At 41.3% G+C, this 144,179-nt stretch overlaps 2 protein-coding genes and 1 long non-coding RNA gene across 14 annotated transcripts; 2 read left to right on the top strand and 1 right to left on the bottom strand.

The window, feature by feature from the left end:
- The first annotated feature begins 18,705 nt into the window (after positions 1-18,705).
- On the top strand, positions 18,706-21,398 carry LOC148356221 (uncharacterized). Of its 2 annotated transcripts, XR_015852125.1 has the most exons (3): positions 18,706-19,580; positions 19,748-20,153; positions 20,321-21,398. It is a non-coding gene; the product is annotated as an uncharacterized LOC148356221 (long non-coding RNA). The 2 variants fall into 2 exon arrangements; XR_015852124.1 differs by lacking the exon at positions 18,706-19,580 and having other exon boundaries at positions 19,587-20,153.
- A 2,710-nt stretch (positions 21,399-24,108) lies between these two features.
- clcn5b (Cl-/H+ antiporter 5b) lies at positions 24,109-82,603 on the top strand. Of its 11 annotated transcripts, none has more exons than XR_015852020.1 (17): positions 24,667-24,826; positions 28,906-29,077; positions 29,152-29,251; positions 36,472-36,650; positions 38,569-38,691; positions 41,100-41,306; positions 42,293-42,373; positions 42,434-42,665; positions 45,567-45,742; positions 45,829-45,963; positions 48,219-48,405; positions 53,178-53,320; positions 53,389-53,538; positions 56,230-56,335; positions 56,904-57,120; positions 59,691-59,817; positions 82,507-82,603. XR_015852020.1 is itself a non-coding variant. In XM_088347496.1 (16 exons), exons 2-16 carry the CDS (start codon positions 28,952-28,954, stop codon positions 59,764-59,766), a joined length of 2,238 nt encoding a protein of 745 aa, XP_088203622.1. In that variant the 5' UTR covers positions 24,109-24,152; positions 28,906-28,951; the 3' UTR covers positions 59,767-60,169. The 11 variants fall into 11 exon arrangements, 6 of the variants coding, with proteins under 6 accessions (XP_088203622.1, XP_088203620.1, XP_088203624.1 ...); XR_015852023.1 differs by lacking the exon at positions 82,507-82,603 and adding an exon at positions 63,375-63,834 and having other exon boundaries at positions 59,695-59,817; XR_015852021.1 differs by lacking the exon at positions 82,507-82,603 and adding an exon at positions 63,375-63,833.
- Positions 82,604-89,414: 6,811 nt separating this feature from the next.
- tnfsf10l (TNF superfamily member 10, like) lies at positions 89,415-140,116 on the bottom strand. The gene is made up of 7 exons (XM_088347440.1): positions 139,775-140,116; positions 114,770-114,913; positions 93,171-93,207; positions 92,978-93,085; positions 91,912-92,060; positions 90,370-90,480; positions 89,415-90,308 (listed from the first exon to the last, which is right to left on the bottom strand). The coding sequence occupies exons 1-7, from the start codon at positions 140,003-140,005 to the stop codon at positions 90,123-90,125; spliced, it is 966 nt and encodes a 321-aa protein (XP_088203566.1). The 5' UTR covers positions 140,006-140,116; the 3' UTR covers positions 89,415-90,122.
- Between the last annotated feature and the right edge of the window lie 4,063 nt (positions 140,117-144,179).

The following is a 144,179-nucleotide window of genomic DNA, read 5'->3' as shown; positions in this document are numbered from 1 at the left end:
AACTGGATTACTTTTAATTACTTTTGGATTACTCCAATACCAAATATGCTAATAAAATAAACTAAACATGAATAAAATGAGTAAATTTTGTGCAGGCTTGGGGAGTAACAGAATACATGAAATGGCAAAAATGCTGTTTGGATTGATTTTCATTTTGTTTCTGTCACATTTTATGTTCGTTTTGCCGGAGAGCAAAGAGATCAAAGCCAGGAGAGAAAGCTTACCGCGTGTTGTGTGTCCTCATTTTATTCATATTTAGTTTCTTTTGTCTTTTATTAGCATATTTGGTATTGGAGTCATCCAAAAGTCATTGAAAGTAATCACGTTAAAGTAACCCTACCCAACCGTGGTCGCATTTGATGTTGGTTTTGCCGGAGATCAAAGAGATCAAAGCAGGGAGAGAAAGCTTACCACGTGTTGTGAGTCATCATCTTATTCATATTTAGCTTCTTTTGTCTTTTATTAGCATATTTGGTATTGGAGTAATCCAAAAGTCATTGAAAGTAATCCAGTTAAAGTAACCCTCCCCAACCCTGGTCGCATTTTATGTCCGTTTTGCCGGAGATCAAAGAGATCAAAGCCAGAAGAGAAAGCTTACCACGTGTTGTGAGTCAGAATTTTATTCATATTTAGTTTCTTTTGTCTTGTATTAGCGTATTTGGTATTGGAGTAATCCAAAAGTAATTGAAAGTAATCCAGTTCAAGTAACCCTACCCAACCCTGATCATGATCCACTTTACGTTTCCTTGACAGCTTGTAGCGCTTCCATTTATAGACGAGGTTCCCCACAATTCTGACGATTCAAGGGACGTTCCCAAACGGTGAGGGACGATCTGGCCTGAAGCTGAAGTTCCTACAAAGCTTTACGTGGGCAGGAGAAACGGGACGGCACTTAGCCAGCGTTTGACTGGTGGAAGACGTGAAAGTGGGGCTATTAAAAATAGCAACCTTAATGGCTTTATGTAAGCAAGTGGGTGCAGGTCTGAAATGGCCCTTAAGGGGGGGAAAGGGGATGGAGAAGCTTTGTGTTCTGCTATGAATGTTTGATGGAAAACAGGCTCTTTCACTCTCCCTGGCGAAAATGCAGGAAAGCTTGGCCGTGGAATAGCAAGTCCCTTTGGTGTATTTATAGTCGCGTGTCAAAGGATTAAACAGGGTTCCTACACCTTTTGATAGATAGATGGATAGATAGATGGATAGATAGATGGATAGATAGATGTCTAGATAGATAGATAGATAGATAGATAGATAGATAGATAGATAGATAGATAGATAGATAGATAGATAGATAGATAGATAGATAGATAGATAGATAGATAGATAGATAGATAGATAGATAGATAGATAGATAGATGGATAGATATATGGATAGATAGATGGATAGATAGATAGATGGATGGATAGATATCTAGATAGATAGATGTCTAGATAGATAGATGGATAGATGGATAGATGTCTAGATAAATAGATGGATAGATGGACAGATAGATATCCAGATAGATGTCCAGATAGATGTCCAGATAGATGTCTAGATAGATGGGTAGATAGATAGATAGATAGATAGATAGATAGATAGATAGATGGATAGATAGACTGATAGATGTCTAGATAGATGTCTAGATAGATGGATAGATAGATGGATAGATAGATGGATATATATATAGATAGATAGATGTCCAGATGTCTAGTTAGATGTCTAGAGAGATGTATAGATAAATAGATGTCTAGATAGATAGATGTCTAGATAGATGGATAGATAGATGTCTAGATAGATGGATAGATGTCTTGATGGATAGATGTCTAGATAGATGGATAGATGTCTAGATAGATAGATGTCTAGATAGATGGATAGATGGATAGATAGATGTCTAGATTGTTGTCTAGATAGATGGATAGATAGATGGATAGATGTCTAGATAGATAGATGTTTAGATAGATAGATGGATAGATGGATAGATGTCTAGATAAATAGATGGATAGATGGACAGATAGATATCCAGATAGATGTCCAGATAGATGTCCAGATAGATGTCTAGATAGATGGGTAGATAGATAGATAGATAGATAGATAGATAGATAGATAGATAGATAGATGGACAGATGGACTGATAGATGTCTAGATAGATGGATAGATAGATGGATATATATATATATATATATAGATAGATGTCCAGATGTCTAGTTAGATGTCTAGAGAGATGTATAGATAAATAGATGTCTAGATAGATGGATAGATGTCTAGATAGATAGATGTCTAGATAGATGGATAGATGGATAGATAGATGTCTAGATAGATGGATAGATGTCTTGATGGATAGATGTCTAGATAGATTGATAGATGGATAGATGTCTAGATAGATGTCTAGATAAATAGATGTCTAGATAGATGGATAGATAGATAGATAGATAGACAGAGGGGGGAGTGGATAGATAGGTGGTTAGATAGATAGGTGGATACTTTATTCATCCCCGTAGGGAAATTCACACTTCCAGAAATAAAATAATAAAATAAAAGATATAGAATACAAAAAACCCAATATAACGTGTTAATATAGACTAGGGGCAGCAAACTCATTTGAACTCTAGGGCCACACGATAGAACAAACATTCTGTCGGGGGCCAGACTAGTAGATTAAAGAGAAAGAAGAAGAGATAAAGAAATAAGAGAAAGAGGGATGGGAAAAGGAGAGAGGGTGGGACAAAGAAAAAGAGAGGGAGAGAGAGTTAGAAGTAAAAGATAAAAAGTCACGAGAGAGGGGGAAAAGAAAGGGAGAGGAAGAAAGAAATCCAAAGAGAAATAGAAAGATGGAAGGAGAGAAAGAGAAAAGAGAGAAAAGGAAAACAGGAAGATAGAGCAAAAAGGGTTAAAAGACAGAGAGAGAGAAAGAGACAAAGAGCAACAAAGGAAGAGAAAAAGAGAGACACAGATAGTGAAAGAGACAGAGACAGAGAGTGGGAGAAAAAGGGTGAAAAAGAGAGAGAGAAAAAAAAATACAAGTACAGTGTCTTTGTTCGAGGCACCTGTCTTTGGCAACATCAAGTTGCCATATTTCAACCTCCAGCTTGTTTTTCCTCTTGCACTTCTCTGAGTGTTGTCTCGCAGGCCGGATTCAATCCCTTAGCGGGCCTGATTCGGCCCGCGGGCCGCCTGCTTGACACCTGTGTAATAGACAATCCACACTCTGGCGTTACTAGTCCCATAAAACTAGGACAAACAGGCTCAAAGACAGCTTCTTGTCTAGGGCCATCACCACCCTAAATGAGGGCCGGAACGTACCAAGGACTTTTCATATTCAGAAACTTCATCACCTGAATAATTCGAGGTACGAACAAGATTCCGGAACCAATCAAAAGAGATTACGTAATCCCTGGTGGAATTCCCGCTGCGCGGGAATCGGAAGAAGCATCGCTGATTATCACTCGCGCCTCATTCCAGGAAGATGGGGTGCGTTGGGGAGGACGCGTGGGGGCGTTTGTTGCCGTGCATCCATCTGGCTCCCGTTCACGCTGGCCCACTTCTCCCTCAATACACAGTGTCGCTTCCAATCTTTCTGAAATTCTTCTCTTGGCGCTCCATATGTGTCTTTCTCTCGCCGTTCAGCGCTTCCCCCCCGGGTGGGGGTCTCGTTAAACGCCGCAATCTGTCTTTGTCTGTCGGTGTCGTTGATAACCCAACGGAGGATCTTCACTAGCATGTTTTCTGGAACTGAACAGGATCTAGTCTGAGGGCGGCAGTAGGAAGAGCGCTTGTCTTGGGATTAAGGGATCCCAGTTCGAATCCCGGCTCGTTCGTGTTACATGTCGAAGTGTCCTTGGGTAAGACACTGAACCCCTAATACCCCCAATAAGCAGGTTAGCGCCTTACATGGCAGTAGCTCAGGAGGTTAGAGCGCTCGTTTTGGGATCAAGGGATCCCAGTTCGAATCCCGGCTCGTTCGTGTTACATGTCGAAGTGTCCTTGGGTAAGACACTGAACCCCTAATACCCCCAATAAGCAGGTTAGCGCCTTACATGGCAGTAGCTCAGGAGGTAGAGCGCTCGTTTTGGGATTAAGGGATCCCAGTTCGAATCCTGGCTCGTCCGTGTTACATGTCGAAGTGTCCTTGGGTAAGACACTGAACCCCTAATACCCCCAATAAGCAGGTTAGCGCCTTACATGGCAGTAGCTCAGGAGGTAGAGGGCTCGTCTTGGGATCAAGGGATCCCAGTTTGAATCCCGGCTCGTCCGTGTTACATGTCGAAGTGTCCTTGGGTAAGACACTGAACCCCTAATACCCCCAATAAGCAGGTTAGCGCCTTACATGGCAGTAGCTCAGGAGGTAGAGGGCTCGTCTTGGGATCAAGGGATCCCAGTTCGAATCCTGGCTCGTCCGTGTTACATGTCGAAGTGTCCTTGGGTAAGACACTGAACCCCTAATACCCCTAATAAGCAGGTTAGCGCCTTACATGGCAGTAGCTCAGGAGGTAGAGGGCTCGTCTTGGGATCAAGGATCCCAGTTCGAATCCCAGCTTGTCCGTGTTACATGTCGAAGTGTCCTTGGGTAAGACACTGAACCCCTAATACCCCCAATAAGCAGGTTAGCGCCTTACATGGCAGTAGCTCAGGAGGTAGAGGGCTCGTCTTGGGATCAAGGGATCCCAGTTCGAATCCTGGCTCGTCCGTGTTACATGTCGAAGTGTCCTTGGGTAAGACACTGAACCCCTAATACCCCCAATAAGCAGGTTAGCGCCTTACATGGCAGTAGCTCAGGAGGTAGAGGGCTCGTCTTGGGATCAAGGGATCCCAGTTCGAATCCCGGCTCGTCCGTGTTACATGTCGAAGTTTCCTTGGGTAAGACACTGAACCCCTAATACCCCCAATAAGCAGGTTAGCGCCTTACATGGCAGTAGCTCAGGAGGTAGAGGGCTCGTCTTGGGATCAAGGGATCCCAGTTCGAATCCCGGCTCATCCGTGTTACATGTCGAAGTGTCCTTGGGTAAGACACTGAACCCCTAATACCCCCGATATGCAGGTTAGCGCCTTACATGGCAGTAGCTCAGGAGGTAGAGGGCTCGTCTTGGGATCAAGGGATCCCAGTTCGAATCCCGGCTCGTCCGTGTTACATGTCGAAGTGTCCTTGGGTAAGACACTGAACCCCTAACACCTCCAATAAGCAGGTTATTGGGAAATGTGAAGCACACTGTAAAGCGCTTTGGGAAATCATTGAATTGAAAAGCGCTAGATTAATGCAAATCATTTCATTTCATTTCATAGTCTGCGGGAAAGATGTGGCGGCATAAAGTCGAGTTGATAGTTTGAACTAAGTGCATACATGTCAAGCTGTACGTTTTTGCCGTACAAAGTACATTTATGCTGCATTTTAAGACGTGTATGACGTACAAAAAAATCTGTACTGAAAAACACAAATTTGTCAATTATGGCTACCATCCGGTATACAATGACTATCACGAAACGGCAAATCAATCGAGTTCGCCGCGGTAGCCTCTATCTCGGTATCGTTTTTTTTTCGTTGCAAACGAAGCGAGCGGTTGGATGCTACTGTGCGCATGCGTCTGCCGCCTGGGGATTTCCCATCATGCATCTTTCTGTGGTAGTTGTGTAGTGAAAGGAAGTCCGTCTATTTTTAGAGAACTGGATTTTTCGGCTCAACTTATTAAAGAGAGCCGACTCTCAAACGGCTCACTTGCTTTGATGCATTATATTACGAAATATTATGTCGGTGGCCTTGGGGGTAGGGCGCCCGCCCCGAGACTGGGAGGTTGCTGGTTCAACCTAAGACTCACAACATTGGCACTCATTGCCTCCCTTCTTGGCGCTCGGCATTAGGGGTTGGAATTGGGGGATTTGGTCACCTAATGACTACCAACACATTAGTTGGGTTGGGCGAGGGGGCTGGGAATCCCCTCCTCTGTATCGATTTCCCAGAAAGAGTCAGGAAAAGACTCTAGGCACTAAGGCACAGGTGTCAAACAGGCGACCTGCAGGCCACGTTAGGCCCGCTAAAGGATTGAATCCGGCCCGCGAGACAACACTCAAAGAAGCGCAAGAGAAAAACAAGCTGCAGGTTGAAATATGTCCACTTGATGTTGCCAAAGCCAGGTGCCTCGAACAAAGACACTGCACTTGTATTTATTTCTCTCTCTCTTTTTCACCCCTTTTCTCCCACTCTGTCTCTGTCTCTTTCACTCTGTGTCTCTCTTTTTCTCTTCCTTTGTTGCTCTTTGTCTCTTTCTCTCTCTGTGTCTTTTAACCTCTTTTACTCTAACTTCCTTTCTTCCCTTTCTCTCTTTTCTCCTTCTCTCTTCATACCTTTCGTGCTTTCTTTTCTCTTTTCTCTCGTTGTGTCTTTCAATTTCTCTTTGGATTCCTTTCTTCCTCTCCCTTTCTTTTCCCCCTCTCTCACGACTTTTTATCTTTTGTTTCTCACGCTCCCTCCCTCTCTCTCTTTCTCTTTCTTTGTCCTGCCCTCTCTCTTTTTCCCTCCCTCTTTCTCTTATTTCTTTATCTCACTTTTTCTTTCTCTTTAATCTACTCGTCCGGCCCCCGACAGAATGTTTGTTCTATCGTGTGGCCCCCCGAGTTAAAATGAGTTTGACACCCCTGCACTAGGGGGATATGGCTCTGGTATATTTATATTATATATATATATATATATATATATATATATATATATATATATATATATATATATATATATATATATATATATACACATACATAAGAGTCTTGGCCCCCCTGTCAAAGCTGGTTAGTCACATGACCCCGAGCGTCCGCAATCTCCCCTGGCATAAAAACAACTTGTCGCCCGTCTCCCGACCCGTTTCCGACCCGCTTCCGCCGTCCCAATTGCGTCACATACGCCGTACGGGTGCGACTGTTAGACCGCCGCCTGTCTCTCGCATTTCGTCACCTCCCGCCGGTTACGCGTCTGCGAGATTTTCCAGTTGCGACATTTGATGAAAGTTTGTACTGACGTATTGTTTTTTTCTCTGACTTCCTCCTCACAGCTAACCTCTCCAAAGTCGGGCGACAGCAGGCAGGCGGCCGCGGACGACACCAAAGGTACGCGGGTAACAAATGAGGAAAATACTACGTTGACATCAGGGTTGGGTAGGGTTACTTTAACTGGATTACTTTCAATTACCTTTAGATTACTCCAATACCAAATATGCTAATAAAAGACAAAAGAAACTAAATATGAATAAAATGATCACTCACAACACGTAGTAAGCTTTCTCTCCTGGCTTTGATCTCTTTGATCTCCGGCAAAACTAACATAAAATGGGACCAGGGTTGGGTAGGGTTACTTTAACTGGATTACTTTCAATGACTTTTGGATTACTCCAATACCAAATATGCAAATAAAATACAAAAGAAACTAAATATGAATCAAATGATGACTCACAACACGTGGTAAGTTTTCTCTCCTGGCTTTGATCTCTTTGATCTCCGGCAAAACGAACATCAAATGCGACCAGGGTTGGGTAGGGTTACTTTAACTGGATTACTCCAATATCAAATATGCTAATGAAAGACAAAAGAAACTAAATATGAATAAAATGATGACTCACAACACGTGGTAAGCTTTCTCTCCTGGCTTTGATCTCTTTGATCTCCGGCAAAACTAGCATAAAATGCGACCAGGGTTGGGTAGGGTTACTTTAACTTGATTACTTTTAATGACTTTTGGATTACTCCAATACCAAATATGCTAATAAAAGACAAAAGAAACTAAATATGAATAAAATGATGACTCACAACACGTGGTAAGCTTTCTCTCCTGGCTTTTATCTCTTTGATCTCCAGCAAAACTAAGATGAAATGCGACCAGGGTTGGGTAGGGTTACTTTAACTGGAATACTTTCAATGACTTTTGGATTACTACACTACCAAATATGCTCATAAAAGACAAAAGAAACTAAATATGAATAAAATGATGACTCACAACACGTGGTAAGCTTTCTCTCCTGGCTTTGATCTCTTTGATCTCCGGCAAAACTAACATCAAATGCGACAGAAACAAAATGAAAATAAATCCAAACAGCTTGCGAACATCATTTTTGCCGTTCCGTGTGTTCCGTTACTCCCCAAGCCTGCACAAAATGGAGTCATTTTATTCATATTTAGTTTCTTTTGTCTTTTATTAGCATATTTGCTATTGGAGTAATCCAAAAGTATTTGAAAGTAATCAAGTTAAAGTCACGCCCAAGAGTACAAGTGCATACTACACCTTAACATGGCACTATCAAAAGCGTATTAGTGCACATTTATGCACATTTATAATGGGCCATGCAAAAAAAAATTCTAAATAGAATTTCAAAGTGGTAAATTGTAATGGAAACAGCTTCCTGCAACTGAAAATGTAACCTACATATTAATGTCAAGGTACCAGAAACCTATATGGGGAGAGATTTGTCTCAGAAATATTGACACACATTGTTCAGATCCACAAATATATTTGTAATTTACTCCTATAGATCTAAAAATCATATGCCTTGATAAATGGATTTGCAAGACTAAAAATCACACAAAAATCCTTTTTTGACAGTACCGGAGAAATGAAAAAAATCTGAGTGGAAGATCCTTAAAAAGTGTTTGAATTAGGCCATGGAAAAGGTGTCCGAACCCTGCAATTCCCTTGCTACCTCTATAGCTGTTATGAACAATTTCATGCCAATGACGTATACTGTAAATCCATCAATATAATTGTAATTTACTCCTATAGATCCCAAAATCAAATGCTTTGATAAATGGATTTTGACTAAAAATCACACCAAAAATCCTTTTTTAGCAGTACCGGAGAAGTTTGAATAATCTGCTTTGAAGAGCCTTAAAAAGTGTTTGAATTAGGCCATTGAAAAGATGTCCGAACCCTGCAACTCCCTTGCTTCCTCTATAGCTGTCCCTACCAATGAACAATTTCATGCCAATGACGTATACTGTAAATCCATCATTATATTTGTAATTTACTCCTATAGATCTAAAAATCATATGCTTTGATAAATGGATTTGCAAGAGTAAAAATCACACATAATCCTTTTTTAACAGTACCGGAGAAATAAAAAAAAAATCTGAGTGGAAGATCCTTAAAAAGTGTTTGAATTAGGCCATGGAAAAGGTATCCGAACCCTGCAACTCCCTTGCTACCTCTATAGCTGTTATGAACAATTTCATGCCAATGACGTATACTGTGAATCCATCAATATATTTGTAATTTACTCCTATAGATCTAAAAATTAAATGCCTTAATAAATGGATTGGCAAGACTAAAAATCACACCAAAATCCTTTTTTAACAGTACCGGAGAAATAAAAAAAAAATCTGAGTGGAAGATCCTTAAAAAGTGTTTGAATTAGGCCATGGAAAAGATGTCCGAACCCTGCAACTCCCTTGCTACCTCTATAGCTGTCTCTAGCAATGAACAATTTCATGCCGATGACGTATACTGTAAATCCATCAATATATTTGTGATTTATTCCTATAGATCTGAAAATCATATGCCTTGACAAATGGATTTTGAAAAAAAAAAAACACCAAAAATCCTTTTTTAGCAGTACCGGAGAAGTTTAAATAATCTGCTTTGAAGATCCTTAAAAAGTGTTTGAATTAGGCCATTGAAAAGATGTCTGAACCCTGCAACTCCCTTGCTACCTCTATAGCTGTCCCTACCAATGAACAATTTCATGCCAATGACGTATACTGTAAATCCATCAATATATTTGTAATTTACTCCTATAGATCTAAAAATCATATGCCTTGATAAATGGATTTGCAAGAGTAAAAATCACACATAATCCTTTTTTAACAGTACCGGAGAAATAAAAAAAAAATCTGAGTGGAAGATCCTTAAAAAGTGTTTGAATTAGGCCATGGAAAAGGTATCCGAACCCTGCAACTCCCTTGCTACCTCTATAGCTGTCCCTACCAATGAACAATTTCATGCCAATGACGTATACTGTAAATCCATCAATATATTTGTAATTTACTCCTATAGATCTGAAAATTAAATGCCTTAATAAATGGATTGGCAAGACTAAAAATCACACCAAAATCCTTTTTTAACAGTACCGGAGAAATAAAAAAAAAAATCTGAGTGGAAGATCCTTAAAAAGTGTTTGAATTAGGCCATGGAAAAGATGTCCGAACCCTGCAACTCCCTTGCTACCTCTATAGCTGTCTCTACCAATGGACAATTTCATGCCAATGACGTATACTGTAAATCCATCAATGGCGGTGAAGGAGTTAAGAACAATGTGCTTGAATAGGACATGTCTGACATATGTCCCACACCTCTTACAGAGAAGGCCTCGCAGGCAAAGCCCAACGATCAGGAGGAAGAGGTCGACATTGACCTGGAGGCGCCGGAAACCGAGAAAGCGGCTTTGGCCATCCAGAATCAATTCAGGCGTTTTCAGAAAAAGAAGAAGTAAAGTGACTGCTGGGACGTGACCTAAGAAAAGAAGAAAAAAAACAAAAACGAAAAAAAAAAACACTATGCTGATGTACAGAGATCTTGTGGGCAGGGCTAATATTTAAGTGTTGGATTTTTTGCTATTGTTTGCAAATGATCATAGAAGATTTTGGGTTATTTTTGCATGATATTGGGCGGTTGCGCAAGAGAGGCTGGGATCAATTGTTACTCAAAAGCACGTTTAGAACGCACAAAAACAGTAGACAAAAAACAAAGCACACGAGGCCGGTGTCCTGTTTCACGGTCGTAAAGTTCGCAGCGGTACGCCGTGTAGAACAAACATGCAGGGTTCGTACGGGTGCTTGAAATCGTCATATTTAGAATTTTAATGTTTTTTCAAGGTTTGAAAAGCGCTCGAATTTTGAAAGGAGCGCTTGAAAATGCCTGAAATTGTTGCCATGTTTCTCGGCAGTTTGATTCGTCAGACCACGCGTTAAATCAGGGGTTGGGAACCTATGGCTCGCGGGCTTGTGGGTTAAATAGAAAATCACACAAATATTTACTTAATTGTTACGTGTGAAGCTGATTTGTAGCCAGGACAACACTGAACTCTATTGTGGTTCAGTCCAGTATACTGTACTCGGGCAAAGTCTCAACTACAGTTTACAGTCGAGGTGTCTCACCAACCAATCCCGTTTCTGCTGTATGTCGCTAAAAAATCCTTTATATGGAAGCTGTATGTTCACTGTTGAGACACTTCATAACGAAATCCCACGGAACAAACTGTAAACACCCCAAAATGCCAGCAAATCACTCAGGGCATCTTGATGAGGTGAGCTGTAGGTAGGAATGGAAGGAGCTATGCACAGGCACACACTCCCCTCTCCCCCTAAATTTGTCTGTTTGCAGTATTTTGTGACATTTTTACAAAATGACTTTGCTTGCACTGAAACCGTTATTTAGGACAGAAATGTCGGTCAAAAAGAGACTCAACAATCCCAAATACCTACGACTGGGAGACAAAATGTAAGGCTATGGCATTACTATTATTTCATAGATTTTAATCCAATCGTCAAATGTCACACAGTAAAATAAAATGTGTTGAAGAATTAACTATAGTCTGGAGAGCGGGTTTGGCAATTTTGTTAAATTTTATCTTAAAATATATGGTGAACAATCTAGTCAAGTCATGTTTATTTGTATAACCCTTAATCACAAAGAGTCTCAAAGGGCTGCACAGATCGAAGACTATTGCAAACTACTATTACAGACAAGAAACCTAAACAGACCGAGAGAGAGAGGGAGGGAAAGAGAGAGAGGGAGAGAGTGAGAACGAGAAAGAGAGAGACAGAGAACGAAACAGAGACCGAGACAGACAATCAATTTCTTCTGTGCGCTTGGCTAGTGTTTATGGGTAATTACAGTTTATTCTGTGGGTTTTATCCTAAGGTGTCTCAGCAGTTAACAGACATAATTTAACGAGCATCTATGTAATGGATTTTTAGCAATGTACAGCCCAAAAAGGGTCTGTTGGTGTGACACTTTGACTGTAAACTGTCGGTAAAACTGCTCTTTATATACTGGACCGAATGACACGCTTTATTAGCTATAGCTATGCGTACTGTCTATCTATGCTACTATATCTTTATAATCCATCTATCTAACTATCTATGCTACTATATCTTTATAATCTATCTATCTATACATCTATCCATCTACCTTGGTCATATCCCTCAAGAGAGGTGACCGGGGACGCATGTACCAACCCAAAAAGTGCATGTACCAGAATTTTAACGCTACGGTGGAATTCCGCTATTAGCTTTTTATCACCGAGCCATACATGGCTCGCGGACCATAGGTTTCTGACCCCTGACATTGACAGAGACTGCAGAAAACACTAACACAATTGGGCACAGAAATTCAGTTGAGTGAATAATTGCTGCTGGTTCAATATTTGGTTTAGGATTTAGCAACAGGGCTATGGATTGACTCACACTTAATTTCTTCTTTGAATGGTACTGGAAAATTTGTAACATTGGCTTTAAAAGTCCTTAAAAAGTCCTTGAATTTGGAGTGTACGAACCCTGAACACGGAAAAGGTGAACCAAAGTGTTTATTACCGGAGTCATTGGATCTGAGGTGTCGCTAGCGCGCTACTGACGTCAAACTCCAGACTTGGGTAACCCGAGCGCGTCGAAAACGGGATCGCCATTTCGGAATCGGTATCGCGTTACGATTCACGCTTGTCACCTCCGGGACTCGGAAAAACAAGGACAAAGACCGGCCCGGATTCTAAGCACAAGGTGCCGCCTCGCCACGCTCGGCTAACTGCTAACGAAAGCCTAATTAGTCTGTTATTATAGGAACGTAACCTGGTTTCTATTTCCAGCATGTCGGGCATCATTAGATCCTTTTTCTTCCTTGGTTAAAATCCGGTAGTTCTTCTATTACAGTGGTTCTCGACCGGTCTGACTCACAGTACCACCTTAATGGAATAAAATCGAACCGGAATCGAAAAATGAAATTTAATTTCTCAAATTTAAACAGGGATAGTGGAATATAGTCACCTGAAAGTATATACTCACATATAAGCCTTTGTATGTAAGTTACCCGTAAAACTGCTTTAAAATAGCCAGGAAATGCTTATCCAAAATATTAAAACATTGTGTACCTAATTAACGATAATTACTTAATTGTGAGCAGGGTTGGGTAGGGTTACTTTAACTGGATTACTTTCAATGACTTTTGGATGACTCTAATACCAAATATGCTAATAAAAGACAAAAGAAACTAAATATGAATAAAATAATGACTCACAACACGTGGTAAGCTTTCTCTCCTGGCTTTGATCTCTTTGATCTCCAGCAAAACTAACATCAAATGCGACCAGGGCTGGGTAGGGTTACTTTAACTGGATTACTTTCAATGACTTTTGGATGACTCTAATACCAAATATGCTAATAAAAGACAAAAGAAACTAAATATGAATAAAATAATGACTCACAACACGTGGTAAGCTTTCTCTCCTGGCTTTGATCTCTTTGATCTCCAGCAAAACTAACATCAAATGCGACCAGGGCTGGGTAGGGTTACTTTAACTGGATTACTTTCAATGACTTTTGGATGACTCCAATACCAAATATGCTAATAAAAGACAAAATAAACTAAATATGAATAAAATAATGACTCACAACACGTGGTAAGCTTTCTCTCCTGGCTTTGATCTCTTTGCTCTCCAGCAAAACTAACATAAAATGCGACCAGGGCTGGGTAGGGTTGCTTTAACTGGATTACTTTCAATAACTTTTGGATGACTCCAATACCAAATATGCTAATAAAAGACAAAATAAACTAAATATGAATAAAATGATGACTCACAACACGCGGTACGCTTTCTCTCCTGGCTTTGATCTCTTTGATCTCCAGCAAAACTAACATAAAATGCGACCAGGGCTGGGTAGGGTTACTTTAACTGGATTACTTTCAATGACTTTTGGATGACTCCAATACCAAATATGCTAATTAATGACAAAAGAAAGTAAATATGAATAAATTGATGACTCACAACACGTGGTAAGCTTTCTCTCCTGGCTTTGATCTCTTCGATCTCCGGCAAAACGAACATAAAATGCGACAGAAACAAAATGAAAATAAATCCAAACCGCTTGCCAACATCATTTTTGCCGTTCCAGGTATTCCGTTACTCCCCAAGCCTGCACAAAATTGTATTCATATTTAGTTTATTTTGTCTTTTATTAGTATATTTGGTATTGGAGTAATCCAAAAGTAATTGAAAGTAATCCAGTTAAAGTAACCCTACCCAACCCTGATTGTGAGGATAATAACGATTTCGAAACCCTTTGTTGTATGTTCAAGCACTGCTTGAATGGCAGACACTTGTCCAATATTTTCATATTTTGCAATCATTTCCTTCTTCACCTCGATCTGTTCTCCATTTTTCCTTACCCTTATCACTAATTCACTTCGGACCCGTTAATATGGGTAGAAAGGGGAAATAAAACAAACAAAATCACCATAAAGTGAGATGTGGTCCCTCTCGAACTCAATTGGGACGGCGTCGGTTGACTGAACAGGATCTACGGTGTAATTGACCCTCCGTTTCCTCATCTTCTTAGCCCGAGACCGAGTGAAAATGGGTCGCTGGCCCACTTTTGAGCCCCAACCCGCCAGTTAAGAAACACTGTTCTATGAGACTGCTTCTTTGTTGTTTGCGAATTTAGATTTTTACTCGGATACAAAGTGATTTTGGAAGCTAGGGACCGATGATGTGCGCTAATGGTTTCGACTATCGGATATTTTTCGAGGCGTTTGCAAAGCTTTTGAAATTTGGAGTATATTCAAACAAATATGTGCGGATCTACTTGGGTATGTTTGAATGTATTTAAATACGAGCTTGCAAATATGTTTAAATGTATTGAAGGTTTTTGGAATTGTATTCTCCAATATGTTGAAATTTAGTGCAAATATTCTGACATCTTTTTAAAAATATAGGTAGAGTTTGCAAACTTTTAACTCCGTAGTTAATGTTTTAATTTTTTTTTAACTCTGGTGGTCAAATTTTAAGGCTTAATTTACTCTTGAGTTAAAACGTTAAGGCTTTTATTAGTCTAGAGTTAGAGCTTCTTTAACTCTTGGGTTAAAGCTGTAAAGCGTAATTTACTTATGGGTTAAAGCTTCTCTAACTCTAGAGTTAAAGCAGTTTTAAAGCTTTAACTCTTTGATTTGTATTCTCAAATATTTTGATATTTATTGACGTTTTTCCAAAAATAAATTAAACGTTTTAAAAAAAATAGGTAAGGTCGAACTTGCATATGTTTAACTCAGTAGTTAAAGCTTTAAATCTGCTTTACTCAGGTTTTTTAAACTTTTACTTTTGGGTTAAAGATAAAAAGCTTAATTTACTTTTGGGTTCAAGCTTGTCTAACCCAAGAGTTAAAGTAAATCTGCTTTAACTCCGTAGTTAAAGCTTTAAAGCCTACTTTACGCTTGAGTTTTTTAAACTTTTGGGTTAAAGATGAAAAGCTTATTTGACTTATGGGTTAAAGCCTCTCTAACCCTAGAGTTAAAGCTTTAACTCTTTGATTTGTGTTCTCAAATATGTTGATATTTATTGAGGTCAAATCTGACATTTTTACAAAAATAAATGAAACCTTTTAAGGTATATAGGTATGGTCGAACTTGCATATATTTAACTCAGTAGTTAATTATTCAAATCTGCTTTAACTCTGTAGACAAAGCTTTAAAAAGCATACTTTACTCTTGAGTTCTTTAACTCTTGGGTTAAAGCTGTAAAGCTTAATTTACTTGTGGGTTAAAGCTTCACTAACCCTAGAGTTAAAGCAGTTTTAAAGCTTTAACTCTTTGATTTGTGTTCTCAAATATGTTGATATTTATTGAGGTCAAATCTGACGTTTTTGCAAAAATAAATTTAACCTATTATTAAAAATATGTAGGTATGGTCGAACTTGCGTATGTTTAACTCAGTAGTTAATGCTTAAAATCTGCTTTAACTCTGTAGTTAAAGCTTTAAAGCCTACTTTACTCTTGAGGTTTTTTTTAACATTTAGGTCAAAGCTGTAAAGCTTGATTTACTTATGGGTTAAAGCTTCTCTAACCTCAGAGTTAAAGCAGTTTTAAAGCTTTAAAACTTTTGAGTTAACTTTCCCTTTAAATACACCAAAATGCAAATGTTTACAAATACGGTTAAACTTACTTGAGTAAACGACTGCTGTCGAAATGTCAAATTTTAACATAATTTAGCCTTAATGTTTTAACTCAAGACTAAAGTAGGCTTTAAAGCTTTAACTACAGAGTTAAAGCAGTTTTAAAGCTTTAACTCTTTGATTTGTTTTCTCAAATATGTTGATATTTATTGAGGTCAAATCGGACTTTTTTACAAAATGAACCTTTAGAAAATATTTAGGTATGTTAAAACTTGCAGATGTTTAACTCAGTAGTTAATGCTTCTAATCTGCTTTAACTCTGTAGTTAATGCTTCAAATCTGCTTTAACTCTGTAGTTAATGCTTCAAATCAGCTTTAACTGTAGTTAATGCTTCTAATCTGCTTTAACTCTGTAGTTAATGCTTCAAATCTGCTTTAACTCTGTAGTTAATGCTTCAAATCTGCTTTAACTCTGTAGTTAATGCTTCAAATCTGCTTTTACTCCGTAGTTAATGCTTCAAATCTACTTTTACTCCGTAGTTAATGCTTCAAATCTGCTTTAACTCTGTAGTTAATGCTTCAAATCTGCTTTAACTCTGTAGTTAATGCTTCAAATCTGCTTTAACTCTGTAGTTAATGCTTCAAATCTGCTTTAACTCTATAGTTAATGCTTCAAATCTGCTTTAACTCTGTAGTTAATGCTTCAAATCTGCTTTAACTCTGTAGTTAATGCTTCAAATCTGCTTTAACTCTGTAGTTAAAGCTTTAAAGCCTACTTTAGTCTTAAGTCAAAACATTAAGGTTAAATTATGTTAAAGTTTGACATTTTGACAGCAGTAGTTTACTCAAGTAAGTTTAACCGTATTTGTAAACATATGCATTTTGGTGTATTTAAAGGGAAAGTTAACTCACAAGATTCCCTGATAACAGTCTAATTTGCTGGCCACCTTAGTTGAAAAACAGAATTTTTATTATAATTATGTACGTTGAATAAAAGTAAAAAAAAAAGCAAAATTACCTGTTTTATCCTCCTCCCGGGGCAGCCATTTTGATTTGTCTTTAGCTGACCACTTCAATGACCAATTGATCATTGGCTGACCAATCGTGGCTCTGCTTCAGAAAGCAGGTGACCCCTGATTGGCTGAGCCCCAGGGCAATATCCATGTCACTCATTTCTAAGAGATGGATAAAATAGGTGAATAATGCTTTTTAACTTATATTCTATGAACAAAAAATGATGTGTTTGAAATAAGATGTCCCCGTGAAACGTAAGAGTGTAAGGGAATTATTTTATTTCTGTTTGAAGTACATTTGAACATATTTGCAAACATGTTGAAATGAATTCAGGTATTTTCTAACACATTTGCAAATATTTTTAAAAATATTTAGGTATGTTTGAATATATTTGCACATAAGTTTAAAACAGACAGTAATCCCTCGCTTATTACGGTGAACAGGGACCAGAAAATCCAGTGAAAGGGGAAAATTCGCAGATTACTGTTGCACTTACATAAAAGCCCTCAAGGGGGCAGACTTACCTGAAGATGACGTCATTACAGACTGAGAGTAGACAACTGTAACAAAATAACATCATAGATCTACAAATAAAAACAAATTGAAGTTGAATGAAGGCTCTTTATAGTCATAATGCAACAAAATTAAAGGGCTTCTCCTTTCAGAGTGAGAAGTTTTAGAGAACCTCTGGCTAGGTGCACGCTAGCATCTGGTATCCTCGAATTGAGCCAGGTCTCCGGGATGATTAAAATACAAACATTCCGAATGTAGCGGTTTCCCACGAGTTGTAGCTCCAGGTCATCTGATTCATGAGAAACAGATCTGGCGTTGGTGATGTACAAGCTCGCCAGGGGTAGCTTGTGAGTCTAGCCACACTTGCAGCACCGCTACTGCCTTCTCTCCCAACACCACCTCAGTCGCTTCCCAAACCCGATAACAATCCGCAGAGCACCCGCTGGTGATGACCATTTCTTTCTACTCTTCTGACTTTCCTCCGATTTAATTGCTGAATTTATTTTCAACGTAACGAGACGCTAAAAGCTAGCTGTCGCCATGCTACGCCGTTTGTTTCGGTGGCCACATCGACTTGTGCGCCTTCCACGCTGTTTCACTGACACTACACCAGATGCGCACACAGGCAGTCACACCTGCCCATGTCACGAACCAGAACAGGAAACAGGAAGCTGAACCCAATCGCGTAACGTTACTCACAGTTTATTGGGGAGAAGAGGAACGAGCGCACACTCGATCCGTGGATCGTTGGTCGCGGAGGTAGATTGATCGCCACGAGGTGGTCAAAAATCAAACAGCCCAGGGCGAGAACAAAACAGGGGCAAAACACAGGCAAACACGGAGATTTACAGGGCTTGACAAAACAAGAACAAAAAAACACAGGCAAAACTGGGATTCAGAGGCTCGGCATATCACAACAGAGTTTAACAGGAGTTTTGCAGACGCTTCGACCACAAACGACTCAAAGGACAGCGTTTAAGTACTCCCAGGGAGCAATCTGTCAACGCGTTTCAGCTGCTGTCCATGGGCGGGGCCAGTTGGGCGCCGAGGCAACCGTGACAGAACCTGGAGCCACACGGCGTGGCAACAGTGACAGCCCAGGTGGTAGCATTTACTGTCTGTTGTCTGCTGCAGAACACAATGCACAATCTGTTGATATCAGTGACAATAAAGACAATCCAATTCAAAATCCTTCAAGCGGTGAAGCACCGATAACCGAAGCGCGCGGTAGCGAGGGATTACTGTACTGTATTTAAGTTTGAACGTGTTTTCATTACCTTTTTAGATTTTTTAAGTACGTCTTAGCATAAATGTAACTTATTTTGTGTTTGTAAGGTATTTGCAAATTTGGGGATTCGTTTTACGTATTTGTTCCTTGATTGCACACCAACTCAGTAGTTAAAGCTTTAAATCGGCTTTAACTCTGTAGTTAAAGCTTTAAAGCCTACTTTACTCTTGAGGTTTTTTTTTTACTTTTGGGTTAAAGCTGTAAAGCTTAATTTACTTATGGGTTAAAGCTTCTCTAACCTCAGAGTTAAAGCAGTTTTAAAGCTTTAACTCTTTGATTTGTAGTCTCAAATATGTTGAAATTTATTGAGGTTCAATCTGACGTTTTTACAAAAATAAATTAAACCTTTCAAATATATGTAGGTATGGTCGAACATGCAGATGTTTAACTCAGTAGTTAATGCTTTAAATCGGCTTTAACTCTGTAGTTAAAGCTTTAAACTCTACTTTAATCTTGAGTTTTTTTAAACTTTTGGGTTAAAGATGAAAAGTTTATTTGACTTTTGGGTTAAAGCTTCTCTAACCCTACAGTTAAAGTAGTTTTAAAGCTTTAACTCTTTGATTTTTATTCTCAAATATGTTGATATTTATTGAGATCAAATCTGACGTTTTTGCAAAAATAAATGAAACCTATTATTAAAAATATATAAGTATGGTCGGCCTTGCATATGTTTAACTCAGTAGTTAAAGCTTTAAATCTGCTTTAACTCTGTAGTTAAAGCTTTAAAGCCTACTTTAGTCTTGAGGTTTTTTTTTTACTTTTGGGTTAAAGCTGTAAAGCTTAATTTACTTATGGGTTAAAGCTTCTCTAACCTCAGAGTTAAAGCAGTTTTAAAGCTTTAACTCTTTGATTTGTAGTCTCAAATATGTTGAAATTTATTGAGGTTCAATCTGACGTTTTTACAAAAATAAATTAAACCTTTCAAATATATGTAGGTATGGTCGAACATGCAGATGTTTAACTCAGTAGTTAATGCTTTAAATCGGCTTTAACTCTGTAGTTAAAGCTTTAAACTCTACTTTAATCTTGAGTTTTTTTAAACTTTTGGGTTAAAGATGAAAAGTTTATTTGACTTTTGGGTTAAAGCTTCTCTAACCCTACAGTTAAAGTAGTTTTAAAGCTTTAACTCTTTGATTTTTATTCTCAAATATGTTGATATTTATTGAGATCAAATCTGACGTTTTTGCAAAAATAAATGAAACCTATTATTAAAAATATATAAGTATGGTCGGCCTTGCATATGTTTAACTCAGTAGTTAAAGCTTTAAATCTGCTTTAACTCTGTAGTTAAAGCTTTAAAGCCTACTTTAGTCTTGAGGTTTTTTTTTTACTTTTGGGTTAAAGCTGTAAAGCTTAATTTACTTATGGGTTAAAGCTTCTCTAACCTCAGAGTTAAAGCAGTTTTAAAGCTTTAACTCTTTGATTTGTAGTCTCAAATATGTTGAAATTTATTGAGGTTCAATCTGACGTTTTTACAAAAATAAATTAAACCTTTCAAATATATGTAGGTATGGTCGAACATGCAGATGTTTAACTCAGTAGTTAATGCTTTAAATCGGCTTTAACTCTGTAGTTAAAGCTTTAAACTCTACTTTAATCTTGAGTTTTTTTAAACTTTTGGGTTAAAGATGAAAAGTTTATTTGACTTTTGGGTTAAAGCTTCTCTAACCCTACAGTTAAAGTAGTTTTAAAGCTTTAACTCTTTGATTTTTATTCTCAAATATGTTGATATTTATTGAGATCAAATCTGACGTTTTTGCAAAAATAAATGAAACCTATTATTAAAAATATATAAGTATGGTCGGCCTTGCATATGTTTAACTCAGTAGTTAAAGCTTTGAATCTGCTTTAACTCTGTAGTTAAAGCTTTAGAGCCTACTATACTCTTGAGGTTTGTTTTTATTTTTGGGCTAAAGATGAAAAGCTTAATTTACTTTTGGGTTCGAGCTTCTCTAACCTTAGAGTTAAAGCAGTTTTAAAGCTTTAACTCATCGATCGCCCGCTTCCGTCAGTGGTGCTCAGGCTGTGCTTGAAATCGCCGTATATGACAATCTCGAAAAATAACTTGAAAAGGAAAAAAAATCCAGATGTCCGCTGGTTAAAAAAAAGGACATATGTGAAAGGAAGGGTTCGAATCTTACACAATGTGAAAACGAAGCCGTTCGCGTCAACCTCGAAACGTAGTCCACGACACGGCGGTTCTATTATTTAACGGGAAGAGTCGGGGTCGCGTACGGAAACGAGAATTAGCGGGAACGTGTCGGAACTGGATAACGCTGGCGTGGTGTTAGCGCTTTAGCATGTTAGCATGCCATTTCAAACACAGCCAAAGCTGACAAGGGATATCGTCCGCGGCGTTCCGTCTTCATGTGACTGATGTTTGATTTGTGGAAATGCTTTTTGTGTGTTACTACTCCCGTCGTGAAGGCATGTGACGTCCACGACTCTTTTTATGTGTGCACTCAATAAAATCTGCTGCGTTTGGCATTCCGCTCGTCTTTTGTTCGCTTTTTGTGCTTTTGACTCGGCGGGAAGTAAAAATGGACGTGGATAAAGGCTCCCGGCGGTGATGGCTCCCATCTCTCCACCGTCAGAGTCAGCTGAGGAAAACTGTAGGGCGCAGGTGTTAAACAGGCGGCCCGCGGGCCGAATCAGGCCCGCTAAGGGATTGAATCCGGCCCGCGAGACAACACTCGGAGAAGCGCAAGAGAAAAACAAGCTGCAGGTTGAAATATGTCAACTTGATGTTGCCAAAGCCAGGTGCCTCGAACAAAGACACTGTATTTGTATTTGTTTCTCTCTCTCTCTCTCTCTCTCTCTCTCTCTCTCTCTCTCTCTCTCTCTCTCTCTCTTTTCCACCCCTTTTCTCCCACTCTTTGTCTCTGTCTCTTTCACTCTCCGTGTCTCTCCTTTTGTCTTCCTTTGTTGCTCTTTGTCTTTTTCTCTCTCTGTGTCTTATTTTGCTCTAATTTCCTTTTTTCCTTTTCTCTCTTTTCCCTTTCTCTCTTTCTACCCTTTGTGCTTTCTTTTCTCTTTTCCCTACTTCTGTCTTTCTATTTCTCTTTGGATTTCTTTCTTCCTCGCCCTTTCTTTTCCCCCTCTCTCATGACTTTTTATCTTTTGTTTCTCACGCTCTCTGCCTCTCTCTCTTTCTTTGTCCTGCTCTCTCTCCTTTTCCCTCCCCCTTTCTCTTATTTCTTTATTTCTCTTTTTCTTTCTCTTTAATCTACTAGTCCGGACCCCGACAGAATGTTTCTTCTATCATGTGGCCCCCCGAGTTCAAATGAGATTGACACCCCTGCTGTAGGGGGAGGATCTCCAGGAAGGAAGGATGGTGGCAGGATGCCCACGTTCTAGTTACTATTTGTCTCTTTTCCTTATGACGTTTTACCAAAACTAGTTGACAGCAGAAATTACTTGAGACCATGTAATTATGATAAAAGAATGTAAATCAGGCAAACAACAATTTACAGTGTTCTCGTTTGTCCGCGTCCCTGCGTCCTAGACGCATCATTTTTGCTGGGGACGCATAGTCTAAAATCAACATGCTTCCCCGGGACGCAACTTTTTTGACACCAAATTGTCATTGTTACCCGATAACTTATTTTTTTTTAACAAAGATTTACCGCACTCCAAACTTCTCGTCAGGCAGATCCGCCATTGTTGTTTCGGTCTCGCGCCGATCTTGGCAAACGAGATCTCGTTGCTTCGAGATGACGTCATTGTTTTGGTGGTTTTCGAGTGAAAGAGAAGTATGCCTCCGTAAAAACAATTGGTATTAGGTGCAAATCAACCGAAAACTGGTAATTTCTTCAGTGTCGGTAATAAGTCGAAACATAATACAGAAAGTGGTAACAACGGCGATGATTCCAGGGATCTTATCGGAGATAAAATAAAATAAAAATCAATTTGGAAAATTTGTGAAACGTAATAAGAATTTTAATAAATTCTAGATAGATTCTAAGAAATCCAAATTTTCGTACTGTGCCTAAATAAAAAGCCGCAGACAATAAACTGCTAACAGGGAGGAAACCCTATAAGATTAGCATCTTTGTGATTAAGGGCTATCCAACTAAACAAGAATTGACATGATGCCTCTGGTACAATAACAAGAAACCAACATCAGGCCTATAATGGTTTATAACCAGAGTATAGGCATCCTTATTAATATTATTATTATTCAATTTTATGACTTTAGAGCAGGGGTGTCAAACAGGCGGCCCGCGGGCCGGATCAGCCCCGCAAAGGGATTGAATCCGGCCCGCGAGACAGTGCTGAAGGAAGCGCAAGAGAAAAATGAGCTGCAGGTTGAAATATGTCCACTTGATGTTGCCAAAGCTAGGTGCCTCTTACAAACACTGTATTTGTATTTCTCTTTCTCTCTCTCTCCCTCTCTCTCTCTCTCACCCTCTCTCTCATCCTCCTTTTTTCTCTCACTCTCTATGTCTCTCTTTTTCACTCTCCCTGTCTCTCTTTTTCTCTTTCTTTGTTCCTCTTTGTCTCTTTATGTCACTGTGTCTTTTTACCTTCTTTTGCTCTATCTTCCTTTTTTCCTTTTCTCTCTCTATCTCTTGGTTTCCCCTTCTTTCTTTCTACCCTCCTCGCTTTTTCTCCTCATTCCTCCTTTTCTATTTCTATTTTTCTTTGGATTTCTTTCTTTCTCTCTCTTTCTTTTTCCCTCTTACTATTTCTCTTTTTATCTCTTTTGTTTCTCACGTTCTTGCTCTTTTTCTTCTTTTCTCTGTTTCCTTGTCCCACAGTCTCTCTTTTTCTCTCCTTCTCTTTCTCCTATTTCTTTCTCTCTTTTTCTGTCTTTTTTCTTTCTCCTCAATCTACAAGTCCGGCCCCCGAGAGAATGTTTGTTCTATCGTGTGGCCCCCGAGTTAAAATGAGTTTGACAACCCTGCTTTAGAGGTATCTACTGAAACACATACTTAGTTTATGTTGAGTTAAAACTGTTATGTGTTTATTGCAGCACATTTCTGAAGCTCTCTGCAAAAAAAGACTGAATTACTTTGAAAAAAACAAAACAACAACACATCAAGAGATTTGCTTCTATAGAATATTGTGTAGGCGCGCAGGCTGGAGTCCAACTGCTCCACTGACCTACTTGGAGAAGCGACGACTGCTCTGAGCTCGATTGATTTCCCTGCTACCCGGTTTTTGTCAAGAACTAGGGCACGGTTTCCGGAAGTGCCAGGCGTTTTCTTTCACAACAAGAGCGAGGAAATGAAGTTAAAGGTAACTTGAATTTACGATATGAATCGATTTTTTTTTACAACAGAATATTTTGTTTTCTGTCATGCACGTTATATAGAAGCAAAATAATTATTGATTGTTTACCTTGGAGTGCCCCTTCTAATCTCGTTGCATATGTTTCACGGCGTTAATATTAGTGACGATTAAGGTCATTCAAATCACTTTAATTTGTTTTTAATGATACAAACAACAATTTAACGTTAACATATATTAAGGAAAATAAAATAAATAAAAGGAACAGAAAAATAATTATATGAGTATGGATGTTTATTTTGCCAACTTCCGGTTGACGGCGCCGACCATGCATTCGAGCACTGACGTCATTTTTCAAAATATGACTTATTTTCTATTTTTTGTATTTTTTTTTTCAAAAGATAAAATGTCGCTAATGGACGACGTGAGAAGCCTCATCAAAGTATTAATTATTTGCGTCATGACTCGACGTCAACGTCGTCTTACAGCTAGTTTAGCTAATACTTCGCTCTTGGTAAGAAACTACAAGATGACGCCAGACTCCATTAAAGGTTTCTTTTTTATTTACGAAAAAAAAGCGAAGTAAACAACACCAAGGGAAATATATTCAACTTTTATTTATTTCAATTTTATTTTTGTGCTAACGTCACTTCGGTTGGCCACTTCATCAAGGGAATCGTGAGGTAAAATCGTCATTTTAGAACGAGGATTTGTTTATCTTAATTTCCTAAAAAAGGAAACAAATATTTTATTGTTGCTATTTTTTAAATAATAACAATAATGATACATGAATAAATAAACACATATATGTTTTTTTTAGTATCGGAATTACTCACATTTAGATGATATAATCTTCGAAATTCTACTTGTAAAAAGTCAATCAAAACAATTATTACAAATATTACATTTATTGTGTTCAAAATACGAGCAAAAAATCTAAAATATATCCTGCTAATCAGGGTTGGGTAGGGTTTCTTTAACTGGATTACTTTCAATTACTTTTAGATTACTCCAATACCAAATATGCTAATAAAAGACAAAAATATGAATAAAATGATGACTCACAACACGTGGTAAGCTTTCTCTCCTGGCTTTGATCTCTTTGATCTCCGGCAAAACTAACATCAAATGCGACCAGGGTTGGGTAGGGTTACTTTAACTGGATTACTTTCAATTACTTTTGGATTACTCCAATAACAAACATGCTAATAAAAAAAAAGAAACTAAATATGAATAAAATTCTGACTCACAACACGTGGTAAGCTTTCTCTCCTGGCTTTGAACTCTTTGATCTCTGGCAAAACTAACATAAAATGCGCCCAGGGTTGGGTAGGGTTACTTTAACTGGATTACTTTCAATTACTTTTAGATTACTCCAATACCAAATGTGCTAATAAAATACAAAAAAAACTAAATATGAATAAAATGATGACCCACAACACGTGGTAAGCTTTCTCTCCTGGCTTTGATCTCTTTGATCTCCGGCAAAACGAACATAAAATGCGACCAGGGTTGGGTAGGGTTACTTTAACTGGATTACTTTCAATGACTTTTGGATTACTCCAATACCAAATATGCTAATAAAAGACAAAAAAAACCTAAATATGAAAAAATGATGACTCAAAACACGTGTTAAGCTTTCTCTCCTGGCTTTGATCTCTTTGATCTCCGGCAAAACTAACATCAAATGCGACCAGGGTTGGGTAGGGTTACTTGAACTGGATTACTTTCAATGACTTTTGGATTACTCCAATACCAAATATGCTAATAAAAGACAAAAAAAACCTAAATATGAAAAAATGATGACTCAAAACACGTGTTAAGCTTTCTCTCCTGGCTTTGATCTCTTTGATCTCCGGCAAAACTAACATCAAATGCGACCAGGGTTGGGTAGGGTTACTTGAACTGGATTACTTTCAATGACTTTTGGATTACTCCAATACCAAATATGCTAATAAAAGACAAAAAAAAACTAAATATGAAAAAATGATGACTCAAAACACGTGTTAAGCTTTCTCTCCTGGCTTTGATCTCTTTGATCTCCGGCAAAACGAACATAAAATGCGACAGAAACAAAATGAAAATAAATCCAAACAGCTTGCCAATATCATTTTTGCCGTTCCATGTATTCCGTTCCCTCCCAAGCCTACACAAAATGTATTCATTTTATTCATATTTAGTTTCTTTTGTCTTTTATTAGCATATTTGGTATTGAAGTAATCCAAAAGTAATTGAAAGTAATCCAGTAACCTACCCAATCCTGCTGCTAATAATATTCGGTGTAAAAATGAAGTTTGCGTTTACTATGATTACCGTCTTTTATTATATAAACTGAATCAAACTCTCCCCTTCGAAGCATTTTTAAAGGGACATTGTTTGTTATTTAGCGCCTCCTTGTGGTAAAACACTTCATTTATAAGAAGTAAAACTCGATTTTATAGCATATTTTTGCTTATTATTCAAAAATATGAACTATACTGTAAAGGTGCTTTTTAAAGTCATCCTAGGTCAAAGAAATGAGTATTTATTTTACATAGCCTAAGGGAGCTGAGATGATTGTCCGCCATTTTGCTGCTACGGGTATCTTCCCTCCAAAAAACTTTGTTAAAGGCTTTGTGAGAAACTACGAAAAATGATGCTATTTGGTCACGTTGTAGTTAGTAACGTCTAGTATTGTATCTTACGGACTACAAGGCGCACCTAAATTACCCAAAACGGCCAGAAATTTGAAAGTGAGGCTTATATACCAAAAATATAGTTGCTAAAATTAGAAATGCATACTGTATTCGTTCATGTGCGATACTTCAAGTTTTTATGTTATTCAACTGAATTTTTGTAATGATTAAATTGCAAAACATTGTGTTTAACAGGAATCGAACCTGGGTCGCGTAAGTGAGAGAGCTAAAACCTAATCACTGAACCAGATGACAGATGAAAAGGCATTTGATTGTATCTCATCATCACACTGTTATTCACAGTGCCAGAAACGAATGTTCAAGAATGGAGAAAAGGGAAAGAACGACCTTAATAGATATAAATTAATGCGTAGGTGAGCAAGTCAAAACCTACCCACTAGACCACCAGTGATACAGATGACAGATGAAAAGGCACTCGATTGTATCTCATCATCACACTGTTGTTATTCACAGTGCCAGAAATGAATGTTCAAGAATGGAGAAAAGGGAAAGAACGACCTTAATAGATTTAGATTAACGCGCTAGAGAACGAGCTAAAACCTACCCATTAGACCCCCAGTGATACAGATGACAGATGAAAAGGCATTTGATTTTATCTCATCATCACACTATTGTTACTAATGGTGCCAGAAATGAATGTTTAAGAATGGAGAAAAGGGAAAGAACGACGTTAATAGATTTCAATTAGCACGTGGATGAGAGAGCCAAAACCTACCCACTAAACCACCAATGATACAGATGACATATGAAAAGGCATTCTATTTTATCTCATCATCCCACTATTGTTACTAATGGTGCCAGAAACGAATGTTTAAGAATGGAGAAAAGGGAAAGAACAACCTAAATGGATTTCAATTAGCACTTAGGTGAGAGAGCCAAAACCTACCCACTAAACCACCAATGATACAAATGACATATGAAAAGGCATTCTATTTTATCTCATCATCACACTATTGTTACTAATGGTGCCAGAAACTAATGTTTAAGAATGGAGAAAAGGGAAAGAACGACGTTAATAGATTTCAATTAGCACGTGGATGAGAGAGCCAAAACCTACCCACTAAACCACCAATGATACAAATGACATATGAAAAAGCATTGTATTTTATCTCATCATCACACTATTGTTACTAATGGTGCCAGAAACTAATGTTTAAGAATGGAGAAAAGGGAAAGAACGACCTAAATGGATTTCAATTAGCACTTAGGTAAGAGAGCCAAAACCTACCCACTTAACAACCAATGATACAGATGACATATGAAAAGGCATTCTATTTTATCTCATCATCACACTATTGTTACTAATGGTGCCAGAAACTAATGTTTAAGAATGGAGAAAAGGTAAAGAACGACCTAAATGGATTTCAATTAGCACTTAGGTGAGGGAGCCAAAACCTACCCAATTAACAACCAATGATACAGATGACATATGAAAAGGCATTCTATTTTATCTCATCATCACACTATTGTTACTAATGGTGCCAGAAACTATTTTTTAAGAATGGGGAAAAGGGAAAGAACCCCTAAATGGATTCTAATTTGCACGTAAGTGAGAGAGCTAAAACCTACCCACTAAACCACCAATGATACAAATGACATATGAAAAGGCATTATATTTTATCTCATCATCACACTATTGTTACTAATGGTACCAGAAACTAATGTTTAAGAATGGTGAAAAGGGAAAGAACGACCTAAATGGATTTCAATTAGCACGTAGGTGAGACAGCTAAAACCTTGTTTAGTAAACAACATAAACACAAGGACACTTTGCTTGCAAATTAACATTTCATTGAAAGAACGCTGAACTTTCCAGTGGGGTGCCGCCCACACACTCTCAATCCCTGGATAGAGGAAGAAAAGCTACACAAGGAAGTGGGGGCTCCTTGATGTGAGGACAAATATTTAATCAACGCCATTCCAACCATCTATTAGTGATTTATCACACTGAAATCATTCCCAGAGACTTGATACTTACTGATCAGCAAAGCCGAAGTATTTTAAAATGTATTTTATAATAAAAACAAGAAATAAGACGATTTTTGCACGGTCTACCCCAACCATAGGCGGTAGCGAGGAGCGGGGCAGTGGCGGAGGCTGCCCTATCAAGCCATGATCGGCGTGGGCAAGCTATCGTTTCGCAAGCAGGGTCTGCGGCCGGGATCAGGCCCCTACAATGACTTTAACACCATTGACTGGGTCCTAGAGAGGAAAAAAGGCCAAGAATGGCACAGACAGGTGAGTTGATGTCTTCCTTTTGAGAGGTCACTTTAGGTTGGTCTGGATTGAGGATTTTCATTTTTGTTTTTTAGGTTAGAAACAAAAGCAAACTGTCGCGGTCAGCTTATCTACTCAGCCTCATTGACGCCTTTTCGGGATGGCTGCTGATGCTTTTTCTGGGTCTGATGGCAGGTACGTACAAACGCTTGTCACATTCAGTCTTGAGAGAAATATTTGAGAAATATCTTCAAGGCAATACTCTTGGGATAACGGCGAGGGAATTTCTTAAAATGAATACAATGACAACCTAGCAGCACGGAGTGGGAGACTGGAGTATTTATAGCAGAGGGTGGGTAATGATTGAGGACACCTGAACCAGGGAGTAGAGAGGGAGACTGGAAAATGGGGCAATGCTGCCATCTCTTGGAGAAAAAGAAGGACTGCGGCTGTATTTGCTGACTCCTTGTAGAGCACAGGTGTCAAACAGGCGGCCCGTGGGCCAAATCAGGCCCGCTACGGGATTGGATCCGGCCCGCGAGACAACACTCAGAGAAGGGCAAGAGAAAAACAAGCTGGAGGTTGAAATATGTCAACTTGATGTTGCCAAAGCCAGGTGCCTCGAACAAAGACACTGTATTTTTTTTTATATTTTTCTCTCTCTCTCTCTCTCTCTCTCTCTCTCTCTCTCTTTTCCACCCCTTTTCTCCCACTCTGTCTCTGTCTCTTTCACTCTCTGTGTCTCTTTTTCTCTTCCTTTGTTGCTCTTTGTCTCTTTCTCTCTCTGTGTCTTTTAACCTCTTTTGCTCTAACTTCCTTTTTTCCTTTTCTCTCTTTTCTCTTTCTCTCTTCATGCCCTTTGCGCTTTCTTTTCTCTTTTCTCTCCTTCTGTCTTTTTATTTCTCTTTGGATTTCTTTCTTCCTCTCCCTTTCTTTTCCCCCTCTCTCACAACCTTTTATCTTTTGTTTCTTACGCTCTCTCCCTCCCCTCTCTCTCTTTTTCTTTCTTTGTCCAGCCCTCTTCTTTTCCCTCCCTCTTTCTCTCTTATTTCTTTATCTCTGTTTTTCTTTCTCTTTAATCTACTAGTACGGCCCCCGAGAGAATGTTTGTTCTATCGTGTGGCCCCCAAGTTAAAATGAGTTTGACACCCCTGTCACAGGTGTCAAACATGCGGCCCGCGGGCCAGATCAGGCTCGCTAAGAGATTGAATCCGGCCCGCGAGACAATACTCAGAGAAGCGCAAGAGGAAAACAAGCTGCAGGTTGAAATATGTCAACTTGATGTTGCCAAAGCCAGGTGCCTCGAACAAAGACACTGTACTTGTATTTATTTCTCTCTCTCTCTTTTCTCTCTCTCTCTTTCTTTCTTTCTTTCTCTCTTTTTTCTTTTTTGTTTCTGTCTTTCTGTCTTTCTTTGTTTCTGTCATTCTTTCTTTCCTTCTTGCTTTCTTTCTTTCTTTTTTGTTTCTGTCTTTCTATCTTTCTTTGTTTCTGTCTTTCTTTCTTTCCTTCTTTCTCTATGTCTTTCTTTCTTTCCTTCTTTCTTTCTTTCTTTCTTTTTTCTCTTTTCCACCCCTTTTCTCCCACTCTGTCTCTGTCTCTTTCACTCTGTGTGTCTCTCTTTTTCTCTTCCTTTGTTGCTCTTTGTCTCTTTCTCTCTCTGTGTCTTTTAACCTCTTTTGCTCTAACGTCCTTTTTTCCTTTTCTCTCTTTTCTTTTTCTCTCTTCCTACCCTTCGCGCTTTCTTTTCTCTTTTCTCTCCTTCTATTTTTCTAGTTCTCTTTGGATTTCTTTCTTCCTCTCCCTGTATTTCCCCCCTCTCTCACGACTTTTTATCTTTTGTTTTCCATGCTCTCTCCCTCTCTCTTTTTCTTTCTTTGTCCCGCCCTCTCTCCTTTTCCCTCCCTCTTTCTCTTATTTTTTTTATCTCTTTTTCTTTCTCTTCAATCTACTCGTCCGGACCCCGAGAGAATGTTTGTTCTATCGTGCGGCCCCCGAGTTCAAATGAGTTTGACACCCCTGTATTAAATCTTAGTGAAGGAATAAAAAAACTGAGGGAACCCCCCCCAATCCCCCTCGGATGGGTCTGGCCTTGATGCGGCGAGGGGGCTTGCGTGTTCCAGTGACCCTGGAGAGCGATACCGTCGGGAGCTTGCTCCTGGTAGGGTCACCCATGGCGGGCCGGTCTCCGGGGTAGGTTCCAGACAAACAAAGACCCCAGCGTGTCGGTACGCTGTGAGGTGGCAGCCCCACCAACCGACTATCCTGCGGAGGGCTAACAACTCACCCAGGAGAAACACACTTTGTTACGAAACTGACCAGAGAAAGAAGCCGGACTGACCAACACGGTAACGGACCCCAGCCTGCCCCCGACCAACGAGTACGGATCGATCTTCGTCATAAGACCCGTGTCGCCACCTGGAATGTCCAGACACTCCTTCGCCCCGGAGCTGCCACCCTGCTGTCCCGAGAGCTCTGTCGCTATAACATCACCATGGCAGGGCTCTGTGAAGTACGATGGCAAGGCAATGGTGAAACAACAGCTGGCAACCATTGCTACATCTGGAGTGGCCCCGAGAGTCGGACCGGCCTTTACGGTGTGGCTCTTGCCATTCCAAAAGCCCTCCGGAGGTCCCTCATCAGCTGGACACCAATAAGTGACAGACTACTGTCTGCTCGATTCCTCCACCATCACGGCAAGATGACAGTGATCGTCGCCTACGCCCCCACCGATGTCGCTGATGAGGATGCGAAGGACGCGTTCTTTGACCAACTCCACCAGGCTGTCAACCAAGCCCCACCACACGACGTCACCATCATCCTCACTGATGCCAACGCCACTCTATCCAGCATTGATCGGTCCCCCGGCTCACCTGTCGGCACCACCTTCGTTGACAGCACAACAAACGACAATGGCAACCGCCTCCTCCTCCTCTGCCACCAAAACAACCTTTGTGTTGCTGACACCTGGTTTCCCCGGAAATGCATCCATCACTGGACGTGGTACAGCCCAGATGGCAGAACCAGGAAGGGATTGGACCACATCCTGATATCACGACGCTGGAAGTCGTTTGTAACCAACTGCCGGGTGTTCAGAGGAGCACAGCTTGGCAACACAGACCATCGTCTGCTGGTGGCCCAGCTCAAGCTAAAGCTCCGAGCCAACCAGCACAAGACTCTGCCTCGCCCCGACTCCTCCCGACTCAGCGACCTCAACATCGCCAGAGACTTCAGTTGCTCCATCCGCCGCTCTCTTGATACCCTGGCTCCTGACAAGCTGACAGACTGGGCGGCCTTCAAGGAAAGTGTCCTCCAGTCTGCTCACAATGTCCTCGGACGCCCGCGATCCTCCCCGAGAAAGCCCTGGATATCAGAGAGGACACTAAACATCATAGACCAGCGGCGTGAGGCCCGACTCCGAGGCGACCTCACAGAGTATCGGAGACTGAATCGCCTGCGCAATGTGGCCATTGCTGAAGATAGGGAGAGGTTTTGGCAGGCAGAAGCCCAACAGCTTGAGTCCGCGGCCAACAACAACAACATGAGCCGCGTATTCAGTCTACTACGCCAAGCCCGTAGCGGCCCACACATAAAGACAGCCCTGGTAAAGGACTCAGACGGCAACCTCATCATGACAGAAGCCAACTGCCTCGAGCGCTGGAAGGAGCACTTTAGCCTCCTCTTGCAGCACAGCACCATCCCGGCTGATCCCACCCTCCTACGGGCTGCGAGCACAGCACCTCCTAACGACACCTGCTGCACAGACCCCGTAACACCCGAGGAAGTGAGAGCTGCTCTGAAGAAGCTGAACACCAAGAAAGCCCCCGGCATCTGTGCCATTACCGGCGAGATGCTCAAGGCCGGCGGTGATGGCATGGTGGAGTGGCTAACCCGCCTATTCAACCAGGTGTGGGAATCGGAGCAGCTGCCCACCGACTGGACCAGAGGAGTCATCTTGCCCTTCTGGAAATGCAAGGGCGACAGGCTTGTCTGTGGAAACCACAGAGGCATAACCTTACTCTCCATCCCGGGCAAGGTCTTTACCAGGATCTTGCTCAGCCGTGCCCTTCCAGCAATCAGAAGCTGCCGCCGTCCCCAGCAGGCTGGCTTTATGCCCAACCGCTCCACAACGGACCACATCTCTGCCGTCCGTTTGCTGATAGAAAAGACCCGTGAATTCCGTAAAGATCGCCATCTATATATCGGATTCATTGATCTGAAGGCCGCCTTTGACACCGTCTGCCACTCTTCACTGTGGAACATCCTCCAAGCTCTCAGAGCACCACCCAAGATCATAGCCCTGTTCAAGCTGCTCTACAGCAACACAGAGAGCTGTGTCCGTATCAACGGCATTGACTCCGACTGGTTTGCTATCTCCAGCGGCGTTCGCCAAGGCTGTGTGGCTGCTCCCGACCTTTTTAATTGCATCATCGACCATCTGATGTTCAGGGTTAGTGAGCGCATCCCCGGAGTGTCTTTCGGCAACTACCACCTGACTGACCTGGAGTATGCTGACGACACCATCATTCTCAGCACTTCCTACAGCCAGCTGAGAGACGCTCTGGGCATTTACAGCGAAGAGGCAGCGCGGCTTGGCCTGCAAGTGAGTTGGACGAAAACCAAGTTCATGTATGTCGGTGATGGACCAGATCCACCTCCCATCCAAATTGGTAGCGACATCGTAGAGCCTGTCAAGAGCTTTGTATATCTGGGGTCCATGGTGACAGACAATGGGGACCTAAAACCAGAGATTCTCCGCAGAAGAGCCCTGGCAGCATCTGCTCTGCAGTCTCTCTGGAAACCACTCTGGCGGCACCAGACCATCGCACGCAAGACGAAGCTCCGCATTTACAACCTCGCCGTACTCCCTATCCTGCTTTATGGCTCAGAAACATGGCCCCTGAACGACACCCTGGCCACAAGAATCGATGGTTTTGATAGCAGGGCTCTCAGAACCATCGAGAACATCAGGTGGCCCCAGCGAGTCTCCAATAAAGAGCTCAGAGCCCGCACGTGCCAGCCCCAAGCATCTTCCTTGGTCGCACAACGCCGCACCCGCTGGTTTGGCCATGTCCTTCGTCTACCACCAGACCATCCGACACGAGCCATTCTCCAGTTTGACCCAAAGGCCGCAGGCTGGAGACGACCACGAGGGAAACCCCGCACTCGATGGCTCGACGTCGTTGCGGGCGACCTCCAACAACACGGAGTTGCCGTAGAGGATGCAGAACAGCTGGCACAAGACCGCCAGCATTGGAAAAACCTGGTTCATCTGGTCGGCTCAACGCACAGGGACGGGACCCCCCGACCTTCGCTGGAGCAATAAGTAAGTAAGTAAGTAACCCCCCCCAATAATCGTTTTACAATCAAATCTTAAATCCCTGAATCCTAATTCAAGTCAATTCAAGTCCTGTTTATTTGTGATGCCTTTAATCACAAAGAGTCTCAAAGGGCTGCACAGACCACAGATTATTGCAAACCACAGACTAATATGACACCATCTCCTGATCTAAAACCTACAAGAGGGAAAGGAAAAACTCAAAAACCTCAACATGAGGAAAATGAAGAAACCTAGGGAAGGGACCGCACATGAGGTCATCCCCCTTCCAGGATGACCAGGCTGCAATGGATTTTGCAATAACAAATAATACACAGATATTGTCAACATCAAATATAGATTATTCATATGCTATAGAATATAAGTGTGTTTTAAGCCTAGATTTAAACAGTTCCACTGAAGTTGCTGATCGAATCTCAGGGGGAAGAGCATTCCGCATCACCGGTGCCCGAATGGAGAACGCTCTCGAACCTGCGGATTTCTTCTTGGCTCTTGGATCACGAGTAGACCAGCGTTTTCATAGCGAAGGCTCTGGACAAGAGCATAGGGGGAGCAAGCCCATGCATGATTTTGTATAATACGAACAGAACCTTCAAATCACATCTTAAGCTAACAGGGAGCCAATGCAGGTTAGCTATAATTGGGGTCATCTGATCTAACTTTCTTGTCTTAGTTAAAAGCCTGGCTGCAGGATTGTGTACCAGCTGAAGGCTCTTGATTTTGGACTTCGGGAGACCGGAGAGTAGTGCATTACAGTCATCGAGACGGGATGAATTATAATCTCCGCATCCGACTGAGTCAGCATGGGGCGAATTTTAGCAATGTTGCCAAGATGGAAAAAAAGCTGTTCTAGTAATATTCTAAACGAGTGTTTGAAAGGACAGATCTGGGTCAAACATGATACCTCCATTTTTTTTCACTCTGGGTGATATTGCATTTGTCAATGTTCAGAACAGTTTTTTCAGAACAAGTCATAGCATTTAGATGGACCAATAACTAACATTTCGGTCTTTTCAGAGTTAAGGCGCAAGAAGTTGAGTGACATCCATTCTTTTATCTCAGGCCTCCAAATTTCCACAATTTAGTGTGGCAGATTCCTCCATGGGAAGATATAGTTGAGTGTTATACTTGCGAATAATATCACCTAATGCAGGGCTGTATAACTCATTTTAACTCGGGGGCCACACGATAGAACAAACATTCTGTCAGGGGCCGGACGAGTAGATTAAAGAGAAAGAAAAAGGGAGATAAAGAAATAAGAGAAAGAGGGAGGGATAAGGAGAGAGGGTGGGACAAAGAAAGAGAAAAAGGGAGAGAGGGAGAGAGCGTGAGAAACAAAAGAGATGAAAAGAGAAGTTGTGAGAGAGGGGGAAAGAAAGGGAGAGGAAGAAAGAAATCCAAAGAGAAATAGAAAGACAGAAGGAGAGAAAAGAGAAAAGAAAGCGCGAAGGGTAGGAAGAGAGAAAGAGAAAAGGAAAAAAGGAAGTTAGAGCAAATGAAGTTAAAAAGACACAGAGAGAGAAAGAGACAAAGAGCAACAAAGGAAGAGAAAAATAGAGACACGGAGAGTGAAAGAGAGAGAGAGAGAGAGAGAGAGAGAGAGAGAGAGAGAGAGAGAGAGAGAGAGAGAGAGATAAATACAAGTATAGTGTCTTTATGAGATGAACCTGGCTTTGGCAACATCAAGTTAACATATTTCAACCTGCAGTGGTTTTTCTCTTGCGCTTCTCTGACAGTGTTGTCTTGCGGGCCGGAATCAACCCCTTAGCGGGCCTGATCTGGCCCGCGGGCCGCCTGTTTGACACCTGTGACCTAATGAAAGCATGTAAATGCTGAAAAGAAGGGGGCCAAGTACTGAACCCTGCGGAACACCACAGGTAACACGAAAGGGCTCAGATGTCATTTCCCCATATTTAACACAGTGCGTCCTATCTGAGAGGTAGGATCTGAACCATAAGAGGACGGTTCCTAATTCAATTACCCCTGCGAGAATGTTTTTTCTACCGTGTGGCCCTCGAGTTAAAATGAGTTGGACACCCCTGAGTTGTTCCCTAAGGACCTTTATTTTCTGTTACAGGCACGGTTGCAGCCGGTATCGACTATACCAGCCTCTGGCTGACGGACATTAAGGAGGGTGGGTGTCTGGCGGGCTTCTGGTTAAGCCACGATCGCTGCTGCTTTAGCGCCAGGCAGAAGGAGCCCTACCATTGCCCTCAATGGCAGAGCTGGGCCCAGATCCTTTCCGGGACTTCCCAGGTAGCCTTAAACATTCATTTTTCCTTAGAGAGGTTTTTCCATTTTCTGCTTATTGCGGCTTTCATATTTCAGCGCATGTTCCGCTAACATTTCGAATTCCAATTCTGTAGACTTGATCGTAGTACAGTAATCCCTCGGTTATCGCTGTTAAGGGGGACCAGAACCCGCCGTGAAATGTGAAAATCCGCGCTCAAACTTACCTCGAGATGACGTCCTTACCAACTGAACGAAAACAAAAACTAAAGATCTACAAATACAGAACATAGACTTGCAGTTGGATGACTGGTCTTTATTGTCATGATACAAAAAGTGCAACGAAATTGGAGGGTTTCTCCTTTCAGTGCAAGAAAGCGATTTCAACAGCGGCTGGCTAGCTGCACACTACCATTGATTAAAATACAACCGTCCAAAATGTAGCGATTTCCCTCGAGTAGTAGCTCCAAGTCATCTGTTTCATGGGTAATGGATCTGGCATTGGTGAGCTAGAGGCTCGGCAAGGGTGACTTAATAGGTTTGTTAGCCTAGCTGTAGCAGTAGGCCGGATATCCAGCCTCTTCTGACGCCGCCTCAGTCGCTTCCCAGACCATATAACAATCCACGAAGCACCCGCTGGTGATCACCATTTCTCTGCACTCTCTTGACTTTCCTCGGAGTCTGATATACTTGATGAATTTCTGTAGCTGCCGAAGGATTTTATACATTTGACTGTAAGGGATTTTATACAATTGAATACAAGTTACATTTATTGAGTTCAATGAAGATTTTCACTGAGTGGGCTTCAGGTCAGGGTGTTCCAAATGCGGAATGTTTTGGCTGGGGAATTTTGATAACAGGACTCTGACGGAGGACGGCAGATGATGTTTTGAGAACAAGGCCCCGATGGCATAGAAACACTTGGTGTTGTTTTGAGTTTTTCCAGACATCGAAGCGAGGTGGTGGAGCTGTGGAGGGCTTTCCTGGTACGCCCATGGGAGGAGCCGACACACCAGCTTGCGGAAAAACGTTGGCCGAAAGGAGGAAGCGAGAAGATCGAGATAGGAGGCTTGACAGAGACTCGAGCAACACTAATTCGACTAATTCGGCCATATTTGATGGAGTTCACTTATTTAAATTGTTCAAGAAATTAAATCTGCCCCCGTGTAGAAATGCCGGTCTCTGGTCCATCTTTTCCAACAAGAAACGAGCGCGCATTGTTAGGTGAATGTAGGTTGTGTTTGGTTAATGGAGTCAGATAACTAATTCGAACAATTTGGTAAACGGTACATTTTAATATTTAATTCCTAACAATTAAAGCTAATACCTGTCGCCATGCTTCCCAGTCTGTTTCAGGTGAATACATTGACTTGTGCGTCCGCTCCACTCTTTGACTGACAGCATACAACAGCCTATCACAGACAGTAATACTCACCCAACACATGAAGCCCTCCCTAAACTGCCCCTTTGATAGCATTTGCTGTTTGCTTTCCACTCCAAACACTAGATGGATAGATAGATAGATAGATAGATAGATAGATAGATTATTCATCCCCGTAGGGAAATTCACACTTCCATCAGTATCTTTTTATTGTTTATTAACAGGATGGCCTCGGGGTGCTGTGTTGTAGTTTAGCAACAGCGGAGTGGATGACGTCACACGCTAGTCCAAAAGTTCGACGTCCCTGCAGCAGATGGAAATCTTCGTGTTAACATGCCCAGGGTTACACCACCTCGTGTTCATGTAGATAGCGAGTCCACCTCCTCTCCGCTTCCCGCAGGCTTTTGTGTCCCTGTCTGCCCTAACAGCGCTGAAGCCGGGTAGCTCCGGGTAGTTTATCAGTTCTCAGACACGTCCAAACCAGGATTTGTCTATTTAAATGCTGTGCGACCTGTTCTGGACTTTCGGAGTTTACATCAAAAATGGAGTTGTGTGTCTTCTCAGGGTAATCAGGCCTACACGGTTGACTACTTGATGTACATATTCTGGGCTCTTCTGTTCGCATTCCTGGCTGTGATACTGGTCCAGAATTTCGCCCCGTATGCGAGCGGCTCCGGACTTCCCGAGGTGAGCCGACATGCTGCAACACTATGCTTGCGTCTGTTTGCCGAAGAAGTCGTTCAAATGTTCACCCCGGGCTGGATGCCAGTCAATCACGGGGGCATGCAATCATTTTTGAGGATAATTCGGAATCGTCAATCAAACTGCCATTAATATTTTTGGGACGTGGGAGAAACTGAAGTACCCAGTGAAAACACACTCAGGCATGTGGAGAACATGCAGAGTCCACACAAGGAAGCTTGCAGCTAGCCATGACCTCTAAACTTGTGCTAAAAAGCACTTTATTTCACATGTGCTTTCATTTATTGTTCCAAGCCAGCTGAGTTTTACACAATATCCTTTAAAAGTGTCAAAACATTAACTTCATTAGCATACTGCATGATAAACAACTAAATAATATACAGTGAAGAAAATAAGTATTTGAACACCTTGCTATTTTGCGATTTCTCCCACTTAGAAATCATGTAGGGGTCTGAAATTTTCATCGTAGGTGCATGTCAGATGTGAGCGAGATAAACTAAAAAGAAAAATCAAGAAATCAAAATGCATGATTTTTTTAACAATTTATTTGTGTGATATAGCTGCAAATAAGTATTTGAACACCCTGCTATTTTGCTATTTCTCCCACTTAGAAATCATGGAGGGGTCTGACATTTTCATTGTAGGTGCATGTCCATTGTGAGAGAGATAAACTAAAAAGGAAAATCCAGAAATCACAATTCATGATTTTTTCATTATATTTTAACAATTAATTTGTGTGATATAGCTGCAAATAAGTATTTGAACACCCTGCTATTTTGCTATTTCTCCCACTTAGAAATCATGGAGGGGTCTGACATTTTCATTGTAGGTGCATGTCCATTGTGAGAGAGATAAACTAAAAAGAAAAATCCAGAAATCACAATGCATGACTTTTAACAATGTATTTGTGTGATACAAATAAGTATTTGAACACTGTTAATATTTGGTACGGTAGCCTTTGTTTGCTAACACAGAGCTCAACCGTTTCCTGTAGTCTTTCACCAGGTTTGCACACACTGCAGGCACTGTGAGAGAGATAAACTAAAAAGAAAAATCCAGGGATCACAATGCATGATTTTTTAACAATTTATTTGTATAATATAAATATTTGAACACAGTTAATATTTGGTACAGTAGCCTTTGTTTGCTATTATAGAGGTCCAACATTTCTTGTAGTCTTTCGCCAGGTTTGCACATACTCCTCCATACAGATATTCTCTAGATCAGTCAGGTTTCTGGGCAGTCGCTGAGAAACACAGAGTTTAGCTCCCTCCAAATATTTTCGATTGGGATCAGGTCTTGACACTGGGTGGTCCATGCTAGAACCTTGATATGCTTCTTACAAAGCCACACATTGGTTTGCAGCTGTATCACACAAATAGATTGTTAAAATGTATTTTTTCTTTTTAGTTTATCTCTCTCACAGTGGACATGCACCTTCGATGAAAATTTCAGACTCCTCCTTGATTTTTAAGTGGGATGAATAGCAAAATAGCAGGTTGTTGGAATACTTATTTTCTTCACAGTAGGTCTCCACAACTAAATATATATACGGCTGCTGCTAAAAAGGTCTAACTCGGAGTTTCGTTACCAATTAGTAACCACAAATTTGTTAAACATGAAGGATTTCTTTAAAGTGTTCCTAGCGTGTTCTCTTAAACTTGTTTGATTGTAGTTAGCTTGGAACAAATCTTGTAAAACAAAATAATTTTCAATTTTATCTTTTGAGGAACGAAGCACGGGTGAGGAACGTATGGGTCGCGAGCAAATTATGGTCCCTGATAAAATAAAATGAAAGCTAATGATTTCTGTAGTTCCAATGTTAGTGTATACGAAGCCAAAGCAAATGAGCAGACAGTTGGTTCAGTCCAGAATATATAGGGTAAAGTTTCAACTACAGTTCACAATCACAGTTTTACACCAACAGACCCTGTTTTGGCTGTACCTGTCCATGGAAATTTGTACATGGAAGCTCATTAAACCATGTGTGTTCACTGTAAAGACATTTTATGATAAGAACCCACAGAACAAACTGTAAACACCTGAAAGCGCCAGAGCAATTTGATTGGATGAAAAGTAGGGGTGAGCGGATCTCTGCAAACTCTCCTAAATATGTATCCTTTTCGTTTGCAGTAGTTTGTGACGTTTTTACAAAATAACTCTTGTTTTAAAACCAGTATTTTAAAAGAAATACAGTCAAAATGAGCCCCAAAGGTCTTAAATATGTGGTATATTTGTTGATATAGGACACAGGCTCTTGATACCAAGGTTCCAACCAAATATGAAACGTTTTTACCCAGCTAATTTATTGATAACTTAATAGGTAAACTATCAGCAGTTTTCATGAATCCTTATTTTTTTTTCAACTCCTCTTTTTTTACTTTGGGCTGCAGCTCAAAACCAACCTGGGTGGCTTCATTATCCGAGGCCACTTGGGCAAGTGGACGCTGGTCATCAAGACGGTGGCGCTAGTGTTTGCAGTGTCCTCCGGGTTGTGCTTGGGAAAGGAAGGCCCCATGGTCCACATTGCTTGCTGCTGCTCCAACATACTTTGTTACATCTTCCCCAAATTCTTCCAGAATCAAGCTAAGCGCAGAGAGGTACAGTATGATGTCTATTATCACAGTAATGAATGAATGAGTGGAGAGGTGTCGTAAAAGGATAGTGGGGTGCTTAGACGGGTTCTGAGGGATGGGCAGGGCACCTGTATGATGCGGCAGGGGTAAACCAGCGAAAGCTGTCGAGCCCTGGTGTTGAACAGAAGAGTGTGTTGTGTCACCCTGACCCGAGTGACACCGCCGCTTTCTTGTGTCCCGTTTCATCTGGAGGGACAAAAGCGTGACCATCTTAGGTGCCGAGATGCCTAACTTGTTTGGGCATTTGGGTTGGCCATGGTCATTTTTTTGTGTTTTTAGATAGATAGATAGATAGATCACGGTAATGGGGGGCAACCCCCCGCGACACTTAACTATCTATCTATCTATCTATCTATCTATCTATCTATCTATCTATCTATCTATCTATCTATCTATCTATCTATCTATCTATCTATCTATCTATCTATCTATCTATCTATCTATCTATCTATCTATCTATCTATCTATCTATCTATCTATCTATCTATCTATCTATCTATCTATCTATCTATCTATCTATCTATCTATCTATCTATCTATATCTAAATTCTTAGGCCTAAGTCTGAAACCGACTCGAAATTTGGATCGGGTTAGGCCCAAATGTCAATCATTATTTCGGGTTCGGGCTGGGTTTCTCTCTCGCCGACTTTTCCCCCCAATCATCCACTCCTTATTTGTTCTCTGTTTCTTTGTGGAGGGTTGGCTGAGCACACCATGCAAGTTTTCCCCTCAAGTTAATTGGCTGGGCTCAGGCTGGGCTTTGATACCCATTTGTTTATCTATCTATTTACACACACGAGCAGAACACTATGCACAATACGTTGATATCAATGACAATAAAGATAGTTCAATTCAAAATCTTCAAAGTATCAAAACTGAGAAAAGTAAACCGTGATACCGCCAGGAATGACTGTGTCCAATCTAAAACCATTTTCCCCTCTCTTTCGAAGGTGCTGTCCGCAGCGGCAGCCGTTGGCGTGTCTTTGGCTTTCGATGCGCCGATTGGCGGCGTCCTGTTCAGCTTGGAGGAGGTGAGGCTAATCGATCGCTAGCTAACAATGTGTGTAAAACATGTTTCTTGTGTGTCGCAGGTAAGCTCCTACTTCTCTCTGAAAACTTTGTGCCGTTCCTTCTTCGCCGCCATGGTTGGCGCGGTCACAATGCGCGCCATCAACCCGTACGGAGCCCGTAAGGGTCCGTTCGAAGTCAACGTTCTCACCGGCTGGCATGGGGTGGAGTTGGTACCCTTCCTTTGCCTCGGTGCGTTCGGGGGCCTGTGGGGGGCACTGTTCGTCAAGGCTAACATTGGGTGGAGCCGAAAACGTGAGTGCCCACGCGAGAGATCGACAAACAAAGATAGCCGCGTTACTGAAATAAAGTAAATAGTCACTACTTACTTTTCTGAAAATTAATTACCTCCTGTTAGAGGTAAGATCGGGCCTGAAAATTCCAGCTTGACTTGGCAAATGGGTATTAAAGCCCGCCCTGAGCCCAGCCAATTTACTTGATTTTAGGGGAAAAGCTTGCATGCTGGGATCAACCAACCCTCCACAAAGAAAAAGAAACAGAACAAATGAGGAGTGGATGATTGGGGGAAAAAAAGACAGCGAGAGAGAAACCCAGCCCGAACCCGAAATAATGATTGACATTTTGGGCCTTACCCGATCCAAATTGCGAGCCGGTTTCAGATTTAGGCCTAATAATTTAGATGGATAGATAGATGGATGGATGGATGGATGGATGGATGGATGGATGGATGGATGGATAGATAGATAGATACTTTATTCATCCCCGTAGGAAAATTCACACTTCCAGCAGTATCCTTGTGAATGATTATTAAAGGATTAACAGGATGGCCTCAGGGTGCTGTGTTGTAGTTTAGCAACAGCGGAGTGGATGACGTCACACGCTAGGCCAAGAGTTCGACGTCCCTGCAGCAGATGGAAATCTTTATGCCCAGGGTTACACTGCCTCGTGTTCACGTAGATAGCAAGTCTGCCTCCTCTCCGCTTCCCGCAGGCTTTTGTGTCCTTGTCCCCTTACAGCGCTGAAGCCGAGTAGCTCCACGTTAGCGTTAGCGTCCGTAAAACACTGCAAACTGCACTCCCCGTATGCTTTGATGTTTTTCACCACCACAGCCAGTTCTCTGTCTGATTTGGTAGAGAGTTCACATTTCCCATGATTACGGTCGGTACCAAAGGCTTCTATCGCCGCTAGCCGCTTAGCCTTCATCTTGCTTCCGGCTCTGCATCCACGTTAGGGCCGCTTCATCACGTCAACACGAAAATCCTTCAGGGCAAGGAGTTGATTCCTCGAATAAACGCATTTTTGTGCGTTAAAACCCATAACGATAGGATAGAAAGTCATCCAAAGTGTAGTTGTCAAACAGGACGAAAAACACCGAAGATAGAAGCAGACAATAAAAGACATAAATCACAAAAAGAGCGAAATAACACGGAGCTGCTGGAAAGGCTGCCGCTCGCCTATGATGTCAATACATCATTTACATCTACATCCCAGATTAATGACACCACAAGTACTGTCTTACTCTAAAAGTAACTATCTAGTTACAAATAACCGCATACTCTTGCATTAATGTCATCCCCTAAAACAGCTTAAAATAGCCACAAAATAAACAAGGTTTATAAAACTGCTTGAAATCCTTGAAAATACTTCAATGTTGTGTTTTCAAGGATTAAGAAGTCCTTGAACTTTGGCTGAAGTGCTTGTAAATGCTTGGAATTGTTGCCATGTTGCTCAACAAGTGCTTCAAAACAATGGTGGCTTTGCTTTACCATTGCATTTCCTATTCCCTCAGTGTCAATGGCAGCTGGCATTGATTTGTGTGGCATTGTTTTTTGATAACGTATGATCGCCCCCTATGGGTTGCACCAAAAAGGACAGGTGCATGATACCTCTGAACAGGGCACTAAATGTGTCTTAGTGGAAGTATTACGTAGCAATTATGGACATTTATTATGGACCATGCAAAAAAAATGTAGTGTTTCCCAGTGGTAAATTCCTGCAACTGAAAATGTGAGCTACATATTACCTTCACCTATATGGGGAGAGATTTGTCTCTAAAACGAATATATTCACGATTTCCTCAAAATCTAAAAATCACATGTCTTAAATAAATGCAGATGCAAGATTAAAAATCGCATATATTAATCATATATTCTTGGGTGTGCAAAATACATGACTCAAACCAGTACTGGAGATAATGGAAAATTGGCTTTAAAAGTCCTTGAAAAATGCTTGGATTTGGCCATGAAAACCCCTGAATAAAAGAAATAGAAGAAAACGTGTACACCAACCTGGAGAAGCGGTGAAGCCTTCATATTTCTTGTGTAATCTTGAGAGCTTGCAAACTAAGCAGAGACACACCATATCCATTTCGTCTATGGGCTTCAAACCACTCGAAGATTTCCTCTTACATTACTGAGTATTAGCCAATATATTTTTCAGCCATGGTTTAGTGTATATTTTTGTGCTTACGTTTGATAATGATTTTCTGTTGGTTTGTTTTCCTGCATAAGTCACCCTGCCTACCATTTGCTCCCAAATTGGTGCATTTAAGCTGACCTCCGATTTCAGTATTTTATGTTATAGATTTGAATACAGCTTAAATGTCAGTATATATCAGGGGTCGGCAAGCTATGGAACGCGTGCCAGACATTTTCAGTTGCGTGCCGTGTTGTTTAGAGGCTTTACTGTAGCGCCCCTCCTCCTCTGCTCTGTGCGTGCCTGCGTGGCGCCTCGCAGAGGAGAGATCCGTGTTTTAACCCAGCCACAGAAACACCGGCGTGCGATAAATGAATGAATCATGAGAGCTCCTCCAGCAAAAAAAATTCAGCCTTTCCAGCCAGCGTCAATAAATGACCGGGGCCTTTTGCAAAAAAATACCATATTTGTGCATTATGCCTTGAGAGCGTTGTACCTTGCACGTTAAGTGCTAAAAGTCATTACGAGACGAAACATGAATATGAATTCAAGTATGAGTCTGATGAGGCGGAGACCTTAAAACGCGCTGTGTCCAGGTACGGCAAACAAACCCAGACCCTGAAAACCTTTTTCACTGCTAAAAACACCACCAGTGAAGCAAGTTATCACATTGCTCACTGCATAGCAAAGCACGTGTCCTATGCGAGGGGGGACAGACACCGATGAAATGCAGTTGAAATCCGTTTTCAATAAGTAACGCTTTTATCCGTCCCTCGGCAGGGAGGTCCACCTTACTGGACCGCTACCCGATCGCCGAGGTCCTGTTGTTGACGGCGTTGACTGCTTTGCTGGCGTTCCCAAGCATTTTCACCAGGATGAACGGAGAGGAGCTGGTTTCCAAACTCTTCAATGACCGCTGGCAGTTCAACTCTTCGCAGTTCTGCGGACTCCAGCAGGTAAACGTTCTTATGACTCCGCGACGTTTGCTTTGCCGGGTTTCGGCTCTTCTGATCCGGCATTTGTGTGCCCGCGCCCAAACCAGTCCGCCAACGCATCTCAAACAAGTAACAATGCGGACCATCGGTTGGCTGGGGAACGTCTGAACACGGTTTTGTGGCAGCTGGTTTTGGCCTTGCTCTATAAGATCATCATCACCATCTTCACCTTTGGAATCAAGGTTTGACTTTCATTTGAATCTAATCTAATCTTAATCTATCTCATCTAAATCTAAACTACAGATGCAGTCCTACTTACGAACGAGATAGGTTCAGTGTCAGGACCAGAAAGGAAACAAGACCCAATTGCGTTACGTTTCTCACAAGTTTTATTGAAGGAAAGAGGAAGGGCTGCGCCCACAATCCGATGTTTGCTAGGCGCGGGAAGCAAGTTGCTCTCGTACTCTGATTGTGATCCGAACACGGAAGTAGATCTTCCGTTGCGAGCGATGGCGGTGTCAGGGACAGAAAAACGGGTCGATAGCCGGGAAAGGAGACCAAAAACGTGGTCGGGATCGGAAACGATTCGTAAGCCGGGACGGGAGAGCAGACGTGGTCGGGATAAAAAACGGGTCGTAGGTCAGGACGGGAGAGCAGACGTGGTCAGGATCAAAACGGGTCGAAGCCGGAGACAAACGGGAGCAAAAACGGGACAGGTGGGTGTCAGGGTCGAAAAGGGCTTGCTTAGTATATACTGAGGTTCGCAGACGGACTGACAAAAGGGGACAGACAGTACTGGGTTCAAATACTGACCGGGAGCCAATCAGGACCCGCGGCAGTTGGCGCCAAATGAGCGGGAACAGCTGAGTCAATTTGTTCTTAGGTTGCTTCAGTGCTATATTTTGTATGTTTAAGTTTTATAGAAGTATGTTTGAGGCTTGTATAAGTAACTTGTATTGTTTTGTCCTAAACAAATAAACATTTCTTAGAATAATATATATGCTCAATAAAGATAAATAAAGTTGAGTTTAACTTAATTTTGGAAAATGGGCTTCAAGAGGTCCTCCTCGGTAGTAGAAAGTGGCTGAAAAAAAGCGATCCGACCATTTTCTCAACCGCATCAAGCTTTCTTATTCCACTTTCATTTCAACTGAAACGGCTCGCTTCTTCTTTACACTTTACACCAAAAATATTGAATGGATGCACGAAATATTAAACAATAAAAATGTCAAAGTTCCTAACGCGCTGGAGATACAGTATAGAATGTTTACACACAAACCAGGATGAGGAAGCCGGATTTCTTCTTCAGGGCGGATGCTGGATGACTTCTCACAGCGCCACACGCCGGTAGCGGCAGAAAGAAGCACTACAGTTCTGTCCTATACTCGGAAAAATCGGGTCAGGTCATCTTCATTTTTCACCATCAATACCACCGTCCATACCGCCTTCACTTTTATACGGTTCCATCCTGATTTGTTTGGTTTTTGTATTCTGGTTTCGACAGTTTTATTATTTTCGACCATTTTTTTCACTTTGTTGATTCATTGTGTGATTAGATAACCTCATTTTTGAGCACCTTGCCATGCTTCCTGCGTTTGGGTCCGTCCACCGCAAATCCCAACAACACATGTCTGTCAACTTCCACGGCTCCATGCGCTTACAAAATGTCGTATTTTCCCGTACAAAATACAAAATAATTTTACACCATATTTTTTAGTTTATTCATGTCGTTTAACATGTTATATGTGTTTCGTTATATCATATATATTGTTCATTAACATTTTGTTGTGTGATAGCGAGTTGCTCGACATGAATGAGGTTTATTATAAAAAAGTTCAAAAATGAAGTCGCTTAGACGTTCACTGTGGAAGGAAAAAATACATACAAATATAATTAAGTAGAATTTTCTTAAATTATGAATTCATTTTCTGCATTCAATTATTGTTGGTAATATACTGATTCAAGGGACAAGCACAAACCTGTCTTTTTTCATTTTCTCCTTTTATACTTCCTTTTTTTTAACCTCTTTATACAACAATAATGATTCATAATATAATGCATCAAAGCAAGTGAGCCGTTGGAGAGCCGGCTCTCTTGAATGAGTTGAGCCGAAAAAGCCGGTTCTCTAAAAAGAGACGGACTTCCTTTCACTACACAACTACCACGGAAAGATGCACGATGGGAAATCCCCAGGCGGCAGACGCATGCGCACAGTAGCATCCAACCGCTCGCTTCTTCTGCAACGAAAAAAAAACATACCGAGATAGAGGCTACCGCGGCGATTGACTTGATTGATTTGCCGTTTGGTGATAGTCGGTGTATACCGGATGGTAACCATCATTGACAAATTTGCAATTTTCCGTAAGGATTTTTTTGTATGTCGTACACGTCTTAAAATGCATCATAAACGTACTTTGTACAGGTATGACAACATGACTTTCTCTGGACAAGCGCTTGAATCAGTCCTGTTTTTGTGGTTGTGTGTGTCTTTCCACAGGTTCCTTCTGGCAAGTTCATCCCGAGCATGGCGGTGGGGGCCATCGCGGGACGATTGTTGGGTTTGGGCATGGAGCAGCTGGCGTACCACAACCGAGAGTCTTTGCTCTTCCGAGGCTGGTGCACATCCGGCCCCCGCTGCGTCACATCGGCTTTCTACGCCATGGTGGGGGCCGCTTCGTGCCTTGGTAAGACCCCCTGCCTAAGTTTTTTTCTAGAAAAACTGATTTCCCTTTTGAAGAATACCGGCGGAAGATTGGTTAGCACTTCTGCCTTATAGTTCTTTTTTTAATTGGATTTTTGGTCCCCCGGGGTACAAAAACTATTTTCAGTTTGTACAATGATGTTACAGCGTTTAAGGGGAGAACATATCAATAAATCAACCCAATATGTGAAAAAAAACGACAACAAAAACAAAAGAACATAACAAGAAAAGAGCAAATGAAGTATATCAGCCATTGCAGTGGGTAACTCCCACTCCCCAGCTATTGTCAGGCAGTGGGCAGGGGACACCTTGAACTGGTTGCCAGCCAGTCGCAGGGCACACAGAGACAGACAAGACCTAGGGAAAATTTGGACCAGCCAATTAACCTGACATGCATGTTTTTGGAATGTGGGAGGAAACCGGAGTGCCCGGAGGAAAACAACGCACGCACGGGGGGAACATGCAAACTCCACACAGGAGGATTCAATCCCATGACCTCAGAACTGTGCCGCGGACACTCACCACTCAGCCAGTCGCTTATTCACACCTAGAGACAATTCGGACAGGCCAATTAACCTAACATGCATGTTTTTGAAATGTGGGAGGAAACCGGAGTGCCCGGAGGAAAACCATGCATGCACGGGGAGAACATGCAAACTCCACACAGGAGGTTCGATCTCATGACCTCAGAACTGTGCCGCACACGTGCTAACCACTGCTCCTCCGTGCTGCAAATTATACACGAAACAATCATTTTAAATGTCAGATGGGGTGCGTAGAACAGGCAACAGGTAATTACATCAGCTAGGTTCATCGTTCTTGGATGTTGGCAAAATTCATTCTCTTAACGTCATTAAAGGTGGGGTGCGGCATTTGAGAACTTAAGGCTGCAACCATCACCAAGCCAGGAGATGGTGTCAGAGTAAGACATGATTTTTGGGAAATTCTTATACGAGCTCGAATTTCTCTCTCCTTTTTCATATTTTTGGGGGTCTGTTCCGCCCCGAACAGCCTTAATAAAAGCAGATAGGTGCGATGAAAAGAAGAGCGTAAGGGCTCTTTGAACTCAGTGGGGCATTGTTAATACATATTTAATAGAGAACATTTTTAACGTCAACATTTTCAGAACATATCCAACAACTTTTAACATTTTATTCATAAATAGTTAATAATTGTCATGATTACCGATGTGACTCAGCTGTTCCCGCTCCTTTGCCGCCATGTGGCGCGGGTTCTGATCGGCTCCTGGTCAGTATTTGAACCCAGTCCTGTCTGTCCCCTTTTGTCAGTCCGTCTGTGAACCTCTATGAACACTAGGCAAGCCTCTTTCGACCCTGACTCCCACCTATCCCGTTTTTTGTTCCCGTCTGTCGCCGGCTTCGACCCGTTTTGATCCTGACCACGTCTGCTCTCCCGTCCTGGCTTACGACCTCTTTTGTTCCCGACTACGTCTCTCTCCTATTCTGGCTTACGACTCGCTTCCGACCCCGACCACGGCTTGCTCTCCCAGTCCCAGCTACCGACCTGTTTTTTTCTGTCCCCGACCCCGCCATCGCTCGCTACGGAAGTTACACTTCCGCGTTCGGAGCACCATCGGAGTACAAGAGCGACTTGCTTCCCGCGCCAAGCGATCACCGGATCGTGGGCGCAGCCCTTTCTCTTTCCTCTAATAAAACTTGCGAGAAACGTAACGCAATTGGGTCCTGTTTCCGTTCTGGTCCTGACATCTTTATTTTATGATTTCTGATTGTGGCTTTCTGGAAAACCTTACATTTTTACATTTAGGCTTTCTTGCAATCATCAAACTTCTTATGTTACAAAATGACCCTGGACCTTCATCAGAGAAAGGAAAATTGATGTTGCCTTCACAGGAATACGTTTGGGGACCCCTGATTTCAAGGAACTTCAGCAACATCGCATATAAACAACACAAGTATTTAACTACCAAGCTCACAAGGGGGCGCTGTTTTGTCAGAATTCAATCTGATAACTGAGTCACTGTATAGTAAAAGTAAACAATTACCAGGGAAAGTCACTATTTCCGTTCTATTTCAAGATTTTGAAATTATCTTAGCAGTATTCTATATCTATATATTCTATATATTTTATTTTATTTATTTTTATTTATTTATTTAATTCCATTTTATTTCATTTTTCAACACAAGGATACTGCTGAAAGTGTGAATTTCGCTACGGGGATGAATAAAGTATCTATCTAGTATTCTATCTAGTCATATTTATAGCACCTAATCAGCAACCTATTAGTCCTACACTTAGAGTGCAATAAAACAAAACAAAAATAACAATCAGCAGTAAACAATATAAAGTGAAATTAATCGATTAAATCTAATTAGAATCGTCCGTTGTAGAGATGGGAATTCCGATTCTTTTTAGAGTACCACCTTTTTCGGCTTGGCTCACTAAAAAGAGCCTGCACTTTCTGCTCCTCAATAGCTCTTCCAGTTGTTTTTGTTGTTGAATCCATATATTAGCAATTATTATAGAGTATTCTGAATGACTTAAAAGGGGCAAAAATACAGCAAAATTAACACTGAAACGTTAACACTGAAAAACAGGAAACATAAATTAAAATATGTATGCATCTACAAAGAAAAAGATAATATACAAAAAATGTTAACGTTTTTTATATTTAACAAATTCAACGTCAACGGCACAGAATCCCTGAAAAAATTCAGATTACGAGCAATCACACGAAAATAACGTCTCAAAGGGAACCGGCTCTCGTTCGGTAGGGAGTCGGCTCTAACTTCCAAGAGACAGCTTATAGAGCCGTGTTGTTTGGTTGCCGCATTCACCAATAGGCCTTTTCTTTCGCGCTTTACTAAATACTGTATTTGTAATGGCTATCTAACATATGGTAGTGTCTATTTTGAATAGTGACATGATCCAAAAAGACGTGACGTAAACAACTCGGTGGACGCCTCCTCCCCTCACTCCGACACGCCCTATCTTAAAGGGTCCATGCGTGAACATACATAACAGTAACAAAAGTAGTCATGTTTATTTATTCAAGTCATGTTTATTTGTGACGCCCTTACTCACAAAGAGTCTCAAAGGGCTGCACAGACCACAGATTATTGCAAACCACAGACTATTATGACACCATCCCCTGATCTAAAACCGACATGAGGGAAAGGAAAAACTCAAAAACCTCAACATGAGTCAAGTCAAGTTGTGTTTATTTGTGACGGCCTTAATCACAAAAAGTCTCAAAGGGCTGCTCAGACCACAGATGATTGCAAACCACAGACTATTATGACACCATCCCCTGATCTAAAACCTACATGAGGGCAAATAATACACAGATATTGTCACCATAAAATATAGTTTATTTGTTTGCTATAGAATGGAAGTGTGTTTTAAGCCTAGATTCAAACAGTTCCACTGAGGTTGCAGATCGAATCTCAGGGGGAAGAGCATTCCACAGCAACATGCGGATTTCTTCTTGGATCTTGGGATCACTAGTAGACCAGCATTTTCAGAGCAAAGGCTCCTGACCGGAACATAGGGGGAAATAAAATCTGAAAGATATGAGGTAGCAAGTCCATGTATGATTTTGTATAATATTAAGAGAACCTTGAAATCACATCTTAGGCTAACAGGGAGCCAATGCAGGTTAGCTAACATCGGGGTCATGTGATCAAACTTTCTTGTCTTAGTTAAAAGTCTCGCTACAGCATTTTGTACCTGCTGAAGGCTCTTGATTTTGGACTTCGGGAGACCAGAGAGTAGTGCATTACAGTCATCGAGACAGGATGAATTATAATCTCCGCATCCGACTGAGTCGGCTAGGGCGAATTTTAGCAATGTTGCGAAGATGGAAGAAAGCTGTTCTAGTAGTATTCTTAACGTGTGTTTGAAAGGACAGATCGGGGTCAAATATGACACCTAAATTTTTGACTGAGTCACTATGAGTGATATTAAATTTGTCAATGTAAAGAAAATATTTAACTTTTAATTTTTAAGGACACCTCAAACCCCAATTCAATCAATTTAATCAAAAAAATATAAAACTGTTGCCTGGAATTCATTTTGAAACATTTTGACCAACGGTGTGCCTCAAAAATATTTTTCATCGAGGAATATCTAAAACGCCTAAGTCGTTCAAAGTTCAGTCTTCATTGTTTGGGATTGGTGTCCTTTGTTTTCCTACAGTCCATACGTTTTTCCTGTTTCTCCTTGGTCCTCCTGTATTCTTACTCGGAATGTCAACCTTTCTATTTCAAATAATGCCTCCGCGTGTCATGATTACTGATGCGAGGCACAGCCCTGGGCGCTGATTGGCTCCCTGCTACTTTTTAAACCCCCCGGTTCTCGGTTACCAGCGTCAGACCGTCTGCGAACCTCAGCTCCTGCTAGGCAAGCCCTCCGACTCCGACTCCCTCCTGTCTTTGGCTCTCGTATGTTTCCCGGCTTCGACCCGTTTCTGTTTGACCACGTCTCTGCTCCTCCGTCCCGGCAACCGACCCATTTTCCCCGCCTTCGACACCGCCATCGCTCGCCACAGAAGTGCCACTTCCGCGTTCCGAGCGATCTGCTCCCCTTCTTCTTAATAAAACTAAGAGAAACGAACGCAATTGGGTCCTGTCTCCGTTTCTGGTTCCCGCGTTGCACACCAAGTGCCTTGAGATATTTTCATGAAAAAGCGTGTACCGTGGCTCAAAGGGTCGGAAAACCCTGTCCTTCGACGTTTTTATCTTTTTATAACTTTCGAAAGATCTTTCATGTCTTCAGCTGGTGTCACGCGCAGCACCGTGTTTCCCGTGGTGATCATGTTCGAGCAGACGGGCAAACAGGAACACATTTTGCCCCTCATGGCCGCCATCCTCACCAGCAAATGGGTCGCCGACGCTTTTGGAAAGGCAGGATTCGACGAGGTGAGACAGCGCCGATGTTGGTACGCGGTCCGGATCTCAGATTTTCAGTTTACCGACGTCGCCATCAGGCGATGATCCGCTTAAACGGTTACCCGTTCCTGAAGCTCAAAGAGAATTTGGAACCTGGAAGCTTGGCGAAAGACGTGATGAGGCCCGGGAAGTCGGAACCTGCCCTGGCTGTGCTTCCGCAGGAAGGGATGACGCTGGGCCAGGTGGAGGTACGCACACAGGTTCAGGGTAGTGATGTGTCTTTCGCGGACGAAGAGCCAGCTCTTGGTAGTGAACGTCAGGAGCCGGCTCCCCACCAATCAAAAGCTGGTTCCCTTCGAGAAGCTTTTTATCACGAGCAGAGCAGGGGTGGTGATAGTCCCAGAAAGACATTCCACTCTCCTAGGTCAGGGTATTGACTATAACCACCATCTTTTACAGCCATTGCATGTGTTTGTCTATTTGTGTCACTACTTCCAAAAATTTACTGAGTTTCCAGTTGAATTACTCTAGAACAGGGGTTGGCAACCCATGACAAGCGTGCCAGCAGTGGCACGCGAGGGCACGGCAAAATAATAATTATTTTTTAAAAATACGCATTTTTACCTGAAGTGTTGACATTTTCAGTTGCGCGCCGTGTTGTTTATAGGCTTTACGGTAGCGCCCCTCCTCTTCTGCTCCTTGTGTGAGTGTGTGCAGGGTTGGGTAGGGTTACTTTAAATGGATTACTTTCAATGACTTTTGGATTACTCCAATACCGAATATGCTAATAAAAGACAAAAGAAACTAAATATGAATAAAATGATGACTCACAACACGTGGTAAGCTTTCTCACCTGGCTTTGATCTCTTTGATCTCCGGCAAAACGAACATAAAATGCGACAAACAAAATGAAAATCAATCCAAACAGCTTGCCAACATCATTTTTGCCGTGCCATGTATTCCGTCACTCCCCAAGCCTGCACAAAATTGAGTCATTTTATTCATATTTAGCTTCTTTTGTTTTTTATTAGCATATTTGGTATTGGAGTAATCCAAAAGTAATTGAATGTAATCAAGTTAAAGTAACCCTACCCAACCCTGGCGATAAATGAATGAATAATGACAGCTCCATCAGCGAAAAAATCTCGTTCTTTGACGACTGGGGGCTTGTGCAAAAAAGGACTGTGCTGTTTGTGCATTATGCCTCGAGAGCGTTGTACCTCTTACATCAAGTGTTAAACGTCATGACGAGACAAAACATGAATTCAGGGCGTAGACATTAAAACGTGCTGTGTCCAGTTACGGCAAACAAACACCGACCCTAAAAACCTTTGTCACTGGTAAAAGCACCACCACTGAAGCAAGTTATCACATTGCTCACTGCATACATGGCAAAACGCTGAAAACCATTTATATCTGCGACCAAATCAGCTGTTAATTCTGTTGCACATATTTTCAAGTAGTCTTATGTCTTGCTGCTGTTATATATATATATATATATATATATATATAAGTTTTGATATTTTCTGCAATAAGATTTCATTGATGAATGGTATGGTAGCTGTCCATATTCCTTGTTTTTAATTGTAGTTCATGAAGAATGGTTGATTTTGGTTAATTCTTACGGTAAAAAGTTGAAGTCATGGATGTCTACAAGCCTCTCCACATGTTGCTCACATTAATTTTTTAGTTGATTGATGAACAAGAATAGTGGAAGATAAATTGGTCAGTTATACTATTTCAATATTTATGCATGTTGTATATTCGGACTGGTGTAAAATGACAGCTCTGTCGGGAAAAAAATAATGTGCGAGTCATTGATTTTGGTGTGGCACACTAATTTACAAGGAAATTTGAAAGTGGCACTCCACACCGAAAAGGTTGCTGACCCGTGCTCTAGAGTAAAAGTAACTAGTTACCAGGCAAAGTAACTTTTTCCATAATTTAAGAAATAAGTTGTATGTCAAAAAATTTGAAATGTTCTGAGCAAATACAAAATACCGCAGTGGCGTCTTTGACTGGAGTTTACGTGAAAAGATGGGAATTCCAAATAATTTTAGAAATGTTCTTTTGGGCTCGGCTCACTAAAAAGAGCCGTCTCTCAGTTCCCAAACGGGTCTTCGGGTTGTTTTTGTTGCTTTAATCCCTACATTACCAATTCTTATTTAACATTATGCATGGAATACCTTGAAAAGTGAGAAAAATGTAGAAGGAAAGACAAAAACTTAAAAAAAAGAAACAATAATATAAGGAAAAAGAGACATAAAACAAGAACAAATAATACATTTTACACTGTAAAACACGGGAAATATAAATCAAGTATTTATAAATCTACAAAAAAGAAAATACAAAACAATTTAAACCTTTTTTATGGATCGGGGGTCGATACAGGAAATGGAATCAGGCATGATATGGGTAGCCGGGACAAAAGAACAAAGTTTGGATCAGGGATCGATACAGGAAACAGGTCGGGACCAGAGTCAAAAGTACTTGCCTTGCATGCGCTGAGGTTCGCTGACGGACTGACCAGGAGTGAATGAGAATGACGTGCTTAAATAGGAGGACTAATAAGGGAACGGGTGGCAGCTGGGGCTGAAAGGGTGGGCGCAGGGGAGGGCAAATGACAAATCATGACACTATGAGCCTATGTAGTATTCCTACTTATATTTGGTTGCACTATAAAGTACATCTAGGGTTCAAATAATACACACCGTCACTTAGAAAGTAAAGGCATTTACAATAAAGTAGTACAATACATATTTTAAATCAATTATTAATTCAATATGTACATACTTTTACATTATTGGTAGGAACATATGGATATCTAAACTCAAAGAGCCGTTTCTCTAAAATGAGCCGGAATTCCCATCCCTAAACTGCCGGAGAAAGAGGAACTTTTTGCATTTGTATTTTTCAGCGTTGCTCTCTTTTATCGGCAGACCCTGATGAGCAACACACGCTTTCGTGGCTTTCCTGTGGTTTATTCGCAGCAGTCCAAGAGGGTGGTTGGATTCGTGCTGCGAGCAGATCTTCTCAAAGCCATAGGTTTGTGCTTTTGTTCCTGCATGACCGCACTGTCTTTAAAAACGATGCAGGTTGCATTCAGTGCATTTGCATTGGTCGCTGCTTGGCCCTGTGGCTAGGACCTTGACTCAGCCTCTTGGCTGGTAACAAATGTCTCGGCCTTTTGGCTTTGCAGTGTATTATGATTTGACCAATAACGGATAATGGATGATTGATAAAGAATATAGAAAAATAACCCTCTACAAAACCCACACTGTCTTTAAAAATGATAATACGGTGGTACCTCTACATACGAGCTTAATTCGTTCCAGGATCATGCTTGTATATTGAATCGCTTGTGTAACGAGTGAATTTTCCTGGTATGGAATCATTAAATACGAACTGATCCGTTCCTGACCTCCCAAAAGCATCCAAGTCAACATTAAATAGCTCTAAAACGCACCTTCCTGATAACATTTAATTTTTAATAAACACAAAAAAAATCCACCCGTCATTATTCTTTGTTTCTTTTTCTCCGTGGCGGATATGCTCGATGGATAACATCCTCCGGATTTAATTACTATTTGTCTGTGTTTCCACTTTGATCCAGAAAAAGCGCGTCAATGGAAGAAGGGTTTGGTCAGCGAATCCCAGGTTGTGTTTCGGCAAAATGCTCCCGCTCACGTCCCCCAAGTCCCCCCGTCCCTCCATTTGCGAGACATTTTGGACCTCAGCCCCTTCACCATCGCCGCCCGGACGCCGATGGACCTCACATTGGACATATTTCGCAAATTGGGCCTGCGACACTGTCTGGTCACGCACCACGGGTAAGAACAGATTCCCTCTTTGACTTGACCAAGAGTTTTGTCACAGCGGGATTGCGTATTGTGAAAGAATGGAGAAACATTCACAATGACTCTTGTCCTACTAATGAAAATGTAGTTCTGTAGCTTTACAGGCATAGGAGATATCAAACCTCACCCTTCATTAGAAAAATAATTATGTTTCTAGTTTTTACCATTGTTTAGTAAACAACAGTTAAACTTTTCTTGAAAATACCTGTAAACAATGATTTTCCACAAACTCAAAGACATTTGCTTGCAAAATACCATTTTATTGCAAGAACACTGAAGTGATGCATAAAAGATGCACGATTTTGGTCGGGGGCGGCAGTATCTCAGGAGGTAGAGCGATCGTTTTAGGATCAAGGGATCCCAGTTCGAATCCCGGCTTGTCCGTGTTACATGCCGAAGTGTCCTTGGGTAAAACACTGAACCCCCAATAACCCCAATAAGCAGGTTAGCGCCTTACATGGCTGCACAGATCACGGCCGCTATTGAGAAATGTGAAGCACACTGTAAAAGCGCTTTGGGAAGTCATTGACTTGAAAAGCGCTATATAAATGCAGATCATTTCATTTCATTTCACCATGGCAATCACAAACTCGGCCCAGACGTTTTTAGAAGTCAATTCATGTGTATATCTTTGCTATTCTTACCACACTACTTCATTTTGCTGACTCGCCATATGGGCCGCCTACACACTCTCATTCGCTGGATACAGGAAGCAACACTAGGAAGTTGGGTCTCCTTGATGTGTTGAAAAAGATCCGAACAAAGCTGCTCCTGCCGTCTAATTGTGATTTTTCATTTCAAAATCATTCCTTGATACTTACGGATAAGCTCCACTTAACCCTTTATAAAAGTTTTTAAAAAAAAACATATTTTGGCACTTATATAATTTCCCTTCAGTGATGAATAAAGTATCTATCTATCTATCTATCTATCTATCTATCTATCTATCTATCTATCTATCTATCTATCTATCTATCTATCTATCTATCTGTCTGTCTGTCTGTCTGTCTGTCTCTGTCTGTCTCTGTCTGTCTGTCTGTCTGTCTGTCTGTCTGTCTATCTATCTATCTATCTATCTATCTATCTATCTATCTATCTATCTATCTATCTATCTATCTATCTATCTATCTATCTATCTATCTATCTATCTATCTATCTATCTATCTATCTATCTATCTATCTATCTATCTATCTATCTATCTATCTATCTTAGGGACAATGATTCTGAAAATCTATTCATATGTTATGGCACTGAACAAGTTGATTTGCAGGACCAAGCCCAAAGGAAACCGTAAATTTCACATTTTATTTGTGAGGACTTGGGAGGAGAGGTGATTTCTGAAATTAAGCATGTATTTTGTAACCAAATCTACTTTAAACAAGACTTTATTGACAACTTTTATATTTCTGTGTCGGCAGAGGTTACATTAACTGACAATTTTGTCAGAACCTGAACAGACGGTAGACCCAAACGCATAACGTTTCACTCTAAGCTTTATTGCGGAAGTGAAGTCAGGCGCGGGAAAACAAACGCCAGCGATTTGGCAATCGCTGGGCAGGAGAAGCAGGAAGCCCACGAGATCGGAGCATGGTCGGAGGGCGGAAACGAGTCGGGCAGCCGGGACGGGAGAAAATAAAAGTTTATTCGAGCTCGTCTAAGAATTTCGCATCCTCGCATGTCAAAGAAAGGACTTTGACACAGCCCGCAATGATGATTTCAGCCAGAAGATGGCGTCAAAGTACAGTATTTAGAAGTAACGGAAACCACCTTGAAGAAAAAAACAGAGGCATATTTTATTTCCCTTATCTTGTTTTTGGTGTGTAGTTAGTACAGGGTTCCGGTAGATCCTTAAAGTCTTTAAAGTCATTTAATTTATTATTCTAAAAATTTGTCTTTGATTGGCATTACAATGTCTTAAATCCAATATTAAGTCTTAAAAATTGAAAACATTCATGAGATTTATATTTGTCTGAACTAAAAATATTTAGTAACATTACCGATTGTTTTTCTGGCAACTTGGCGTGACCACAATAACCGAACTATCAAAACAACGATGTGGTTTCAGTCGGGCCTTTCAGAGCAGACTTAGCAGTCTTAGGTCTGCCCACAATACACATAGCATTTTGGGACGGAGACGTTTACTTAGTTTGGACCATCGGAAAGTGTAAATTTAATGAGGAGTGGCTGAATGTTGTACGATATACTGTGCGCAAGATTTTTTTTTACTTTTTTGTTGACTTGGTCCTAAATTTGAATTAGATAGATAGATAGATACTTTATTCATGCCCGTAGGGAAATTCACACTCCCAGCAGTATCCTTTTGTTGTTTTTCAACAGATTAACAGGATGGCCTCAGGGTGCTGTGTTGTAGTTTAGCAACAGCGTAGTGGATGACGTCACACGCTAGGGCAAAAGTTTGACGTCCCTGCAGCAGATGGAAATCTTTGTGCCCAGGGTTACACCGCCTCGTGTTCTCGTAGATAGGGAGTCCGCCTCTTCTCCGCTTCCCGCAGGCTTTTGTGTCTCCTTGCTGTTTCCTTAGGAAGCTCGTGGGCATTCTCACCAAAAAGGATATCACCAAATACGTGGCGCAGGTAGCCAACAGAGACCGCAAGTGAACAACATCTGCTTGAAACCCCTACTGCTTTTTTTTCTGCATGACTTTAAAGGTATTCCAAAAAAATCCATTCTTCCTCAATGAGGCACAGAACATGTATTGTTTCCCCCTTAGTTTTGCAGATATGTTGCAAAATATTCCACGCGCCGAAGGACTCGAGACATTTAGTCTCATAGATGACCGAATTGCCTCATGTCCTCCATAGCTGTGATGTCATCAGATGAACACAACACGTTTAAAATACTGTTCGTTTCTGTTTCTAGCTTGTTGACTATTTTTAAGTTACGTGTTGCACCCTGCTAAAGTGGTGGAGTATCCTTTGCCTCCTTTTAGGTAGTCGATTGTGGCCTTTTGTTTGCGTTTTTTGCCGCATGTCTCACTGTTGATAAAATATTGTTCGCATAGCTTCCTGTTAGCTTCCAGTTTTCCAGTTGTCCATTGGTTTATTCCTGACCGGGTTCGAGTTTGTCGCTGTCGCTGCTTTTTGGTGTTTTTCAACCCTTTGTTGATCCATGACTGCATCCGCCAAGGCATTTTCAACGAAAACTTTCAAATCTTGGTTTAGTAACACTCGAAACCTCTTCGACTATTGAACACTTAGACCAATATGATGACCAGGCTGCAAGGGTACCGGTGGTACTCTGATGACATCACAGCTCAGGAGGTGTTTTATATATAAATATATATATACAGTCATTTTCAAAATGAAAGCAGTGCAACGTGACTAACCAGGAGATCCCTGGTTTTTAGTATATTTTTATTGTTACATACCAAATAAGTTACCAGTAAGTGCAGTAGATTCTCAGAAAACAAACAAGGCCCAGGATTCATAAAATGCACGTTTTGAAGACTGGGAAATTGGGCAGGGAGTTCAAAATGCTGTGTTTAAAGTCATAGCAGGTTATTTTGCCTTATGCTGAAAAGGACATGTCCTTGAAATGGGTGTTTCAACGAGACAATGACCCCAAACACACCACTAGAGGAGCAAAGTCTTGGTGTCACAGACCAGGAACGGGGACGGGACCCAATTGCGTTCGTTTGACTCAGTTTTTATTAAGAAGGAGAACAGGGCTTGCATCCACGATCCAATGATCATCGGTCACGGGTAAAAGATAGCAGGAACGCAGAAGTGGCGTTTCCGTGTCGAGCGAGGGTTGTCGTTGGCAGCGAGAAAAACAGGTCGATGGCCGGGATGGGTGAGCAAAACAGAAACGGGTCCAGAAAAGAGGTCGGCAACAGGTATCAGGCAGGAAACAGGGCAAAACAGGTCGATGGCCAGGACGGAGGAGCAAAAACAGAAACGGGTCCAGAAAAGAGGTCGGCAACAGGTATCAGGCAGGAAACAGGGCAGAATAATGTCGGAGAGTCACAAAAAGCTTACCTAGCTGGGAGCACAGGTTCGCAGACGGTCTGACGGGTTCTTACTGGAAGCAAAGAGTTTAAAAAGACTCCAACAGCCAATCAGGGTCCTTGGCTGTTGGCGCATTAGTAATCATGACACTTGGTTCCAAAACAATAAGATTATTATAATCCCCAGATCTCAATCCAATCGAGAACTTGTGGGGGTGATATGAAAAATGCTGTTTGTGAAGCAAAACCAAGAAATTTGAATGAATTGTGGAATGTTGTTAAGCAATCATGGAGTACAACTGAAAATATGCCTTGGAGCTCTGAGGGATAGTAGCATACTCTCATCTCATCTCATCTCATTAGCTGCACCGCTTATCCTCAGTAGGGTCGCGGGGGTGCTGGAGCCCATCCCAGCAATCATCGGGCAGTGGGCAGGGGACACCCTGAACTGGTAGCCAGCCAATCGCAGGGCACACAGGGACAGACACTCATTCACACCTAGGGACAATTTGGACCGGCCAATTCACCTGAAATGCATGTCTTTGGAATGTGGGAGGAAACCGGAGTGCCCGGAGGAAACCCACGCAAGCACGGGGAGAACATACAAACTCCGCACAGGAGGTCTGGAGCTGGATTTGAACCCACGCAGGAGGTTCCTATGCTCTCTGCTAGGCAAGCTTTTGTACTCTCCGACACTATCCTGCCCTGTTTTCCTGCCTGATACCTGTTGCCGACCTCTTTTCTGGACCTTTTTTTGCTTTTGCCCCTCTGTCCCGACCATCGACCTGTTTTGCCCTGTTTCCTGCCTGATACTGGTTGCCGACCTCTTTTCTGGACCCGTTTCTATTTTACTGCTCCGTCCCGGCCATCGACCTGTTTTCCCGATGTCTACGACTACCCTCGGAAGTGCCACTTCCGTGTTCCTGCCATCCGCTACCCATGCCCGACGATCATCGGATCGTGGATAAAAGCTCTGTTCACCTTTTTAATAAAAACTGAGTAAAACGAACGCCATTGGGTCCCGGCTCTGTTCATGGTCTGTGACAGAGGTCAGACCTTCTGCAAACCTATGCTCTCAGCTAGGCAAGCTTTTGTACTCTCCAACATCCTGCCCTGTTTCCTGCCTGTTACCTGTTGCCGAACTCTTTTCTGGACCTGTTTCTGCTTTTGCTCCTCCGTCCCAGGAATCGACCTGTTTTCCTTGCTTCCAACGACTACCCTGGATGCAAGCACTGCTCTCTTTCTTAATTAAAACTGAGTAAAACGAACGTTTTTGGGTCTTGTCTCCGTTCCTGGTCTGTGACAGAGGTCAGACCATCTGCAAACCTATGCTCTCAGCTAGGCAAGCTTTTGTACTCTCCGACATTATCCTACCCTGTTTCCTGCCTGTTACCTGTTGCCGACCTCTTTTTTGGACCTGTTTCTGCTTTTACTCCTCTGTCCCAACCATCGACCCGTTTTGCCCTGTTTCCTCAAACGAACGCTATTGGGTCCTGTCTCCGTTCCTGATCTGTGACAGAGGTCAGACCATCTGCAAACCTATGCTCTCAGCTAGGCAAGCTTTTGTACTCTCCGACATTATCCTGCCCTGTTTCCTGCCTGTTACCTGTTGCCGACCTCTTTTCTGGACCTGTTTCTGCTTTTACTCCTCCGTCTCGACCATCGACTTGTTTTGCCCTGTTTCCTCAAACGAACGCTAATGGGTCCTGTCTCCGTTCCTGGTCTGTGACAGAGGTCAGACCATCTGCAAACCTATGCTCTCAACTAGGCAAGCTTTTGTACTCTCCGACAATATCCTGCCCTGTTTCCTGCCTGTTACCTGTTGCCGACCTCTTTTTTGGACCTGTTTCTGCTTTTACTCCTCTGTCCCAACCATCGACCCGTTTTGCCCTGTTTCCTCAAACGAACGCTATTGGGTCCTGTCTCCGTTCCTGGTCTGTCACAGAGGTCAGACTGTCTACAAACCTACGCTCAGCTAGGCAAGCTTTTGTAACAAACGCTATTGGGTCCTGTCTCCGTTCCTGGTCTGTGACAGAGACAACAAAGCTATGTAATGAAAATAAATAAATAGATGAAAAGAAGACTCCTTTTCCAATGTCATCTGGGAACATTCAGATGGAGGTTTCTGGATTATTTCACATCCTGGCTTTAGTTATTGTTGTCATCCGTCCCTTTGGTCACTCATGTTCCAAGGAAAAATCATTCTCCTTTTCATCCTCTTCCTAATCCTCGTCCAATCTGCAGCCAATTTGTGAACAGATAGTCAGAGAAGATCAATTTTGAGGATCTCCATCCCTGCCCTGTGGCACTTTGCCTGGAGTCCGATTACTAATGGATCCCCAAGTTGGCTGGACAATAAAGCATAATACTGAAAAACTACAGTAAGCTTAAAAATGACGTTGACCTTGTTTTATTCTTCAGCCTCGCCTTTAGAACAGAAAGCCGGAGCAAAACGGACTGGAACAAAAAAACAATATTGGGATTTATGTTGCATATATGTCAGGTACCAGGACAGGAAACAGGGAGCAGAACCCACTCGCGTAACGTTACACACAATTTATTGGGCAGAAGAGAAAAAAAGAAAGACAGAGGGAGAAAAAGAAAGACAAGGAAAGACAGAGGAATAAAAAAGAGACAAGGGGGCAGAGTAAGAAGAGAGGAGTGAGAGAAAGAAAGAGAGGCAGAAGGAAAGAGAGAAAAAGAGAGTGAGAGAACACAGAGATTGAAAGAGTGAAAAAATGAGATGAAGGGAAAGAGTGTGAAAAGAGAAAGAAACAAAAAGAGAGAGAGAGAGAGAAGAAGAGAAAGCTAAAGAAAGGAAAAGAATGATGGAAGAGAAAGAGAGAGAAAGCGACAGAGACACGAGTGAGCATGAGAAAGAGAGAAAAAAGAGTGATAGAGAGAGAGAAAGGAAGAAATAATAAAGTGAAAGCAAGAGAAAGAGAAAAAAGGAGAAAACCAAAATAAAAAAGATAGAGGGTGGGAAATGGAAAAAAAGGAGGGATAGGAAGAAAAAGTGAGATAAAAGAAAAAGAGGGAAAAAAGATGAGCAAGAAAGAGAAAAAAGAGAAAAAAGACAAAGAAAAAAAGAGAGAGAAAGAGAGCTAAAGAAAGGAAAAGAATTATAGAAGAGAAAGAGAAAGCAAAAAAGAGACAAGAGTGAGCGTGAGAAAAAGAGATAAGAAAGAGTGAAAAAAAGAGAATAGGAAGAAGTAAGTGAAAGCAAGAGAAAGAGAAAAAAGATGAAATCAAAAAAGATAGAGGATGGGAAAGAAAGGAGTGATAGAAAGAAAAAGAGAGAAAAAAAGCAAGAAAGAAAAAAGAGAAAGATAATGAAAAAAAGAGAAAGAGAGGGAAAAAGAGAAAAGAAGAGAAAAAGTCCAGCTCCAGGGGCCCTGGCTTTGGCGACCTCGGGTGGACATATTTCAAACTGCAGCTCCTTTTTCCTCCTGCTTAGCGATATCTCGGGGGCCAGATTAAAACCTTTAGAGAACCTGATCCGGAACTGCGGCCCGTGTGCTTGACAAATTTTCTCTTGAATTATAGGGCGTGGCTCTTTCAAAATAAAATCTATTTTTTTTGCTACTATGATCCCGAAGGATAAAAAAATCCCTGCATTAGGAATTCCGTCTCTTGCCCAAAGATGCTTCGACATTTAGAGTAGCCAGGAATCGAACCCGTGACCTCTTTGCTCCTCAAACAACCGCTCTACCTCCTAAATAACCTTCGATTCTGGAAACCTTCCAGAAATTCTGTTGAACATGTGGTAGGGAGTATCCCCCCAAAAAACCCTTCGACATTTAGAGTAGCCAGGAATCGAACCCGTTACCTCTTTGCTCTTCAAACAACCGCTCTACCTCCTAAATTACCTTCGATTCTGGAAACCTTCCCGAAATCCTGTTGAACATGTGGTAGGGAGTATCCCCCCCAAAAACCCTTCGACATTTAGAGTAGCCAGGAATCGAACCCGTTACCTCTTTGCTCCTCAAACAACCGCTCTACCTCCTAAATTACATTCGATTCTGGAAACCTTCCAGAAATTCTGTTAAACATGTGGTAGGGAGTATCCCCCCAAAAACCCTTCGACATTTAGAGTAGCCAGGAATCGAACCCGTTACCTCTTTGCTCCTCAAACAACCGCTCTACCTCCTAAATTACATTCTTTTCTGGAAACCTTCCCGAAATCCTGTCGAACATGTGGTAGGGAGTATCCCCTCCAAAAACTCTTCGACATTTAGAGTAGCCAGGAATCGAACCCGTTACCTCTTTGCTCCTCAAACAACCGCTCTACCTCCTAAATTACATTCGATTCTGGAAACCTTCCAGAAATTCTGTTAAACATGTGGTAGGGAGTATCCCCCCAAAAACCCTTCGACATTTAGAGTAGCCAGGAATCGAACCCGTTACCTCTTTGCTCCTCAAACAACCGCTCTACCTCCTAAATTACATTCGATTCTGGAAACCTTCCAGAAATTCTGTTAAACATGTGGTAGGGAGTATCCCCCCAAAAACCCTTCGACATTTAGAGTAGCCAGGAATCGAACCCGTTACCTCTTTGCTCCTCAAACAACCGCTCTACCTCCTAAATTACATTCTTTTCTGGAAACCTTCCCGAAATCCTGTCGAACATGTGGTAGGGAGTATCCCCTCCAAAAACTCTTCGACATTTAGAGTAGCCAGGAATCGAACCCGTTACCTCTTTGCTCCTCAAACAACCGCTCTACCTCCTAAATTACATTCGATTCTGGAAACCTTCCAGAAATTCTGTTAAACATGTGGTAGGGAGTATCCCCCCAAAAACCCTTCGACATTTAGAGTAGCCAGGAATCGAACCCGTTACCTCTTTGCTCCTCAAACAACCGCTCTACCTCCTAAATTACATTCGATTCTGGAAACCTTCCAGAAATTCTGTTAAACATGTGGTAGGGAGTATCCCCCCAAAAACCCTTCGACATTTAGAGTAGCCAGGAATCGAACCCGTTACCTCTTTGCTCCTCAAACAACCGCTCTACCTCCTAAATTACATTCTTTTCTGGAAACCTTCCCGAAATCCTGTCGAACATGTGGTAGGGAGTATCCCCTCCAAAAACTCTTCGACATTTAGAGTAGCCAGGAATCGAACCCGTTACCTCTTTGCTCCTCAAACAACCGCTCTACCTCCTAAATTACATCCGATTCTGGAAACCTTCCCGAAATCCTGTCGAACATGTAGTAGGGAGTATCCCCCCCCAAAACCCTTCGACATTTAGAGTAGCCAGGAATCAAACCCGTTACCTCTTTGCTCCTCAAACAACCGCTCTACCTCCTAAATTACATCCGATTCTGGAAACCTTCCCGAAATCCTGTCGAACATGTGGTAGGGAGTATCACCCCCCAAAATCCTTCAAGCATCTGGCTTCAAAGCTCCCAAAAATGGAGCTCTTTGCTCTAGAAGTCTGAGCCAAGACAGCTGCGAGGGCACAAATCACCGCAGAAGATACACTTGCCTTCTAAATTTAGTCCCCGACGTGAATTTTTTATCTAGGCCGTCTCAAAACAACCCAGGACGGAGAGATTAGACATGGCACTCCGACTTTTAACCCCTTAACGTTCAAGTTCATCCCAATCCCAAAGTCGATTGAACTGTTCGATTAAAGAGAAAGAGGGAGAGGAAGAAAGAGTGAAAACAAAAAATGACAGAGAGAAAGAGAAATATAGAGATAGAAAAAGAGAAATACAGAAAAGAAGAAAGGGAGAAAGAGAAAGACAAAAAATAGGAGAAAGAGAGAAGAGAAGAAGAGAGAAAGATTGATTGAACCGTTAGATTAAAGAGAAAGAGGGAGCGGAAGAAAGAGCGAGAAAAATAATGATACAAAGAGAGAAAGAGAAACTGAGAGAGAGAATAAGAGAGAAAGACAGAAAGGGAGAAAGAGAAAGACAAAAATAGAAGAAAGAGAGACGAGTAGGAAGAGAGAAAGATTGAACCGTTAGATTAAAGAGAAAGAGGGAGAGGAAGAAAGAGTGAGAAAAAGAATGATACAAAGAGAGAAAGAGAAATATAGAGAGAGAAAAAGAGAGAAATACATAAAGGGAGAAAGAGAAAGAGAAAAATAGAAGAAAGAGAGACGAGTAGGAAGAGAGAAAGATTGATTGAACCGTTAGATTAAAGAGAAAGAGGGAGAGGAAGAAAGAGTGAGAAAAAGAATGATATAAAGAAAGAAAAAGAAATAAAGAGATAGAATAAGAGAGAAAGACAGGTAAGAAGAAAGGGAGAAAGAGAAAGACAAAAATAGGAGAAAGAGAAGAGTAGAAGAGAGAAAGATTGATTGAACCGGTAGATTAAAGAGAAAGAGGGAGCGGAAGAAAGAGCGAGAAAAATAATGATACAAAGAGAGAAAGAGAAACTGAGAGAGAGAATAAGAGAGAAAGACAGAAAGGGAGAAAGAGAAAGACAAAAATAGAAGAAAGAGAGAAGAGTAGGAAAAGAGAAAGATTGATTGAACCGTTAGATTAAAGAGAAAGAGGGAGAGGAAGAAAGAGTGAAAAAAAAGAATGATACAAAGAAAGAGAAATATAGAGAGAGAAAAAGAGAGAAAGACAGAAGAGAAAGGGAGAAAGAAAAAGACAAAAATAGGAGAAAGAGAAGAGAAGAAGAGAGAAAGATTGATTGAACCGTTAGATTAAAGAGAAAGAGGGAGAGGAAGAAAGAGTGAAAAAAAAGAATGATACAAAGAAAGGGAAATTTAGAGAGAGAAAAAGAGAGAAAGACAGAGAAAAGAAGAAAGGGGGAAAGAGAAGGAAAGACAAAAATAGGAGAAAGAGAAAAGAGTCGAAGAGAGAAAGATTGATTGAACCATTAGATTAAAGAGAAAGATGGAGAGGAAGAAAGAGTGAGAAAAAGAATGATACAAAGAGAGAAAGAGAAATATAGAGAGAGAAAAAGAGAGAAAGACAGAAAAGAAGAAAGGGGAAAGAGAAAGACAAAAATAGGAGAAAGAGAGAAGAGTAGAAGAGAGAAGATTGATTGAACCGTTAGATTAAAGAGAAAGAGGGAGAGGAAGAAAGAGCGAGAAAAAGAATGATACAAAGAGAGAAAGAGAAACAGAGAGAGAGAATAAGAGAGAAAGACAGAAAGGGAGAAAGAGAAAGACAAAAATAGAAGAAAGAGAGAAGAGAAGAAGAGAGAAGATTGAACCGTTAGATTAAAGAGAAAGAGGGAGAGGAAGAAAGAGTGAGAAAAAGAATGATGCAAAGAAAAAGAAATATCGAGAGAGAAAAAGAGAGAAAGACAAAAGAACAAAGGGAGAAAGAAAAAGACAAAAATAGGAGAAAGAGAAGAGTAGAAGAGAGAAAGATTGATTGAACCGTTAGATTAAAGAGAAAGAGGGAGAGGAAGAAAGAGCGAGAAAAAGAATGATACAAAGAGAGAAAGAGAAACAGAGAGAGAGAATAAGAGAGAAAGACAGAAAGGGAGAAAGAGAAAGACAAAAATAGAAGAAAGAGAGAAGAGAAGAAGAGAGAAAGATTGAACCGTTAGATTAAAGAGAAAGAGGGAGAGGAAGAAAGAGTGAGAAAAAGAATGATGCAAAGAAAAAGAAATATCGAGAGAGAAAAAGAGAAAGACAAAAGAAGAAAGGGAGAAAGAAAAAGACAAAAATAGGAGAAAGAGAAGAGTAGAAGAGAGAAAGATTGATTGAACCGTTAGATTAAAGAGAAAGAGGGAGAGGAAGAAAGAGTGAGAAAAAGAATGATACAAAGAGAGAAAGAGAAATAATAGAGAGTCAAAAAGGGAGAAAGACAGAGAAAAGAAGAAAGGGAGAAAGAAAAAGACAAAAATAGGAAAAAGAGAAGAGCAGAAGAGAGAAAGATTTAAGAAATGCAAAGAGAGAAAGAGAATAAAAGGGGAAAAATAGACAAAGAATGTGAGAAAGAAAGACAGAGAGAAATAAATCATTGTTATTAAACATTGTATGAAATGAGATCGGACATGGCACTCCAGTAGGAGTAAGACTTCAAAGAGAAGAAGAAGAAAAGCTTGTCAGGATCAGAAGCAGAAAAAGAAGATTTACAACCAAGGGCGTTAACGGGGAGGAGGGCAGGGCTGGGCAGAGCCCACCCACAGACACGCTCTGCCCACCCAAAGGAAACTGGATGTTGTGGTGTGGGTAGTCTGAAAAAAAAAGAAGAAAAATATAAAAGGAAAAAAAGAGAAAAAAGAAACAGAGAAAAAAATAAGTAAAAAGCTGGTAAAAAGGAAAACAAAGAATAAAGGAAAAATAGAAAAGCAATACAATAAGGAAAAAAAGATAAATAAAAGAGGAAAGTATACAAGAAAAAATGAGAGAAAACAAAGCAAGAAAAAAAAGTAAAAAGCTAGAGAAAAAAAAAGAATAAAAGAAAATCACTAAAGAGAAAAAAAGGAAAGGACCTTGCAGGAAAAAGGTACAAAGGCAAGAAAAAAAAAATGAAAAAGCTATGGGAAAAAAGAATAAACAGGAAAATGGAGGACAAAATCAGAAACCAAAAAGAAGAAAAAAAAAGTAGAAAGCATTTATTTTTTTTCATTGTGCTGTAAACTTTTAACTCATTTCTGTCACGGTTGCCATGGCGCCCAATTGGCCCCGCTCGTCTGGCGCCAGCTGCAGCTTGTTGTCAGATTGGCTCCCTGTCAGTATTTAAACTCTGTCCTGTCAGTCCCCTTTTGTCGGTCTGTCTTTCTCCCTTCTTTTCTGTCTTTCGCTCTTATTCTCTCTCTATATTTCTCTTTCTCTCTTTGTGTAATTCTTTTTTTCACTCTTTCTTCCTCTCCCTCTTTCTCTTTAATCGAACGGTTCAATCAATGTTTCTCTCTTCTACTCTTCTCTCTTTCTCCTATTTTTGTCTTTCTCATCTTTTCTGTCCTCTCTTATTCTCTCTCTATATTTCTCTTTCTTTGTATCATTGTTTTTTTACTCTTTCTTCCTCTCCCTCTTTCTCTTTAATGTAACGGTTCAATCAATCTTTCTCTCTTCTACTCTTCTCTTTCCCCTTCCATCTTTCTATCCTTCTCTTTTTTTTCCTCTTTTTCTTTATTTCTTTCCCATTCTCTCACTATTTCTCTTTTTATCTTATTTGTTTCTCATATTCTCTTTCTCTTGCTTCCCCTTCTCTCTTTTTCTCCTCTTTTCTCTCTTCTCTTTCTTTCCATTTCTCTTTGGATTTCTTCCATAGTCTTTCTTTCCCCCTCTCTCACTCTTTCTATTTTATCTCTTTTGTTCCTCACATTCTTTCTCTCTCTCTCTCTCTCTCTCTCTCTCTCTCTCTCTCTCTCTCTCTCTCTCTCTCTCTCTCTCTCTCTCTCTCTCTGTCTCTCTGTCTCTCTCTCTCTCTCTCTCTCTCTGTCTCTCTCTCCCTTTGTTGATCTTTGTCTCTTTCTCTCTGTATCTTTTTAACTTCTTTTGCTCTCTTCCTTTTTTCCTTTCTCTCTCTATATTCTCTTCCTCTCTTGCTCTCTTTTGCTTCCCCCTTTCTGTCTCTCCTTTTTTCTCTCCTCTCTTGCTCTCTTTCTAACAAAAACGGCAAGCCCTTTATTGCCTGTCCCCGTTTTTTTGCTCCTGTTTGTCTCCCGCTACGCTCTGTTTTGATCTCGACCAAATATGAGCAAGAAAGATAAAAAAGAAAAAGACAAAGAAAAAAAGAGAGAGAAAGAGAGCTAAAGAAAGGAAAAGAATTATAGAAGAGAAAGAAAAAGCAAAAAAGAGACAAGAGTGAGCGTGAGAAAAAGAAAAAAAGAGTGAAAAAAAAGAATAGGAAGAAATAAGTGAAAGCAAGAGAAAGAGAAAAAAGGAGAAATCAACAAAAGATAGAGGATGGGAAAGAAAGGAGTGATAGAAAGAAAAAGTGATATACAAGAAAGAAAAAGAGAGGAAAAAAAGCAAGAAAGAAAAGAGATAAAGAAAAAAAGAGAAAGAGAGAAAAGAAGAGAAAAAGCTCCAACCTCTCCTCTCCTGGCTTTCGGCTTGTTTCCGATCCCGACCACGTTTTTGCTCTTCTATCCCGGCTAATGACCCGTTTTTTTCCGTCCCCGACACCGCCATCGCTCGTCCCACTTCCGCGTTCGGAGCGACTTGCTTCCCGCGTCCAACAATCCCCGCATCGTGGGCGCAACCCCCTCCCTTTCTTCTAATAAAACTCGTAGTAACGTTACGCGAGTGGGTTCTGTTTCCGTTCCTGTCCTTGACAATTTCAACCTTTTCATACTAAAATCCCTGCACGACACAACAAAATGGCTACGGCCCTGTTTACACTTCATTGCTCAAGAGACTGGCCTGACTTAGAAGAATAGTGCGATGCGGAGGGACCGGCACGGCTCTCGTTTTTAGATGTACTCGCCAAAAGAGTCGTACCCGGCTCGTGAGCCGTATGTTTCCCACCCGGGACAGATGAGGTGTGTATTTGGAATGCGGAGCGTTGATGGCTCGTCTTGTATTCGACACTTCACATGGAGCTCAAATGACGCTCCTGACTTGCTCCCACATGCTTCAAATTCACATCTTGTCGTTTCGCACTTTGACTCCCGGTCCGGTTCTGGCCCGGGTTCCCGAGGTTTACCACTAACCGTCCGGGCAAAAATTTCTAAACTCAAAATTTCCAAGTTGTCATAGGAAATCTGGAACTTTTTCGGTCCTGAGACGCTGTGAAGCGCTTTTCAAGTCACTGAAGACCTCCCGAAGCGCTTTACAATGTGCTTCACACTTACCCATTCACACACACACGCACACACACCTATAGGGAGGGCCTCCAAACGTTTTGAGGATAATCAAGATGCTAAATGGTAAATGTTGTGCATTTCTATAGCGCTTTTCAAGTCAATGAAGACCTCCCGAAGCGCTTTACAATGTGCTTCACACTTACCCATTCACACACACACACGCACACCTATATGGAGGCCTCCAAACGTTTTGAGGATAATCAAGATGCTAAATGGTAAATGGTCTGCATTCCTATAGTGCTTTTCAAGTCAATGAAGACCTCCCAAAGTGCTTTACAATGTGCTTCACACTTACCCATTCACACACACACCTATAAGGAGGGCCTCCAAACGTTTTGAGGATAATCAAGATGCTAAATGGTAAATGTTGTGCATTTCTATAGCGCTTTTCAAGTCAATGAAGACCTCCCGAAGCGCTTTACAATGTGCTTCACACTTACCCATTCACACACACACACGCACACCTATAGGGAGGCCTCCAAACGTTTTGAGGATAATCAAGATGCTAAATGGTAAATGGTCTGCATTTCTGTAACTCTTTTCAAGTCACTGAAGACCTCCCGAAGCGCTTTACAATGTGCTTCACACTTACCTATTCACACACACGCACACACACCTATAGGGAGGGCCTCCAAACGTTTTGAGGATAATCAAGATGCTAAATGGTAAATGTTGTGCATTTCTATAGCGCTTTTCAAGTCAATGAAGACCTCCCTAAAGCGCTTTACAATGTGCTTCACACTTACCCATTCACACACACACACGCACACCTATATGGAGGCCTCCAAACGTTTTGAGGATAATCAAGATGCTAAATGGTAAATGGTCTGCATTCCTATAGTGCTTTTCAAGTCAATGAAGACCTCCCAAAGTGCTTTACAATGTGCTTCACACTTACCCATTCACACACACACCTATAAGGAGGGCCTCCAAACGTTTTGAGGATAATCAAGATGCTAAATGGTAAATGTTGTGCATTTCTATAGCGCTTTTCAAGTCAATGAAGACCTCCCGAAGCGCTTTACAATGTGCTTCACACTTACCCATTCACACACACACACGCACACCTATAGGGAGGCCTCCAAACGTTTTGAGGATAATCAAGATGCTAAATGGTAAATGGTCTGCATTTCTGTAACTCTTTTCAAGTCACTGAAGACCTCCCGAAGCGCTTTACAATGTGCTTCACACTTACCTATTCACACACACGCACACACACCTATAGGGAGGGCCTCCAAACGTTTTGAGGATAATCAAGATGCTAAATGGTAAATGTTGTGCATTTCTATAGCGCTTTTCAAGTCAATGAAGACCTCCCTAAAGCGCTTTACAATGTGCTTCACACTTACCCATTCACACACACACACGCACACCTATATGGAGGCCTCCAAACGTTTTGAGGATAATCAAGATGCTAAATGGTAAATGGTCTGCATTCCTATAGTGCTTTTCAAGTCAATGAAGACCTCCCAAAGTGCTTTACAATGTGCTTCACACTTACCCATTCACACACACACCTATAAGGAGGGCCTCCAAACGTTTTGAGGATAATCAAGATGCTAAATGGTAAATGTTGTGCATTTCTATAGCGCTTTTCAAGTCAATGAAGACCTCCCGAAGCGCTTTACAATGTGCTTCACACTTACCCATTCACACACACACACGCACACCTATAGGGAGGCCTCCAAACGTTTTGAGGATAATCAAGATGCTAAATGGTAAATGGTCTGCATTTCTGTAACTCTTTTCAAGTCACTGAAGACCTCCCGAAGCGCTTTACAATGTGCTTCACACTTACCTATTCACACACACGCACACACACCTATAGGGAGGGCCTCCAAACGTTTTGAGGATAATCAAGATGCTAAATGGTAAATGTTGTGCATTTCTATAGCGCTTTTCAAGTCAATGAAGACCTCCCTAAAGCGCTTTACAATGTGCTTCACACTTACCCATTCACACACACACACGCACACCTATATGGAGGCCTCCAAACGTTTTGAGGATAATCAAGATGCTAAATGGTAAATGGTCTGCATTCCTATAGTGCTTTTCAAGTCAATGAAGACCTCCCAAAGTGCTTTACAATGTGCTTCACACTTACCCATTCACACACACACCTATAAGGAGGGCCTCCAAACGTTTTGAGGATAATCAAGATGCTAAATGGTAAATGTTGTGCATTTCTATAGCGCTTTTCAAGTCAATGAAGACCTCCCGAAGCGCTTTACAATGTGCTTCACACTTACCCATTCACACACACACACGCACACCTATAGGGAGGCCTCCAAACGTTTTGAGGATAATCAAGATGCTAAATGGTAAATGGTCTGCATTTCTGTAACTCTTTTCAAGTCACTGAAGACCTCCCGAAGCGCTTTACAATGTGCTTCACACTTACCTATTCACACACACGCACACACACCTATAGGGAGGGCCTCCAAACGTTTTGAGGATAATCAAGATGCTAAATGGTAAATGTTGTGCATTTCTATAGCGCTTTTCAAGTCAATGAAGACCTCCCTAAAGCGCTTTACAATGTGCTTCACACTTACCCATTCACACACACACACGCACACCTATAGGGAGGCCTCCAAACGTTTTGAGGATAATCAAGATGCTAAATGGTAAATGGTCTGCATTTCTGTAACTCTTTTCAAGTCACTGAAGACCTCCCGAAGCGCTTTACAATGTGCTTCACACTTACCCATTCACACACACACACACACACACACACACACCTATAGGGAGGGCCTCCAAACGTTTTGAGGATAATCAAGATGCTAAATGGTAAATGGTCTGCATTTCTGTAACTCTTTTCAAGTCAATGAAGACCTCCCTAAAGCGCTTTACAATGTGCTTCACACTTACCCATTCACACACACACACGCACACCTATAGGGAGGCCTCCAAACGTTTTGAGGATAATCAAGATGCTAAATGGTAAATGGTCTGCATTTCTGTAACTCTTTTCAAGTCACTGAAGACCTCCCGAAGCGCTTTACAATGTGCTTCACACTTACCCATTCACACACACACACACACACACACACACACCTATAGGGAGGGCCTCCAAACGTTTTGAGGATAATCAAGATGCTAAATGGTAAATGGTCTGCATTTCTGTAACTCTTTTCAAGTCAATGAAGACCTCCTAAAGCGCTTTACAATGTGCTTCACACTTACCCATTCACACACACTCACACACCGATAGCGGCGTATCGGAGGATTCTGTGTCTTTCCCCAAGAGAAAGACAGAGAAAGCGACAAAGAGACAAAAGAGTGAGCGTGAGAAAAAGAGAGAGAAAAAGAGTGATAAAGAGAAGGAAAGGAAGAAATAATAAAAACTGAAAAAAGGAGAAATCTGAAAAAGATAGCAGGAGGGAAACAAAGAAAAAAAGAGGGATCGAAACAAACAGTGAAATAAAAGAAAGAGAAAGAGAAAAAAAGCAAGAAAGAGAAAATAAAAGAGAAAGATAAAAATAAATATTTGAGACTTTCACATTTTACCTGGAGGAGCAAGGAATCGAACCTGCGACCTCTCAGGCCTTAATCCATATATTACCAATTATTCTATAACAGTATGCATGAGATGACTTTTAAAAAGGGAGAAAATGAAGTAAAAAAATGAATCAAAGAAACACAAGACAAATGCAAAGAAAAAGAAGAAAGATAGGTAAAGTGATCGAAAAAAAAGAAAAATAAAAAAGGAAAAAAAAGAGAGAAAAAATAAGAAAGCTATAAGAGTGTTAAGCTAGAAAAAGAATGAAGAAAGAGAACCAATAAGAAATTGCTAGGAAAAAAAGAAGTAAAAACTAAGTAAAAAACAAAAAAGTAAATAAAGAAAGGAAAAAAGACAAAAAAGAAAAAAAGGGAGATAAAAACTATTTAAAAAATCCCATTCGATAAATTAATTTAAAAAAGAGGAAAAGAAAACAGAAAATTGCTAAGGAAAAGGGAACAAAAGCAAGAAAAAAAATTAAAAGATAAGGGGAAAAATAAAAACCAAAGAAAATAAATAAAAAGAATTATGAAGAGAAAAATACAAAGGAGAAATGAAAAAAAAAGAAGTATGAAAGAAAAAAATTCCAGAAAAAAAAAGTAACCCTACCCAACCCTGGTCTCATTTTATGTTCGTTTTGCCGGAGATCAAAGAGATCAAAGCCAGGAGAGAAAGCTTAACACGTGTTTTGAGTCATCATTTTTTCATATTTAGGTTTTTTTTGTCTTTTATTAGCATATTTGGTATTGGAGTAATCCAAAAGTCATTGAAAGTAATCCCATTAAAGTAACCCTACCCAACCCTGGTTGCATTTTATGTTCGTTTTGCCGGAGATCAAAGAGATCAAAGCCAAGAGAGAAAGCTTACCACGTGTTGTGAGTCATCATTTTATTCATATTTAGTTTATTTTGTCTTTTATGAGCATATTTGGTATTGGAGTCATCCAAAAGTCATTGAAAGTAATCACGTTAAAGTAACCCTACCCAGTCCTGGTTGCATTTGATGTTAGTTTTGCCCGGAGATCAAAGAGATCAAAGCCAGGAGAGAAAGCTTACCACGTGTTGTGAGTCATTATTTGATTCATATTGAGTTTCTTTTGTCTTTTATTAGCATATTTAAGTATTGGAGTAATCCAAAAGTCATTGAAAGTAATCACGTTAAAGTAACCCTACCCAACCCTGGTCGCATTTTATGTTAGTTTTGCCAGAGATCAAAGAGATCAAAGCCAGGAGAGAAAGCTTACCATGTGTTGTGAGTCAGAATTTAATTCATATTTAGTTTCTTTTGTCTTTTATTAGCATATTTGGTAGTGGAGTAATCCAAAAGTTATTGAAAGTAATCACGTTAAAGTAACCCTACCCAGTCCTGGTTGCATTTGATGTTCGTTTTGCCCGGAGATCAAAGAGATCAAAGCCAGGAGAGAAAGCTTACCACGTGTTGTAAGTCATCATTTGATTCATTTTGAGTTTATTTAGTCTTTTATGAGCATATTTTGGTATTGGAGTAATCCAAGTCATTGAAAGTAATCCAGTTCAAGTAACCCTACCCAACCCTGCATGCATATTTCTGCGTTTCTGTGGAGTGCAACTGGAGTCGTTGGCGAGTGTTGCGTTCGCGGCCCCTCCGGCTTTACCTGAGCCGCTTTCCCACAACTCGTCTCCGTCTCGTAATAGAATGAGGCGGCTGACGTTTGTTGCCAAAACAGGCTAAGCCGTCCTGTCCCCCTCCCTCCCTGATTTTTTTTTTCAGGCGTCAGGCAAATACACAACTTTTTTACACATTTGCCCAAAAATGTCATTTTCATTCGAGTATTATTTAGCGCCTCCTAGTAGTAGAGAAAAATACTTAATTCATTAAAAAAAAACACAATATTGAATTAAGTTTGGCTGGGAATTGAACAGTAGCTCCAACCAAAACCCTATCTCCAACCAAAACACAAACCCTACCTCCAACCAAAACCCCAACACTAGCTCCAACCAAAACCCTAACCCTATCTTCAACCAAAACCCTAACCCTAGCTCCAACCAAAACCCAAACCCTAGCTTCAACCAAAACCTAAACCCTAGCTTCAACCAAAACCCAAACGCTAGTTCCAACCAAAACCCAAACCCTGGCTCCAACCAAAACCCTAACACTAGCTCCAACCAAAACCCTATCTCCAACCAAAACACAAACCCTACCTCCAACCAAAACCCCAACACTAGCTCCAACCAAAACCCTAACCCTATCTCCAACCAAAACCCAAACCCTAGCCTCAACCAAAACCCAAACCCTAGCTTCAACCAAAACCCAAACGCTAGCTTCAACCAAAACCCAAACGCTAGTTCCAACCAAAACCCAAACCCTGGCTCCAACCAAAACCCTAACACTAGCTCCAACCAAAACCCTATCTCCAACCAAAACACAAACCCTACCTCCAACCAAAACCCCAACACTAGCTCCAACCAAAACCCTAACCCTATCTCCAACCAAAACCCAAACCCTAGCCTCAACCAAAACCCAAACCCTAGCTTCAACCAAAACCCAAACGCTAGCTTCAACCAAAACCCAAACGCTAGTTCCAACCAAAACCCAAACCCTGGCTCCAACCAAAACCCTAACACTAGCTCCAACCAAAACCCTATCTCCAACCAAAACACAAACCCTACCTCCAACCAAAACCCCAACACTAGCTCCAACCAAAACCCTAACCCTATCTCCAACCAAAACCCAAACCCTAGCCTCAACCAAAACCCAAACCCTAGCTTCAACCAAAACCCAAACGCTAGCTTCAACCAAAACCCAAACGCTAGTTCCAACCAAAACCCAAACCCTGGCTCCAACCAAAACCCTAACACTAGCTCCAACCAAAACCCTATCTCCAACCAAAACACAAACCCTACCTCCAACCAAAACCCCAACACTAGCTCCAACCAAAACCCTAACCCTATCTCCAACCAAAACCCAAACCCTAGCCTCAACCAAAACCCAAACCCTAGCTTCAACCAAAACCCAAACGCTAGCTTCAACCAAAACCCAAACGCTAGTTCCAACCAAAACCCAAACCCTGGCTCCAACCAAAACCCTAACACTAGCTCCAACCAAAACCCTATCTCCAACCAAAACACAAACCCTACCTCCAACCAAAACCCCAACACTAGCTCCAACCAAAACCCTAACCCTAGCTCCAACCAAAACCCAAACCCTAGCTTCAACCAAAACCTAAACCCTAGCTTCAACCAAAACCCAAACGCTAGTTCCAACCAAAACCCAAACCCTGGCTCCAACCAAAACCCTAACACTAGCTCCAACCAAAACCCTATCTCCAACCAAAACACAAACCCTACCTCCAACCAAAACCCCAACACTAGCTCCAACCAAAACCCTAACCCTATCTCCAACCAAAACCCAAACCCTAGCCTCAACCAAAACCCAAACCCTAGCTTCAACCAAAACCCAAACGCTAGCTTCAACCAAAACCCAAACGCTAGTTCCAACCAAAACCCAAACCCTGGCTCCAACCAAAACCCTAACACTAGCTCCAACCAAAACCCTATCTCCAACCAAAACACAAACCCTACCTCCAACCAAAACCCCAACACTAGCTCCAACCAAAACCCTAACCCTATCTTCAACAAAACCCTAACCCTAGCTCCAACCAAAACCCAAACCCTATCTCCAACCAAAACACAAACCCTACCTCCAACCAAAACCCTAACACTAGCTCCAACCAAAACCCTAACCCTATCTCCAACCAAAACCCTAACCCTAGCTCCAACCAAAACCCAAACCCTAGCTCCTACCAAAACCCAAACCCTAGCTCCATCCAAAACCCTAACTCCGACCTAAACCCAAATCCTAGCTTCAACCAAAACCCTAAACCTAGTTCCAACCGAAACCCAAACCCTAGCTCCAACCAAAATCCTAACCCTAGTTCCAACCAAAACCAAAACCCTAGCTCCAACCAAAACCCAAACCCTAGCTCCAACCAAAACCCAAACCCTAGCTCCAACTAAAACCCAAACCCTAGCTCCAACTAAAACCCAAACCCTAGCTCCAACCAAAATCCTAACCCTAGTTCCAACCAAAACCCAAACCCTTGCTCCAACCAAAACACTAACCCCAGCTCCAACCGAAACCCTAACCCTAGTTCCGACTAAAACCCAAACCCTAGCTCCAACTAAAACCCAAACCCTAGCTCCAACCAAAATCCTAACCCTAGTTCCAACCAAAACCCAAACCCTTGCTCCAACCAAAATCCTAACCCTAGTTCCAACCAAAACCCAAAACCCTAGCTCCATCCGAAACCCAAACCCTAGTTCCAACCGAAACCCAAACCCTTGCTCCTACCAAAACACTAAACCCAGCTCCAACCAAAACCCTAACCCTAGTTCCGACCAAAACCCAAACCTTAGCTCCAACCAGAACCCTTACCCTACTCCAACCAAAACCCTAACTCAAACTCCATTCTCTTTCCCTTACTTCCCCTTCTCTCTTTCTCTCCTTCTCTTTTCCCTCCTCTCTTTCTCTCTTTCTATTTCTCTTTGGATTTCTTCCATTATCTTTCTTTCTCCCTCTCTCACTCTTTTATCTCTTTTGGTTCTCACATTCTCTCTCTCTCACTCTCTCTCTCTCTCTCTCTCTCTCTCTCTCGCTCTCTCTCTCTCTCTCTCTCTCTCTCTTCGTTTGTTGCTCTTTGTCTCTTTTTCTTTGTGTCTTTTTAACTTCTTTTGCTCTCTCTTCCTTTTTTCTTTTCCTCTCTTTTCTCTCTCGATCTTGCTTTGCCCTCCTCTCTTTGTCCCTTCTCTCTTTCTCTGCTTCTCTTTTCTCTCCTTCTCTCTTTCTCTCTTTCCTTGGATTTCTTTCTTTCTCTCTTTTTCTCTTCCCCTCTCTCACTATTTCTCTTTTTATGTTTTGTTTCTTACGCTCTCTCTCTCTCTCTCTCTCTCTCTCTCTCTCCTTCCTTTGTTGCTCTTTGTCTCTTTCTCTCTCTGTGTCTTTTTAACTTTTTTTGCTCTCTCTTCCTTTTTTCTTTTTCTCTCTTTACTCTCTCGATCTTGCTTTACCCTCCTCTCTTTGTCCCTTCTCTCTTTCTTTCCTTCTCTTTTCTCTCCTTCTCTCTTTCTATTTTCCTCTTTCTTTTCCCCATTTCACTATTTCTCCTTTTATCTCATTTGTTTCTCCCATTCTCTCTCTCTGTCTCGCGTTGCCCTTCTCTCTTTCTCTCCTCTTTTCTCTCTTTTGATTCTCTGTTACCCCAAAAAACCCTTTTCGACCCCCATATCTCATTAGACCTAAATCGAGATGTTCCATGGACAACCTCTCCTGGTCCAAGATCTCCAGGGCCGTTCCCAGACCGCTTCGGCACCGGCTTCTCACGATTCCAGTCTTTTGTTTCAACTCCAGGAGGAGGAGGAGGAGTTTGAATAGACTTTATCAAGATCTCAGTAACGAACCGATCTTTATTGCATTGTTTAAGTTCCTCCGGCCGTGACGCGACTCCGCTCGGTCCTTGTTCTGGTCTGGCCCCGCTCGGTCTCTTCAGGATGTTTTGGGATCGGGGTTCCTATGCGGACTTTCTAAAAAGTCGTTTCCTGATTCGCTCCGAGGAAAATTCCCGTGAGAGGCGGCGAAGAATAACAAAGTGGCAGCGCCGGGCGCTGTTGATAAACGAGCGTGTGTGTGAAAACGGGCCGAGGCGAGAACTACGAAGCAGCACGAGGAAGAATAACACGAGATAGAGCGAGTGGGTGGCGGGGATTTAAGAATAACACTCAGCTTTTGTTGAAACGTACAATCTAAATATCGGGAGGTTGACTCATTCCATGCCAGATGTTTCTGTCTAATGGGAAGATACTATACTGTGAGGGAGATAAACTAAAAAGAAAAATCCAGAAATCACAATGCATGTTTTTTTAACATTTTGTGTGATATACCTGCAAATAAGTATTTGAACACCCTGCTATTTTGCTATTTCTCCCACTTAGAAATCATGGAGGGGGTCTGAAATTTTCATTGTAGGTGGATGTCCACTGTGAGGGAGATAAACTAAAAAGAAAAATCCAGCAATCACAATGCATGATTTTTTAATATTTTTTTTTGTGTGATATAGCTGCAAATGCATATTTGAACACCCTGCTATTTTGCTATTTCTCCCACTTAGAAATTATGGAGGGGTCTGAAAATTTCATCGTAGGTGCATGTCCACTGTGAGAGAGATAAACTAAAAAGAAAAATCCAGAAATCACAATGCATGTTTTTTTAACAATTTGTGTGATATAGCTGCAAATGAGTGTTTAGACACCCTTGCTATTTTGCTATTTCTCCCATTTAGAAATCAGAGGGGTCTGAAATTTTCATTGTAGGTGCATGTCCACTGTGAGAGAGATAAACTAAAAAGAAAAATACAGAAATCACAATGCATGATTTTTTAAATATTTATTTGTGTGATATAGCTAGAAATAAGTATTTTGAACGCCCTACTATTTTGCTATTTCTCCCACTTAGAAATCATGGAGGGTTCTGAATTTTTTATTGTAGGGGCATGTCCACTGTGAGAGAGATAAACTAAAAAGAAAAATCCAGAAATCACAATGCATGATTTTTTAACAATTTGTGTGATATATCTGCAAATAAGTATTTGAACACCCTGCTATTTTTTATTTAATGTATTCTTTTTGTTCTTTTTATTCTCTTTCTTTTCAGTGTTTTACCTTTTTACTTTTCTTTTTTTCTTATTTTCTTTGTATTTGCTTTTTTTATGTCATTTTTTTCCCCTTTTTTGTGAAAGGCCTGTCCCCCCAAAAAAAATGTAAAAGAAGCAGGTAGGTGCTTTGGTCTGAAATTTTCACCATAGGTGCATGTCGACTGTCAGAGAGATAGACTAAAAAGTAGTACACTTGTCCTGTTTTGTGGTCAGATGAGACCAAAATAGAACTTTTTGGTCATAATTCCACTAAGCGTGTTTGGAGGAAGAAGAATGAAGAGTACAATCTGAATAACACCATCCCTACTGTGAAACATGGGGGTGGTAGCATCATGCTTTTGGGGTGTTTTTTTTTCAAACACCTATTTTCTTCACTGTAGGTAAGGACTCATCAAAGGAAAGCTCGAACCCTCATCTTTAGTTAGAAAAACTAAGTGCTTCTCAATTATTTCCTCTCTTGTCCCCCCTCCGGAAGAAGAAATCCTCTCTTTTGGTCCTCATTTTTGTCTTCTTTTTGAGAACGTCTGCCTACAGTTCCTGCCTCCCCCACATGGGTCCATCATCCACTTTCATCAAATCATTTACCCACGTGAGTTTTGGGGGTGTTAGCACGGCTTCTTGAATCTTCTAATAATAAAATGTTGAATGAGAAAACAGGTTGACGGCCATTTTCGAGGAAAAACAATTCCTTGTTAGGGTCTAGCATACCTCCCACCGCCAGGGGGCCCCAACAGGTGTTTTGAACTGGGCACCAGTGTGTCCAATTATCACACACCCCTTCATCGTGAACCCTTAAAAAGGACATTTTTGTTCATTATGTTATGTCAGGTCATTCTTTCATACTCTGTTCCATTTCTCCCACCACGGCAGGTTTGTTTGTTACTTTGTTACTTTATACCTTGCAGTTTCCATTTCCAGTTTCAGTCATTTCTAGTTGTAACTATATCAAGTTTGTTTTTTGTTTCTAGTTTCTTTTTGTTGTTGTTTAGTACCCACTTGTTTGTTTGTTACTTTGGTCCTCATTTTGGTTTATAAATACCGTCTTCTTTTTGAGAACCTCTGCCTACAGTTCCTGCCTCCCCCACATGGGTCCATCATCTACTTTCCTCAAATCACTTATCACACACCCTGTCATCTTGAACCCTTCAAAAGGACATTTTTGTTCATTGTTATGTCAGGTTATTCTGAGTTATTCATAATCCATTTCTACAACCCCACCAGGTTTGTTTGTTACTTTGTTTTTTCTTTATACCTTGCAGTTGCCAGTTTAAGTCGTTTCTAGTTTGAACTTTGTCAAGTTTGTTTTTTGTTTCTAGTTAGTTAGTACCCACTTGTTTGTTTGTTACTTTGGTCCTCATTTTTGTTTATATATACCGTCTTCTTTTCGAGAACCTCTGCCTACAGTTCCTGCCTCCCCCACATGGGTCCTTCATCCACTTTCCTCAAATCAATTATCACACACCCCGTCATCTTGAACCCTTCAAAAGGACATTTTTGTTCATTATGTTATGTCAGGTTATTCTGACTTATTCATAATCCATTTCTTACAACCACACCAGGTTTGTTTGTTACTTTGTTTTTACTTTATACCTTGCAGTTTCCAGTTTAATTCGTTTCTAGTTTGAACTTTGTCAAGTTTGTTTTTTGTTTCTAGTTAGTTAGTACCCACTTGTTTGTTTGTTACTTTGGTCCTCATTTTCATTTATAAATACCGTCTTTTTGAGAACATCTGCCTACAGTTCCTGCCTCCCCCACATGGGTCCATCATCCACTTTCCTCAAATCAATTATCACACACCCCGTCATCTTGAACCCTTCAAAAGGACATTTTTGTTCATTATGTTATGTCAGGTTATTCTGACTTATTCATAATCCATTTCTTACAACCACACCAGGTTTGTTTGTTACTTTGTTTTTACTTTATACCTTGCAGTTTCCAGTTTAATTCGTTTCTAGTTTGAACTTTGTCAAGTTTGTTTTTTGTTTCTAGTTAGTTAGTACCCACTTGTTTGTTTGTTACTTTGGTCCTCATTTTCATTTATAAATACCGTCTTTTTGAGAACATCTGCCTACAGTTCCTGCCTCCCCCACATGGGTCCATCATCCACTTTCCTCAAATCATGACATTTCCCCTCGTGAGTCTTGGGGCTGTTAGCATCCAATAAATACTTCCAAATGCCGAAAACAAGACAAAAGGGGTCCAAGAGTCTTTTTAACTCCGGACTGGTTCCAATTCAGGAACTAAGCCCTTGATTGGCTCCATGTCGTTTTGGCGGCATTTTTACGAGACCGTAAATAAAAGCGCAGCATTCCTCTTTAATGATTCTTTGGCGGTGGGCAGAAACATCCCAGTCTCATGATTTCTTGACCACAATAGGTCTCTGTGATCTTAACTAAAGGAACAGTGTGTACTAGTTGACCACTAGAGGTCATGATTGTGCTACACTACCAAAAACATGAGCTAAAGGTCACAAAGAAGAATACAGACAACAGAGACTCACAGTAACCATTTTTTCGGAAATGGTCTGTATTTATATGGCGCTTTTCAAATCATCTTCCTCCCAAGGTGCTTTACAATGTGCTTCACACTTACCCATTCACACACACACTCACACACCGATAGCGGCGTCAGCCGTGCAAAGCACCTACCTGCTTCTTTTACATTTTTTTGGGACAGGCCTTTCACAAAACAGGGAAAAAAATGACATGCAAAAAGGAAATACAAAGAAAATAAGAAAAAAAAAGTAAAATGGAAAAGAGAAGAAAAAGGAGAAGAAAATGACAAAAAAGAAAGAATCAATTAAATAACAACTAAAAAGATAAAAAGTAAAAGAGGAAAACTGACAGGAAAAAAAGGAAAAAGAAAGATTAAAAAAAAAAAATGCATGTTTACATGATAATTCATATATTTGTGTCAAGAACCGGAACAGGATCAGGACCCAATCGCGTGACGTTTCTCACACAAGCTTTTTATTATACGGGAAATGGGGAGTCATGCAGGACGGGACCGACAGGATAGATAACGAATCAGGATATCGAAAATAAACAGGAGAAACTAGACGGGAACGAAAACCGGAGAAAATAATAAACGGGACAAAAATAGTCGGGAACCAAACTGGAAACCGAAATCAAACAGGACAAAATAAATGGGAACATCGTCTTTGTTTATGTGTCAAGCGCGCAAATTTGAAGGCTCCATAAAAGATTCACTTAAACGGATCACTTTGTCCTAGAAAAGGACGACAGCGTGCTAGCGATTAGGAAAACTTCACAAAACCTGGTCTGCATATTTAACAGACGGGAACACTAGCATACGACCGAAGAGGGAGAAAAAAACCAACCCCTTGAAGATGTTACTTTCATCTAAAACAGGGGTGTCAAACTCATTTGAACTCGGGGGCCACACGATAGAACAAACATTCTGTCGGGGGCCGGACGAGTAGATTAAAGAGAAAGAAAAAGAGAAAAAAATAAGAGGAGAGAGGGTGGGACAAAGAAAGAAAAAAATGGAGAGAGGGAGAGAGCGTGAGAAACAAAGGATAAAAAGTCGTGAGAGAAGGGGAAAAGAAAGGGAGAGGAAGAAAGAAATCCAAAGAGAAATAGAAAGACAGAAGGAGAGAAAAGAGACAAAGCGTGAAGGGTATGATGAGAGAAAGAGAAAAGAGAGAAAAGGAAGTTAGAGCAAAAGAGGTTAAAAGACACAAAGAGAGAAAGCGACAAAGAGCAACAAAGGAAGAGAAAAAGAAGCAGAGAGTGAAAGAGACAGAGTGGGAGAAAAGGGTTGAAAAAGAAAGAGAGAGAGAAAGAAAGTCAGAGAAAGAAAGAATGAAATAAGAAAGAGGGAGGGAAAAGGATAGAGGGCGGGACAAAGAAAAAAAAGAGAGAGAGGGAGAAAGCGTGAAAAACAAAGGATAAAAAGTTGTGAGAGAGGGGGAAAAGAAAGGGAGAGGAAGAAAAATCCAAAAAGAAATAAAAAGACAGAAGGAGAGAAAAGAGAAAAGAAATCGCGAAGGGTATGAAGAGAGAAAGAGAAAAGAGAGAAAAGAAAGTTAGAGCAAAAGAGGTTAAAAGACACACAGAGAGAAAGAGACAAAGAGTAACAAATGTAGAGAAACAGAGAGACACAAAGAGTGAAAGAGACAGAGACAGAGTTGGAGAAAAGGGGTGGAAAGAAAGAAAGAGGGAGAAAGAAAGAAAGAGAAAGAAAGAATGAGAGAGAAAGAAAGAGAGAGAAAGATAGAGAGAGAAAGAAAGAGAGAGAAAGAAAGAAAGACAGAAAGAAAGAAATACTACGAAAAAGAGAAAGAAAGAAAGGAAGAAAGGGAGAGAGAGAGAGAGAGAGAGAGAGTGAGAGAGCGAGAGATAAATAAATAAGTACAGTGTCTTTGTTTGAGGCACCTGGCTTCAACCTGCAGCTTGTTTTTCTCTTGCGCTTCTCTGAATGTCGTCTCGCGGGCCGGATTCAATCCCTTAGCGGGCCTGATGTGGCCCGCGGGCCGCCTGCTTGACACTTGTGCTGTAGGAGGTACGGGTCACAGTATGGGTGGACATTTTTTCTGTGATATTTTATCCCGGCCTCAGTTTTAACAACGCCACAAACCGGACCCTAGGATTTTTCAGTTCTCTCGAGGGGAAGAAGACCAAGTCTGGAGTCTGAGAATGAAAAGGTCTTTGTGATTTTGATTTGATGCCAGGAGAAAAAGAGCAGTTGGATAGTTTTACAGTCAGGATAGACAAAACTGGAAACTGGATCCCGGGCACAACTCGGGGAATGCGGCTCCGATAGATTTTCAGGGCAGCACCTGAGAATGGACTTCGGCCTTCCATGGCTTTCGTTTTCAAAATGATAGATTAATAAACAGGGTTGGGTAGGGTTACTTTAACTGGATTACTTTCAATGACTTTTGGATGACTCCAATACCAAATATGCTAATAAAAGACAAAAGAAACTAAATAGGAATCAAATGATGACTCACAACACTTGGTAGGCTTTCTCTCCTGGCTTTGATCTCTTTGATCTCCGGCAAAACGAACATAAAATGCGACAGAAACAAAATGAAAATAAATCCAAACATCATTTTTGCCGTTCCATGTATTCCGTTACTCCACAAGCATGCACAAAATTTAGTGATTTTAGTCATGGAGTGCAGTTTGCTGTGTTTTACGGAAACGTAACTCACGTCTAGCATCCCGGACAAACGTGGAGCTATCCGGAGCTACCCGGCTTCAGCGCTGTTAGGACAGACAGAGACACTTTAGCCTGCAGGAAGCAGAGAGGAGGCGGACTTGCTATCTACGTGAACACGAGGCGGTGTAACCCTGGGCACAAAGATATCCATTTGCCGCAGGGACGTTGAACTTTTGGCCTAGCCTGTGACGTCATCCACTCCGCTGTTGCTAAACTACAACACAGCACCCCAAGGCCATCCTGTTAATCTGTTAATAATCAACACAAGGATACTGCTGGAAGTGTGACTTTCCCTACGGGGATGAATAAAGTATCTATCTATCTATCTATCTATCTATCTATCTATCTATCTATCTATCTATCTATCTATCTATCTATCTATCTATCTATCTATCTATCTATCTATCTATCTATCTATCTATCTATCTATCTATCTATCTATCTATCTATCTATCTAGACATCTAGACATCTAGACATCTAGACATCTAGACATCTAGACATCTAGACATCTATCTAGACATCTAGACATCTATCTATGCTATCTATCCTATCTCTGCTATCTATCCATGCTACCTCCATTCAAAGCGTTCTGCTTTTCTCCTTTGAAAGACAGCAGCAAAGAATTGAAATCAGCATGTCATTGACGTCCAGATTTTCAGCAGGCGTCTTTTAGATCGTGCTGCTGCGGCCAGACAGCGAGGCAAAACGTGTGTCGGTGTTTACGCTAGCTAATGCCGTCTTCCAACCGAGTCCAGGTTGCGTCTCGAGACCCTCCTCTGCTCCCTTTCCTTTAATCTGCTGGACAAACTACTTTAGTGCATCCAAATGCGCAGCAGATGGCGCCGCTCGGAGAATGCTGTCAGCAAAACCATTGCATGTGTTGACCTACTGCTGCACAATATGTTTTTGTGCAGGCTTGGGGAGTAACAGAAGTCATCATTTTATTCATATTTACTTTCTTTTGTCTTTTATTAGCATATTTGGTATTGGAGTCATCCAAAAGTCATTGAAAGTAATCCAGTTAAAGTAACCCTACCCAACCCTGGTCGCATTTGATGTTCGTTTTGCCGGAGATCAAAGAGATCAAAGCCAGGAGAGAAAGCTTACCACGTGTATTGAGTCATTATTTTATTCACATTTAGTTTCTTTTGTCTTTTATTAGCATATTTGGTATTGGAGTCATCCAAAAGTCATTGAAAGTAATCCAGTTAAAGTAACCCTACCCAACCCTGGTCGCATTTGATGTTCGTTTTGCCGGAGATCAAAGAGATCAAAGCCAAGAGAGAAAGCTTACCACGTGTTGTGAGTCATCATTTGATTCCTATTTAGTTTCTTTTGTCTTTTATTAGCATATTTGCTATTGGAGTAATCCAAAAGTCATTGAAAGTAATCCAGTTAAAGTAACCCTACTCAACCCTGGTCGCATTTTATGTTCGTTTTGCCGGAGATCAAAGAGATCAAAGCCAGGAGAGAAAGCTTACCACGTGTTGTGAGTCATCATTTGATTCCTATTTCGTTTCTTTTGTCTTTTATTAGCATATTTGCTATTGGAGTAATCCAAAAGTCATTGAAAGTAATCACGTTAAAATAACCCTACCCAACCCCGGTCGCATTTTATGTTCGTTTTGCCGGAGATCAAAGAGATCAAAGCCAGGAGAGAAAGCTTACCACGTGTTGTGAGTCATCATTTGATTCCTATTTCGTTTCTTTTGTCTTTTATTAGCATATTTGCTATTGGAGTAATCCAAAAGTCATTGAAAGTAATCACGTTAAAATAACCCTACCCAACCCCGGTCGCATTTTATGTTCGTTTTGCCGGAGATCAAAGAGATCAAAGCCAGGAGAGAAAGCTTACCACTTGTGTGAGTCATCATTTGATTCATATTTACTTTCTTTTGTCTTTTATTAGCATATTTGCTATTGGAGTAATCCAAAAGTCATTGAAAGTAATCCAGTTAAAGTAACCCTACCCAACCCTGGTCACATTTGATGTTCGTTTTGCCGGAGATCAAAGAGATCAAAGCCAGGAGAGAAAGCTTACCACGTGTTGGGAGTCATCATTTGATTCCTATTGAGTTTCTTTTGTCTTTTATTAGCATATTTGGTATTGAAGTCATCCAAAAGTCATTGAGAGTAATCCAGTTAAAGTAACCCTACCCAGCCAGCTCTCGACAACAATCAGTCTAAAAAAAACCCCGTTTTGAAAAACATTTTATTGAGGACTGAACACGATTCAAAGGTTTAAACGGAGTATAAAATGTAAACTTAAGTGAAACTTGTGCAAACGTTGGGCTTTGCAGGTCATGCAGGGAAGACCGGGTCAAAGTATTTACACGGGGAACGAGAAAGACCAGGCTCAACCGGTTCGTCTGTTGTGTTTTTGTTCCTTCCCTTCATGATCTGGCTCAGTCTCCTCCTCCTTTTCATCACCGTCCTCCCCGAAATTCTCAGCGAAAACAATAAGTGGCCTTAAACCGTTAAAGTAAACATGGAGGACTTTGCGGACCGCCAACCTTCGGTGAATCGTCGGCACACGGTTCTCCGGGTGTTTTTCTCTCCGCATTCCTTCAACGTTTTCAAAGTCTGTACATTCTTCGGTCCGGAGTCGAAAAAGTTAGGAATCTCTCCCAAAAAACAAGCAGCGAACTAAAAACAATCATCAGAAAATCAAATCCTTCCCAGAGGATCAAAACCTATACAACAGCAGCCTCGTTTCTCCTCGCCACCTTTGTGGCGTTCCTCGGCTCAAAATGGTCGGGACCGGGTCCCGGTTTATAATCTCTCGGAGATCCTCGCCCGTCGAGTGGTTTTTCGCATCCTTCGGGAGTCAAACGGGGGGGATCTCCGCACCCGGTCTTTCTCTGGTCAGTGGATAGCTCCAGGCATCCCTTCCAAACTGTCCCTCAGAGGTCTAGTCTGAAGGCACCGAAGTAGCTGGAGGAATCTTCTGCGTTGAGCATGGTCGGCGAGGAGACGGAGACGAAAAGCTCGTCGCCGGCTCTCAGCTCGAAGAGGCCTCCTTGGTAGACGGAGTGGAGGGAGTACTCGGCGTCGGGAGCCCAGCACTTGGTGCCGACCCCCTTCAGGAGCTGCCGGTTGGAAAAGGACGTTAGGGGGTTGACTGGCGAGAGGGTGGGTCGGTCAATATACCTGAATAGGACTTGGGTAGGAGGTCTTCCTGTAAACGCATTGCACCAGTTGGTGGCTGATGCTGTGTTCGTCCATGTCTCCGGTGGAAGGCGACGGGTAACGGAAGTACACCTGCCGAGGACGTATTTGTATTTACCGTATTTTCCGCACTATAAGGCGCACCGGGTTACAGGGCGCACCCCGAAAAAATAGTTTTTGGTCCTATATTTTCCATACATAAGGCGCACCGGATGATAAGGCGCTACAATGGGAACCTTGACAAAACAGTCAGATAGTTCAGTCAAACTGATTACCCCCTTAACATTCCCAAAGCTTGCAAAGACGCAAATATGTGTCACTCAAATGCATCGTTCCATCATTCGGAAGGTTAAATTCTTGGGATTCAAGAAATGCCAACCATTCCTTAGTTTCTGTTTTCTTTTTCGCTCGCAACTTTACTGTGCGTATGACAATAAACACTTGGAATTGAGTTGAATTTAAAAATAGACACTCCATTCCATCCATTATCTGCACCGCTTATCACAGAAACACCGAGTTCAGTCTGAAACAAGATACAGGGAAAATATATAGTCAGGGTAGCTCACCGAAGTCGTTGTGTTCAATAATAATGTGCAGCCATGGTCCTCTTATATCCGTGAGTTTAGTAAATCCAGGAGAATAAAATATTTACAAATACAGAATAGTAAAAAAATGCTTTCTGTATGCCGTCAACCACGAGCTATACGCATTCATCTTTTTCGGCCAATTGCAGGCTTTGTTTTGCCGCTTCAGCCAATGCCAGCCTGTAAATGATAAAAAGGATCCGCCCCTTGACCTCCGAATAACTTTAGCCAATAGTGATCGATTCAACTGTCTGGCTGACTTTGGAATATCAATAGCATTGACTGTCCATGTGAGGTCAGCTGACAAGTAAGTACCCAGAAACTTGAATGGATGGACCAGTTTGACCTCACTACCATTAATTGACAGAGGCACATGCGGGGCAGGCTTAGTACGGAAATCTATTATCATCTCCCTAGTTTTACCTACATTCAATAACAGATTACTCTCATGACACCAGGTGGAAAGTGAATCAATTCCTGCTCGGTATTCAGTTTCGTCTCCATTTGAAATAAAGCTAGAAACCACGGTGTCGTCTGCATATTTAGCGAAAAGTGAATGGTCAGAATTGGGTTGACAATCATGAGTGAATAGGGAAAACAAAGTTGGAGACAATGGACAGCCCTGAGGCGTACCAGTGTTGAGGACAATAGAACATGAATATTTCTCACCAATGCGAACATACTGTTCTCTATTGAGAAGGAAATGTAAAATCCAATTTGATAATAAAACGGGAAAATTGAGGTCATGAAGAAGTTTAAAATGCAATTTAGAAGTTATGATAGTGTTAAAAGCCGAACTAACACTACACTTCTATTATTACGATATGCGAATTGGTGTGGATCTAGATTCGATGGTAAAAAGGACTTCATGAATTTCAATACGATGCAGGAACTCTCATTCAAGAAGTTCAGGGAGTAGACGTAGGAAGGAAAAGCTCACCTGCGAGTAGAGGTAGTAGCGGCCGTCCTGGGGAATTCGCAGACTGCCGTTACTTAGGGTCATGTTGTGCAGGTGAGTGCCTAAGCTCTTATTAGCCCATGAGCGCAGCACATGGCGGCAGGACTGGTGGAGTCCTGGCTTAGGGTACCCTGTTTGAGGAGAGACGGTCTGGTTAGGTCTGGCGAAGGGCCAGGTGGTCTGGTTAGGTCTGGCGAAGGGCCAGATGGTCTGGTTAGGTCTGGCGAAGGGCCAGATGGTCTGGTTAGGTCTGGCGAAGGGCCAGATGGTCTGGTTAGGTCTGGCGAAGGGCCAGATGGTCTGGTTAGGTCTGGCGAAGGGACAGATGGTTTGGTTAAGTCTGGCGAAGGGCCAGATGGTCTGGTTAGGTTTGGCGAAGGGCCAGATGGTCTGGTTAGGTTTGGCGAAGAGCCAGATGGTCTGGTTAGGTTTGGCGAAGGGCCAGATGGTCTGGTTAGGTTTGGCGAAGGGCCAGATGGTCTGGTTAGGTTTGGCGAAGAGCCAGATGGTCTGGTTAGGTTTGGCGAAGAGCCAGATGGTCTGGGTAGGTCTGGCGAAGGGCCAGATGGTCTGGTTAGGTTTGGCGAAGGGCCAGATGGTCTGGTTAGGTTTGGCGAAGGGCCAGATGATCTGGTTAGGTTTGGCAAAGAGCCAGATGGTCTGGGTAGGTCTGGCGAAGGGCCAGATGGTCTGGTTAGGTGTGGCGAAGGGCCAGATGGTCTGGTTAGGTCTGGCAAAGGGCCAGATGGTCTGGTCAGGTCTGGCGAAGGGCCAGATGGTCTGGTTAGGTTTGGCGAAGAGCCAGATGGTCTGGGTAGGTTTGGCAAAGAGCCAGATGGTCTGGTTAGGTTTGGCGAAGAGCCAGATGGTCTGGTTAGGTCTGGCGACCGGCCAGACGGTCTAGTTAGGTCTGGCAAAGGGCCAGATGGTCTGGTTAGGTGGGGCGAAGGGCCAGATGGTCTGGTTAGGTCTGGCAAAGGGCCAGATGGTCTGGTCAGGTCTGGCAAAGGGCCAGATGGTCTGGTCTGGTCTGGCTCTTTCGACTCACCTTGTGAACTGGTGTTTCGCAGGGTCAGGTGGGCAGAGGGCCTTTGGACAACTGAACTATAGAACTTCGATCCTGAGTTGTTGAAACTGCGAGGCATGGTTCTGGCCACTGAGGCGACATGACGATACAACATCGGTTCAGCGAACATTGGCTAAGAAACTGAGTGGGAATATGTGTGTGTGTGATCATTCACCCTTAAAGTTTTCTTTAGAGATGATATTGTCAGTCACCTGAAAGAAGAAGAAGAAGAAGAAACGACTTTAGTTTACTTGTTAGGGACATCCCTCTATATTAGTGGTTCGGAACCTATGGCTCGCTGGCCAAGTATGGCTCTTTTCATGAGTACATATGGCTCAGAGATAAAGCTAAACCCTAGCCAATTTTTTATGTACTGGGACATTCATAGTGAATTATTGCACAAACAAATTTGAAACTGCCCTGAATGCGATAAGGGTTCAGTCCAGTATATGTAGAACACAATTATAATTACAGTTCACAGTAAAGGTTTCACATAAACAGACCCCATTTTGGCTGTAAATCCCCCCAAAATATTTTATACCGTCGCTTATTAAACAATCGATGTTCATTTTTGAGGCAATTTATTATTAAAAAACACAAAACACAGAGAAGCAGTTGCTAAAGCACCTAGAGTACTTTGATTGATTTAGGAGTAGGAATGGGCAGAAGGGTGCGTGGACTTCTTCTCCTCAATTGCAGAATTTTGCGACATTTTTACAAAAGAACTTTGCTCGCACATTGTGTTGAAACACTCTTAGGTAACTGCAGGTGGGAGATGAATTTTGCAGGGTATATTTATATTGGGCGGCACGGCAGCTGAGTGGTTATTGCATCCAGTTACCAGCCTTCCTGTGCAGGGTTTGCATGTTCTCCCTGTGCATGTGTAAGTTTCCTCCGGGAACTCTGGTTTCCTCCCACATTACAACAACATGCATGACAGGTTAATTGGCCAGTTCAAATTGTCCCTAGGTGCGAATGAGTTGTCTGTCTCTGTGTCCCCTGTGACTGTCTGGGAACCAGTTCAGGGTGTCCCCTGCCAACTGCCTGAAGACAGCTGGGATGGGCTCCAGCACCTCCGCGACCCTACTGAGGATAAGCGGTGCAGATAATGAATGAATGAATGAATATCAAAGCAAGTGAGCCGTTTGAGAGCCGGCTCTCTTTAATGAGTTGAGCCGAAAAAGCCGGTTCTCTAAAAATAAACGGACTTCCTTTCACTACATAACTAGCACATAAAATCCGAGGCGGCAGACGCATGCGCACAGTAGCATCCAACCGCTCGCTTTGTTTGCAACGAAAATAACGATACCGAGATCGAGGCTACCGCGGCGAACTCGTTTGACTTGAGTGATTTGCCGTTTGGTGATAGTCGGTGTATACCGGATGCTACCCATCATTGACAAATTTGCGTTTTTTTCGTACAGATTTTCTTAAAATGCATAATAAACCTACTTTGTATGGCAAAAACGTACAGGTTGACAGGTATGTTAATGCATCAAGGCAAGTGAGCCGTTTGAGAGCCGGCTCTCTTTAACTAGTTGAGCCAAAAAAGCCGGTTCTCTAAAAAGAGACGGACTTCCTTTCACTACATCAAACCGCTCGCTTCGTTTGCAACGCAAATAACGATACCGAGTTCGAGGCTGCCGCGGCGAACTCGTTTGACTTAAGTGATTTGCCGTTTGGTGATAGTCGGTGTATACTGGATAGAATAGAATAGAATAGAATATGCCTTTATTGTCATTGTTACAACATGGGATATATTGTGACAACGAAATTGGACGACTCCAGTTCCACATTTTACAGTGAGGATAAGGAAACAAAGAGATAAAGGAACAAAGAACGTTTTAACTGTCTTTGTTGTAAATAGACTTTGCTTCCTCCGGAGGGGGGGTGATGAGGGGGGTGAGGGACAAACAGATATGGTGGATCGAACTGGATGTTTGATCTTACAGTACACACAGTCCAGTGTTTTTTCCTGAATTGCTCAGTCCACGTATTGAATGGATTTAGGAAGTACAGTCGGGGCAGCACGGCGGCGCAGTGGTTAGCGCTTGTGCGGCACAGTTCATGTCATGGGAACCTGTCGTGGGTTCAAATCCAGTTCCAGACTTCCTGTGCGGAGTTTGTATGTTCTCCCCGTGCTTGCGTGGGTTTCCTCCGGGCACTCCGGTTTCCTCCCACATTCCAAAGACATGCATTTCAGGTGAATTGTCCAGTCCAAATTGTCCCTAGGTGTGATTGAGCGAATGAGTTGTCTGTCCCTGTGTGCCCTGCGATTGGCTGGCAACCAGTTCAGGGTGTCCCCTGCCCACTGCCCGGAGATGGCTGGGATGGGCTCCAGCCCCCCCGCGACCCTAATGAGGATAAGCGGTACGGCTAATGAGATGAGATGAGATGAGAGGAAGTACAGTCCATAAACATGCCCGATTAAAGTCGCCGGCACGATAAAAGCTCCGTTGGGGTGTGCAAGCTGCTGTTCATTGATAGCAGCGGGCAGGAGATTTACGTGGTACACGTCTTAAAATGCATAATAAACCTACTTTGTACGGCAAAAACGTACAGGTTGACAGATATGTCAGTGACTGTTTGGGGGACAGGGCGAGCGGGAGTCCAGCTCACTTAAGTCAAGTCTGCCCAGTCGCTGTTCATGTTTTGTCCTTTCGCAATGACTCAAAGTATCTTTCCCAGGAGGCTGACCCACACACAGAGCAGAGGGGTACACAGAACCCCCAAAACTTCGTTTTACTACTGGGTTCATCGGATACACATGCTGAAAGCCAGAAGCATTCGGTCCAATTTGCTGTAGGAGATGCAGGCCAGCTGCTAACGCCTCCGAGTCGAGTCACCATTAGCTCACTTCTCACCCGTCACATTCCACTTTTTAGGGCCTTTAAGGAAGATTAATACCGGGCTGGAATCGGTGGCAGCTAAGTATTAACACGGGAGTAGGAGATGAAACACAGAACAGTTTAAGAAAACAATCAAAGGAAGGTGAGCATCCACCGCAGGACGGAAGTCAGCTATGAAGAAGTGACGAGAAACACATGGGGGCCACATCAAATCGCCATAGAGAGCAGGGGTCGGGAACCTTTTTGACCCAAAGATCCGTAAATTCTGGATTGATTATAAGCCGCACCCACCGCATTTTAAGAGGAAAACAGATTTTGTCCTTACACAAGCCGCACCAGTATATAAGCCGCATGCGCCCACATTAAAAGAATGTGACACAAACACAAAATGAACCCAAACCCGGCTTTAAGTCCCGCGATTGAAACTGGATCATTAAAGTACACAGTCCGAAAATCACAGCCGGCAAAATGAACGGAAAATGATACCGGTACTTAGGGTTTGATGCAGACCGGCAGAGTCCGGGTCCCGTTGAAAGTAATCCAAAGGAAAAAGTGTATATTTCCAAGGGTAAAGGTGGGAAAAATATATATCCACTATTGTCCGCCGTGTCCACAAACACTCACCTTTACCGGTCCCCACTTCCCGTCAGCCCGCGTTTGTTACGCCCCTTCTTTTTAATTCGCCCGTCCAAAACATATCAGAATAAGTGTCCCAAATAAATACAAATAAATACATTACAAAAATATACAGTTGCAAATACATATTATACATGGGTTACACATATTTACAAAGAAAGACGGTACACCGAGAGGGTTTTCAAAGCCTTAATAATAATATAATAATATAATTTTCATCCAAGCAGTTAATGGTAGCAACACGCTAGCAACACGCTCGCAACACAGTAAACGGGTCTGTTAAAAAAACATACCGTACTTGTAAAAATCACGGTAAACCGTCCTAAGAAGTTGCAGTCTTCCTCTGCGCATATATTCCACCGGTCTAAATCTTGAAAGTTTGGGGAAAAAGCAGCGGCTTATAGTCCGGAATTTACGGTATAAATATATTTAGAGAGAGCCATACCTTATATTTTCAGACAAAATTCAACAAAATGCCAAACCCGCACCCCAGACAAAAACTGATTTTATTGTGTTTCATTTGATGATTTTATCAAATCTATGAAATAATAATAAAGTCAGAGCCTATGTCCCATATCAATATAAATATCCATCCATTATCTGCACGGCTTATCCTCAGTAGGGTCGCGGGAGTGCTGGAGCCCATCCCAGCTATCTTCGGGCAGTGGGCAGGGGACACTCTCAACTGGTTGCCAGCCAGTCGCAGGGGACACAGGGACAGACAATTCGCTCACTCATTCACACCGAGGGACAATTTTGGACCGGCCAATTCACCTGAAATGCATGTTTTTGGAATGTGGGAGGAAACCAAAGTGCCCGGAGGAAAATCATGCAAGCACGGGGAGAACATGCAAACTCCACACAAGGGGGTTGATCTCATGACCTCAGAATTGTGTTGCACACGCACTAACCACTGCGTCGCTGTGCTGCCCTTGCAATGGCAAAACATGGAACATGGAACGGCAAAAATGATGTTGGCAAGCTGTTTGGATTTATTTTCATTTTGTTTCTGTCGCATTTGATGTTCGTTTCGCCGGAGATCAAAGAGATCAAAGCCAGGAGAGAAAGCTTACCACGTGTTGTGAGTCTTCATTTTATTCATATTTACTTTCTTTTGTCTTTTATTAGCATATTTGGTATTGGAGTTATCCAAAAGTCATTGAAAGTAATCCAGTTAAAGTAACCCTACCCAACCCTGGTCGCATTTGATGTTCGTTTCGCCGGAGATCAAAGAGATCAAAGCCAGGAGAGAAAGCTTACCACGTGTTGTGAGTCTTCATTTTATTCATATTTACTTTCTTTTGTCTTTTATTAGCATATTTGGTATTGGAGTTATCCAAAAGTCATTGAAAGTAATCCAGTTAAAGTAACCCTAGCCAAACCTGGTCGCATTTTATGTTAGTTATGCCGGAGATCAAAGAGATCAAAGCCAGGAGAGAAAGCTTACCACGTGTTGTGAGTCATCATTTGACTCCTATTGAGTTTTTTTGTCTTTTATTAGCATATTTGGTATTGGAGTCATCCAAAAGTCATTGAAAGTAATCCAGTTAAAGTAACCCTAGCCAAACCTGGTCGCATTTTATGTTAGTTATGCCGGAGATCAAAGAGATCAAAGCCAGGAGAGAAAGCTTACCACGTGTTGTGAGTCATCATTTGACTCCTATTGAGTTTTTTTGTCTTTTATTAGCATATTTGGTATTGGAGTCATCCAAAAGTCATTGAAAGTAATCCAGTTAAAGTAACCCTAGCCAAACCTGGTCGCATTTTATGTTAGTTATGCCGGAGATCAAAGAGATCAAAGCCAGGAGAGAAAGCTTACCACGTGTTGTGAGTCATCATTTTATTCCTATTTAGTTTCTTTTGTCTTTTATTAGCATATTTGGTATTGGAGTAATCCAAAAGTCATTGAAAGTAATCCAGTTAAAGTAACCCTACCCAACCCTGGTCGCATTCTATGTTGGTTTTGCCGGAGATCAAAGAGATCAAAGCCAGGAGAGAAAGCTTACCACGTGTTGTGAGTCATCATTTTATTCTTATTTAGTTTATTTTGTCTTTTATCAGCATATTTGCTATTGGAGTAATCCAAAAGTCATTGAAAGTAATCCAGTTCAAGTAACCCTACCCAACCCTGTTGACAGGTATGCACTAAAGTCTCGGTCAGCTGCAAAGAAATGAAAGCCAAAGAACCGATCCTTCAGTCTTTCCCAGAAGGGTCTAGAACTTCGGTATCAATGCTCCAGTCCCTCCACATGTTTGTCCCGTCTACGGTCTCGCTCGGTCGAGCGTGTCCGTCTGAGTTTTGCGTTCCTCGAGTCCTGAGAGCAGAAAATTGCCTGCTGACCCATGAGGGAAACAGAAAATTGGCAGCACATTTGTGTGAACAAACGAGCTTTTCATTCGCTCCTAGGCTGTCCAGTTCGGTCGGACAAAATTGGGGCCAGAACATGAAATCCGCCATTATTAGCTGAAGGGGCCACACGATAGAACAAACATTCTGTCGGGGGCCGGACAAGTAGATTAAAGAGAAAGAAAAAGAGGGATAAAGAAAGGAAGGAAAAGGAGAGAGGGCGGGACAAAGAAAGAGAGAGAGGGAGAGAGCGTGAGAAACAAAAGAGATAAAAAGTCGTGAGAGAGGGGTGAAAGAAAGGGAGAGGAAGAAAGAAATCCAAAGAGAAATAGAAAGACAGAAGGAGAGAAAAGAGAAAAGAAAGCGCAAAGGGTAGGAAGGGAGAAAGAGAAAAGAGAGAAAAGGAAAAAAGGAAGTTAGAGCAAAAGAAGTTAAAAAGACACAGAGAGAGAAAGAGACGGAGACAGAGTGGGAGAAAAGGGGTGGAAAAGAAAGAGAAAGAGAGGGAGAGAGAGAGAGAGAGAGCGAGAGAGAGAGAGAGGGAAAAGAGACAGAGGGAGAGAGAGAGAGGAAGAGAGAGAGAAAGAGAGACAGAGAGAGGAAAAGAGAGACAGATAGAGGAAGAGAGAGACAGAGAGCAAATGTGGGTAACAAAAGAGATAAAAAGAGAAACAGTGAAAGAGGCGAAAAAGAGAGAGAAAGAAAGAAATCCAAAGAGAAGTGAAGGAGAAAGAGACAGAGTGGGAGAAAAGGGGTGGGAAAGAGAGAGAGAGAGAGAGACAGAGAGAGAGAAATAAATACAAGTACAGTGTCTTTGTGAGAGGCACCTTTCTTTGGCAACCTCAAGTTGAAATATTTCAACCTGCAGCTCGTTTTTCTCTTGCGCTTCTCTGAATGGTGTCTCGCGAGGCCAGATTAAATCCCTTAGCGGGCCTGACCTGGCCCGCGGGCCGCCTCTTTGACCACCTGTGTCCTAGAGAGTCATCTTCCTGGTGATCCGAGGCGGATGGTCGCACATAATCTATTCTTCAAATTTCCGTCGGAATACTTCAAAATCCTCTGTCAAATCCTGGCTCAGGTATTCAAAACCAGTCTTCCCAAATCCTGGTCTTCAAATGGTTGGACCTGATTCAAATCTTGAGCTCACATCAAAGAGCGGCAGCCTTTCCAGCAGCTCCTTGTTATTTCGCTCTTTTTGTCATTGATTATTTTAAGTGTCTGCTTCTATCTTCGGAGTTTTTTGTCCCGTTTGACAACGACACTTTGGATGACTTTCTATCCTATGGTTATGGGTTTTAACGCACAAAAATGCGTTTATTCGAGGAATAAACTCCTTGCCCTGAAGAATTCTCGTGCCGGCGTGATGAGGGGGCCCTATCGTGGCTGCAGAGCCGGAGCTAAGACTAAGCGGCTAGCGGCGTTATAAGCCTTCGGTACCGTCCGTAATCATGGTAAATGTCAACTCTCTACCAAATAAGACCGACGAACTGGCTGTGCTGGTGAAAAACATCAAAGCGTACAGGGAGTGCAGTTAGCTGTGTTTTACGGAAACGTGGCTCAAGTCTAGCATCCCGGACGCTAACGTGGAGCTACCTGGAGACACAAAAGCCTGCGGGAAGCGGAGAGGAGGCAGACTCGCTATCTACGTGAACACGAGGCGGTGTAACCCTGGGCACAAAGATTTCCATCTGCTGCAGGGATGTCGAACTTTTGGCCTAGCGTGTGACGTCATTCACTCCGCTGTTGCTAAACTACAACACAGCACCCCGGGGCCATCCTGTTAATCTGTTAATAAACAACACAACGATACTGCTGGAAGTCTGATTTCCCCAAGGGGATGAATAAAAGTATCTATCTATCCATCTATCTATCTATCTATCTATCTATCTATCTATCTATCTATCTATCTATCTATCTATCTATCTATCTATCTATCTATCTATCTATCTCTATCTCTCTCTCTCTCTCTCTCTCTCTCTTTTTCTCCCTCTCTCTCTCTGTCTCTCTATCTATCTATCTATCTATCTAACTCTCTCTCTCTCTTTTTCTACCTCTCTCTGTCTCTCTATCTATCTATCTATCTATCTCTCTCTCTCTCTTTCTCTCTCTCTCTCTTTTTCTCCCTCTCTCTGTCTCTCTATCTATCTATCTATCTATCTAACTCTTTCTCTCTCTCTCTTTCTCTCTCTCTCTTTCTCTCTGTCTCTTTCTCTCTCTCTCTCTCTCTCTCTATCTATCTATCTATCTATCTATCTATCTATTTATCTATCCTCTGCAGAAGCCTTGTAGCAATCCTGATCATAAGAAAGCCTTTTAAAAAAATCGACAGAACTCCTGCCCTCAAGGACCGAAATGAGAAAAGCTACAAACAAAAACCCTGACTTTAGCCCATGGTCAGAGGTGTCAAACAGGCGGCCCGCGGGCCAGATCAGGCCCACTAAGGGATTGAATCCGGCCTGCGAGACAACACTCAGAGAAGCACAAGAGAAAAACAAGCAGCAGGTTGAAAAATGTCAACTTGATGTTGCCAAAGCCAGGTACCTCGAACAAAGGTACTGTACTTGTATTTCTTTCTTTCTCTCTTTCTCTCTCTCTCTTCCTCCCTTTTTCATCCACTCTTTCTCTCTCTCTTTCACTTTCTCTGTCCCTCTTTTTCTCTTTCTTTGTTCCTTTTGGTCTTTTTCTGTCTTTTTACCTTCTTTTGCTCTCTTCCTTTTTTCCTTTTCTCTTTTTCCTTCTGTCTTTCTTTCCTTCTCCTTTCTCTACTTCTCTCTTTTGCTCTATTTCTCTTTTTTCCCCTCTCTTTCTATTCTCTTTTTATCTCTTGTATTTCATTTTTTCTCTCTCTCTCTCCCTCTCCCTCTTTTTTCTCTCTTTCTTTGTCCTACTGTCTATACTTACTTATTTCTTTCTCTTTTATTCTTTCTCTCTAATCTACCCTTCCGGCCCCCGAGACAATGTTATTTCCAACGTGTGGCCCCCAAGTTAAAATGAGTTTGACACCCCTGCCCTAGGTGATTCGACTCCACCAGCAGGTAAAAGAACATCCCCGGCAGGGATTTGACTTTCTGGACCTCTTGACTTTTTGACACTGGTGGTATTTCGGGGCAACTGCCCACCTGGCGAGCCGAATCTATTAAGCATCAAATAAATGAGCCATTCTTTTCAAACCGAAGACGGCGTGGGCGGCGTGTTTTCTCACGGTAATCGTGATCAAAACCGGAAAAGAAACGTGTCGGAACGGAATCCGACTAACGTGAACGGAACGTGTTTGAGTGCCCTCCAGAACAAAAAGGTTCTTGACCTCATGGAACCCATTTGTTTTTGGGCACTCGTCCCACCTCCTAGATCACAGGTGTCAAAGAGGCGGCCCGCGGGCCAAATCAGGCCCGCTAAGGGAATTAATCCGGCCCGTGAGACAACAATTAGAGAAGTGCAAGAGAAAAACAAGCTGCAGGATGTCAACTTGTATTGCCAAAGCCAGGTGCCTCTAACAAAGACACTGTACTTGTATTTATTTATCTCTCTCTCTTTGTCTCTGTCTCTCTCTCTCTCTCTTTGTTTTCCACCCCTTTTCTCCCACTCTGTTTCTTTCACTCTCCGTGTCTCTCTTTTTCTCTCTTTGTTGCTCTTTGTCTCTTTCTCTCTCTGTGTTTTAACCTCTTTTGCTCTAACTTCCTTTTTTCCTTTTCTTTCTTTTCTCTTTCTCTCTTCATACCCTTCGCGCTTTCTTTTCTCTTTTTTCTCCTGTCTTTCTATTCCTCATTGGATTTCCTTCTTCCTCTCCCTTTCTTTTCCCCCTCTCTCACAACTTTTTATCTTTTGTTTTTCACGCTCTCTCCCTCTCTCTCTTTTTCTTTCTTCTCTTTCCCACCTTACCTCATTCTCTTCTTCTCTTTTCTCTCCTTCTCTCTTTATTTATTTCACTTTGTATTTTTTTCTTTCTCTCTCTTTTTCGCCTCTTTCACAGTTTCTCTTTTTAATCTCTTTTGTTAGTCACATTTGCTCTCTTTCTCTTCCTCTCTCTGTCTCTTCCTATCTCTGTCGGTCTCTCTCTCTCTCTGTCTCTTTTCTCTCTCTCTCTCTCTCTCTCTCTCTCTCACCCCCCCTCTCTCTCTCCCTCTTGGTGTATTTTCTCCCTCTCTCTTACTCCCATTTCACTTTGTCCCACCCTCTCTCTTTTCCCTCCCTCTCTTTCTGTCACAAAGAGAGCTTTTTTGTTACTTTTTTTGTTCTCTAATTACTTTTTTCCTACATTTGTTTCTTTTCTTTTTTCCTGGCTTTTTCTCTAAATTTTTCCTTCTTTTTTTCTTTTCCTTTTGTTTCTTTTTTTCTCCGCTTTTCACTACTTTTTCATTTTGGTATTTTTTTCTTTTTTGTTCTATTCCCCCCTTCCTTTAAGTCATGTTGTGCATAATTTTACATCATATTTGGTCATGTTGGGACTAAAGAAGCAAAAACAACCCGAAGAGCCGTTTAGGACCCGAAAGAGCCGGTTCCTTTTAGTGAGCCGAGCCGAAGAAGCCGGTTCTCGACAAACTCTACTAACTTTACTCAACTTCGTTCTACTTCGACTCGACTTCAAAATACCGCATTTAGGACACAACGTCAGGGGAACCTGTGTATTTTTACCTTCATGCACCTTAACTTTGACTTAAGTGGCTTCTTAATTAGCAATTTCGAGCCCTGATTTTTGTGCGCAGGCTCGATTTTCACTGCTTTCAACTGTTTTGATCCGGCAACCTCTGGAATCTTTGGAGCTAAAACAGCAGAGCCCTGTGCAGGCCTTAGTTACATGGCGATGGCTGTTCACAATTTATTAGGCTTCCTACTTTCGTCTGGATGGAGCTTTCACCCAGCAAGCTTGTAAAAACAAGCCGTGAAAAGGAGCTGCATTTTGCATTCAATTAATGAAAATAAATGATCTGATTGGGGCGGCAGTGGCTCGGGAGGTAGAGCGCTCGTCTTGGGATCAAGGGAACCCAGTTCGAATCCCGGCTCGTCCGTGTTACATGTCGAAGTGTCCTTGGGTAAGACACTGAACCCCTAATACCCCCAATTAGCAGGTTAGCGCCTTACATGGCTGCAAGGCCGCTATTGGAAAATGTGAAGCACATTGTAAAGAGCTTTGGGAAGTCATTGACTTGAAAAGCGCTATAGAAATGCACATCATTTCATTTCATTTCATAAGCAATTCTATAGCGCTTTTCAAGTCAAGACTTCCCAAAGCGCTTTACAGAGACGGACTTCCTTTCACTACACAACTACCACGGAATGATGCATGATGGGAAAACCCCAGGCGGCAGACGCATGCGCACACTAGCATCAAACCGCCCGCTTTGTTTGCAACGAAAATAATGATACCGAGATCATTTCATTTCATTACATTTCATCTGCATTTCTATAGCGCTTTAAAGTCAAGACTTCCCAAAGCGCTTTACAGTGTGCTTCACATTTCCCAATAGCGGCCGTGCAGCCATATAAGGCGCTAGCCTGCTTATTGGGGGCATTAGGGGTTCAGTGTCTTACCCAAGGACACTTCCACATGTAACACGGAGGAGCCGGGATTCGAACTGCGATCTCTTGATCCCAAGACGAGCGCTCTACCTCCTGAGCCAATTACTTAATTAATTAATTAAAATTACTGTTGGTAATACACTGATTAAAGGGATAACCACAAACCTGTCCATTTTCTCCTTTTATACTTCCTTTTTTTCTTAACTTCTTTATCCAACAATAATGATTCGTAATATATAGCATCAAAGCAAGTGAGCCGTTTAAGAGCCGGCACTCTTTAATGAGTTGAGCCCAAAAAGCCGGTTCTCTAAAAAGAGACGGACTTCCTTTCACTACACATCTACCACAGAATGATGCATGATGGTAAATCCTAGGCGGCAGACGCATGCGCACAGTAGCATCAACGCTTGCTTCGTTTGCAACGAAAAAAACCATACCGAGATAGAGGCTACCGCGGCGAACTCGTTTGACTCGATTGATTTGCCGTTTGGTGATGCATACCGGATAGTACCTATCATTGACGAATTTGCGTTTTTCCGTACATATTTTCTTGTACCTCCTACCCGTCTTAAAATGCATGATAAAAGTACTTTGTACGGCAAAAACGTACAGGTTGATATAGCCTCAAAGCAAGTGAGCCGTTTGAGAATTGGCTCTCTGTAATGAGTTGAGCCCAAAAAGCCGGTTCTCTAAAAAGAGACGGACTTCCTTTCACTACACAACTACCACGGAATGATGAATGATGGGATATCCCCAGGCGGCAGACGCATGCGCACACTAGCATCAAACCGCTCGTTTTGTTTGCAACGAAAAAAACAATACCGAGATAGAGGCTACCGCGGCGGACCGGTTTGACTCGATTGATTTACCGTTTGGTGATAGTTGGTGTATACCGGATGGTACCCATCATTGACAAATTTGCGTTTTTCCGTACAGATTTTCTTGTACGTTGTACACGTCTTAAAATGCATCATACGGCAAAAACGTACAGGTTGACGGGTATGATATAGCATCAAAGCAAGTGAGCCGTTTGAGAGCCGGCTCTCTTTAATGAAATGAGCCCAAATAGCCGGTTCTCTAAAAAGAGACGGACTTTCTTTCACTACAAAACTACTACAGAATGATGCATGATGGGAAAACCCCAGGCGGCAGACAAAAACGTACAGGTTGACAGGTATGGAGTTGTTCAGTGTTTTGACTCAAAAGTAGAGCTGCTGATGATCTACCTCCGTTGATACACAAAGATGTTCCAGTGGAAAGTAACTTCTAACCTCTTCTGCCTTTTCATTGAGCTGCCAGGAGAGGTTTCACCTCTTTATTCACTCGTCAGGCCCGGTAAGATTTAGGAATGAGGGAAAGGACGGAGGGGGTAGAACCACTGAGGGAAAAACCTTCAACATGCAGGCACATGAAGGAGCCTTTCTCCTGCAGATTAGCGGGGGCTGCAACCCAATACTTGAATACATCTCTTGGCCTGGACAGGCCCGGGCTGGCTCTCTTGGTCTGCATGTAGGGTTCAGACGGGCAGGGTTGCTTTAACTTGATTACTTTCGATTACTTTTGGATTACTCCAATACCAAATATGCTCATAAAAGACAAAAGAAACTAAATATGAATAAAATGACTCCATTTTGTGCAGGCTTGGGGAGTAACGGAACACATGGAACGGCAAAAATGATGTTGGCAAGCTGTTTGGATTTATTTTCATTTTGTTTCTGTCGCATTTTATGTTAGTTTTGCTGGAGATCAAAGAGATCAAAGCCAGGAGAGAAAGCTTACCACGTGTTGTGAGTCATCATTTTATTCCTATTGAGTTTCTTTTGTCTTTTATTAGCATATTTGGTATTGGAGTCATCCAAATGTCATTGAAAGTAATCCAGTTAAAGTAACCTTACCCAACCCTGATTATTGACATGTCGCCAAACATTTTCTGCACTGGGAATCGAACCCGGGTCGCAGCGGTTTGAAGGCTGAAACCCAACGACCACTAGGGATACAGTTAGGATATATTGGATTGGATCTCATGATCACACAATTTTGACTCACCGTGCCAGAAACGGATGTTAGAGAATGGAGTAAACCGAAAAATAATAATAAATGCAATAAAGCACGGCGAGGGAAACTACTTTTTGATGTTTTAGATAATTATTTTGGCTTAGCGTTTTTCATATCTTTCTGTTTCCTCCATTCTCTAACATTTGTTTCTGGTACCGTGAGTAAAATGAGTCTGATGATGAAATAAAATTAGCCGCTAGTCCAGGGGTGTCAGCTCTCTCACCACCGTGACCCGGGTTCGATTCCCTGCGCATACAATGTTTTGATGATTATGGTAAGTGACGTTTATTGATTGATCTATTATTGCACAAATAAGGTAGTATTCTGTAAAACCTTGTGTCATAACCAGGGTTGGGTCGGGTTACTTGAACTTGATTACTTTCAAGTACTTTTGGATTACTCCAATACCAAATATGCTAATAACAGACAAAAGAAACGAAATAGGAATAAAATGACTACAGTTTCTGCAGGCTTGGGGAGTAACGGAATACATGGAACGGCAAAAATGATGTTTGGATTTATTTTCATTTTGTTTCTGTCGCATTTGATGTTCGTTTTGCCGGAGATCAAAGAGATCAAAGCCAGGAGAGAAAGCTTACCACGTGTTGCGAGTCATCATTTTATTCCTATTTAGTTTCTTTTGTCTTGTATTAGCATATTTGCTATTGGAGTCATCCAAAAGTCATTGAAAGTAATCCAGTTAAAGTAACCCTACCCAACCCTGATTGTTAATAATAAACAGAAATAGCAAACTAAAGATTCAATTGTTGACTTCTTCCTCGGATAATTTGACAATGGCGTCGAAAAACCGGTCTTGAGGTTTGGCCAGATTCTCCGGTTTCTTGAAAATAGTCCATGCTCACTTGAGGGAAATTCCTTATCTGTTTGCCTGCTTGAAAGAGAAAAGAACACAAAAAACGCCCGTGCACCATACATGTGCGCTTCATTTGTTTCCCTACTGCAGGGGTGGGCAAACTACAGCCCGCGGGCCACATGCGGCCAGTTAGGCTTTTTAAAGTGAGCCACAAAAAGTAAAGTACTACTAATAAAAAAAATGCTTGTCTGGTGCCAACTTGTCCCTTTGTTGAACAAAAATACTACTGCAGAAATCTGATCAAAATACTGCAAAAGTACTAGAAAACTGTATATCAAATTCAGTGATTAGAAACAGGGACATCCTTGTTGTAAACTAGAACAGGATCAGGACCCAAACGCGTGACGTTGTCACGCAAGCCTTTTATTTTATGGGAAACGGGGAGTCATGCTGGTTAGGCACCGGTCTGGCGTGGAAAGACAGGAAGCCAGAGACCGACGAGATCGATTCCGATTGCCCGAGCAGATATCGAACAGATGGGGGTGATACCGGACAGGACGGGACAGACAGGATTGCCAATGAAACAGGATATCGAAATAAAACAGGACAAACAAGACAGGAATGGAAACTGGATAGAATAATAAACAAGACAAAAATAGACTGAAAAAAAATGGAAACCGAAATTAAACAGGACAAAGTAAACGGGAACAATACCGGACAAGAAATATCAACAGGAACGAGTAGAAACCCACGTCTTGCAAGGCAGAAGTTCGTTGACGGGCTAACAAAGGAAAAACGAGAGCACTGAGCTTAAATAGACAGAAAGCCAATCTGTCAATGAGCCGCAGCTGGCGCCACACGGGTGGGGCCAATTGGGCGCCATGGCAACCGTAACAGTAATGTATTATTTTGCTTGCATTATGAAAAGAATTAAATATGATTGAAATACTACTACAGTAATACTATAATACATAAAAAGTACAAAAAAAATATTACAACAGAGATACTACAAAAATACTACTACAGTAAGATGACAAAAACACTACTATTGAAACAGTGCAAATATACTACAGATATCCAACAAAAAATAGCAGTATTAATACTATGATAAAAATACCACTACAAAAACATAATGATAGAAATCCCACAACAGAAATATTGCAACAGAAATACTAGAAAAGTAAACTACAGCAGTATTACGAAACTACTTAAGAAATACTACAAAACACTACAGAGATGGCGGTGTAGAGAACGGAAAAACATGTCAGTAGCCGGGACAGGAGATCAAAAACGTGGTCGGGGTCGTAAGCGAGTCGTAAGCCAGGAAACCAGAGTAGACGTGGTCGGGGACAAAAAGAGGTCGAAAGCTGGGACGGGAGCGTAGACGTGGTCAGGATCAAAAACCGGTCGAAGCCGGGGGACAGACGGAAGCAAAAAACAGGTGCTAGTCAGGGTCGAAAAAGGCTTGCCTAGTGTGAACTGAGGTTCGCAGACGGACTGACCAAAGGGGACAGACATGAGTGGGTTTAAATAGGGACAGGGAGACAATCAGAGTCCGAGGTGAAGCATATCGGTAATCATGACACACCCAGACAATAGTGTGTTTTCCGCAAATCACCATTTTTATTATAAATAAAAAAAGTTCCTAAATAAATAGAAAGTACTGTACAATGGAGAAACAGAAGGTTTGAAATATTTTTTTCATTCCCTCAAACTTTGGAATTTTCCGAAGGGCCCTAAACTTTTGAACGGCGGTGTATATTTATTCATGAGCGAAAACACGGAATTTTCTAGATTCTTTGGCGCCAACTGCCTCGGACTCTGATTGGCTCCCTGTCCCTATTTAAACCCACTCCTTTCTGTCACCTGTGGTCAGTCCGTCGGCTAACCTCAGTTAACGCTAGGCAAGCCTTTTTCGACCCTGACTCCCACCTGTTTTTGCTCCCGTCGGTCTCCCGGCTTCAACCCGTTTTTTGATCCCGACCACGTCTACTCTCCTCTCCTGGCTTTCGACTCGTTTCCGATCCCGACCACGTTTTTTGCTCTCCTGTCCCGGCTACTTAGCCGTTTTTTTCCGTTCCCGAAACCGCCATCGCTCGCCACGGAAGTCCCACTAGTCCTGCTTCCCGCCACCAGCGATCACCGGATCATGGACACAATCCTTTCCTTTCTTCCAACAAAACTGAGAGAAACGTAAGGCAAGTGGGTCCTGTCTCCGTTCTGGTCCTGACAGGAATAGGTCTCCAGGATTGGGATATTTTAAACCCAACGGGAGCCCCAAAGTCTAAATAGTTGCTTTCCGTGTTCACAGGGCTAGGGGCAAAAGTCTTTTGGGGTACCCCCCCTCCCCGAGTGTCTGATATGTGACCCCTTTGCAAAAGTAATAGACCACGCCAGTTCTAGTTTTGTGTTTGTTATGCAGAGGATTCCAGCCAATCCCTTTTTTCCATTCCACTTTGAGCCCTTCACCATGCCAAAGATCCGTGAAAGTGGCTTAAGATTTCATATAAATATTGATCTTCCCTTTCCCGGTTTTATATTCCTTCAGGATGAGCATATTTTCCCTTCCAAGCAAGTTCAAATTCAAGCATTTTTCAATCCCTGTAAACGTGACATCAAAATTCAAGCATTTTTAAGGATTTCAAGCACCTGTATGAACCCGGTCGGTCATCTCCTTGTCGCGAGAGTTTGGATCCAACCATTAAAGTTTAAAAGTAAACTGAAGCTTATCACAGGGGTTTTACTCCTTCGCCATGGAGAAATTCAAGTACTTTTTAAGGACTTTAGTAACCAAGTTTTCCATTATCTCCAGTACCATTAAAGAAAAGGAATCTGGTGAGAATGGTGTATTTTGCAGAGCACCAAATATATCTGCCTATATCTGGGCATTTATGAAGACACATGATTTTTAGATCAACAATAATATTCAAGCATGTTCAAAGATTTCAAGCACCCGCACGAACCCCGATGGCAACCATGTCGAGCATTCACAAGCAGGTTACGCACACTTTTCAAACCTTAAAACATACATTTGAATTCAAGCATTTGAAAGGATTCCAAACACCTGAACGAACACTGATGGCAACGATGTCAAGTATTGACAAGCACTTCAAGTAAAATTCAAGCGTTTTTCAAGGATTCCAAACACCCCAATGAACCCTGATGGCAACAATGTCAAGCATTTCCAAGCGCTTGACACAAAATTCAAGCGTTTCCAAGGATTTCAAGCACCCGCACAAATCCTGTTGGCAACCATGTCGATCATTCACAAAGACTTTATGCAAACTTTTCAACCCTTGAAAACACGACATTAAAATTCAAGCATTTGCAAGGATTCCAAACATCGAACGAACCCTGATGGCAACAATGTCAAGCATCTACAAGCGCTTGACACAAAATTCAAGCGTTTTCAAGGATTCCAAACATCGAACGAACCCTGATGGCAACAATGTCAAGCATCTACAAGCGCTTGACACAAAATTCAAGCGTTTTCAAGGATTCCAAACACCACAATGATCCCAGATGGACACAATGCACTTGATGAGCACTTCAACAAAAATTCAAGCATTTGCAAGGAATCCAAACACCAGAACAAACCCTGACGGCAACTATGTCAAGCATTTACAAGCACTTGACACAAAATTCAAGCGTTTTCAAGGATTTCAAGCACCTGCACAAATCCTGATGGCAACAATGCACTTGATGAGCACTTCAACTAAAATTCAAGCATTTGCAAGGATTCCAAACACCAGAACAAACCCTGACGGCAACTATGTCAAGCATTTACAAGCGCTTGACACAAAATTCAAGCGTTTTCAAGGATTTCAAGCACCTGCACAAATCCTGATGGCAACAATGCACTTGATGAGCACTTCAACAAAAATTCAAGCATTTGCAAGGAATCCAAACACCAGAACAAACCCTGACGGCAACTATGTCAAGCATTTACAAGCACTTGACACAAAATTCAAGCGTTTTCAAGGATTTCAAGCACCTGCACAAATCCTGATGGCAACAATGCACTTGATGAGCACTTCAACTAAAATTCAAGCATTTGCAAGGATTCCAAACACCAGAACAAACCCTGACGGCAACTATGTCAAGCATTTACAAGCGCTTGACACAAAATTCAAGCATTTTCAAGGATTCCAGACACCCAAACGCAACCTGACGGCAACAATGCCAAGTATTGACAAGCACTTCAACCCAAAATTCAAGCATTTGCAAGGATTCCAAACACCCGAACGAAACCCTACGGCAACAATGCCAAGTATTCACATGCACTTCAACTAAAATTCAAGCGTTTTCAAGGATTCTAAACACCCGATCGAACCCCAACGGCAACTATGTCAAGCATTTACAAGCGCTTCCAAGGATATCAAGCACCTGCACAAATCCTGATGGCAACAATGTCAAGTATTGACAAGCACTTCAACCCAAAATTCAAACATCTTCAAGGCTTCCAAACACCCCAACGAACCCTGACGGCAACTATATCAAGCATTTACAAGCGCTTGACACAAAATCCAAGCGTTTCCAAGGATTTCAAGCACCCGAACAAACCCCGAACCAAGCAGACGAGTTTAAAAGAAACCCGGCGCTTATCATCCGGCGTGGGCGGCGCCCGCGCTCTCTCATCAAATCTAAAAATAGAAGCGGGTCGGATTCAGCCCTGACTGGTCGTACGTGATTTGAAGTCCTGGTCGAGGACTGAAAATGCACACGCGCACACATTTTACACGCTAGCCAAAATGAGGTCAATGCTGTTTTGCCGTGACTCAGAATTGGCAGCCTGACAGAAGCACAACAATCTTCATTCTTCATTGGAAGTAAACCTGGCGGCCTGACAAAAAATCTCTTTTCCGGGGTTTATCCGCCATTTTCATGGTGAAATTCAATTTTAAAGGTATTCCCAAACAAAATTCTAGGTACAGGACGTGTAACATTCCTCCCTACCATTATGCAAAATATTCCTTCCACTCACTGAGAGACTTGAGAAATTTAGTCTCAAAATTGTTTCCCCTGTGATGTCACTGAAGGAACACAACACTTTCAAAATGGCGAATCCCATTAACTCGTTCAATTCCATAGAGCAGGTGTGTCATTTTAACTCGGGGGCCACACGAAAGAACAAACATTCTGTCGGGGGCCGGACGAGTAGATTAAAGAGAAAGAAAAAGAGAGATAAAGAAATAAGAGAAAGAGGGAGGGAAAAGGAGAGAGGCTGGGACAAAGAAAGAGAGAGAGGGAGAGAGCGTGAGAAACAAAAGAGATTAAAAGTTGTGAGAGAGGGGGAAAAGAAAGGGAGAGGAGAAAAGAAATCCAAAGAGAAACAGAAAGACAGAAGGAGAGAAAAGAGAAAAGAAAGTGCGAAGGGTAGGAAGAGAGAAAGAGAGAAAGAGAAAAGGAAAAAAAGGAAGTTAGAGCAAAAGATGTTAAAAAGACACAGAGAGAGAAAGAAACAAAGAGCAACAAAAAAAAGAGAAAAAAAGAGACACCGAGAGTGAAAGAGACAGAGACAGAGAGTGGGAGAAAAGGGGTGGAAGAGAGAGAGAGAGAGAGAGAGAGAGAGAGAGAAAGAGAGAGAGAGAGCGAGAGAGAGAAATAAATACAAGTACAGTGTCTTTTTGAGAGAAAGAGAGGGAGAGAAAAAGAGAGAGGGTGGAAATTCAAGAAATGGAAAGACAGAAGGAGAGAAAAGAGAGCGTGAAGGGTAGGAAGAGAGAAAAAGAAAAGAGAGAAAAGGAAAAAGGGAAGTTAGAGCAAAAGAAGTTAAAAAGACACAGAGAGAGAAAGAAACAAAGAGCAACAAAAAAAGACAAAAAGAGAGACACCGAGAGTGAAAGAGACGGAGACAGAGTGGGAGAAAAGGGGAAGAAAAGAGAGAGAGAGAGAGAGAGAGAAAAAGAAATACAAATACAGGGTCTTTGTTCGAGGCACCTTTCTTTGGCAACCTCAAGTTGACATATTTCAACCAACAGCTTGTTTTTCTCTTGCGCTTCTCTAAATGTTGTCTCGCGGGCCGGATTCAAATCCTTAGCGGGCCTGATCTGCCCCGCGGGCCGCCTGTTTGACACCTGTATACTATTATCCATAACATTATTTTGTTGTTGAGTTATTGTCTATCTATCTATCTATCTATCTATCTATCTATCTATCTATCTATCTATCTATCTATCTATCTATCTATCTCCCTCGCTTTACCTCTCTCTCTCTCTCACTATCTATCTATCTATCTATCTATCTATCTATCTATCTCCCTCGCTTTACCTCTCTCTCTCTCTCACTATCTATCTATCTATCTATCTATCTATCTATCTATCTATCTATCTATCTATCTATCTATCTATCTATCTATCTATCTATCTATCTATCTATCTCCCTCGCTTTACCTCTCTCTCTCTCACTATCTATCTATCTATCTATCTATCTATCTATCTATCTATCTATCTATCTATCTATCTATCTATCTATCTATCTCTCTTGCTTTACCTCTCTCTCTCACTATCTATCTATCTATCTATCTATCTATCTATCTATCTATCTATCTATCTATCTATCTATCTATCTATCTATCTCCCTCGCTTTACCTCTCTCTCTCTCTCTCTCACTATCTATCTATCTATCTATCTATCTATCTATCTATCTATCTATCTATCTATCTATCTATCTATCTATCTATCTATCTATCTCCCTCGCTTTACCTCTCTCTCTCTCACTATCTATCTATCTATCTATCTATCTATCTATCTATCTATCTATCTATCTATCTATCTATCTATCTATCTATCTCTCTTGCTTTACCTCTCTCTCTCACTATCTATCTATCTATCTATCTATCTATCTATCTATCTATCTATCTATCTATCTATCTCCCTCGCTTTACCTCTCTCTCTCTCTCTCTCACTATCTATCTATCTATCTATCTATCTATCTATCTATCTATCTATCTATCTATCTATCTATCTATCTATCTATCTATCTATCTATCTCCCTCGCTTTACCTCTCTCTCTCTCACTATCTATCTATCTATCTATCTATCTATCTATCTATCTATCTATCTATCTATCTATCTATCTCCCTCGCTTTACCTCTCTCTCTCTCACTATCTATCTATCTATCTATCTATCTATCTATCTATCTATCTATCTATCTATCTATCTATCTATCTATCTATCTATCTATCTATCTATCTATCTATCTATCTATCTATCTATCTATCTATCTATCTATCTATCTATCTATCTATCTCTCTCTCTCGCTTTACCTCTCTCTCTCACTATCTATCTATCTATCTATCTAGACAAGGTCTCACAGCACACTAGTTGGAAAACACGGGTTTAATGAGCTTGCATTAAGCAAATGCTAAAGAGAGGAACAGCTAAAACAGGGCCTGTTGACTGTAAACTGTAGTTTCACAGCTTTGACTTTGCACGTATTAAAATTGGAAGCATGCGGAGAAGTTTGGCATAGCCTCCAAAAGAAACTCCAGAACCATACCTGGCTCCTGAGCCATTCCGAACCCCAGCTTCAGAGTCCTCCACGCTGAACTTACCTTGGAGATGTAGGCTTTGATGCCCTCTGCCAACTTGATGCAAGGTTCCCCCAGGAGTTGGGCCAGCTTTTCTGGGATTTCCTGGTCCAGAGCGTTGAGTAAACTCAGACATTTGAGCTCCTCCGTTACCCCCTGACTCCGCACCTGCAAAAAGTAACATCATCATTTGTCATCTGGACAACAGATTAGGGAAAAGTCCACCAGAGTCAACATGTGGTCTTCAACGCAGCTTGAGGTTGTCGTTTTTCATTTACAAGAAAGGTTTTTTGTGTTACTTGAGGATCACGTAACCCTTCCGCCCCCACTCCCTGTCCACATGTGACTCCACCGTCTTGCTGAGACAGCGTTAGCTAAGACAACACACTTGAGTTTCTCCTTCTCGTTCATGTTTTGCTGCAGGAGGATCTGGGTCAGCATGGCAGGAGGGTGAAGGGTTTACGGGAAAGCTTGGGATTCTTCGAAAGGGGAGTCGGGGCGAGTGAGTCAGCCGGCTGTCTGCCCCGATGGCAGTCACATGTGGTGTGTGGCCGACGTCCCCGTCTTTCTGACGTTTCATCACTCGGTCTGCGATCGTCCTGTTCTTTCGAGCTGCCCCCCAAAAAAATTCAGCTCCATTGTTTTGTTGCTCTGGCTCGCCCCAGAAGCTCATAGACAGGAGCAAAGGACCAAAAGTGTCAGTGCTTCCATGGCTTTATTGTGGTACTCAGGAAGTGTTAAGTCAAGTCAAGTCTAGTCATGTTTATTAATCACAATCAAGAGTCTCAAAGGGCTGCACAGATCAAAGACTTTTGCAAACTACAGACTATTTATGACACCATCCCCTGATCTAAAACCTATATGAGGGCAAGGAAAAACTCAAAAACCTCAGGATGAGTCAAGTCAAGTCAAGTTTATTTGTATTGCCCTTAATCACAAAGAGTCTCAAAGGGCTGCACGGATCAAAGACTTTTGCAAACTACAGACTATTTATGACACCATCCCCTGATCTAAAACCTATATGAGGGCAAGGAAAAACTCAAAAACCTCAGGATGAGTCAAGTCAAGTCAAGTTTATTTGTATTGCCCTTAATCACAAAGAGTCTCAAAGGGATGCACAGATCAAAGACTTTTGCAAACTACAGACTATTTATGACACCATCCCCTGATCTAAAACCAACATGAGGGCAAGGAAAAACTCAAAACCTCAACATGTCGAGTCATGTTTATTTGTTTGGCCCTTAATCACAAAGAGTCTCAAAGGGCTGCACAAATCCAAGACTATTACAAACTACAGACTATTTATGACACCATCCCCTGATCTAAAACCTACATGAGGCCAATGAAAAACTCAAAAAAGATCAGGATGTGTCAAGTTGAGTCAAGTCAAGTTTATTTGTGACGCCCTTAATCACAAAGAGTCTCAAAGGGCTGCACAAATCAAAGACTTTTGCAAACTACAGACCATTATGACTTCATCCCCTGATCTAAAACCTACATGAGGGCAAATAATACACACATTATCAACATGAAATATAGATTATTTATATGCTATAGAGTAGGAGTGTGTTTTAAGCCTAGATTTAAACATTTCCACTGAGGTTGCAGATCGAGTCTCAGGGGGAAGAGCATTCCACAGCACCGGGGCCCGAATAGCGAAGGCTCTCAAACCTGTGGATTTCTTCTTGGCTCTTAGGATCACGAGTAGACCAGCATTTTCAGAGCGAAGGCTCTGGACCAGAACATAGGGCGAAATTAAATCTAAAAGATATGAGGGAACAAGTCCATGCATGATTATGTATAATACCAACAGAACCTTAAAATCACATCTTAGGCTAACCGGGAGCCAATGCAGGTTAGCTAAAATCGGGGTCATGTCAAAGCCTGGCTGCAGCATTTTGGCTCTTGATTTTGGACTTCAGGAGACCGGAGAGTGGTGCATTAAAATATGACACCTACATTTTTGACTGAATCACTCTGGGTGATATTACATTTGTTCACAGCAGTTTTTGAGAACAAGCCACTGCATTTAGAAGGACCAATATCTAAAATTTCGGTCTTTTCGGAGTTAAGGCGCAAGAAGTTGGGTGACATCCATTCTCCAAATTTTCACGATTTAGTGTGGCAGATTCAGAAGATATAGTTGAGTGTCATCTGAGTAGCAATGGAAACTGATATTATACTTGCGAATAATATCACCTCATGTAAATACTGAAAAGAAGGGGGCCAAGTACTGAACCCTGCGGAACACCACAGGTAACACTAAAGGGCTCAGATGTCATTTCACCCTATTTAACACAGAGCGTCCTATCTGAGAGGTAGGATCTGAACCATAAGAGGACGGTTCCTGAGAGACCGATCCATTATTCCAACCGTTCCAGTAAGAATTGTTTGTTTTTTAGTGTGTAGCGATCGGCTCCTGGGTTTGTTTATTCCACGCCCGTGCAGCGCTTCCCGAAACTCTAATTCAGAAAAGGTCGATTGACTGGGAAACATAAATGCTATCATCTTTTGACAAGATAGTGCTGACGGTGCAGACCGCAGAGCATGGCGGGGGGCGGCAGAACGGTCTCGCTGTTTTCCAATTGTTATTCCGTGCATCCATGGACCTCCACAAGGCCGGCGGGGGAAGGGCGGGTGATCTATGGTGGGAAAGGCAGTGGCCAATCCAAACAGAACATGTGAGAAATACCTTTTCAACTGGTACCCTGGGTCAAATCTGGTACCCTGGGCCAAAAATCAAATCTCGATTTTGTATCGTTTTTAAAGGTGGGGTTCATCGTTTCAACGTGTAGAAACATTCTCTCTGATTTGATTTCCCCCTATGTTCCTGGACTTGTGACTCCGAGAGCCAAGAAGTCTGCAGGTTCGAGAGCGTTCTCCATCCGGGCCTTGGTGCTATGGAACGCCCTGCCTCCGGAGATAAGATCTGCAACCTCAATGGAAGTTTTTAAATCGAGGCTTAAGACACACTTCTATTCCAAAGCTTCTGATTGATGCCCAACTCATATTCTGTATTGTCCTGTCTTTTTCCGACTGCCTGCCTGGTGGTGATACGAAGGAGAAGGACGATTTGAGATGAGTCAGAGGACCAACGTTTCACCTGAAGCATGTGAACACCTGCATGGACCAGCTGGCATGTTGGTTTAAGGTCAGGTCATTGTGTCATTGTAATCCTGTGCAGTCCTTTGAGACATTTTTGTGATTAAGGGCGTCATAAATAAATTTGATTTGACTTGACTTTCTGTAGACCTTTGATAATGAGTCAAAAGGACAAAAGTTGGCTGTTTCCGGCTCTCCCAATTTGAGAAAATAATCTGGCATCGAATAAGTTAACACAACATGTGAGGCCAGCTCTGAAACAGACAGTGATGGCAGCTTGGAAGTCAGCTATTGTGGCTATTAATTTGTGTTTTTCGCCGTGTGTGTCGCTGTTGGAATAATTCGGTCGAGCTAGCTCGCCATTAGGGCTGCCGAGGGCTTTCTCGTTTTGTTTTCTCTCGGTTGGTTCTCATTGGCTGTCTGGCGATGTCTCCACTTTTTCTGCGTTTCTTGGTTTAGTTAGCATTTTTTCAACAAATTCAACAAAACTTCCAAACTCGCTCTCCAGAAAAAAGCTTTATTGTGGTGCTCGGGAAGTGATAAAAATTGTTTGTTTTTATAGTGAGTTCAGAGAGCCTTTATACCCCCCCCCCCCTTCACCCAACACGCTCATTTGCTTCCTTTTAGCACCGCAGTCCCAGGACTAGCAACACAGTAGGTAGCCGCACGAACCATGGTGGCAACCATGCCAAGCATTCACAAGGACTTTATGCAAACACTTTTCAACCCTTAAAAACATTAAAATTCAAGCATTTGCAATTATTCCAAACACCCGAACGAACCCTGATAGCAACAATTTCAAGCCTCTTCAAGCGCTTGACACAAAATTCAATCATTTTCAAGGATTCCAAACACCTGAACGAACCCTGACGGCAACTATGTCAAGCATTTACGAGCACTTGACACAAAATTCAAGCGTTTCCAAGGATTTCAAGCACCCGATCAAATCCTGATGGCAACCATGTCAAGCATTTACAAGCACTTCAACCCAAATTCAAGCATTTCTAAGGATTCCAAACACCCAAGCTAACCCCGACGGCAACTATGTCAAGCATTTACAAGCACTTGACACAAAATTCAAGCGTTTTCAAAGATTCCAAACAACCGAACAAACCCTGATGGCAACAATGTCAAGCATTTACCAGCACTTCAACCCAAATTCAAGCATTTCCAAGGATACCAAACACCCGAACGACCCTGATGGCAACTATGTCAAGCATTTACAAGCGCTTAACACAAAATTCAAGCATTTGCAATGATTCCAAACACCTGAACGAACCCTGATGGCAGCAATGTCAAGCACTTACAAGCACTTCAACCCAAATTCAAGCATTTCCAAGGATTCCAAACACCCGAGCGAACCCCGAAAGCAACTATGTCAAGCATTTACAAGCGCTTGACACAAAATTCAAGCGTTTTCAAGGATTCCAAACACCCTAACGAACCCTGATGGCAACAATGCCAAGTATTGACAATCACTTCAACCCAAATTCAAGCATTTCCAAGGTTTCCAAATACCCAAGTGAACGGCAACTAGGTCAAGCATTTACAAGCGTTTGACACAAAATTCAAGCATTTTCAAGGATTCCAAACACCCGAACGAACCCTGATGGCAACAATGTCAAGCATTTACAAGAACTTTAACCCAAATTCAAGCGTTTTCAAGGATTTCAAACACCCGAACGAACCATGATGGCAACATTGCAGAAGGAAGGGGAGAGGAGTAAGGGTGGAAAGTGATTTCCGACTTGTGCCTGTTTTCTTTTCTTTTGTTAGTGTAGCCTGAAAACGGTGAAAGTAAGAAAAGGTCTGTTTTCAATACGGTCTCAACGCCAACCCAAACCCTTGAAAAGATGAAAAAAAAAACTATTAGTCCTTGAGGAATGAGTTTATTGAATCCACCTTTGAATATTTTCTCGATTAAGTATGTGTTAACAATGCCAAACTGGGCCATTATGGGTATTTTTTCCACAACGCCCATCTGCTTTGATTTTACTTCTATCAAAGCTGTTCAGAAATGGAGAGGTTGTAATGGAGAGTGATGTCATCACCTGTATTAGTGAAATATTCGACCGACTTTCAAAAATCAAGGAGAATGCCGAAAGTAAGAGGAGGCTGGCTTTATTTACATGATTACTTTCAGTGCACGCCGAACAGAAATGGGTGGTTAGCACGCAGCCCCACGGTGCAGAGGATCAGGGTTTAAATCCAGCGACCTCCCTGTGTGGAGTTTGCATGTTCTCCCCATGCTTGCGTGGGTTTCCTCCGGGCACTCCGGTTTCCTCCAACATTCCAAAAACATGCATGTTAGGTTGATTGGACAGTCCAAATTGGCCCTAGGTGTGAATGAGCATGTGATTTGTCTGATGGGCTCCAGCAATCCCACGACCCTACTGTGGATAAGCAGTGCAGATAATGGGTGAATGGAATCGAACCTGCGACCTCTCAGTCCCTAGACTACTCTACCTCATTTGAGGTTGAAACTCCTTGAGTCAGAACCAAATCAAGCGTTTCCATCTCTATGAGTCGGCAAATCAATCAGTTCAATCCATTATCTGCACCACTTATCCTCAGTAGGGTCTCGGGGGTGCTGGAGCCCGTCCCATCTATCTTCGGATACTGGTTGCCAGCCAGTCTTAGGGCACACAGGGACAGACAATTCGCTCGCACATTCACACCTAGGGACAATTTGGACCGGCCAATCCACCTGAAATGCATGTTTTTGGAATGTGGGAGAAAACCCACGCAAGCACGGGGAGGACATGCAAACTCCAAACAGGAGGTTCGATCTCACGACCTCAGAACTGTGCTACTAGCTCCAGCATTAGGAGGAACTTGATATTACACACTGTCCCTTTAGACCACAGGTGTCAAACAGGCGGCCCGCGGGGCAGATCAGGCCCGCTAAGGGATTGAATCCGGCCCGTGAGACAACACTCAGAGAAGCGCAAGAGAAAAACAAGCTGCAGGTTGAAATATGTCCACTTGATGTTGCCAAAGCCAGGGGCCTCGAACAAAGACACTGTATTTTTTTTTATTTTTTCTCTCTCTCTCTCTCTCTTTCTCTTTCTTTTCCACTCCTTTTCTCCCACCCTGTCTCTTTCACTCTGTGTGTCTCTCTTTTTCTCTTCCTTTGTTGCTCTTTGTCTCTTTCTCTCTCTGTGTCTTTTAACCTCTTTTGCTCTATCTTCCTCTTTTCCTTTTGTCTCTTTTCTCTTTCTCTCTTCCTACCCTTTGCGCTTTCTTTTGTCCTTTCTCTCCTTCTGTCTGTCTATTTCTCTTTGGATTTCTTTCTTCCTCTCCCTTTCTTTTCCCCCTCTCTCACGACTTTTTATCTTTTGTTTTTATCTTTTTCTTTCTTTGTCCACCCCTCTTTCTCTTATTTCTTTATCTCTCTTTTTCTTTCTCTTTAATCTACTAGTCGGGCCCCCGACAGAATGTTTGTTCTATCGTGTGGCCCCCGAGTTAAAATGAGTTTGACACCCCTGATCTAGACAAAGAACCCCAGCCGACTCACATTAACAAAAGCAAAAAATGTGCAAAATGTTCAAACATGAATAACAAATTTGAGAGCAGTGTCATGATTTCCGATGTGATGCACATGTGCCCGCTCCTTTGGCGCCAACTGCCTCGGACTCTGATTGGCTCCCTGTCCCTATTTAAACCCACTCCTTTCTGTCACCTGTTGTCAGTCCGTCTGCGAACCTCCGTGTACTCTTGGCAAGCTTTATCGGCCCTGACTCCCACCTGTTTCTGCTCCCGTCTGTTTCCGGGTTTCGACCCGTTTTTTGATCCCGACCACGTCTACTCTCCTCTCCTGGCTTTCGACTTGTTTCCCGTTCCCGACACCGCCATCGCTCGCCACGGAAGTCCCACTTTGCGTTCAGAGCGACCTGCTTCCCGTGTCCAGCGAAGTTTTTTTGGCCACGACTCCCACCTGTTTCTGCTCCCGTCTGTTTCCCGGTTTCGACCCGTTTTTTGATCCCGACCACGTCTACTCTCCTCTCCTGACTTTCGACTTGTTTCCGATCCCGACCACATTTATTGCTCTCCCGCCCCGGCTACTGACCCGTTTTTCCCGTTCCCGACACCGCCATCGCTCGCCACGGAAGTCCCACTTTGCGTTCAGAGCGACCTGCTTCCCGCGTCCAGTGAAGCTTTTTTGGCCACGACTCCCACCTGTTTCTGCTCCCGTCTGTTTCCCGGTTTCGACCCGTTTTTTTATCCCGACCACGTCTACTCTCCTCTCCTGACTTTCGACTTGTTTCCGATCCCGACCACATTTATTGCTCTCCCGCCCCGGCTACTGACCCGTTTTTCCCGTTCCCGACACCGCCATCGCTCGCCACGGAAGTCCCACTTTGCGTTCAGAGCGACCTGCTTCCCGCGTCCAGTGAAGCTTTTTTGGCCACGACTCCCACCTGTTTCTGCTCCCGTCTGTTTCCCGGTTTCGACCCGTTTTTTTATCCCGACCACGTCTACTCTCCTCTCCTGGCTTCGACTCGTTTCCGATCCCGACCACATTTTTTGCTCTCCCGTCCCGGCTACTGACCCGTTTTTCCCGTTCCCGACACCGCCATCGCTCGCCACGGAAGTCCCACTTTGCGTTCAGAGCGACCTGCTTCCCGCGTCCAGTGAAGCTTTTTTGGCCACGACTCCCACCTGTTTCTGCTCCCGTCTGTTTCCCGGTTTCGACCCGTTTTTTTATCCCGACCACGTCTACTCTCCTCTCCTGGCTTCGACTCGTTTCCGATCCCGACCACATTTTTTGCTCTCCCGTCCCGGCTACTGACCCGTTTTTCCCGTTCCCGACACCGCCATCGCTCGCCACGGAAGTCCCACTTCGCGTTCAGAGCGACCTGCTTCCCGCGTTCAGCGAAGCTTTTATGGCCGTGACTCCCACCTGTTTCTGCTCCCGTCTGTTTCCCGGTTTCGACCCGTTTTTTGATCCTGACCACGTCTACTCTCCTCTCCTGGCTTTCGACTCGTTTCCAATCCCGACCACATTTTTTGCTCTCCCGTCCCCGCAACTGACCCGTTTTTCCCGTTCCCGACACCGCCATCGCTCGCCACGGAAGTCCCACTTTGCGTTCAGAGCGACCTGCTTCCCGCTTCCAGCGATCCCTGGATCGTGGGTGCAACCCTTTCCTTTTTTCCACTAAAACTGAGAGAAACGTAACGCAAGTGGGTTCTGTCTCCGTCCTGGTCTTGACCAAAACGAGCAGTGCCTAAAAAATAGCTACTCATTGCTTGTGACTAACTTGCTTAAGTGCTAGAATTAACTAGTTTAATCCTGCATATACGTTTTCACATTTAAGAAAATGCTTAAAGTTCTGAATCATTCCATTTTAATTCATTGCCCAGACCCGATTTTTAAATTGAGGCTCTTTGAGTTTTCGTTGATGGGTAAAGCATCCTTGAAAATAACCTAACCTTGTCCTTTGGCCGGCAGTCCGGCTGATAAATCTAGTATCGCTTGAAGCCGCGCTTGAAAACCTTCTACTGCGAAAAAACATGTGGCTGCCAGTTAGCGCCAAACCACTTCGTCCGACTCGGTCCGGGAGCTTTTCCCCTCATTTAGTTTTCCCATCGAACGTTTCTTTTTTCCTTCCCCTTCAAAGTGAAGCAAGACCTTGCAGCGTAGTTTTCTTTTCCTGCTGCTGAATCTCCGTGCCGCCTTTGACACTTTCGACCATAGAATCATACTAGATTGCCTAAAAAGATGGATTGGTCTCTCAGGAACTATCCTCTCATGGTTTACCTCTCTGATAGGACTCAATGTGTTAGATACAGTGATATGACACCTGTGGCGTTCCGCAGGGCTCAGTACTCGGTACCCTTCTTTTTCGTATTTAAATGCTTCTGTTAGTTGATATCAAGCACATTGGAAAGCGCTTTTGGACGTCTTCATTGACTTGAAAAGCGTTATAGAAATGCAGACCATTTACCCCTTCCCAAGGTTTTTCAGTTTCCTCACGCTGAGGTTTTTGAGTTTTTCCTTGCCCTCGTGTAGGTTTCAGATCAGGAGATGGTGTCATAGAGATCTGTGCCGTTCTTACGACTTTTTGTGATTATACAAATAAACATGACTTCTGTCCAAATTTTGACTCATTGTGTTAGATACAGTGATATGACACCTGCGGCGTTCCGCAGGGCTCAGTACTCGGTCCCCTTCTTTTTAGCATTTAAATGCTTCTGTTAGTTGATATCAAGCACATTGGAAAGCGCTTTTGGACGTCTTCATTGACTTGAAAAGCGCTATAGAAATGCAGACCATTTACACCTTCCCAAGGTTTTTCCGTTTCCTCACGCTGAGGTTTTTGAGTTTTTCCTTGCCCTCATGTAGGTTTCAGATCAGGGGATGGTGTCATAGAGATCTGTGCCGTTCTTACGACTTTTTGTGATTATACAAATGAACATGACTTCTGTCCCAATTTTGACTCATTGTGTTAGATACAGTGATATGACACCTGTGGCGTTCCGCAGGGCTCAGCACTCGGTACCCTTCTTTTTCGTATTTAAATGCTTCTGTTAGCTGATATTCGCAAGTCTAATACTTTCCATTGCTATGCGAATGATATTCAACTGTGTGTGCCACTGGAGGAAACTGCTTTGTTAAGTTGTAGGAATTTGGAGGCCTGCCTGACTGAGATAAAAAGTTGGATGTCACTTATTGTCTTGCGCTTTAACTCCGAAACAAAAGAAATGAGAGTTATTGTTCCAGCTCGATGCCGTGCCTGGTTCTTGCATACTCTTGTCTTCTTGTCTTTGAGGGAGAAGGATGAGCCTGATTGTCTCACAGTGTATGCATTTTGAGCCGTCGTACCGACATTTGGACCTGATAATTGTCATAATTTAGAAGGGCAAGGGGGGTATCGAGTCCAGAAAAGAGGTCGGCAACAGGTATCGGGCAGGAAACAGGGCAAAAAATGGCAATGGTCGGGATGAAAGAGCAGGGCAGAAACGGGTCCAGAAACAGGTCGCAACAAGTATCAGGCAGGAAAACAGGGCTGGATAATGTCAGAGAGTACAAAAGCTTGCCTAGCTGAGAGCATAGGTTCGCAAATGGTCTGACAGCTTTCTCTTGGAAGACAGGGGTTTAAAAAGAGTCTTTGAACCAATCAGCGCTCAGGGCTGTTGGTGCCAATTGGGCAGTCACAGGTGTCCCGAATAAGCAATCATGACACCTAATGCTGAAGTTTTCGAGTTTTTCCTTGCCCTCATGTAAGTTTCAGATCACGGGATGGTGTAATAGAGATCTGTGCCGTTCGTTTTGTGATTAGGGGGTGATACAAATAAACATGACTTCTGTCCAAATTTTGACTCATTGTGTTGGATACAGTGATATGACACCTGTGGCGTTCCGCAGGGCTCAGTACTCGGTACCCTTCTTTTTCGTATTAAAATGCTTCTGTTAGTTGATATTAAGCACATTGGAAAGCGCTTTGGGACGTCTTCATTGACTTGAAAAGCGCTATAGAAATGCAGAACATTTACCCCTTCCCAAGGTTTTTCAGTTTCCTCACGCTGAGGTTTTTGAGTTTTTCCTTGCCCTCATGTAGGTTTCACATCAGGGGATGGTGTCATAGAGATCTGTGCCGTTCTTACGACTTTTTGTGATTATACAAATAAACATGACTTCTGTCCAAATTTTGACTCATTGTGTTGGATACAGTGATATGACACCTGTGGCGTTCCGCAGGGCTCAGTACTCGGTCCCCTTCTTTTTATTATTTAAATGCTTCTGTGAGATGATATTATTCGCAAGTCGAATTTCCACAACTTAACAGTTTTCCTCTATTGGCACACACAGTTGGAATGGAAACTGTGCCAAACGGAGCCTGGGTGAAGGTTGGGTGTAGCGTCCCTGGCTCTCTCAGGAAGTTAGGAACAATACCTTACTGTTCCCACCCTGTGTGAGCCTGTGTGCGTATTCATACACCCATACCATGAAGGTTACATGAAAGTCTAAATTTAGAGTATATGTGTGTCCTTCTGGCCGGCTGGGGTTTAGTAATGTGGCCCCTCTCAACTCTTGCTAATCCTCTCAAATGAGAGCTGTGCATTGCCAGTTTGCAGCTGGCTTTCCAAGAAGCCCTCAAAGATATACTTTTGGGGTTTTGGTGTCCAGCGTAGGCCGACTAAAAGCAGGCTGGATGGGGGGCGGGGTGAACACACACAAGCGTGCGGCTGCAGCTGGACTCGGAGCATTAAATCACTTTGTGACAAAAAAGCTCAAGTGTCAAAGCGCAAGCTAACATGAGAAAAGGCCAGACGCCGGCTGTTGCGAAACCCTGCTCGTCCTCCTTTGAATCCCAGACAATCCGAAGAGTTGTAAACGTTTTCCATTCCAAGAAGTCACCGGCCGAACCTGTGTCGGCTCTATTTTCTCTCGAAAATCTGCGCCTGTCACGAGCATTCGCGTGAGTGCGTGCACTCGCGTTCGATTCCCAGTCGGGGCGCTTCATGTGGCGCACACGTGTGCCTGGATCGCGTGTTTAACGAGGTCCCGGCGAGCGTCGACTCAGGAATTCCACGAAGCCCCGACCCGAACCGGTCTTAGGATGTCTTTTGCATGCACCTGTGTGCGCGTGTTGCATTACATGAGATAGATAGATAGATAGATAGATAGATAGATAGATAGATAGATAGATAGATAGATAGATAGATAGATAGATAGATAGATAGATAGATAGATAGATAGATAGATAGATAGATAGATAGATAGATAGATAGATAGATAGATAGATAGATAGATAGATAGATAGATAGATAGTGAGAGAGAGAGGTAAAGTGAGGGAGATAGATAGATAGATAGATAGATAGATAGATAGATAGATAGATAGATAGATAGATAGATAGATAGATAGATAGATAGATAGATAGATAGATAGATATAGAGAGAGAGAGAGAGAGAGAGAGAGAGAGAGAGAGAGAGAGAGAGAGAGAGAGAGAGAGAGAGAGAGAGAGGTAAAGCGAGGGAGATAGATAGATAGATAGATAGATAGATAGATAGATAGATAGATAGATAGATAGATAGATAGATAGTGAAAGAGAGAGAGGTAAAGCGAGATAGATAGATAGATAGATAGATAGATAGATAGATAGATAGATAGATAGATAGATAGATAGATAGATAGATAGATAGATAGATAGATAGATAGATAGATAGATAGATAGATAGATAGATAGTGAGAGAGAGAGAGAGAGAGGTAAAGTGAGTGAGATAGATAGATAGATAGATAGATAGAGAGAGAGAGAGAGAGAGAGAGAGAGGGGTAAAGCGAGGGAGATAGATAGATAGATAGATAGATAGATAGATAGATAGATAGTGAAAGAGAGAGAGGTAAAGCGAGATAGATAGATAGATAGATAGATAGTGAAAGAGAGAGAGGTAAAGCGAGATAGATAGATAGATAGATAGATAGATAGATAGATAGATAATAAAGATATAGATAGATAGATAGATAGATAGATAGATAGATAGATAGATAGATAGATAGATAGATAGATAGATAGATAGATAGATAGATAGATAGATAGATAGATAGATAGATAAATAGATAATAAAGATATAGATAGATAGATAGATAGATAGATAGATAGATAGATAGATAGATAGATAGATAGATAGATAGATAGATAGATAGATAGATAGATAGATAGATAGATAGATAGATAGATATACCGAGAGACAGGAAGAAAGAACTAAAATAAATCAAGAGTGGAAGAAAGAGAAGAAAATGCAAGAGAAATAAGAGACAGGGGGATAGAGAGAGGACAGAAGAAAAAGAAAGAGAGATAGTAAGAGAAAGAGATAGAGAGTAGAGAGAAAGGGAAGGAAAGAAAGAAATTCACACTTTCACTTTTTAGCTATAGAGTATTTAAATAGTGCTACGTAAAAATATACACTGTAATAAAATAAGGTAATATGCAAATGTGGGGGTGGGGTTTAATGTGGGCTTTTAATCCCCCGGGTGGAGTTAAAGAGCCTCAGGGCATGAGGAAGAAATGATCTCAGTCTGTACGTGGAACAAGAATAATTCTCGAAAATTTTCGATTTCTGTTATCCCTGCTACAGGCGGCCCAAGTCTTTTAAGTTGCAGCAGTTGATTGTTTGGATCACTTAAGCACACGGGTCGTAGGGGCACCATTTTTGTGGTGTGTCTTGGGGAAGTACAGCCTGGTGGCGCCCATTTAGTCTTAAGTCGCAGCAGAACTCACTAAAAAACAATATACTAACTAATCTGTTATTTCAATTTCTACAATTGGGCATGACTGGTTGGTTGGTTGGTTGGTTGGTTGGTTGGTTGGATGCCTTAACCACTAGGATGGTGGGGGCACCATTTCCTGTGGTGTGTCTTGGGAAAGTAGAGCCTGGGGGCAGCCATCCAGTCTTTTAAGCTGCAGCAGTACTTACAATATACAAAATAATCTGTTATTTCAATCTCTACCATTGGGCATGACTGGTTGTTTGGTTGGTTGGTGGGATGCGTTAACCACTAGGGTCATAGGGGCACAATTTCTTGTGGTGTGTCTTGGGAAAGTGCAGCTTGGTGGTGCCCATTTAGTCTTTTAAGTTACAGCAGTACTCACAATATACTAATTAATCTGTTATTTTAATTTCTACCATTGGGTATGGCTGGTTGGTTGGTTGGTTGGTTGGATGCCTTAGCCACTAGGATCATAGGGGCACCATTTCCTGTGGTGTGTCTTGGGTAAGTACAGCCTGGGGACGTCCATTCAGTCTTTTAAGTTGCAGCAGTACTTACAATATACTAAGTAATCTGTTCTTTCAAATTCTACATATGGCATGACTGGTTGGTTGGTTGGATGCCTTAGCCACTAGGATCGTAAGGGAACCATTCTATGTGGTGTGTCTTGGGCAAGTACAGCCTGGGGACGTCCATCCAGTCTTTTAAGTGGCAGCAGTACTTACAATATACTAAGTAATCTGTTCTTTTAAATTCTACATATGGCATGATTGGTTGGTTGGTTGGATGCCTTAACCACTAGGATCGTAGGGGCACCATTTCCTGTGGTGTGTCTTGGGCAAGTACAGCCTGGTGGCGCCCATCCAGTCTTTTAAGTTGCAACAGTAGTTACACTATACTAACTAATCTGTTCTTTCCATTTTTTACATATGGCATGAGTGGTTGGTTGGTTGGTTGGTTGGTTGGTTGGATGCCTTAGCCACTAGGATGATAGGGGCACTGTTTCCTGTGGTGTGTCTTGGGAAAGTACAGCCTGGGGACGTCCATCCAGTCTTTTAAGTTGCAGCAGTACTTACAATATACTAAGTAATCTGTTCTTTCAAATTCTACATATGGCATGACTGGTTGGTTGGTTGGATGCCTTAACCACTAGGATCGTTAGGGAACCATTTTATGTGGTGTGTCTTGGGCAAGTACAGCCTGGGGGCGCCCATCCAGTCTTTTAAGTTGCAGCAGTAGTTACACTATACTAACTAATCTGTTCTTTCCATTTTTTACATATGGCATGAGTGGTTGGTTGGTTGGTTGGTTGGTTGGATGCCTTAGCCACTAGGATGATAGGGGCACTGTTTCCTGTGGTGTGTCTTGGGAAAGTACAGCCTGGGGACGTCCATCCAGTCTTTTAAGTTGCAGCAGTACTTACAATATACTAAGTAATCTGTTCTTTCAAATTCTACATATGGCATGACTGGTTGGTTGGTTGGATGCCTTAACCACTAGGATCGTTAGGGAACCATTTTATGTGGTGTGTCTTGGGCAAGTACAGCCTGGGGGCGCCCATCCAGTCTTTTAAGTTGCAGCAGTAGTTACACTATACTAACTAATCTGTTCTTTCCATTTTTTACATATGGCATGAGTGGTTGGTTGGTTGGTTGGTTGGTTGGATGCCTTAACCACTAGGATTGTAGGGGCAACATATCCTGTGGTGTGTCTTGGGCAAGTACAGCCTGGGGGCATCCATCTAGTTTTTTAAGTTGCAGCAGTACTAACAATGTACTAAGTAATCTGTTCTTTCAATTTCTACATCTGGCATGTCTGGTTGTTTGGTTGGATGCATCCCTTAACCACTAGGGATGGTAGGGGCCCCATTTCCTGTGGTGTGTCTTGGGCAAGTACAGCCTGGTGGCGGCCATTCTGTCTTTTAAGTTGCAGCAGTACTTCCAATATACTATCTAACCTGTTACTTGAATTTTTTTATAACCCAGAAGTTAAGGGAATGAGGCGGTTAAGGAACAGAAAAATACAATTCAGCACTACCTTGTAAATCTTTATGCCCTTCCCATTCCATTTTTAGGCAATATTACATGTTTATCTTGTTTATCCTGGAGCGCCATGTGTAATCTTGCTGCAAACAATGCTCACGACATTGTTCACAAAGACAATAAAGCCGATTCTATTCAATTCTATGCAGCAAGACCAGTCCCGCCGCCCGGTTCGCTGACCGTGGCCCCGCTGTCCTGGTTTCTGTCTCGTTTCGATTTCGATTCAGGGCGGAGTTCTTTTGTGTCCATCAAGATAACGCTATCAGAAAGGCCAAAAGTCATTGGGTGCGTGCTTCTCGTAAGCCAGAACCAGGAAATGACTGACAAATAGGTCAAAAGCGTCGATCGACATCTTGAAAACTGCAAAACAGCTCTTGGCCTACATAAAATAACCTATTTATACTGCAATGTTTATACTGTCATTTGTCACCGTGTCAACATTTGTCATGGTGTAGTACTCTCTGATGGTTTGTTTTTTCAGTTGATTTTAGATAGGAATGTTTTGGTACACACTCATCATTAGATGAAGGAAACTTTCTTTTGTTACTCCATAAATCAGCAGTGTCGGCGTCATTTTTAAGCTGACTGGTCGGAAACATTGCCAAAAACTTCACCCAAAATTCAAGCACTTTTCAATCCGTTAAAATTCAAGTACATTTAATGATTTTAAGCACCTGTACAAACCCTGACAAGGTTTCAATATTGAGTGTTTGATTACTGTATTTTTATATGCTTTGGGGTTAATGTTCACAGTTCACAGATCCCTTAGATACCAGGGTCATCGGGGTATCTTTTCCTGTGGTGTGTCTTGGGCAAGTACAGCCTGGTGGCGCCCATCCTCCCCAGAAAGTGACTTTTTATACATACTGGAGCAGGGGTGTCAAACTCGTTTTAACCCGGGGGCCACACGGGAGAACAAACATTCTCTCGGGGGCCGGACTAGTAGATTAGAGAGAACAAAAAAGGAGCAAAAGAAAAAAGTGAAAGAGAGGTAGAGAATAGTAAAAAGGGTGGGACAAAGAAGGAGGGAAAGGGAGAAAGAGAGATAGATTGTTGTTTTAGATTTCAGTGAAAGAACTACTCCAATTTCTACTTGTTCTGGAAGCAGTGCCCCGCACAGTCAACTTTCCTTTTTTTATTTACAGTTGCCATGTTGGAAATGGGGTAAATTCTCACACAAAGCTAAAGGTTGCCAAAGGGCTACAGACATCATCTGGTAATATGGTGAATTTATTTTCCGTAGATATTTATTTTATATTGCGGTCACTTAAATTCAATCATGGGCTGTAACCGGACCCTGGGTCAGACTGAGGATATGCCTGTGGGCATGCATAACACCAGGCCTTCGAAAATGAAAGAGAAAGCTCTGGCATTTAATGAATTAATAGAGAAAATATTCAACCCTCAACTTTTAAGGACACTGACAAAGACTCATCCAACCTTTAAAGAACAAAGCGATCACTTTCTGTTTGTGAGTTAGTCGGTAATTCAGAGCGCATGTGACATCTTGAAATTCCGTTTTGTTTTTTTTTAGCGATCCTCCGGCCGCGGCCACTAAAAGCAGAGATGTCTGGCCGTCTGTGATTGATTTACAAAAACAAACCCCCGCCAACAGTGACAATTGGGCTTGTTCGCGCCCGGGCAGAAGGTTGTAAATCTCGGCAGAGGCCTTTATCGGGACTTGTTGATTGAGGCCGGAGGCAAACAAAGTGATAACACGCGCATGAGTTAGTAGGACTTTCACCAAGTACCTAGATTTTTGGAAGTATTCTCAATGAGATTGTACACGTTTCAGTGTCGGCTCTTTGAAAGTATTTATCCTAAAAATATCTTTTTAAGGACTTTCAAAGCCCAATTGGTGATTTCTCCAGTACTGTTGAAAGAAGTAATCCAGTGTGCCGCCTAAATATCCGTGACTTCAAAATGTTCTATATGCCGATGCCCTCTTCTGGCTGAAATCATCATGTCGAACTCCTTTTGTTACACGAACAAGTATGTAAAATTCTTAGACCTTTAGGGTCGGAATTTGTACTATATTTGAAACCGCTTTTTCTGACTTTCACCATTTTCATCCTAGAGTAGAATGAGTTAGTAGGACTTTCTACACGGGATTCCAAGTACCTGGATTTTTGGAAGTATTCTCAATGAGATTGTACACGTTTCAGTTCGGCTCTTTGAAAGTTTTTATCCTCAAAATGTCTTTTTAAGGACTTTCAAAGCCCAATTTGTGATTTCTCCAGTACTGTTAAAAGAAGAAATCCAGTGTGCCGCCTATATATCCGTGACTTCAAAATGTTCCATATGCTGAAGCCATCTTCTGGCTGAAATCATCATGTCGAACTCCTTTTGTCGCACGTGCAAGTATGTAAAATTCTGAGATCTTTTTGGGTCGGCATTTGTACTATATTTGAAACCGCCTTTTCTGACTTTCACCATTTTCATCCTAGAATGAAAGAAAACTGCGAGGACACGCAGAGAATAAGTCTCGCCTCTTTTCCTCCAGTGTAATTTGCTCCGTGGCTGGAACACCAAATACTTTTTTTTTTTGGTGGGAAAAAACATATAAAGGCTCTACCCTCTTTCTCTTATTCTCTCTCTTTCTTAATTTTCTGTCCTTCTCTCTCTCTCTCTCTCTTTCCCTGTCTCTTCTCTCTCTCCCTGTCTCTTCTCTCTCTCTCTCTCTTCTTCTTCTCTTTCTCCCACTATTGCTTTTTTGTTCTTTCTTTCTGTCTCTTTGTAGTTCTTTCTTACACTCTTTTCTCTCTCTCTCTCTCTCTCTCTCTCTCTCTCTCTCTCTCTCTCTCTCTCTCTCTCTCTCTCTCTCTCTCTCTCTCTTTCTTTTTCTTTTTATTTTATTTTCTCTGTTTCTTTATATTTCTCTTGCTTTCTCCTTTTTCTCTCTTTCTCTCCTCTTTTCTTTCTTTCTTTATTTCTTTCTTTCTTTCTTTTCTTTATTATTTTCTCTTGACTCTCTCTCTTTCTCTTATTCTCTTATTTCTCTTTTTCTATCCTTCTCTCTCACCCTCTTTTCTCCCTGTTTCTTCTCTCTCTCTCTCTACTCTCTCTGTCTCTTCTCTCTCTTTCTTTTTGCATTCTTTTTTCCACTCACTCTTTCTTTTTCTTCTTTCTTCTTCTCTTTCTTTATATCTTTCTTTCACTCTTTCTCTTTCTTTCTATTGCTCATTTCTTTCATTCCTTCTCACTCTCTTTCTTTCTCTCTTTTTGTTTTTCTTTCTCTATCTTTCTCTCGCTTTCTTGTTTTTCTCTTTCTCTCTTTCTCTTCTCTCCCTGTCTCTTCTCTCTCTTTCTTTTTATATTTTTTTCCCTCTCACTCTTTCTTTTTCTTTTTTATTCCTGACTCTCTTTCTTTCACTCTTTCTCTTTCTATGGCTCACTTTCTTTCCCTTGCCCTCTCTCTTTTTTTCTTTCTCTTTCTTTCTCTCTTTCCTTCTCATCAACTGGAATGTTTTCATTGTAGCGCGCGGCCCCCGAGCCAAAAGGGGACACGCAGTTTGTTTGGTGGCAGCGCTGCAGAATTCCTCCTGTTTGTTAATCAAACGGGGAAGAAAGGGGATTCCCCCCCCAGGCCCCGGGGCCCCCCTCCCCTCAAATACACATGCTCAGGACTCATGAGACAGTCTCAGGGCCGAGTACACAATACTTGCACTGTTATTCCAAAGGGCTATTTTCATGTAACGTTGACGTCAAATGTCAAGTCGGAAAACACGGCTCTTTTTAGAAAAGCGGCTCTTTCGACTCCCCAAACGGCTCGTCGGGTTGTTTATGTCGCTTCTTTTCGGATATCGACGATGATTATCGAGCGTTACTCACCGAAAGACTTCACCCTTTCACTGCTTCAAAATACTGTTTTATGACCTCGCTTTTAAGCCCGGCGTGTTTTCCTGCGATGGCTTTTTGGCATTAGTTTGTTGACCAGTGTATGTATGCATGCTAACCATCGTTTTCTTAAAAAGGTGGAAAAAAATATCGTATTTATTTGTGTATAATATCATTTTGGATTAAGAAATGGTATCAAATATCGTTTGAGTTATACTCAGCTCGAACTGAGCTTTGTACGAAGGTCGTTTGAAAAAACGTAAACGAAGAACACGATACCAACTTAAGAATCACAAAATATTAATTTAATGTACTTCAAAGTTTGATTCATCATTAGATACCTCCAGAGTAGTTTGCTTCTTCGTCCTATTTCCTGTTGATTTTTATCGCTGAAAACGACTCAGTTCTTTAACATTAGTCTCTGGTACCATAAATAACAGCGTGCTGAGATGAATAAATTGTGATGATTACTGATTCAGGGCACGTGCGGCTGCCCCGTTGGCGCCAACAGCCGCGGGACCTTTGCTCCTCGGCCCCGGCCATCGACCTGTTTTTCCCTGTTTCCTGCCTGATACCTGTTGCCGACCTGTTTCTGGACCCGTTTATGTTTTGCTCCCTCCGTCCTGGCCATCAACCTGTGTTGCCCATTTCCTGCCTGATGCCTGTTGCCGACCTCTTTTCTGGACCCGTTTCTGTTTTGCTCCTCCGTCCTGGCCATCGACCTGTTTTGCCCTGTTTCCTGCCTGATACATGTTGCTGACCTCTTTTCTGGACGCTTTTATGTTTTGCTCCCCCGTCCCGGCTATCGACCTGTTTTGCCCTGTTTCCTGCCTGATACCTGTTGCCGACCTGTTTCTGGACCCGTTTCTGCTTTTTCTCCTCCATCTTGGCCATCGACCTGTTTTGCCCTGTTTCCTGCCTGATACCTGTTGCCGACCTGTTTCTGGACCCGTTTCTGGAAAGTACCACCTCAAACTCGTGATTTACTTTCAATAACCCTTCTTCCAAATATTTTCTCCTGGGATCTATACGATTCATGTAGGTCACATTTTTGACTTCAAATTTCTCAAATTTCTCCTACAAGCCTGAATTATTCTGGGTTTCAGTGTTGCTGTTTTTACTTGATTATTAAGAAATCAAAATGGTTGCAGGCTCAAAGGACTCTGGGTAATATTTAATGCCACCTAGTGGTACAAAAAAAAACCTTCATTCTGTAAAAAAAACTACATTGGTTTGAATAAAGGGTAAGAATACCATATTTTTATACATTTTCATTTTCATAGGTGGAATTATTTTTATGTCTTTTTCGCAGCTAGCTGTCGCCGCCATGTTTGTCTGGCGTCTTGCTGCTACGCTTGGCACCTGTTTTCGTTCGTATTAGACAATGCAGTGTCCCCTAGTGGTCAAATATTACACAATGTACCTATTTTCCCATTTTTCTTGTACCGTTAAAATGAAAATTCCGCTGCGAAGGATGTATTTTGCGATTTATAAAAACGATTTTTATACTTGCGTGTGTATTTACCAAGAAATATGATTTTCAGATTATGAGTAAATTGAAAATTTATTAATTTTTAAGACATTTCTCTTCCTATATCTGTGTTTTTTTATCATAAATGTCCATGATTTATAAGTAATCTTGCACTAATACACTGCGTATTATGCATCTCTTGGGCGCGACCCATAGGGGGCGATGACACTTCGTAGCAAAACGCCATACAAACTAATGCCAACTTTCGTTAATCACCAGGGAGGAAGACATGCAATACCGAAGCAAAGCCACCAGAGAGTAATGTGGCTTTTTGTAATCAAGAACTCCAATTTCCACTTGTCCTGGAAGCAGCTACCCGCACAGTCAACTTTCCTTTTTTATTTACAGTTACTGTGTCGGAAATGGGGTGGGCTAGAATTCTCAGGGAAAGCCCAGGGCGGGGTGGCCAAAGGGCTATTGCTGTCATCCGGTGAAATGGTAATATTTATATTTTTTGATACAAATTTCATTTTAAACTGCGGTCAACATTACTTTTCTTGTGAAACACTTCAAGCATGGGCGTAACCAGTTCGTTTTTAGAGGTGCTCGAGCACCCCCAAATTCAACACAAGAGCCCCTAAACACGCTAGCATTTTTAGCAGGATAGGCTTAACTATGTTATGATTTTTTTTCAAAGTAAAACAAAACGAAAATATGAACAACGAAGCGTCGGAAATACTCCACTGCCTTGAAATGGTTCAGTCCATTTGATTCCTAGCACTGTGTGGCTAGTGTCACTTGCGGCATAGCGGCAGAGTCTGTGGATGCCCTGGTGTATTTTTACAAGAGTATTATATACAGGTGTTATGTTGAACACGTATTTTAGCACCCAATACTAGCATCAGCAGATATTAATCCTCATTTTAGCTAAATTGTATCGAATGAGTAATGATTAGCCTAGCTTAAATGTTGCGCGCGTGTAAACTATGTTTGGTCATTCTCTTAGCAGGGACATTTGCAGTATTTTTTGTAAAAACGCACCATGTTCAGATAAAAGTCTATAGATAAAGAAACACACAAAAGGTACTCCGAAGGTATTTGTATATGGTTGTCTGTGCTAGGAGAGAGAGGGGTAGAAAGGGAGAGGACCACAGGTAACAGGTAACATCGCATCTAGAATACAATTTTAGATGTATTCTGATATTTATGTATTTTCTCTTCAGCATTTGGAAAAAAATAATACGACAGAAATACTACATAACATTATTTCAGAAATATTATAAAAATAGTACAAAAAATGACAGTAATACCACAAAAAAACTACAAATATACTACAAAAATTCTACCACGGAAAACGTACTCAAGTTATATTGCAGAAATACTAAAGAATACTTTAAAAATACAATTACAGTAATATCAAACAATACTTAATAAATAGTACAAATATACTACTAAACCAATACAGTAATATTATAGTACCAAAATACTTTCACATAAATGTTACAACAAAATACTCCAAAAATACAACTGCAGTATTACTACAAAAATACTACAAATATACAACAAAAATTCTACCACAGAAATCGTACTCAAGTTCTATTGCAGAAATACTACAAAAATACTTCATAAATACAATTACACGGATAAAAAACAAGACCTAATAAATAGTACAAAGATACTTGTATGGAAATACTACAAAAATACTTCTACAGAAATACTACAAAACCAATACAGTAATACAATAGTACCAAAATACTGCCATATTAATATTACAAGCAAAATACTACAAAAAAATATTACGATGGAAGTCGTTCCAAAATCATACAAAAGTACTATTGCAGAAATACGACAAAAATACAACTACAGTAATATTAACAAATACTAAATAAATAGTACAAAGATATTAGTATAGAAATACTACAAAAATACTTATACAGAAATAATACAAAAATACTGCAATAATACAATTACAGTACTATTGAACAATACTTAATAAATAGTACAAAGTTACTTGTATGGAAATACTAGAAAAATACTTCAACAGAAATACTACAAAACCAATACAGTAATACCATAGTACCAATACACTTCCACATAAATATTACACAAAAATACTACAAAAATACAGCTGCTGTATTACTACAAAAATACTACAACAATACTACATATATACAACGAAATATCTACTTTCGAAATACGATAAAAATACTACAGAAATACTAAAAGAATAATACGATAGAAATACTACATAACATTATTTCAGAAATACTACAAAAATAGTACAAAAAACTACAGTAATATTACAAAAAAAACTACAAATATACTACAAAAATTCTACCACCCAAATCGTACTCAAGTTCTATTGCAGAAATAATATAAAAATACTTTAAAAATACAATTACAGTAATATTAAACAATACTTAATAAATAGTACAAAGATACTTGTATGGAAATACTAGAAAAACACTTCTACAGAAACACTACAAAACTAATCCAGTAATACTATAGTACACCAAAACACTTCCACATAAATATTACAACAAAATACTACAAAAATACAACTGCTGTATTGCTACAAATATACTACAAATATACTACAAAGATTCTACCACAGAAATTGTACTCAAGTTCTATTGCAGAAATAATCCAAAAATACTTCAAAAATAGAATTACAGTACTATTAAAAAATACTTAATAAATAGGACAAAGATACTTGTATGGAAACACTACAAAAATACTTCAAAACCAATACGGTAATACTATAGTACCAAAACACTTCCACATAAATTACAACAAAATACTCCAAAAATACGACAGCCTTATTACTACAAAAATACTACAAATATACTACAAAAATTCTACCACAGAATCCGACTTCGGAAATACTAAATAAAACCTACAATAATACTTCAAAAAAAAATTACTCTTATTGTGGTCGTTTAAAAAGCAATTTGATGAAACTAATCTACTACAAAAGAAGTATAAGATGTCAACATGCGGCCCCCGACTCCAACTAGGGGCCCACCCCTGGAGAAGAACCTGGAAGGAGGTATAGAAACTAACAGGGTTGGGTAGGGTTACTTTAACTTGATTAATCACTGTATTGGTTTTGTAGTATTTCTGTAGAAGTATTTTTTGTAGTATATCCATACAAGTATCTTTGTACTATTTATTAAGTATTGTTTAATATTACTGTAATTGTATTTTTGAAGTATTTTTGTGGTATTTCTGCAATAGAACTTGAGTATGATTTCCGTGGTAGAATTGTTGTAGTATATTCGTAGTTTTTTTGTAAGATTACTGTAGTTTTTTTGTACTATTTTTGTAGTATTTCTGAAATAATGCTATGTAGTATTTCTATAGTCGTATTTTTTTAGTGTTTCTGTAGTACTTTTGTCGTATTTTAGTTGGTTTTTCGTTGTATATCTGTAGTATTGTCGTCGTAATTTTGTCGTATTACTGTAGTTTTGTGATAATAGTATTTTAATAGTTTTACCGTAGTATTACTTTTTTAGTATTTTTTTTGTTCTTTTGCATTTTGTCGTATTTCCATATAAGAATGTTTGTTGTATATCTGTAGTATTTTTGTAGCACAGTAGTACTGTCGTATCATTGTTGTAGTATTTTTTGTGATATTTCCATTGGGGAATTTTTGTAGTACTTTCAATTACTTTTGGATTACTCCCATACCAAAATATGCTAATAAAAGACAAAAGAAACTAAATATGAATCAAATGATGACTCACAACACGTGGTAAGCTTTCTCTCCTGGCTTTGATCTCTTTGATCTCCGGCAAAACGAACATCAAATCCGACAGAAACAAAATGAAAATAAATCCAAACATCATTTTTGCCGTTCCATGTATTCCGTTACTCCCCAAGCCTGCACAAAATTGAGTCATTTTATTCATATTTAGTTTCTTTTGTCTTTTATTAGCATATTTGGTATTGGAGTAATCCAAAAGTAATCCGAAAGTAATCAAGTTAAAGTAACCCTACCCAAACCTGGAAACGATCAAGTAAATCTAATTTCGCTTAGTGCTCTGCTCTGGGTGCTCAGTAACGGCTCCTTCAATCGCCCCAGATTTCAAGCACCCGTCCGAACCCCGAAGGTAGTACGCCGGCACATAGAAGCGTTCCGTTCGCGAACGACCCACCACTCCGAAAACGTCCCATTTTGATTCAATGGCTTCCAGATGCAATCTTCACCTCCGAGAACTTTAGTTTGCGCACAAAAGCAGCACGCCTCCCTGATTATTTCCACAAATGAGGGAAACGACTCCTTCTCGAGATGACTTCAGGAGAGAAAAATGTCCCAAGTGGCCCTTCTTATCCCGCTCAACTTCCATAAACTTCTTCTTACCTGCGAGATGGACATGTTCAGGTAGACGAAGAGCCCCGTGGTGGAGGCCACCTGGAGGACCACCACCACCGCCACCACCAGGGCCACCCACATCTTGGAAGGAGCTTCTCGCCGACCGGGACTCCCCCCGCGTCCCGGAACCATCATGTAGGTCGTGGATTCGCTGCTCACCGATCGGAAATAATCCTGTTGTTGTAGCTGCTGCTGCTGGTTCTCCACCGGGGTTTCCATGGCGGTTCCGCGCGGAGGTCCACAATCCTGAAGTTCGAGCGGAGAAGGTCCGCTAGCTCAAAGCGGGGAGGTGGCCATGTCCTGGCGGCCCAAGCGGAGGTCTGAAGCGGCTGAGAGCCGTGGAGGGGCTGGACTCACCTCTCTGTCACCCGGGGGGAGGAGCAGCAACGGCGGGGAGGCCTTCTCGCAACTTCCCCCACCCCCCCCCCCCCCCCTTGTTGTATATCTGTAGTATTTTTGTAGCACAATAGTTCTGTCGTATCATTCTTGTAGTATTTTTTGTGATATTTCCATTGGGGGATTTTTGTAGTATCACTTTAGATGTCATTTAGAACTTGAGTACAATTTCCGTAGTGGAATTTTTGTAGTATATTTGTAGTTTTTTTTGTAGTATTACTGTAGGTTTTATTTAGTTTTCTTTTAGTATTTCTGAAGTCAGATTCCGTGGTAGAATTTTTGAAGTATATTTGTAGTATATTTGTAGCAATACAGCAGTTGTATTTTTGTAGTATTTTGTTGTAATATTTATGTGGAAGTGTTTTGGTGTACTATAGTATTACTGGATTAGTTTTGTAGTGTTTCTGTAGAAGTGTTTTTCTAGTATTTCCATACAAGTATCTTTGTACTATTTATTAGGTATTGTTCAATATTACTGTAATTGTATTTTTAAAGTATTTTTATAGTATTTCTGCAATTGAACTTGAGTACGATTTGGGTGGCAGAATTTTTGTAGTATATTTGTAGTTTTTTTGTACTATTTTTGTAGTATTTCTGAAATAATGTTATGTAGTATTTTTATCGTATTATTCTTTTAGTATTTCTGTAGTATTTTTATCGTATTTCGAAAGTAGATATTTCGTTGTATATCTGTAGTATTGTCATACTATTTTTGTAGTAATACAGCACCTGTATTTTTGTAGTATTTGTTGTAATATTTATGTGGAAGTGTTTTGGTACTATAATATTACTGTATTGGTTTTGTAGTATTTCTGTTGAAGTATTTTTCTAGTATTTCCATACAAGTAACTTTGTACTATTTATTAAGTATTGTTCAATAGTACTGTAATTGTATTTTTGAAGGATTTTTGTATTATTTCTGCAATAGAACTTGAGTACAATTTCCGTGGTAGAATCATTGTAGTATATTTGTGGTATATTTGTAGTTTTTTGTAGTATTACTGTACGTTTTATTTAAGTGTTTTAGTATTTCTGAAGTAAGATTCCGTGGTAGAATTTTTGTAGTATATTTGTAATATTTTTGTAGTAATATGGCAGTTGTATTTTGGGAGTATTTTGTTGTAATATTTATGTGAAAGTGTTTTGGTACTATAGTATCACTGTATTGGTTTTGTAGTATTTCTGTAGAAGTATTTTTTGTAGTATATCCATACAAGTATCTTTGTACTATTTATTAAGTATTGTTTATTATTACTGTAATTGTATTTTTGAAGGATTTTTGTGGTATTTCTGCAATAGAACTTGAGTACGATTTCCGTGGTGGAATGTTTGTAGTAGATTTGTAGTATATTTGTAGTTTTTTCAGTAGTATTACTGTAGGTTTTATTGAGGTTTTTTTAGTATTTCTGAAGTCAGATTCCGTGGTAGAATTTTTGTAGTATTTTTGTTGTAATACGGTAGTTGTATTTTTAGAGTATTTTGTTGTAATAATTATGTGAAAGTGTTTTGGTACTATAGTATCACTGTATTGGTTTTGTAGTATTTCTGTAGAAGTATTTTTTGTAGTTTATCAATACAAGTATCTTTGTACTATTTATTAAGTATTGTTTAATATTACTGTAATTGTATTTTTGAAGTATTTTTGTGGTATTTCTGCAATAGAACTTGAGTATGATTTCCGTGGTAGAATTGTTGTAGTATATTCGTAGTTTTTTTGTAAGATTACTGTAGTTTTTTTGTACTATTTTTTTGTAGTATTTCTGAAATAATGCTATGTAGTATTTTTATAGTCGTGTTTTTTTAGTGTTTCTGTAGTACTTTTGTCGTATTTTAGTTGGTTTTTCGTTGTATATCTGTAGTATTGTTGTCGTAATTTTGCCGTATTACTGTAGTTTTGTGATAATGGTATTTTAATAGTTTTACCGTGGTATTACTTTTTTAATATTTTTTTTGTTCTTTTGCATTTTGTGGTATTTCCATATAAGAATGTTTGTTGTATATCTGTAGTATTTTTGTAGCACAGTGGTACTGTCGTATCATTTTTGAAGTATTTTTTGTGATATTTCCATTGGGGAATTTTTGTAGTATCACTTTAGATGTAGTTTGCAGTATTTCTGTTGTAACCCTCTTGTAGTAGTACTTTTGTAGTAGTTTTTTATATTGTAGTATTATGTATTGGTATTTTTTAGTCTTTCAGTAGAAGTATCATTGATGTATTTCCAAAGTAGTATTTTTGTGGTATTTTTGTAGAATTTTTGTAGTATTTTCATGGTAGTATTTTTGTCATATTTCTTTAGTATTTTTGTTGTATTGTAGTCTTTTTGTAGTGTTTTTGGAGGAAATAATTCTGTAGAAGTATTTTATAATATAGTATTACTGTAGTAAAATTTTTGTTGTAATTCTATACCATTCTTTAAATTTTCATAATGAAAGCAAAAAAATTGTTTGTGTGTGGAAACCAGGGGCGTGACCGGCCCATTTTGGAGGGTACTTGAGCACCACTACTACTACAGTAATATTAAAACATACAAAATGAATAGTACAAAGATACTAGTATGGAAATACTTCAAAAAACTTTACAGTAATACTATAGTACAAAGAGACTGCCACATAAATATTACAAGAAAAATACTCAAAAATACAACTATGACATTACCACAAAAATACTACAGATATACTATAAAAGTTCCACTATATAAATCATGAAAAATACTCTTGGAAAAATACAACAAAAATACAACTACAGTAGGATTCAAAAAGACTAAATAAATAGTACGGAGATATTAGTATGGAAATACAACAAAAATACAACTACAGTAATATTAAAGAATACTAAATAAATAGTACAAAGATACTAGTATGGAAATACTTCAAAAAACTTTACAGTAATACTATAGTACAAAGAAACTGCCACATAAATATTACAAGAAGAATACTGAAAAATACAACTATGATATTTTCACAAAAATACTACAGATATACTATAAAAGTTCCACGATATAAATCATGAAAAATAGTCTTGGAGAAATACAACAAAAATACAACTACAGTAGGATTCAAAAAGACTAAATAAATAGTACGGTGATATTAGTATGGAAATACAACAAAAATACAACTACAGTGATATTAAAGAATACTAAATAAATAGTACAAAGATACTAGTATGGAAATACTACAAAAAAACTTTACAGTAATACTATAGTACAAAGAAACTGCCACATAAATATTACATGAAAAATACTCAAAAAAACAGCTATGATATTACCACAAAAATACTACAGATATACTATAAAAGTTCCACCATATATATCATGAAAAATACTCTTGGAAAAATACAACAAAAATACAACTACAGTAGGATTCAAAAAGACTAAATAAATAGTACAGAGATATTAGTATGGAAATACAACAAAAATACAACTACAGTAATATTAAAGAATACTAAATAAATAGTACAAAGATACTAGTATGGAAATACTTCAAAAAACTTTACAGTAATACTATAGTACAAAGAAACTGCCACATAAATATTACAAGAAGAATACTGAAAAATACAACTATGATATTTTCACAAAAATACTACAGATATACTATAAAAGTTCCACGATATAAATCATGAAAAATAGTCTTGGAGAAATACAACAAAAATACAACTACAGTAGGATTCAAAAAGACTAAATAAATAGTACAGAGATATTAGTATGGAAATACAACAAAAATACAACTACAGTAATATTAAAGAATACTAAATAAATAGTACAAAGATACTAGTATGGAAATACTTCAAAAAACTTTACAGTAATACTATAGTACAAAGAAACTGCCACATAAATATTACAAGAAGAATACTGAAAAATACAACTATGATATTTTCACAAAAATACTACAGATATACTATAAAAGTTCCACGATATAAATCATGAAAAATAGTCTTGGAGAAATACAACAAAAATACAACTACAGTAGGATTCAAAAAGACTAAATAAATAGTACGGTG

This window comes from Urocampus carinirostris, chromosome 11, assembly GCF_059441175.1.
Source record: "Urocampus carinirostris isolate Australia breed hairy pipefish chromosome 11, RoL_Ucar_1.0, whole genome shotgun sequence".
Taxonomy (NCBI): domain Eukaryota; kingdom Metazoa; phylum Chordata; class Actinopteri; order Syngnathiformes; family Syngnathidae; genus Urocampus; species Urocampus carinirostris.
Note: the sequence above shows the minus strand (reverse complement) of the source record. Positions and strands in the feature narration are given on the sequence as shown.

Excerpts from the sequence above, each read along its gene's own strand:
- clcn5b (XM_088347496.1), top strand. The coding sequence starts at position 28,952 with ATGATCGGCGTGGGCAAGCTATCGTTTCGCAAGCAGGGTCTGCGGCCG. Across the intron at positions 29,078-29,151 it reads GCCAAGAATGGCACAGACAG|GTTAGAAACAAAAGCAAACT; the intron begins GTGAGTTGATGT and ends TTTGTTTTTTAG. Across the intron at positions 56,336-56,903 it reads AGATCTTCTCAAAGCCATAG|AAAAAGCGCGTCAATGGAAG; the intron begins GTTTGTGCTTTT and ends ACTTTGATCCAG.
- tnfsf10l (XM_088347440.1), bottom strand. The coding sequence starts at position 140,005 with ATGGAAACCCCGGTGGAGAACCAGCAGCAGCAGCTACAACAACAGGAT. Across the intron at positions 114,914-139,774 it reads TGAACATGTCCATCTCGCAG|GTGCGGAGTCAGGGGGTAAC; the intron begins GTAAGAAGAAGT and ends TACTTTTTGCAG. Across the intron at positions 90,309-90,369 it reads CCTACCCAAGTCCTATTCAG|CTCCTGAAGGGGGTCGGCAC; the intron begins GTATATTGACCG and ends TCCAACCGGCAG.